This window comes from Rhodamnia argentea, chromosome 5, assembly GCF_020921035.1.
Source record: "Rhodamnia argentea isolate NSW1041297 chromosome 5, ASM2092103v1, whole genome shotgun sequence".
Taxonomy (NCBI): domain Eukaryota; kingdom Viridiplantae; phylum Streptophyta; class Magnoliopsida; order Myrtales; family Myrtaceae; genus Rhodamnia; species Rhodamnia argentea.
In genome coordinates, this window is record NC_063154.1 from 11,004,121 (window position 1) to 11,119,310 (window position 115,190).

Genomic DNA, 115,190 nt, shown 5'->3' on the forward strand with positions numbered 1-115,190 from the left:
GATGGACTTCTCTCCCTTGTTTCCTAGCACCATGGCGTAAAATCTGATTTGAACCCTCGCCTCGACCCCAACCCAGGCTCCGGCCCTATCCTCCAGCTAGCGGAGGATCTACGGGATCCGGAACCTCTTGATGCGCTAGAGGATCCGCAAGAGTCGGAGCATGCCGATGCTACAGATCGGCAGACGGATCCACAGGAGCCGCATCGGCAATCGGTTCCGCAGCCGGTTGATGCTGCGGATGGGCAGCCGTCGGATTCGCAGCCGCCAAAGCCGCGATAGCATGATACACAGCCCCTCTCAAATGCTTAGGAACTGAGTAGATGTTCCTACAAATAGATTAGAAGGTTAAGAGGGAAGAAAAAAAGAAACGAAAAAAAAGGATAAGAGTAATAGTAGGGAACATTTGTATCCCTAATAGTTTTGGAAGCCTTCATCAACCAAAGCTATAATGACCCGACCCTCGATCCTCCCGCTTTGATACCAACCAAAGTCGAACGGAATGGCATGCCGTACGAAGCAAACGAAAGACTAGCCATGTGACTTACCTAAAAGTAGTCAACAATAAAGAGTGAGATAAATCTTAGTGAGTCGGTTCCCTTCAATCGGCCATTAAGCAACAATATTTCTCATTATCGAGGGAGGGCTATGCACTATGACCTTTTCGATTTCTAATTTCTTTCTCTCTCTTTTTCTCTCTTTCTCCTTGTTTCGCCTCCTCGCTCTCTCTCATCGTCTCTGTCTCTCTCTTTCTCTCCTTTCCATGGGGATCAAATTTTTTTACCCCACCCAACTAGCCCTCTGTAAATTAATATTTTTTATCAACTCCCCCTCTTTTTTCCAAAAACATTTACCGCGTGTGACAAGAATCACTTCGATACACGTCCATGCTAGGTTGACCGTGAATCCGGAATCTCCAGCATCACAACATTACACGGAAGTTAGTGGTTTAGGAAAATCAATGGGTTCTGCATTTCTTTAGGGGTGCTGGTACCCGAAGATTTGCCAGACACTTTCCCCATATTTGGGCTTAGTCTCAAACTTGGGCTTATCCTTGTAAGTGGGCTTAGGAAGCTCATGAAAAATGGGTTTAGTTCGAGGGTTCCCAATTGGAAACGTTGATATTACTTCCTTGCTGCCCAGTGGGGCGTTACAAACTCTTCCCTCGGCATAGCTACAGTGGGGTCTACTACCCCATTCGCATCCGGGAGGGGGCTAGGAACTACCACCCATTGGACCACACGAATGAGTCCATCGTTTCGAAGTAGGTCCATCAATGTTTATATCTCTTTACGAATTGCTACAACTAGTGAAGGTTTTGAAAGTAGCCCATGACAATGTGTTCTGCATGTCGCATCGGCTTCACCGACCCGTCTTTGAGCGCGGTTAACTTGTCTAACCAACAAAGAACCAAAAAAAAAAAAAAACAGTTAGAATAGATAATAAATAAAAATAACAATTAAAATGTCTACCTCACTATATTCAAGGTTGCTAGCAGATGAGTTGTTGTACTATGCTCTGCCTACCCTTGGCGCAACTCTTCAGCCATGGTTATAGCAAGTGCAAGAGGTGAGGGTTGTTGGCCCGTTTGTTTCACTCAAAATTTGTTTCTGAGGAGTAGAAGAAATGGGAGGGTGTATTTTTTTTATATAACCGAAGATCCATGAAGAGAATAAAATAAAATTCATTGCCCAACATGAAAATTTGATTTTGAGTCATTGTTGGTATCACCATATTGCCATTTTCAGGCCTCCCGAAAAGGCAAAAGAATGGACATGAAGTGGTACTTTCTATCCTTAAAAGCATTCTTGTGTGTACAGAGATGCTTCTTCCTTTGTGGTGATGGTTGGAGAGAGGGGAGAGATGGTTTTGCAAGTCCGTAAGTAGCACTAAGGGTGATGAATGGGGGATTAATGGACTTAGGCACGATTTCTCTCTCCTCCCTCCCGTTGTGGGTCTTCGTTAACGAAGGCAGGACAATCCTAAAAAATCTTGCCTGAACAATCATAAAAAAAAAAAAATTAATTTGTGTTTTTCTGAGTAGCAAATAAGATAATTTGAATAATTTCCTAAGCAAAATGGTGGGTAAAACCTTTGGATACTCGCATGTGACCAAATAAAACAAAAGCAAAGAAAATCTCATCTCCTATATTTTTCTTTCCCAAAAAATCGTGGCTCCCAAAGCTCGATTTTCTCTTTATTGGACAGTTCTAAGCTTTATGGCGGGGTCATCATCACTCAACATGTTTTTTTATAGTTGGTACGTTCATTAATTGTCATTTTCTTTCAATTGAAATTATGTAGGCCCCTAGGTAGGTTTTTCAATTTTTGCCTTTTGATTTTCTCACTTAAATAAATCTTTAATGACAAAGTATTTTGGTACTAGGAGCCTTAGTGAAAAAAACGTAATTGCGACAATCTAGATAAGTTGAAAAGCATAAGCAAATAAAAATTTAAAATCTGGAAATTTTTCCTTAAAGTTCTTTTTTTTTTTTTCTCTTTGGGGGTCAAAAACTTAAGGGGCTAACGAGGACGGTATTAGATTTAATAAAGACGAAATTAAAGTTAAACTTGTCCAAAATAAAATTAAAGAAAATTGAAATTTGCAATACAAGGATGCCTTCACAAACGGAACAATACAAAATACTGGACATACCAAAATTACCATTTTACATTAAAGTTTAGATATGTTTACTGTAACATGTAACCTTCAATCTTCAACTCCAAATATTCAATCTCTTGCTCTTGCATGAGTGATTAATTTTCCTTCATTCTCTGGTCTTGCATGATGCAAGAGATGCATTAATAATTCTCAAGATGGAAAACAAAGAGGAAATTTTAGAACGTATAAAGTGACATTCATAATCGTCCTTTGGTATATAAGAATTTTGGTCCCATCAGAAAGATTAGAAGCCAAGTGCACTAGGCAGTCCTCAAGCTTTATCTGAATCACCGATAAATAATTTTTTTTTAAATAGTAGCTTTATCTAGATTAAAAGGAGCAACCTTTCCTGTAATGGCACGTAATAATTGATTATCACATTAAATAGTTTTTTTTTTTTTAATAAAATTGAGTACAAGGATGAGAGATTATTCTTTAAGATATGCTTAGATTTTGTTTTATACGAATTGGTGACATCGCCAACATAAGGTATTTTAATTTTTGCATAAGAAAAGATTGTGCAATGTATGATGTACAATCTGCCTCAAGATACACAATTATGGCAATGGGTTATCTCACATATCAATAACCTCTTCCTCATCACTCTATTATTATTATTATTATTATTATTATTATTATTATTATTATTGAATATGACTTATTGAATCCGATATAACGGTCCAGATTCATTTGAGTTGATGTGTGAGTTTCGCTGAAGTCACGTAGTTGGTGAGTCCTACACATTTTTTCTATTTGGCCGTTTATTTTATGATCATAGCTACCCACTATCTCACCGTCCATTGCATTAAGAATGGATAAGACCGTTTATAGTCGTGAACTTTTTTTTTTTAGGGTCTTCACTGGTGATGTATGCAAGGCATGTCGTTTTTCCCTATGAACTATGTCTACTTTTAATATTTTAATATTTTATTTATTTCCGCGTCGGTGACACATGTCAGCTGTTGACTGGTGAACAGTACATAAGTGCTTGCCACGTGAGCCTATGATCGGGTACTATCTAACCAGCGAAAGAAAGACCATCCGAACACACCAGCATAGAACATAGATCAGTGAGGACACACACAAAAAAGAGGACTTGATAAATGGCTGCAGACCATTGTCTCCTTTTCTAATCAACTCAATCCAACTAACTTCAATAAAATAACATCTCAAGCAAGCTCATCCACTTAGCCTAGAAATAAACATAAAATGCACAGGATAAAAGCAGAGCACCCATTGCCTCCCTCCTCCCTCTCTTGTAATAAACGGAGTACCAATACTCCACTCCCTTCTTTGCCACAATGTTCCTCGCGGCTGTCGCTGGAACCCCAAAGCTCAGCACCGACACTGGTATATCTAGCGTCACAGGCTTCTTCCGCTTCAAAATCTTTGGCAATGTACCCGAGCTTGAAATCGAGACCAAAGACAAAGAAGACTTTGAGAGGTTAGTTGGCCGACCTGGAAAGGCGACAAGGATGAAGGAGAAGGCAAAAGGGCCCGAGGATGGAAGCCGCAGAAGCCGCCTGCTAGCCGGTCAGAGGAGAGAGAGGAAACGGCTTCCTTTCAAAAAATTTTATTCCAGATTAGCAGACAGGTTTCGTACTTTGAGTGGAGCTTGCACGCCACGTCGGCGGTTGATGATGTGGTGATTGGCAACCACTGAATATTTTCTCGGGATGCTATGAGAAGAGAGGAAAGCAAATTCTATAGTCGTGATCTCTGAGAAAAATTTGGCTTCACGGGAGACCGTGCTCCGAGCTATAATTGTCTCGATTCCATTCCGTTCATGAATCCATTTTCAAAGCGAGCCTATCTCGCGAGGGTGTGAAAAGGAACCGCTGATTATGGAATTGAATGAAAAGGAGGGGATGAGATTTAAGTACGTGATGGCTTGGATCGATGAACATGTGTTCCCCTCGCGAATTCTCTATAAATGACGAAGGCCGGAGCAAAGTTTTGTCCCCATGATCAATTGCAAAAAGTACCAACAAGGATCGAAATCAAGTGTTTTATTAGATTCCATTTGTTTCACAAAAAATGAATGATTTTCAAAATATTTTTCTAAAAAGTACAGCTTGTGTTTTTTAAAATAATTAGTCAATAGAAGCCATCTTTTTTAGGAATTTTTTTTTCTCAATTCATTCATTTTTCGCGAAACAAATAAAATCTTAAACTTTAATATTGATTGCAGCTTCGTTTATAACCACATGGATCCGAGGCGCAATCCGACTAGCAACCAGGGCCAAATGAATCGAGGAGACATGGGGTGAAGTCTCCCGCACCGCATATTTTTCGTTTTTGGATAAACGCTTCTCTTTCGAATTTTCCATACGTAAAGCGAGAAATTCCGAACGGAACGCGGGGGGCTCGGTTTCGAGAGCCTGTCTTCAATATAGGATTTTAATGCCACTAAACTGGTGCAAACGCAATGAGTCTAGATACTCGCTCACTCCTGTGATCACAAAACCAGAAGTTTAATATATGTGTCTACCAGACTTTTGTGTGATAGACTCGAAGATGATGAGTTTGATGTTTTATCTTAAACTAATTTGTCGAGGGATAAGACTCCCAAACAAGATAGATGATTTGGGATTGAGCAGTATGCATGGAAACCTCGAAAGCGCACCCGTATCATTAGAGAGACTTCTGTTATGTGAAAGGTTTACTTAAAAATTGATGGCGCATGACAAGCAGTGTCCCTATCATGAAGAGAGGAGACACATTGATGTTCCAATCAATAAAAGACCAGAATATATGCAACAATATCTTGAAAGTGCGACTACTTCTTCAGTAGTATACAATTCCCCGACCAAAGATGTCCACTTTACCCCATAACAAGCTTGAACAACATCACATTGCTTGTTAGATCAGTCACCTTATCTGTGAACTACAACTCCATAAGAATTGAGGTTAATACTAGTTCAAACTTTAAAAAATGGGCCACATCTAGGGCCAGTTTCATATTACAACCACCCGACATAACCCATCCTAACGAAAAATGGGGAAAACTAACAGTGAACCCCCGACTTGGAAAAAGAAAGTATATCTTCTCTAACTCATGGGATTTTCAGTTGACACTATGCAATATTTATTCATACACGTTTCTCCTTGCACAGGAGGAAGTCTGGGACAAGTCACTCCTCAACTCGAGGATTAAGCTCCCAAACTTGCTAGATCCATTCGCATATGGAGAGACAACCCACAATCCCCATTCCTAAGAATTTTCTTACATGTTTGCATAATCTGTTCTCCAAGCAAATACATAAGATTTTTATGAAACATGACAAGCTATATTTGCGTGCTTGGAAAATGCTCACATATTGCATAGTTGATGCATAATCTTTTCTTCATGTTTAATTTACCAACTCTAAAAATGGATTACAAAATGCATAAAAATGCATTGAATGTACAAAATGGGACACGACAGGTTGATGATAGTTAGGCCTCTCCCAAACATGTCCCTATTAATTTCCCAAGCGACCAAAATAGTAATAGGTTCCGTGCTCTATAAAGTAAATGGGTTTTCTCACAAAAGGTACGATAGACGAAATGACAGAGGCATTCATTTCTCCATCCCAAACACTATAGGTTATTAATTGATTAATCCCTTTAAACGACGATTTCACTTCTTTACCATTGTCAAGAACCATCCCACATTAAGGCCAAATGGAGAAGATCTCAGCAGTGACATGAGGTAAATGGTTAGAAATTTTCTTACTCGGATTAATATCAATCTTTGAGCATTTCTTTGCATTAAACTCGTGATTACATTAGATTGATTATAACAAGCTGAATCCATCTGGTCTACACTTCATGGTGTTACTTAGTCCTTAGACTAGTCATTGTTTTCTCAGTGTGATTGGTTGTGAATTCTGGCTTTTTATTGCAGGTGCAACCTTACACATTCCACAACAAGAATTTGTTCTTGCACTTTAACTTCCATCAAGGCTCGTAAGTGAAATATGATTACTGGATAAACAAGAGGGGAGTGGATGGACTCTTCATAGATTTCACGGGGAGTCTTTCGTCCTTCAAAAGGGTATAGACTAGTGGAAGAACTATTGTGATTGACAATTTATAAGGACTCTAGAATGCGAAAATTTAGCAATAGAGGGCACGATGACAGCAACAATTCCAACAGTTATAAGAGCGCGGGAAGAATAGCAAGAGCGACAAGGCACGCTCACTGGCTGTCAATCTGGGAGTTGTCTCGATAGCAGAACGCTGCTGATACAATCCTCAAGTATCTAGTCTCACATAATTTCTTTTCTCTACGTCCGTCAATCTGCACAAGTTAACATGGATATTAGAATCCACGAAGAAAACCAGATGGTTTCAAAATGTACGACTCATAAGTGGTTTGCCCCTAGTGAGATGACTACCAAATAAATAGGTAAAAGGAGAGAGGATCATACATGGTAGAATAAATAAAAAAAATCGTTTTCGCCTATACTTCCATTGGTAGTAGAGCGCACAGCTACACTTGGGACAATGACAACTCAGACATTTTCAGTGGTAACTCGGCCACGTACAACAGTGGCAAATCGGCCATTTACAGAAGCAGCTCGGCCATTCATAGAAGCAACACGTGCACTTAGGGTAGCAGGATGCTTGACTACAATTAGAACAGTAGCACAACGGCCACGCAGAGTTCTTTCTCCGACCCACACATTTTCCTGATCCACCTAGGCTTCGGACATGAACTCTTCTCCATACATTTTTCCCCAAACAACTGCTTTAATGGCAGAAAGCACGTCCATGGATCCGGTGCACAGACATAACTAGAGCACTACAAAATAATCTATTGTCGCTCCATAGTTCCTGAGCTATGTTATTTTTTCTGATATGTGTAGTATAACGATGACAAATAGAGTCAAAAGAACGAGTTTCGTTGAATGGTTGTACAACATATACGAAATTGTTTGTTTAAGAATAAAAAACACAATAAAAGCTAGCTCAATCTTACGAATCACTATTTGAGTTTTAAATTGAGAATTCCCTCCCCGTTTAAAGTAGATTGATTTTTACACCGCGTGAACTGTTCATCTTTGGAGAATTCATCAAAGATGTTCCCCAATTGTTGCCTTCTACTTGTGTTGTTAATTTTTGGAGGATTTATCAATGAAGTTCCCTAGTTGACACCATGTATTCCGGGTGAAGTGTCTGTCTTTGGGTGTGAAGTGCTCATCAATTTGGGGAATTCCTCAATGGAATTACCCCAAAGATGAACCTTTGGCATTGCATCGGTAATGGTTATAGAGATGTTTGGGAGAGAGTGCTCTTCTTTGCTAGACTTATGGATCATATCAAATTAGCGGAATGAGACCGCCATACATAGATTAGAGCCCCTTTAACTATATCTGTACATTTACCTTATCTAACGGTAGAGATCTAATCTTCTGATTACCATCTACCCAATTAAATACAAAAAATTCTCTTTAATACAAGTGTACAATATCCATAATACCCTTAGGTGTGTTCTAGAGTACTCATAAAACCTAGATGTAAGAAGTTCTAAGGCATGTCCGGTTATTCTGGCCTTCTTTTCCTACATGTTGTGCCTTGAAAACCTTTGTCACACTTAGCTTGATGAATGCGGTACAATTGGGAAAAATTGTTGAAAAAGTTTTAAATCTATTGCGTGTTTTCCAATTCATTCCTAAACATTTTACTTTTGTCAATTCAGTCCTAAACTTTATCTATTTATGCCAATTCAGTCCTAAATTTTTTTATACCAATTCAGTCCATCCGGCCAACTTTGACCTCGTCGTGCTAACATGAACGCCGGTCAACACCGATAGGGTAATTTTTAATAACATTTTAATATTTTTTTAAATTTTTAATTTTTTTTTTCCTTTTTTTTTTCCTTTCTTTTTTTGGTTCATCTTCTTCATATCTTCTTCTTCCATCGAGATCTCACTAGCCATTGGCACTGCCGTCGCTGAGCGAGGTTGTCCTCGTCCAAATCTGGTGAGGCCGACCTATCCCCACCATGGCGTCTTGTCAACGTTGTTAGCGATGGCCGATCCTCGTCATCGCCCACTTATGGCTTCTCGTGCTTACCTCTTCACCTTGTCGCGATTCTTGCGATCACAACTAGAGGAATGGGCAAAGCTGCTCGTCCTCGTTGATTTCTACAAGTGCTGGTTGACCCTACCGCAAGTGCTCGACCGTCGCCGTGGCCGGTTGAGGTCGACCTTGCCCAATGGTGGCGCCGCCTATGGCCGGCATTCCAGTTGGTTGAAGAAGATTAAATAGAGAATAAAAGAAAAGGAAAAAAATGATCCAAGAAGAAGATGAACAGAAACAAAAAGAAAAGAAAAAGAAAAAAAAAATAAAGAATTTTAAAAATATATTAAAATATTATTAAAATTGCCTCGTCGACGCCAATCAGGTCCACGTTAATACCTATAGGTTGAAGTTGGCCGATAGGTCCATGTCAATGTCGTGGGTGGGCCGAGATTGCAAGTTGGGCTGAACTCAATTAGTGGGCCCATCTCATCTACTTAGAGGGGCCCATTGCGTTGGATGGAGCCTCATACGTGACAGTGATATTATTGGCACAATGCCATGGCCAATCGCCGTAAGGTAAGATGATCAATTTTTTCCATCTATCTATATTTCTTAAATTGCTATGAAATGAAAAGAAGTGCAATCATTCGTCAAATTTATTTAGATAGTGATTTCCGGGTAGTCTTTTTTTTTTTCGTTGATTTAATAACTATCATTAGCTTAATAATCGTGTATTACTATGAACATCAATGAACTCAAATTTTAGTTTAAGATGAAATTGGTGGCATATGCTATAAATTTGAAATGAATACTAAAGGCCAATTTGCCAAAGGAAGGTTTAATAATTGGAAAGGAGTTGATGTCGACAAATTGGCAAAGCATAGAAATGGCTTTTCATCAAGATAAGTGGTGGACCTCATCCATACACATTGCCTTTTAATCCCGTGTTCCTCCCGTTGGATGATGACGTGCATTTACGTTGAAAATGACAGTTAGAATCAATCTAGATGAGAAACATGTAAATCGAATTGGGACATTTATAAAAAGAATAGAGAACTCACATTGTTCTCTTGCTTTTCCGTCATGGAAAATCGCCATCAATCCTAGTCGAGTTTAGAAATCACGGTGCCCGCAATAATTAAAAAAAAAAAGGTGAAACATCGTGTTATCTTAAAGAAGCGACGTCGTTAGTACAACATGCTGATAACGTTAGCTAACCTTTTTCTTTGTCGGGCAGCTACAGCCGTAACATCCTTTTAATGAGTTTTCCATCCTAAATTTGTAGGAAGATTTTGTTGAGCTTCTGCGGCCACGGAGGGGGCCAACCATAACAATGAAATGGAACACCCAGCTCGATCGTATCGATCAAAGTTTTGACATTACAATTGCGTCTAATCCTCTTGGCATATTCATGAGCGGTGCTAATGGCGCTCTTGCCCGTGACATAGAGAATTCTGCAACTAGGAATGGGCATTCTTCCTTTGTCAGATCACCTTGGCGCCCCTGTCGATTTCTCACAGTAGTTTGACGTTAGTATTCCACCAAACAAAAACTAAGACAGATCAACTGAGTAATGACAACTAGGGAATCTCAAAGAATTTTCTACAAGACATCAAAGTCTGTAACGACCTCTTGTTGATACCTAAATTTTAGTTTTTTGTAAACCAGTCATATTTCATAAAAAAAAGAATTGACTTTAGTTCTTGCCAAAAATAATTTTCATGCATAACACATTTTATTTTTGTCATGTGTGCATTGCATTAGCATTGATCTGCCATGGTGATGTGAGATTGATTTGGTTTAACAGGCGATTTGGACTTAGATCGACGGGCAAATTTTTAGCAATCCATGAATGTATGTGCCGAAATTTTTACATGGGATTGGACCTACTCTTAATTTCAAATTGGCCCATTTTTGCTCATTAAAATTTTAAAGCTTTTAATTAATTAATTGTTTAGTTAATTAGAGCCCGATTTGAGCTCGGACAAGTACGATTGAGCCTGCACATTAATGAAATTCGGCCAGCCCATGCTCTACTTCTTCTTGCTGAAATTTTTAAGAATTTTAAAGGGATAAGACTCGTGATTTTCACATTTTTTTATCCTTCGGCTATTATCTTGCCCGGAGTTCCTAAACCGACTATTTGAATTAAATCTTATAGCTTACCCTTGCTCTATATATACAGTATTATGCCTAGGGTTAAAAGGGGGTTCCAGACATTGCTCTACGTTGAGAATTTTGAGGGCAAAAAAAAAAAAAAAATTGAGAAAGTGAGACGACACGAGCCAGGGAGCTCTCGGTCCAAGAGCACTCACACTGAGGCTTATTGGTCAAAGTAGCCGCTTCCATTGAAAGCATGATGAAGATCCACTCACTTGGACTTGCAAACGATCCACGAGTCCTGACAAACAACTTCCATTGATGGTTGCCCAGCTTCGATGTCAATCAAAGGAGTCCAGTTTCGCTGGTCCATTTGCCGCAATTCTCGGTGGTTTTTGGTGCAACCAGTCCTCACCGTAAGCTTGGACCATGCAGTAGCGAACCATCGACCTATTGTGAGCGCACCAAGCAATTCCGCCAGTCATCATCGCAAGTCTCTGGCTGTGGATCCCGAGCAAAACCATATTTTGGGGCTGTTTCGCTGCTCTTTACATTAAAAATGGCACTGTTTGGAGGTGATTGTCAGGCGAATTCACAGCTTTTAAAGTGCAGATTTTCGGGCTCAACTCGAGGTAATCTCTTTACACTTTTATAGGTTTGATTTGATGACGTTTTAAGTTGAAAAACAAGCTATTTTGCCGCTATTCACATGCTATTTTCATGCTGTTTACATGGTTTTTTTGTCCGAAACAAGCTGTTTTTGTGTTATTCACTCGTGAAGCAATACGATGGTATGTTGAAGGATTTGCTAGCCAATCTCACCGGCAACCTCCCAGGAGCCACTTTTGTCCATGCCAAATTGCCAATGTCCATGATATGGTCATGGAAGTCATGACCAACTATGACAAACGTGGTACTGTCTCAATACAACTAGAGAAAATTTACACTTTTATTAGATGATACTTTGCATATATCATATTTTCGCAAGCAACATATGTTCATTCAGAGACATAAGATTAGCCTTTTAGATATCTTTGTTGATAGAGAATGTGAACATAGGTTTCAATCGCAGGATTTACGACAGCGAATCATGCATGCTGTGTAAACATAGGTCAATTTGTAGGTATAATAACATGCGCTCCGACCATTAGCATGTGGGAGGACCAGTCGAAACACATATTTGGGACCCATAATACCCAAGCAAGGCAGCGAATATCATAATCAACAAGCAGTTGGTTGACAACGACAGCCATTACATCCATCTCATGAATCTCAGAAACCGAGAGATTTGCTATATATCCTAATTATTGGCGAGCCGATTGGTGATGCCTTTTCGATTGTTGCTCGTGCATTTACACATATTAGTTGCTTCCTTGTGGCCTTGTTTTAAATTATAAATATACTTGGACAAAGTGTAGTTTTCTTTCTACTTGTATATTTATGGTTCAATGTTCATGTTCTTAATTTGCTTGGTTCGCAGGACTTGTTTTTTCTTCTCTCTTTTTTTCCACAGGACTTCTTTCAGCACAAGTATTTCTGTCTAAAGATTGGGATAGCACAGAGAGCTTGAGAAGCTTGGATGGATTTTCATTGGCTCTTCCATTTAGCTTCGTAGTAGGCATTTTGCCTCATGGGAATCTTGAATTAGATGACACATTTTTATTAAACCTCAAGCGCAAATGACCCTAAATTGCTGAGGCCATCTAGTGATATATCATAGGTATCCGTGGTAATGATTTAAGTACAATTAAAACAACTATATAGGTACAACTTATTACGTTCTAAATCCCATAAATAGAGTTATGGATTGTGAATCTAGCTATATGTTACGCAGCTTTGCAAGTTTCAAGGCTTACCCAAAGCTGCTTTATTGTTGGTGTACCACTACAGTTTGTAGTCTTACCAAATATTTAATGACCTAGAGAACAATGGAAGGTCCAAGAATTAACCTCTTTCTCATTCATAAAATTCATTTTTCCCAACAATTCCATATAGTAGGAGAAGACTTTACGACGCACAATCCTAGATGAACATTCATTAATTATTCTGAATGCTTATCTTCCTTTCCTTTATTGATGAATGAGTTCTCATGTCATGTGAATTGATGATATCTTTTTAACATAGCATGACCATATTCAGCAGCTAACTTGGTGGCAGACAAGCTTTCGGAATGCAGACTGCATAACAAACGAGTCAAGACATTGAACAATGGCATTACAAAACTTTCAAACCCATCATCAATTTCAGGGGAAGAGGAAAGGCTAAAACATAAACTAGGGAACAACAAAAAACAGGACAGCTTTTGTCTCTCTTAGATTAAGTAAACACGTTCTCTTCACTTTGTGTCCTATGCCTGCTTTAACTGATCCTAAAACTGAATCCAAAGAAAGATTCAGAACCAGAAGGACAGACATCTGCTCCTCTCGCTTTAACTGATCCTAAAACAGTAGCTGTTGTATACTCTGCCGATGCACTAGAAGTTCTTGCTGAAAGATCGCCTCGTAAGTCTACCCCTAAGGAAGCTGCAGATTTACCAAAGGACGTTGAATGAACCAATCCACCTAAGGAAACACCTGATGGTGCTTTTTCGCCTCCTCCTATGCCGGAAGTGGGTGTACCCATTCTAGATCTTCCGGAATCTCAGGTCCTACTTGAGGGAAATACCTAGGTTGGTAAAAATCTTCTTGAGGCTGATGAAGGAACGCGTAACAAAAGACGTGAGGACGATGATGGGGTTTTTCAGAACTTTGAGGCCACAAAAAGTTTTGAACTTGACCCTTCTTTTAACCAAAGAACATCAAAAAGCCTGATTGGCTATTTCCAAAAGAACTCTAGTTTTTCCTAATGTGGTTGATTTCAAATACCTTGACTCTCATGGCATTTTTTCGAGTGAAATGCTTGAAAAGCAAAAACTTATAGAACTGTATACAATGGAGGACTAGCCTTCTCCAAATTTGATCACCTTTAGTTTTCCGCATTGTTTGAAAAAGTTTCGAAACAACCTATTCAGCCCCTCTAGATTGCATTGCTAGCTCCAATACTTTAAACTTTGCGTTGGTTGCTATGAAATTAGCCAACATGTCCATTATCTGAAATCCTTCTTAAAATGTCAATCACTAGTTTCAAATTACTCTTTCAAAGATTGGTTCGCCTTTCTTAGGGATCTAAAGTCAAAACAACCCCAATGGTGGTTGACATGGCCAAGGTTACTGGAGGCCCAAATTACCGGTAATGATGGAGATCTGATGCCACTATTAGGCTTCATGGGTGGAGTTGCGTACTACCCTATCTGAGTTGTTAGACAGTTTGGCATCTTACAAGAGATTCCGCCTCCGGTTTGTCCTGGATTATTTGCTTTCGATCTCCCTCATGAAGCACTTACACTTGTCAATATCTTATTGACAGCGTTACCATATTAGTATTTTGAGAAGGTGAACACCTCGGGCTGCCAGACTTTCGTGCACCTGATTAAAGTTGCGGAAAGGCACGAATGGGCCATTCGGAAGAAGCAAGTACCTGAGGTGACATTGAAGCGTCAATACCCTATCGAAAAAGAGAGGAAGCATTCTAGTGATATTGCATTTGTAACAAACCCCCAAAATCTAAGAAGTTCCAAAACTCTACCACAATACAAGGTAGTACCTCGTGGTCGGCATCTAAAGTACTCAAGCTTAAGAAGAGGCCACCGTTTGTTTTGATGCCGTTACCTCGACCTTTGTTCAAATTATTACCCATGCTACTGGAGGTACATCTAGTCGCTAAGGAGCCACCTAGGCCCAACCCGGCTAAATTCGCAGGTTTTGATGAAACACAGCCCTATGCCTACCACATGGGCGAGTACGGCCAAATTGTTGATAATTACCTTACAATCAAATGTAAGGTCCAAGCTTTGATAGACGGTGGAATCCTTGAATTTGATAAGGTGGAGCCCAATGTGCAACAAAATCATTAACAGAACATCGTGAGGTAATGCTATTTTTGAAGAAGGCCACGGCGGTAAATTGGAATTCATGGTAGACATGGTAAAGTTGCAAAGAATAATGGCCATAGCTTTGTCCTACCCACAGAGGCAAATATCTCAAAAGAGAAAAAAAATGCTGTGCTTGGCTAAGGTGGTTAGCCTGGGAGTTGCTAGCAAAATTGATGACCCGATCTTTGAAGGGACTTACTCGATGATTGATTTATCTTCAAATGAGTTCATTTTAGAGACCGAGCGGGGCGATTTGTGGAGGATCTCATACGAATGCGTAATGGACAAATTAAGAAATTCTCTTCTAGTTTAGTTTGAGGTGGTGCTCATCAAACTCAGTGAAATGGAAATGTCACCAGAGAATGAACATCCCGTGAAGGATTTTGGATGGGCAGACAGACATTTTTCAAGACATCTTTCTCCCTTTAAGTCCTCAAGAAGCTAACATGCTTGGATTTATCTATTCTTTGTTTCTTGTTTTTGGTTCAACTGAATATACAACAAAGGTGAATATATTGTTTAAATGCATTAAATTTCCCAGCCGAATGATTGACAATAAATTTAGCATAAGAAGTTGAACCTCGATAAAGTTTGGGGCAGCATTTGTCATATCGTCGAAGTTGGAAGTGCTAGTGCTTAGAATCAATCACATAAAACAACAGAAAAAGGTAGAATAATGGTTGCTAGCTGTGGAGATAATCTCAAGAACTACCCTTTTATATAGCGGAACTGATTAGATATGGACACAAAATTAAGATTAACCAAAATGGCCAATTTTCAAAGGATTGCAACAATTCTTAGTGCAATTTTCTTCACTTTTCATATTGCAAGTAGTAATTTCGACACAACTCTTGTGACCAAAATATGTAACGGAGCAACATATTCGATAGGAGGTCCCTACGATGACAACGTCGATGATGTTATCGACTATTTATTTGAGTCCACTCTAGATTCGAGTTACAATAAGTACTGCGAGCACACAATTGGTGATTGCACTACTTACAGCCATGCAGCATGCAATGGGGCGATTTCTCATTTAGATTGCTTGGCATGCCTACATCAAGCTTGGAATTGGATATATCAGGACTGTACATGCAGCATCGGTGCAGTTTAGTTGACATATTACAGGATCCGATATGAAAAGTATGCATTTACCGAGTAGATAATTCTTCATAAAGAGCTTGCACCTCCTCTAACCAATTTTTCATTCTCTCACGTGTGGATGACTATGTCTTCCCTTTGAAGTAAATTATAAGCACTCTAATGTAGTTTTATAGTGTCAGGAAGACTTGGTAAATGTATGATTTCAATAAAATAAATAAAAAGCGGTCATTGTGATTCTTACTCTTACAGTTTCACACAATGTAATATTATTTTTTTGCTACATAGTAAAATTTTATGGCTCTAAATCCCATAACAATCAGAAAATGGCCAACTTAAAACCATTTTTAATCTAAGGAAACTACCACTATTGACAAGTAGAAAATGACTCCCCAATTATCCAAGAGGAAAGCGTTTTGCAATTGAGGGGTTACTGTACTAAACTAATCTCATTGAGGTATGGTACTTCAAAGATTGGGCCATTTTTTTGGGTTTGAAGATTGGGCCTTTTTAAAACCACTAAAAAATATCAAAATTGGGTCAAGCCCAAGGCTGGCTTTTTTCTTAGACCAACTCTGGCCCTCAAGACCCAAGTTGGGTGCCTATGCCACAGGCCGGGTCTTTTGGCCCGTTCCGGATCATTTTTAAATTAAATAAAAAAAATTCTAAAAATTCTAAAAAATTCTAAGAAAATTTTCAGAAAATTTCAAAAAAAAAAAAAAAAGGGGGAAATGGCTAGTTTTGCCTAATTTGACCCCTTTCCCCTAGTTTTGGACTTAGATTCCCTCCAAATTTGAACTAAAACCTTGATTATATCCTTCTCTAAGCCCTTAGGCTGCGTTTGGTTGTCTAAATTTTTAGGCAGGATAAGATTGGATATGATAGGATAGGATATGAAATCCAAGAATTTTGTCATATCATATCTATTGTTTGGTGAATCACAGTAATAAAGTCATATATGTACATATCCTATTATGTTCATTGTTTTGGCATTTGCACATATCAATATAAATGAACCTGAAAATGTACAAATGGAAAATATAAGAATCTCTCATAATTCACTCCCAACTCTAGTAAAAGAGAGAAAATATGATCATCCACATTTGCAATTACGAATTTTTTTTTTCTTTCATTACTTTGGTTAAACTTTGACATGAACCATAAAGCTATGGAGGAAAATGAGTTTTGACTCTTTTTTTTTTATAAACTTTTGACGTGAATCAAAAACCTACCATCGAGAAGAAGTTTCGATTCTCTCACCATTTTCGTAAAGTTTTAACGTGGACAAAAAAACTACAACGGAATACTGAAACTTTAACATGAACCGGAGATACATAAGAGAAGAAGATAGAGATTTCTATTTTTTTTTTTAGAAATTTCATAGTCCTACATTCTTCGAGATTTAAAAAGATCATTTTCAAGTTCGAATTTGTTCATTTAAAATATGGGTCATCTACTTCATTTTTATTTACTTACTTATTTTTTTAATTTTGTATATATCTTTTTTTCATTATTTTTATTTTGTTCCATCATTTCTTAATAAATATTTTATTAAATAATAAACTATACTACCATACTTAAAATATGTAATGATATGGATATTAAGAGTGTGTATGCACAAAATATATATTATAAAGTAGAAAGAAACTTAAATTTATAAATACATAAAAGTGTATTTAAAAAATTATTTTTTATCTTTATGTTAGCATTAATATTAGAATTCAAATGTAATTAAAAATTAATTATTATTTAAGAATTTTTTTATTCCAAAAAAAATAGCTTTTATATCATGGACTAAAGAAATCATGTCCACCCTTATCCCACCTCCCCCATGGGATAATTATATCTAGGCTATATCCCCATTATATCCTCTTTTATCCTGTCCCGGGCATGAGCCAAACACAGGATATGATAAATCTTATCCTATCCCGATTTTTATCCTAACTACCAAACACAGCCTTAAGGCTTCACTAGGATTTTATGATGTCATTTATTTAGCCCAATGTGCGATGTCGTCCTTGAAATTTTAATTCGTCCAATATGGTCCCTAGATTTTTTGAACATGTTCAAGTTAGCCCTTGGACTATATGAAAATGTTCAATGTAATCCTTAAAATTCTAGTTTAGAGATTGCATTAATCCTTGGAATTTTGGTTCAGAGATTATATTGAATATTTTCATATCATCCATGGATTAGATTGAACATGTATCAAAAGTTCATGGATCACATTAAACAAATCAAAAGTTCAAGGATAACATTGCACATTGAGCTAAAGTTCAGGGATCACGTTGGACAAATTTAAAGTTGAGGAATTTTATTCCACATTGGGTCATAGCTCACGGACCACTTGTGTTATTTTCCCATTTATAGTATGCCTATGAATCCATAGTTTTGGGTCCGAGTCAGTCCGGCTCTGGGTCATAAAAATGGGTTGCTTTGAATAGGTATAGATTTGATGAAGCTGCACTCACCCCTATTCAAACCGGGGTAACTTGTTTCTTACCGTACTTTTTAATCAAAAAACGAGTTATATTTTTCACGTGCAAATATATCCGTAATAAACTTGACAAATGAATAAATAAAATATTTGAACTTACAATAGTTTTAAGATAGCTGCACATCATTATCATAAGTGAGGAGGAATTTCAATACTCTCACAAGGCCCATCATATAAATATTTTATGAAACTAAGCAAAAGAACGTTTAGAAACCATGATAAAGCTAATCACGCAAAGAGTATTTTAGGAAGAAAATATCGTACCAACTATTCAACAGAATGATCAAAGTAAAGCCAATTACGTAAAGAGTGTTTTTAGGAAGTTTGGCCAACTATCTTTCTAATCACGTCAAGAGTGTTTTTAGAAAGTTTGGCTAACTATCTTTCTATTGGTGCAAAAATCGCGTGACCCCGGATGGAGAATCAATTTGTTTATTCAACATAAAACTTAGACACTGAGGCTTTGCTACCAAAGCTTTCGCACTGCAAGTTTTGTTTATTCTGATTTCCAATTGTTTTGTCTTTCTAGTGCGTTCATCAGACAGGTTTATGAAGCGTGTACCGCCATGAATGCTGGTGACGAAGCTTATTCCGCTTTCGTATATAGTCCTCAACAGAAGGAAGGTAGTCGTCCATAACCAGGACGAGATAGAAGCTTTAATGGAATTATTGGAAGAAGTTCCCCGGTCCTATTAGTCATAGGGAGACAGTTCATAGCTACGTCCCCAAAGGAGAAATGACAGACGCCCATGTTGAACAAATGGTTAGCTTCTCAATTTAGGGATTTGAGATTTTTAGGGAAAAAGTACATTAGAAGTGACCATAACTTTTGTATGGCGTTCACTTGAGTGCCATAACTTTTAAAAATCGTTCACTTGAATGCCATGTTGACGTGGATGCCGGAAAAGCTGACGTGGCATGCCGGAAAAGTTACTGTAGCGCGCCGGAAAGCTAACGTGGCACGCCGGAAAAGTTACTGTAGCACTCAAGTGAACGATTTTGCTCTGACGTAACACTCAAGTGAACGATTTTTGAAAATTATGGCACTTAAGTGAATGTTTTGAAAGTTATGGCACTCAAGTGAACGCCGTACACAAGTTATGGCACTTATGTACTTTTCCCGACTTTTAGAGGTAAGCCGGAAGTGACTACGAGTAGGATATTATGTTTTGGCTGTTCGGTTCGGGGTATGAACTCAACCGACATAATCTGAACCCAAAAAAGAAAAAAAGAAAAAGAAAAAAAGAAAGGTCATTTTTTCCTTATCCGAACCGAGCATAATGTATGATATTTTCGGTTCGGTTTTTGGCCCTACAATGGCGTGATTAGCTTAGTAAATTTAGGTGTCTAAAAAGTTATAAGGTCAATTATTTCAAATAATCTAATTGGGAATTTTTTTCAAAAGAAATTATGATTATGAATTTTGTACCAAAATTTTGCCAAACTTTAACACCGTATAACTTTTTAGCGTGAAATCTCATTGACTTCATTTTGGCACTTACGAAAAGCACCCGATTGTTTCAAAAACGTTATTCGATTGTAACACCGTATAATTTAGGTGTTTGAATCTTGCATTTCTAAGAATCAGGCCGAAAAATAGGTGTGATACTTTATTTTCTAAAAAGCCAATCACAATAATTGAGATGATTTAAAAACTTTAAACCCCAAATTTCGAAGCACCTTATTGAGAAAAAAAATTGAAAATGATATCTTAAATATTTTTTTTACCCAAATTAGGCCATCTTTTGACAAGGCATAACTTTTTTGTACCACGTCTCATAGACGATTTTTGCACATACGGAATGTATGTACCTTAATAGCTTGGGATAATTTCAAAAACAAAAGTGTTGGGATCGCAAATTTTCAAAAATCGAATCAAACTGATCGCATGATATATTTGTTGTCGAAAATCTGATGCCATGATTGAAACTAAGTAATTTATTGCTTGGTTCGGTGCAGATTTTTGGCTCAATAAACCGTAATTTTTTTGTCGCTTAGGCTATAAACATATGATGGGGTGATTGAAACTTGCATATACATCGTATACCTTTCTTTATATGTTTTTTAACAATCAAAGTTTGAAAACCCGAATTTCCTTTTGATCAACTGACTCTTGAAATTTTTGGCAAAAATTGAAACAAGAATGGGGGGTTTTGTAAGATCAACCAAAAGAATTCTAATCTTCATGGAAGCTCAAAAATTTTGCTTGAATTAAATTGGATTGGTTCATAATTTTGGGCATATTTTTCTGAATAAAAACGATAATCCAAATTAGGAAAATTCTTTCTTAAAGGGCAGCGTATTTCCTAAATTGGGCAAGTCCTATCTGTGATCATTTGGATACGACCCTCCGGTTTAGTGATAATGCAAAATTAGTTGATCCAATCTATGATCATTTAGATTCGATCCGCTATTTTCAATAAGCCGATTTTGGATTAGGAGGTATGCAATGATTTTCGAAAAAAGAAGTAGCCGATATTCATGATTTTGGTATTTATTGCTCTCTTGCTTTACTTGGAATTGTGGACTTTGATTGATATCTATATCTTGATTGGATTCCATATATGCTAAAATTCCTTAAAAAAGTTAGTAAGATACCGTTTCTTAGAAGGCTTAACTAATTAAAATTTAACCAAGATATAGTTTCCTAAAAGCCTTATCTTATTGAATTATTTGAATAAAATCAAGATAATTTAATCATTCATGCATATCTTGAATTGCCGCAAATGCAAAAAAAAAAATCATGATCTCATGGCATCTTTGCATATCTCCTGTAATCTTGCTTATCCTGTGTTATCATTCATATTTCATGTTACCTTGCGTATCATACTTTTCGAATATCACCGTATCATTGCATACTATATTTTTCGAACATCACTTGTGGCACATCATATTTTGTCATGTCATTCCCACGTCATATAGAGATCCCTTTAGGTTCATTCATCTTAGGATAGTTAGTTTAATGCTTGAGTCATTCAATTAAAATTGCAAGTTGTTTAGGTTAATTAAAATTTTCGCATGCTATATGGTTCTTGCATGATTGCATATTTGCTCGTATGTCATCCACGGTATTCATGTCATGCATATTTAGAGTAGATTTTCTTGCATTCTAAATCATGTTTTACATTAATATTAAGTCATCTTGCGTCCTTTAATTGGTTAGTTAACTCTTGCATATAGGGTAACATGACATAATTTTGCATGTTTTGCGTTGCATTTTTGCATGAGCGCATCATTTGGTCATTTGGATAGAATTTATGGTTTCATGTCATTTGCATTTATACATTCATGCATACATTTTAGCAAGAGAAAACCCAAAAATCACTCCTTTTGATCATCAAGTGCAATCAATTCAAGTTGAGTTGCCAAGCTTAGCATTTTTCATGAAATTTAAGATATCGAAAATGTATTAATTTTTTTAATTAATGTAACCAAGTCTCGAAACTTAAAAATTTGGTTCGTAGAAATAAAGGACTTCTCCCTGTACTTTATTTAGGTTCCTAATCAACCTACCATAAAAATGATTAGTGGCGACTCTAAACTTTGAATCATTTTGAACAATAAACAAAATTGCGATTTGGTAGGGCTTGGGAGAGTCCATATTAGGTTAGTCATCTAATTAACCTGATAATCCATTAACTTAAGAATTATTTTTTTTATTTTTAGGTCACAACATTGTTGTTGTTTATATATATACATCGCAAATGTTGAAATTTGGACAAAGAGTGTGGATCCTAGGTGATGACAATGTATCCACACTAGCATATTGAAGGACTAAGGATACATTCATTTTTCTTAATTGATATGCAAAATTGGGTTCTGTTTTCTGTAAGTCTCATGAATTGGTTGAATCCAGATGGTTCTTATCGAAAGCTGTTTGGCCCCACTTGATAGGATTTGAATGGATCCTCCAACTCCTGAGTTGGAAATTTCTTAAGAATCCAACCAACCACGACCGCCTGGATTGCAAAATTGGACACACATTACGTATGTATATGTACGTATGTGTATGTGTTTTTGGTTGCAATACTTATACATCCCTATTTCATGTTTCATTGGAAGTTAACTGTTATCTTACCCCCTATTTATCTTGTCACATGCACAGTGCAATTTATTTCTTGGGATTGTCAAAGACAATAGCAAATCTCATGGGTCGCAAAGGAAGCAATGTGTCATATTTTAACACTAAACTTATTACTGTTCATAGGGCACGCATAACAACCATTCTATTTCTGAAATCAATTTCTAACCAAAAATAGTTTTTTCTACTTGTATTTCTGAATGAGTTTTTGAGTCGAAAAACGTGTTTGATAACGACATAAAATTTTTGTTCCTGAAATAGAAATTCATTTGATAACGAAATAAAATTTCTACTTCTAAAACAAAATTTTATTTGTTTTCTATTTCCAAAATTTTACTTCCAAGGACCTTTATTTGCAAAATTCACAATCTCCCAATTTGCATAAACATGAGCTTTTTTGTTACAGTAAGTTTCAATTGCAAAACCACTTGAAACATGAACTTCACTCTATTCGTATGACCAACATACAAAATAATTTGTTTTTCTAGATAATTAACCAACATCATACGAAAAAAAAAAAAACAAGCAAAGACGAAGTTTTGATAGAGTCCCAAGATTCATACCCTATTGGAAAACTCCTCCAAAAATTCTCTACATCCTGCAACAGCAATAGATTCAAACAAAAATAATCCACGATAAATCCTTGACTTAAAAACAAAAAACCAAATTGCTCGAAGCTAAGATTGCAACCAAGACCAATGCCATGCCTTGCGAGAGACACGACCACAAGTACCTATCGGGGAAATGTGCTTGAGCCTCAAGGAAACGAGGACGACGGGAGCTAAAATGGAGACAAAGAAGAGAGAGAGGATCAAAATCCTTAGGCACCGATGTAGCCTGAGGTGGTTTTGCAATTGAAACTTAATGGCATTGTACACTCACAGTACACAATGTCGTTATTTTCGTGCATAAAATTTGGATTTATACTATCTGAAATTCTACTCATGGCAAAAGAGGGATTCACTCACCTCATCTTAGAACAGAATATCAACACAAATAATATATGAGCTATAGACAAAATACTAATTCCTTTATTGAACCGGACCGAAATTGGCTGGGTGCAAGTCCACATCAACCCCTACTATAACGACCAAGAAATAAAGTGAATCTTCAAGTAGACAAATAAATGAATCACCAGACAAACCTAAATTCTACCTCAAGAATCACAAGAAACATTCCCTTTCCAAAAATCCATCCTGTTACATATCGCACATTGACTAAAAAAGACCAACATATGTACCAAGCAAGAATTGGGTAAGAAGACAGCTAAAAAGATCTGCATAGGAATAATTAAGACTAGAGTAAAATGGCCAGATTCACCACATATTTTACAAATCACCATAATATTAGCTCCAACTCCAAAAAATAGCACGTTTCAAAATTCCTATGTTAATATCAGCTAGTTCCAACTACAGAATGAATGCAATTTCAAATTCCTCATCCGAGACCATAATATCAGCTCCAACTCCAAAAAATAGCACGTTTCAAAATTCCTATGTTAATATCAGCTAGTTCCAATTACAAAATGAATGCAATTTCAAATTCCTCATCCGAGACCATAATATCAACTCCAACTCTAGCTTTGCTTGCAAAAGACATGCTCTCACATTTTGGAATTCTCCGTAGACTCCCTATTTTCTGTGGAGAAAGAAAATCAGCTCCAACTCCAAAAAAGTAGCTCCTCCGAAAGTTTCACAAGCTGTCTTAATAAAAGCATCTTCCAACAAAATAGAAAGACTAAGGGATGAATCACAATGATTTAGTAAAGAAATATATGAATACCTGGGAGCTAGATGAAAATGCGTTACATAATCCAGCCACCCACATCTCAAATGGACAAAAAAAAAAAAAATCCAAACCACACTAATTCAAGTTTGTAATTCCATGCCGTTACCCTTTTTCTGAAAAATGGAAAATTCATCAAGCTAACCAACTTTGAAAAAGTCCTTAAGCAAAAGAGTTATACCTACCCTACCACCAACTCTAGGGTCAATTTTTCTTTCTTATTTAAACAAGACATCCAACCATTCTGGTGGTTTTGGAATTACAAAATGTCAATGACAAACTCATTTTGGTGGCTCCAAAACACGCGGCAAGTAATGAGAAAAATCAATAAATTACAATGACAAACTCCAAAAAATTTTGCGAGCAGTAGAATCTAGCACAATCAACACTGAATTATGCAAAGGAACAATCGGACATTATCCAGCCACCCACATCTCCAATAGACAAAAAAGTCCAAACCACACTAATTCAGCAAGATCGAAGAGAAACCCGAACAGCCTCAGGTGAGAAGTGCATTTTAGCCAAAATGATTTTGACAATAAAACAACGAATCCACAGAAATGACAAGCTACTAAGAGGTGGGAGAGTGATTACCTTCTGTGAGATGACATGCGAAGAGAAGCACGAGATCGGAGAAAGAAGAACCCAAATGAGCCCGAGGCGAGAAGCCCTAATTGAGTTGACCTTGAATCGGAGCCAAAACCCAAGAATCGCGATTACCTTTTGCGAGGAGGACTTCCCGAAGATGTTATAAAACCCTAGAAATCGCGAGCTTCCTCGAATTGGACCCAAAACGTGAGCTGAAAAACCAAAATGGGGAGGAGACAAAGATGCGCGAGAGGATTCAATCCTTGAACTTGAATATGAAGTTGTATATTTGTAGGGAGAGCGAGACCTGGATGTTGAAGCTCAAAATACCCATTTCTCTTCAAAGAGAACGAAACACGGAGAGACAATGTATGAGGAGAAGAGGACTTGAGACAACTTATTTTTGTTTCACCGAAAAATAGAAAATTTTTGTTTCTGATTTGGGTTGCAAATCTATTTCTAAAATAAGTTTTGTTTCAGAAATAGAAAAATAGAAATACATTACCAAACAAGTTTCTGTTCAAAAATAAGTTTGGGATAGAAACTGAGAAATTGAATGGTTTTCATGCACCCCTAAGACATTTCTAGTTTTCCAAGTTCTTGTAACATTGATTGGCCATTTTGTGCTCTAATTCCTTTATTATTTCATTTTCTGATGGTTAATCACTTAAACATCGTGCCTAAAAAGTACTACTTTTTCCTATATTTATTGACATATCGAGCCTTCTTTTATTTCAGATAATTGAATGCACTCCATGTTCGATGCACTGTCGGAGTTCATCACATGAACGAAAATGAAAAGATTAACTAACTCTATCAGTTTCTCGTGTGGAGCTCATTTCAATTTAGAGTCTTACTTACGCGGGCAAAATATAACCGGTTACAACTCTTCAATTGTCTCTACACTCAACTTCATTTCCATAATTTTAGGCTCCATGATCGCTCTTTATGATTGCAAGTCAATCTTTTATAGAAGTAATTATAACTTGCAAATTTTAAAAAAATAAAAAAAAAAAAAAAATTTCTCTTTGGTTAATATAGTTTTCTATGTTCAATTTAAAATGACTTTTTTTCTTGGATGAGTTTTAGAGAATCGAACGCGTTTGATAACGCAAATTTCTGTTTCAAAAACTGTTTCTCTTCTAATTTTTTATTTAATTCAAATAACTATTTAATTACTTTGTAAAATTTATTCTAAATTGAAGACTAATTTTTAATGCAACTAAAATAATTTAAAATACATTATTTTTTTGCATGTATAAATGAAACACAAATTTTAATACATTACGTTTGAAGTTTGATTGAAGCATGGGAAAGTTCCCATATTAAGAACTTTTTTTTTAAATGTTGTGTTATCAAAATACATACAAACAAAATAATCAAATTATTACTAACAAAAAAAAAAAAAACAAATTATCCTCTTGATACGAAGTATTAGTTCTTCCTATCATTTCTATCCTAAATGTTTTTTCAAATGATAATTTTATATGAATCTAGGAAATTTAGGCCCAAATTTATGAAATGGGTCAAACTAGCCAATATTGCTATTCGATTTTAAGGTTTCCAATTTTTATTATTTTCAATTTTATATATCCTCATTTTTGATTATCAAAGTTATTTTTTAACCAACTTTTTTTTGTTCGGTTTCATGTAGTTTTCTACAACGGAGTCTAGATCAATTGTTGATCAGTCATCCTCGCACACCAATGATTGTGTTGTGGTGATTGATTATCATAGTCATCGACAAGCAATTCTGCTATGAACAATATTGTTGACAAAACATCCCCATGAGATTTTGATGATCCCAAAACTATCCTTGGTACCAATATCTCCATGATTAGTGTACATATGCCTACTGCAGGATCAAGACTGATTGTGATTAACAAGGACCCCTAAGAGTTCAACAAAGAGTAAGAGGACAAGTCTAATGTGATGATGATTTCACAAAGAGTAGAAAATATCATAGTCAATCTTTCTTCGAACGAGGGTATTTGGATGCTGATATACTCAAAATGATTATCATATAACATATCGAGAAGTCATTTCTCACGGATCAATCGTGGACATCATCAACAAACTAAGGATACCGAGCACGTGCGCATAATGAACATTAGATGATGCTGATATCAAGTCTCTACTGATGTCGCTAACGTGTTTGTGCGAAGATGACTGTGGAACAAAAAGGACATAGCCGTTAAAGGGGCCGAGAAATAACAGCGGAAGGACCGGGAAGGACAAAGCAGCTGACAACTTCCTAGTGAAATGGTAGAGAATCAAATTTAGAAATATTACTCTAAGATATATATTTTTTTTCCATTAGACATCATTTAAATATTTTCCTCAATTCTTTGTATCTTTAGGATTGGCCATATATCTCTTTTTGAATGTGCATATCATTGATTGATATTAGATCGTCATCCAATAAAGTTATAGGCTCATGCGCTCTTTCTCAGAACATAAAATATATAGAAGCCCAACAAATTTATTTTCTGCTTTATTCTCATCTCGAGCTATTACTTTTTTATCTAATAAAAAAAAGTTTATACAATAATGCTCCGACTTAGCATGATGGTACCAACTTTTAGTTTCCAACCAAAAAAGTGACACTCCTTGTATAAAAATTTTATTTCCTCAAGATAATGCACTTATCTTAGCTACCAACTATGTACAATTGTATAAATTTGATTAATCCCAATTATTAACTATGATTTCAAGAGAATAAAAATTTCTCCGTACATCGAATACAATCGGCTTGAAATCAGATTTTAACTCCTAAATTATATGAGTAATGTTAGATATACCAGCTAGAAGTGGCAAAATGGGTCTAGAACCCCTATTTTAACCCATATTAATAGTGGTGGGTCATAAATTGATTAGCTAAGATAACTATTTTAAGTGCTTTATAAATAGATTTTTTGAATATTTTGGAAAATTTGACTTTTTCAATAATATATATTTTTTTATATTTTTATTTCTTCCTCTTACCTCCACCACCATTGTCCGACGATGGCCATCGGTGAGCTCGAGCTCGCCGGAATCAGCCGTGTCTATGGTCTTTACCGGCGAGGAAGGAGGAAGATAAAAGAAAAAAAAAGAAAATGAATAATACAAAATTTTAAAAAAAAATTAAAAATTTATGAATGTAGGCACGGGCGCCATGAGGACTCGAGGCTTGGCCTCTATATTACCAGACTTGGCGTCCCGAGCATGGGCATTAGTAGCCCGGCGATACAAGTCACTATATTTGTATTATATGAAAATGAGTCAAAACGAGTTAAACGATTCAATTTGGATAGACATTTCCAACCTAGTACCAGCCCACCCACAACCGCACCAAGAACGGAGATACCAATCCTCCCCCATCATCTTCTCCGAGAGCTGTCATCTCTGCTACAAAGTCCGGCATGGTGTTGGGGAAGAACCCGTCGGCCATTTTCTTTAGACGGTCGTGTTGGGTCGCTCCGGCGACTTATTCTGTCGGCTCTCCCGTGGGTTTGACTTCACACTTCGCAGGACCGACGTGGTCAACGAGTACGGCCGTTTCTCAACTCCGAGGATGCTGCAAATGTTTACACGTGGACGGAACAGCATCATCTGCGTAGCAAGGCAACGTTTTAGACGGATCCCGTTTAATGGGCCTCAAAGATCTTCATTGTAGGCTACAGGGTCCGATGGCCCGTTCATTTCTCATTCACGATTGCTCGTGAATCGGCGGAGGTTCTTCTGCTCTCTGTTTTCTTTGATCAGCTGTCAAAATACCAAGCACTAATCTTGAGCGACTACCGAAGCTGAGGTATTAATCTTCATGTAGCAAACTCCTCTACTAATGCACTTCGTTCTTCGAAGGATATGACGTCTGACGATTCCAGATAAGTAGCTGCGATCGGAATACCAACAAAGGAAGGACGAACGGCAGACGGGGACCGCCTTGACCCGATGAGAATAGTCCAGTGCAGCTCAAACAAGTGAAGCATATCATCTGAAGCCAGAATTAGCAGAGACTCCCCTTCCAACTTTGAATAAGCCTCCTTAGAAGTCCAAAACTGTGCCATATACAAAAAGGTAAATCCAGATGTAACAAATGAATAGAAGTCGGAACAAGTTACAAATTGCAGTCCTCAAAGAAGTCACTTTCCCGGCTTTCTCAACCGAAAAATAAGGGAAGGAGGAGGGCAACACCAAGAAAAATGAAAGGACAACCACCCAAAACTGGAAAACTCAAGCAACTCTCTATCCGACGTCAACCATGCAATTAGTTGTTCTTTGCGGCCACGGCCTGCTTCGCCCCAACGGAGAAGAACTCAGTGATGACCTCAAGGGGCATCCCCTTCGTTTCGGGGACTTTCACGAAGACAAAACCCCACGATATAAGGCACACAACTGCATACATGCCAAACACGCCGGCGAGGCCCACAGACTTGAGCATCACGGGCAGTGAGTACGTGATGAGGATGTCACCGATCCAGAAGGTGAGCGCGCATATGGCGATGCAGAGCCCGCGGACCCGGGTGGGGAAGATCTCGGCGCAGAGTATGTTGGGGATCGGCCCGAATCCCATCACGAAGAAGCAGAAGTAGAGCACGACGCTGATGGTAGAGATCACCGCATGAACAACAGAACCCATAGTTATGACGCTGCCCATGACTAGGATGATGAGGGACACTATCAAGATCGGGATAGTACCAAGCAGCAGGCTCCTGTGAGGATATAAAGCACACAATGGAGGTGACAACCAAAACAGATTAAACAAGCAACAAGAAATATATCAAGTATATGGCTTAATTTTAAGTTTATACTAGAAAATGGAATGATAGGACGCATAGCTCTGGATCATGTACCTTCTACCAGCAATGTCCATGAGCCTCATGGCGACGGCAATCGAGGGAAGCATCAACAAGGTCGTCAAGGCACTAATGAGAAGAGATGCAGAAGCTGAACTAATACCCATATTCGAAAGTAGAACTCCAACTCCCGCTTGCTCAAGAATTTGGGGAGTGTAGTAGAGAACCCCATTTATTCCAGAGAACTGCTTGAATGAGAATCACGAGTAAGTTCAAAGGGACAAAAAAATGAAGCAAAGGTTTGTGTGAAAATAGTAATAATGCAAGATTGGCCATTCACCCGGAGTGCTTATATTACTGGGAAACTTTCCAAGAAGACAATTAGCCTTGATTACTATACTACTAAGAGTCTAATCTAACATGCTGCAATCAAGCTCAAGAATGTCAAAAAATTCAAGAGAAGTGCCGCCAATATCAGGTTTTTCATGTAGAGGAGGAAAGCATCCATTTTTGTGGAGAGTATCTAACTGTAAAGAAAAGCAATAAATTGCCCTAGAGTGCCAAATAATAACCATATCATGCAACATTGCTCAAGCAAAGGAGACTCTAGGACCAAAAGAATTTCAACGGCTGTCTGGACCATCAATCCTGTTAAAACATAAACTAAACAAACATGCAGGTACCGCCACCTTCTTAACATTGACCTCTCGAAATCTAAGGAAAAAACAGTGATAAAGTCACGCATCAAGCACTGGTGTGCCAGGATTAAAGCCACTAATTGAGAAGAAAAGATACATTTAATCACGACCACAATATCCTTACTACCCGTATAGGTTGGTATGAGTGTATGACATCATTAATTAAAGTCCAGACAATACCCTACAAGCTCAAGAATGACAGCCGGGGTTAGCGTTCATGCTGTTTTGGGTGATCTTCTAGATATAGCATCGGCATCTTTACCAAGTGGAAGCCAAGACATGTTATATCTAAAAACCAGAGAAAATAACTAACGGCAAGGTGAAATTTAGTTTCCTCGTGGAAGAAGTAGATCATTGAAGTGACATATGGAAAGAAAATAGTTTTTCAATGAAATCTCAAACTATCAGCTACTGTACTTCACCTGCTGAAGAATTTGAATCCCCACACCAACAACCAAAGCATGCTTGACTCCTGGTTCAAAAAGATCCTTCCAACTTGGCCCCTTCATGGCGGTTTCGGCTGGATGAACCATAGCTGGACCAATCGGATGCTGCTCCAAGAGCTCCTTGGAATACAAAGCTGGTTGACTCACCAGAGCGGCGGTTTGGGTGAATTCTCCATGCATCCCCTCACCCCCGGGAATCGAAACTATAGAACCTCGCCGTGACCCTGGAACCGCTTCTGGGTGCAAATATATTCTTTTGAACTCCCCTTCCTTCTTTCCATCCGGGCCTTCTTTATCAGACCATTTCCACGCCAGTTGCCATCCGCTGCCAATGCCTGTGCTCCCAGCCGCTTCTCCGGCTCCTTGCACAAGACTACCATGTCTCATGCTAAAAGCACTTCCATGGGCAGGCTGGACCAGGTCCCGATCCAAGCTTGTGGCTTGCCGTGAAATCAATGGACTCTGCAGATTGTCGTCTGAATCACCGGCGCCTGCATCGGATTGGTACTCCTCGCCCTCCCTGGCTACACTCTCCACATCCCATTCCTCGTTCCTCGGTTGATTACCACCGACACTGAACATGCTGCCAAAGTGAGGAAAAAGCATGCTACGCATGCTTCCTCCCTCAGGGAGCTTCTCGTGCACGCTACCAAAGAGGGTCACAAGAGGGTCTATGAGAGGCACGTTCTGGCTTGCCATGCTTCCGTGCTGAGACACAAGACCTACAGCACTCTGCCCAGAGATGGGTCTGGCAACCCACGAAAGACCCTGTTCGGTGCCATATAACTTGATCTGGTCTTTTTCATTGGATATATCATGGTCATCCATGTGATCATTGACCGGGCCAATTATGTACTCCTCGAAGGATGCTTCACCCCCTACCACTAATCCCTCCACCAGCAAAGCCATCTCACCTGTTCATCTGAAATTTATCAGCTCTTCATTTTCATCTGTTGTGGTTAAGACTAAGCTTCGAGTAATGCAAAAGCAAAGTTTTTGAGTTGATTTATTATAGATATCATAGCTAGTTTCAGCACAGGATGCTACCGCCCTACACAGCATATGACGCTTAACTTTTGAATCTCAATAGGTATATCAGAATCAAGGAAACACATTCCAAAATTATAAATAGCAGGCATTGAGGAAAAGTTCCCATTCCACTTGACTCCCGCTAATAGTCCAGTGACTATTGTGCAACAATGTATTGCAAGACACTTCTTGCAAACATAATTCCACCGTACAAGCAGATTGCGGATCCTATAAAAAGAAGATCGACCAGCGAGAATAAATTTCATTCAGGGAATATTGGCATGACAAGTAGTCAGACAACTAACCAGATACATCTTCTCTGCCACATAGCATCTGCAAGACTTTCTTAGCCTCATGCATCCGCCCTTTACTCACAAGCCACCGTGGAGACTCAGGCAAGAAAAATATCATCAACACAAAATAAACGAGGGAGGGAACCGACAGAACTCCAAGCATCAATCTCCAACTCGGAGACTCCATCAAAGACATCCCAAAAACCATGCAATACGACAGAAACATCCCAGCAGAACCGGTAAATTGTGGCAGCGTGTTCAGCGTACCCCTTATCTCTGGTGGGGCCGTCTCAGATATGTAAAGTGGAACAAGAGTTACACCCAAGCCAACACCAAGTCCATCTAAAAACCTTGCAAGGAGTAGCACATAAACATTGGGGGACCACAGCATAACAAGACCACTGACAAAATAAAACACTGACGAAATAATTAGCATAGGACGGCGACCAAGCCAGTCTGCTATCGCTCCGGAGCAAGTAGTAACCAAAGTGGCACCAATAAGTGACATGGCCACGATTAGCCCTTCTAAAGCCGGTTCACTTTCTAAATTAAAGTCCCTCTTTATGTACAAAACAGCACCTGATTCAGAAACAGAAAAAGGAAACTAATGTCAAGGTTCTATTGATTCTCTTGCTTTTGAAAGATGATCATATCAGTTTATAGATTGGGATTGCAGGGGAGAATTTCTCAAAACAAAGCAAGAGTTTTTGAAGCACGACAATAAGCAGTTACAGTAGATAAGAATCACTCTGAAATCTAAAAAGACTCGCAAGTCACAATCACAACACCTGTAGAAAGAAAGATAAAAAGGGCGTGGAACTTCAAGAACTTTGTACTAGAACTCATGAAGCTACATGAAGACAGAAGAGGTACCAAGAAAAGAGCAAAATTACCAGCAATAGTTGCATTGTCCCATCCTTGAAGCAAATTACCAACGGCAGCAGCAAGAGCAACCCACACAGCTCCACCCATTACTGAGCTAAACCGGCAACCCCCCACAAAATCACGCAAGCCACTGGAATTTGCAGATCAAGAATCGATTCGCAATCACCCCCTTCAACCAAACAACCCCTTGCAAAAGGGTATGACAGAATTCACTATATCAGGCAACATAGGTTAAGACCCATCCAACCAAATTTCTGCAAAAACCAAAGGAAATCTTGAAAAACGAAAAAGCTGCGACGTCGGCAGCAGAAATCAGGCGAACCCAGGTGTCCTGGTCCTGTGTGCGAACAAACACAGTGGTCTTTGTGTTACCTCAGGAAAGGTAAAGAAGGTCGGAGTGCTTGATTGCTTGATGTGACCCCCTCCTCAGACCCAAAAAAATAATAATAATAGAAAACAGCTCCTTATGGCATTTGCATCTTGCACTATCGCTTGGCGTTAAAAGGTTGGCTTTTGCGGTGATCAGATATTTTAATGGACACCCAAAAGAAAGATATTTAAAAATTGCAAATAGGAAGAAGGGAACAAAAAGGCGGTAAGGAGGCCATTCGCTGGAAATAAAAGCAAAAGGAGAGAGAGAGGCCAAACATCTGCAACAGAGGGCAGCAACCCCGTGAAGAAGACACCTATCTCCTTTGGCTCTTTCACTGCATCGCACGTCATCTTTGTCAGATTGTACAGCAGTTTATGCAATGTCATACGCTGCTGTTGCTTCCCGCTCACACGCTTCGCACTTCCCCATCCCAGAGAAGAAGAACAACGTTAAAATTTGCAACTTTAAGGAAACTGAGCAGTTCTTGGAATAATTTAAGCTGCAGCGAGGCGTGGAAATAAGACAGAAAATCTTTTTTTTGGTAAATTAGTTGGAGCAGATGATTAAAGCGCAGAAGGGTCCATGATAGAAGTAATATACATCACTCGCGGGTGAATTTTAAAATGGTTCGTTGTTTATTTTAATCCTGGAATCTTCAGCAAAGTCAGTCCAAAACAGCAATGGTTATTGCCGTCTTCCATCCCGCGTAACATAATCTAAAATTAATTGCTACATGATTTAGAAATTTCAGTCTTTAGAGACCCAATTCAAGATGTGCACAGGCAAACAGATCTGGGTCTTGAATGAGCTTGTCTTCTTCAACATCAATGCACACTTATCACCAAAACGACAAGGACTATAAACACCAACAAAAGTCTTTTAAAACAAGATTTTCTTGATGAGTGTGTCCTGGAAATACCTATTACATATATGGATAAAGAAAATTTCTCATTTTCAAAGCGCGATTTTTTTCTTGTTATACAATATACGCAATCAGTATATTGAAAAAGTAAATATTTTCTTATTGTATATGATTAACCAATGTCCTGAAGGTACTCGTTGATAAGACCCTCTAATAAACACACATCAGATAAAAAAAAGGTCCAATAATATGTTTACTTCATGGAAAGCAATAAGACGGCAATGGAATAATCATCCATTGGAGTAAAATAAAGTAGGAATATGAATGAAATAACTATTGTTTACTTTGGTTTACAAAATGAAATGGCTATTTCAACAACATAATCTTGTTTGGTTTATAACTATACCACGAAAAATAAGCTTTACATAGAACAGAACTTTCATAATACCCGTTAATGATACATAATTGAAGCATAATTTCTTTTTTTATGATATTTAAAAAAAATCATAGATGAAAAGATGTTACAATTTGCATATAACTATTAATTTTTAATTAGTAAAAGATAATTTTTTAAAATATTATAAGAAAAAGAAACACGACTAACTAAAATGGACAAAGGCCTCAATGACAAAAAGGGCAATTACGAAAATTTGTTACTAATTGTGTTTTTTTAAACGGTTAATTAATGCAAGAAATGATTGATTACTAAAAATTTGCAAATATCACATTGAATTCGATTAATCAGTTTTTTTCATGAGCTGATGTAATCATTTGCCTTTACAATTTTCTTAAAGTTTTATTAATCAATCATTTTTCCTAAATCTATTGACCCTTTAAATATAGATAAAGAGTAATCAATTTGTATAATTCGTACTTTTTGTTATCGAGGCCTTTCCCTTTTTGTTTAATTTATTTATGTTTATCTTTTCCTTAAAGTACATAAATTTTGTTTAATTAAAGTGGCTGTAGTCATGGAATTACAGTTCTTTTAATTTGCTAATATTAATTTCTTATAATTAATAGTACTAGTTAATTTAGTTTCTTCCTCTTTTATAGTTTCTTATGTTTTACAACAATTAAATGTAAAAATGAGATTTCGTTAAAATAGTGACATGAAAATGTACTTTTACCCTTTAAAAGTCATGCATGCTGATAGGAAATAACAAAATAAATTTGGGGAGTATTAAGTAACATTTGAGAGTTCGGAGATAAGTGTGTAATAACCTAAAGTTTAGGGGAGTTTTTTGTAATTTCCTCTTCTTACTTATTTACAAAAGAGAAGAGATAAAATGCTAGATCCAACACTGAATACTATTGGGTATAGTATTTAGTGACACATTAGACGTTGTTGATATATTAACCGATGTGATCAATTTTAATTATCGACAATCAACTTATTTTCAGATAACCATCGTGTCGGTACTAATTCTGTGTGTTCCTTCAGAACAACATGCCTTGGAATTGTGTAAAAAATGGGAGGAGAATTGATTGATGGGTTTGGTGGGCCCATCCTCAATAATGACAAGAAGGTGGCGCTAATCAAGTGTTACTATGATTTTAAACATATTAACTAATCAAGGGTGTCCTGTCAAGCTGGTCCATCTCCTACTTACCACATCGTATTCTCGAATAAATTTGTATCCCCTTCATCTTAAGTAGCACATCATTTAAGTGATGTAAAGGATTTGTAGAACGCTTTTGTTAAGTGATGTACTATACACATTGAGCAATGTTAGCTATACAATTTTCTGGAAAAACTACCAAAAAAATTTTAACTTCTTGAAATTATATCAATAAGTCTTAATCTTTTTTTTTTTTTTATCAACTGAGTTCTAAACCTTTTACATCTATATCAATTTAATCCATCCGGCCAATTTGACCGATCGATGCTAACATAGATAGTGAGCAACGCTAATGTGGTAATTTTCTTTTTTTTTTTTTTTTCCTTCTCCTTCTTCTTCCAACTGATGGCCAATTTGGTGATCGGTCGGAGGCAAGGGTCGGCCTCTTGGGATCAAGTCGGCCTCGCCTAGATCTGGCGAGGCCCGACCTCACCGTCGTTGGGCGTGCTCGGTCTCACCTAGCAATGGCAATGCTAAGCCTCATTGGCCTTTGCCTTTGGCCGATCACCGATCCGGGGATCGGCTAGAAGAAGAAAGAGAAGCAAAAGAAAGAAAGAAAAGAAAATGAATAAATAAATAAATAAAATTTTAATGTTAGTGCCGATTAGTCAAATTTTGCCGGATGGATTGAATGGAATAAATGTAAAATGTTTATGACTCAATTGACAAAAAAATTTAAAATTAAATTGATACAATTACAATAGATTTAGCACTTTCTTGTTAATTTTTCCTAGTTTGTGTAGTATCTTTGCAACACATTCCACATTTATCACCGTTGATATGGATTATTTTTTTTTTTTTGGGTGTAGAAATGAAATAAGGCTCATGTATAATGCATTAGATCGATATGAGAATGTATGTCCTTAAGATGGCTCGGAAATTTAGCACTAATCGAACTGCCATATATACAAAAATAGAGCTAAGATAAAGTACACTGGCTCATAAGTTCTTTCAATTCATGCTTGGTGAAAAAAGGGCTCATTGTTCATGTAAGGTTACTAATAAAAGGGCTCTTGCATTCACGAAATCTCGGATAGTTAAAGTACATAAAATTACAAGAAAGAAGCAACCTGGATATTCTTGATTTGTAGGCCATTGACTTCATGCATTCGCACACGCGATCCGTTATTTCGAAGCAACCTCGACGAATTCATGGAGTAAAGAACATGTTTCCTTCTTGTCCGGTCGATTGTACTAGTTCTACGTGCTTTTTTCGAGTTGTTTATGGTAGAATGCCTTAGATTAAGAATCGCAATTAACTAATTGTCGATCAGTTATTATAAGGTTACAGAACTGGAAAGGCTCCAAAAAGACCCAAGATACAGCTATTTCCTCATTAAATTAAAGTCACTATATGATCGAGACTATTGACATATGAGAGAGAGAGAAGAGAGAGAGTTTCCAACCTTCAATTATTACTATTTTTGTTGGCCACCAACTAATATTTGTTTAAGGGAAGCATCTTATCACATTCCTGCCAATTTGCTATATATAATTGAAACATTGCGTTATTCAACTGGGGGTAATGATGATCTTAGGTGGAATGGCCTCGTGGCCATCATTTCCTCAAGGAAGAAACTTTTGCATGATTTTCAAGACATTCTCAAATTCTTTAAAGTCATCATTGAGACAATCAAAAGGACAAGAATCTCCCCTTTCGCCAATTTAAAATTCTCGGGACAGCTATTTCGGGAAAAAGGAAACAGAAAAAAACAAAGAGGGAAAATAAAAAGGAAAAAGGAGCAAGTTTGGTGATAACAATTGAGGTTGATCTTTCACACTTTTGGTGAAGGGATGTATCGCAAACCGATTCAAAACGATCACATAGATAATAGAAGAAAAATAGAATACGTACAATTTACCCATATTCATTCCAAAATAAAGCTACGTTCTGCAAAAGAGATTTCACTATGATTTTGGTTTATAACCGCACAACTCGTTATAATAATCAGCTAAAAATGAGCAAATATATATGCCATAAACGGGACTAAAACCTAAACCTATCCAAAACCCCTTTAATCCCTCAATAAATGGGCCAACTTAAATAAAAGTCCAAATCCGTTGTTGTTTCGGGGGCAACGCCTCCGAACCCCCCTACTCACCGGCGAGTGGGACAACAGTCCGCTTATCGATGAGCGGAACTTCCACCCGCCGACCGGGCAACGGGACACCCATATCGGGGCGCTGCCCCCGAACTCCCGCATTCCGTGCGCATGGGTAACATGTAATTGGATCATATTTTAGTTTTCCTAAGCTCACGTGAAAATGCCTCATATGAAAAACAAGGGTCCTCGAAGTATTCCCTAACTCCATCATTTTGGTGGGTGTGTCACGTCCACCCTGGAAAAATCCAATAAAAAGAAACTAAAACTAAGTTCGAGATTCGACATTTTTTGTTGATTAGTAATATTCTTAAATAGTCCATCATTTTTCAAATTTCAGTTTTTGAAGAGTTAATAAAAATAATATGGTTGTCTAGTGTATGCATGTAAATTCATGTATGGAAGAATGTCAATGAGACCCCATTTGTCCATTCCAAGAACCTTAACTTCTCGGTGTGTGGTCCAACATATGACCACCTCATCAGGGGAAGAACTGTCCTGACTATGATGAGATGTTAGGGCCCTTGTAGGGTAGTCATTGATCTCGTTAAGGAAATGTTTGAATGATTATATTCGTATGTAATCCACCTGGAATTCTAGATGTAATCGAAAAGGAAAAAATATAAAATTATTCTTAAATTTATTACTTGTTATATATGCTTACATATTAACAAGATTGGATTTGAAACTAATATAAATTGAGAAGAAGACATCTCCGCACCAACTTATATGTATAATTAGTTTTCGTTTCATTGAACCAGTCACATATATGTAGCATATTCAGAGAGACAATGTACATACATCTAAGTGAAAACGTTCAGAAGTGAAATCTAAGTACGTAACTAATGGACTCACTTATACCCTACGAAGAAACCCAGAACTCAAGTAAAGCTCATATGGAGACAACAAAAAATTGAATGAATAGAACACTCTCAATCAAAATCTAACATGAAATGCTCAACGATCTAATTCAGGAATATAATCAAACAAGCGGGTAGGTGTCTCTGCTATGGATTTTAGATGTGGCGACGAAACAATGATTTGCATCCAGCCTATCTTGAAATCATTAGAACATGATTAAATCGTTAACAGAGCTATAATCACAACTGATTTTCACACTAGCAGTAGCTTCGTGGAGGGAGCGAACATGGAGAGAGCGAGACGAATTAGAGATCGACAAAGGACGATTCTTCAAGCGATACCAATAGAGAGGCCAATCCACGGAGAGCGGGACGGATAAGCAAGCTTGCTCTGCTTCATGTCGTATTGAGCGAACTTGGAGGGAGCCACCGAGCTGTCTCTCTCTTTGAGCGTGCATTGTAGAAGAAGAAGCAAGCCAGAGGACTCTCTCTTTGAGCGCGTATTGGAGAAGAAGAAGCAAGCCCTTAACTTCCCCAATATTCATAGTGAGAGCGTCCACGTTTTTGTGGAGCTTTTCCATGTCAGCTACTGACCTGGATTTTGTGCTGACATGGAATCGCCACGTCAGAAGACTTGGTGATTTTTTATGGGGGGTTAACGAAGGTAGATTTGGGACTTAAGTGAAAGTTGAGGAACTTTTTTAAAAAAAAAAAGTTTAGGGCAATTTTGGAACTAAACCTAAAATTAAGGTTTTTTTAGGCAATTAGGTAGCTAATTTACCCATAAAATTTTTCATTTGACCAACTTAGTCTTAAACCTATTGAAAATTTGCCAATATAGTCCATCCGATCAATATTTGTGGGAAATCGATGACTCGGACTCCCGTTGTCTTATGAGGCACGAGCAACGCTCACGTTGACACTTATATTATTTATTTCATTATATTTTCTGAATTTTTATATTTTATTTTATTTTATTTTCAGCTAGTTGCCATGTCTTGACAATGATCGGTGAGTGTTACCCTTGTCGGCCTCAAGTGAGGTCCCCCTTGCCAGGATCTAGCAAGGGGCAAACTCATCGACCTCGGGCAAGGCTCAACCTTACTGAAATTTGGCAAGCTAGGGATGATCTCGCTAGCCTTAAGCGAGGTTTGCTTCACTAGATCTAGCGAGGTCAAGTCTCGCCTAAAGCCGGTGAGGTTGAACCTCCTTGGCCTCTAGTGAGGGCAACCGTCACCGATCGATGCTTGTGGCTAGTCACCAGCCATCGCCAAGGCTTGGCAACCGGCAGTAGAAGAAGGAAGGAAAAGCAAAAAAAGGAAATATATCACAAAATATTAGTACATTAAAAGAATAAAAATATGAAATTTGTTCATATCAGCATTAGCTATCGGTCGTGCCACTTAAGACGGCCATCGTCCACGTTAGTGATTTCCAATCAAAATTGGCCGGATGAATTATATTGGCCAATTATTAAAATATTTATGACTCAATTAATCAAATTGAAAGGTTTGTGGTTACATTGACATAAGTGCAATAGGTTTACAAATTTTTTTTTTTTGTAATTTTTCCCATCAAAACTCGTCACACAATTTTTAATATATCCAATTTGTATAGTAATTAGATTGCCGATGATCCACGGATCATATTGCCATAAGTTCCTAGACGTGCGTACGTGGTTTGATAACTTGTTTTTAAAGTGCTAGAACAGTGGATCACTAGTTCAAATTGACCATAAAGTCGAACCACATCAGAATGTACTCCAATGTATATATCTCAGTCATAATCCATATCAGTTCCTGAGAGTCATAAAGAGATTGTATCAGTCAAAACAGGTCTCATTAGAGGTTATAATTACCAAAAGAATCCGTGTGCACGACACGCGTGACACTCACCTAAATGTGTTTGGGTGCGACATCAACGAGTTCATATCTCATTAACAGGTCCCGCAATTAAAATCATGTTTTACTTGAATTGATCCGCTTAACCTGTTTATATAATAATTGGCACATTTAAATTAACGTGTCGATTATTTTGATATGTTGTAACTAAACATGTTCTAACACGTTTGATACTCATATTTAAAGACTTTTTGCATCCTTGCGAGCTCAAAATAGTAGCAACCATGTCCCAATGAGTAGATGGTCAGAAAACATTTTTAGGGATATACAAAAGTCATCAAACATAAAGAAAAACAAATTTACCCCAGTACATGTCCACAGTATCGAGAGTAATTTCTTAAGGATCAAGAGCAAAGCTATTGGTGCTCGGGATGTTTTCTGACCTTTACCCAATCGTAGTTAAGGATTTTCGAACTTTTGAAGCGCATCCCACGAATTTTCGGTTCACGTCTTGTAGCTTTCTTATGATCATCACATTCCATGGACGAGAATTTAACGTGTTTGAATTATACAGCAGCTACATGTTTCCTGAGGATGCCATGGGTGAGGGATGTTTTTTTCCTCGGAAATCCAATGTTTTAACTTTGGACTACTGCTCCTAAAGACTCTCAGCAGCAATAAGAACCCTCGCTCAGATTACCGCAGACGATGTCTCGATCTCCTTTTTATGTTAGCGCGGCATTTAGCTCACCGCTAATGGATGAGGCGATTATCGACGCCTTTCACCGCCAGAGGTGATTCGATGTTGTTGGATACGAAACTCTATTCGATTTAAAATCTAATTTGCAGAAACATGCCCAAAATCTATCTTGGAGATCTGTTCAAAACGAGTATATTGTGATGACATACCGTAATTGTCACAAGTTAGATGCCCATTTGAGAGGGAAAAGTACACTAGAAGTGTCTGTAACTTTTTTAATAAGGTGGACCTACATCTCCACTCGATGCGTTCATGCCCAGGAAAGTGCTTTATATTAACTTTACAAAACGTTTACTTGGAACTGTGCCATAATCTTTTGAAATTATGAAAAAATTAAATTTTTTTTTTAATATCGTTCACTTGAGTGCTATTTAATATGATGTTATAGTCATGTTATGATTAAATAATCGTAATTAAGCTGACGTAATGTGGCTTAAAAGAAAACTTTAAATTGATCTTTCTCGCCAGTAGACTCTAATTAGTTATTGTTAGAAGGCCTTGTGATAATTTATGATGATGAAGATAGTGACACTAAATTGGAAAGATGAAGTGTCACGTGGCAAAATGCGCGGAAAAGTCTACACAACTTAGATGAGATCTAAACTTTTGCCTACTCTCATAGTTGATTTGATACGAGTTTGTCTCCTTATGGAGCGTAGCTTTCAAGTGAATGATCTTTTGAAAGTTATGGCAATTAAGTAAATGTTTTGAAAGTTATGACACTCAAAACAACGAGAAGTATAGCGGAAAACATCACACTAATTATGGCACTTCTAGTGTACTTTTCCCCCATTTGAGATCTCGAGAGTTCCTTCGTGTCTAACGCGATTCAACAGTGAGGTCAGAATGTCGTGATTGTTTCTCCCCGTATCTTACAAGCGACAGACCAAAAACTGACTAATGAGGAGAGCGCATATTGACGTCTCTGAAAGGACGTGACTTTTCGTTTGAATTAGCAGATAATCGCTAGTAGGCGAGTGTGATTGCCCGCATGGGTGCACACCGTAAGACCCATGGACATACATCTTACACTTGCCCATGTAGCGCAAACAGCTCCCACATGCCCACGAAGAACAAACAACTCTCTTTATCTTTCTAAAGTTCATATTGACAAACAACCCGTGCAACCAACATACACTGAGAACTCGTTGCCATACATCCGTTGGAAGTATACAACTGCTCAAAATGGACTTAATCAAATGTGAATTTTTGTATGATGTATACCCTAGATCGATCAGTCCCATATATATCTATCTCTTGATCTCATTTAAAGTATGATACGTTATATTAACAATTATGATCACACTAAATAATCATAACTCGCCGGCCGGAGGTAACTACAATTAATGGCGTAATTCGTCAATATAATTTGTAATGTAACGGATGGTTGGCGATGAAAAAAAAAAAACTCTAAATCTATCTTCCTCATCCATTAGACCTCTCAATCTCGGTTCCGCTCGCTTTTCTAGAAGTGTCCCTTTAGATCGAATCAATTTTCATGATCATATGCAACACTCTAAGATAATGAGCACTAAATTGAAATATCGAGAATAAAGAAGAGTCGTGAGGGTACCAAAATGAGGAATTTTTATCCTAGAGAGTCTCATACGACTTAGAAAAATTGAGATCTAAACTTTTGCCTACTCTCATTAGTCGATTCATGCATACGTAATATGAAATACGTATTACGGTATTTTCTCCTTCCCCATGGAGCGTATGTCTTTCTATTTATTACCGTACATATAATAGTTTAGACACACTCAATGTCTAAATCGAGTTCACGTAACAACGTCAGCCAAAAGTTTCCATCAGAACTCTCATCCGGCAATAAAGACGGATAAAGTGAAATATGTAGGTTATTTCACTTTCGGACATTATAAATAATAAGTCCTCATCTAAACATTATGTTAAGGCGGCATAAGTATTTTAAGCTTGAGCTCTCAATTATCATCTAGATAATAAGCTTAAAATTGCCATATCTCTATTCATCACACGGTAAATAGAGGCGATTACCCGTGTAAGTGGACTAATCTTTCATCCGTCCGACATACCTTCTCAATATAATGCACCAAGCATTAACATGCATAATATCAAATAGACTTATAGACATTCGTATTAATAAACAACATCATCAATCGTGAACATTTAGGGAAAAATACAAATATTCAATACATAAACCTCTATGCAGCCTTAGAGTCTTTACATAACTAAGGAAAACATCTCTAGGAATGGGCTTTGTTATAAGATCTGCTAACACTCTATGCGTAGATATATACCGTAGGTTCACATCCTTTCGTGCTACCATGTCCTTAACATAGTTATTCTTAATGTCTATATGTTTGGTCTTGCAATAGAACTTAAGATCCTTAGTATAAGCTATTGCTACTTGACTATCACAATAAACCGTTATAGGATTTGCAGCATCTCTAATAACACCCAAATGATTAAAAAAAAAAATCTTCTAAGCCAAATACCCTCTTGCACTCGCTACGATAATACTACGAACTTGGCTTCCATGGTAGACAAGGCTATATATTGTTATTTCTTACTACTCCACGATATGGCGCCATTATTTAGTAAGACTACTTTTTCAAAAGTGGATTTCCTCTCATCCAAATCTCCTCCCCAGTCAGCAGCAGTATAGCCTTCAAGGTACAAATCACTTCCTTTATACGTCAGCGAGTAATCAACAGTTGCTTTTGGATACCTCGGGATTCTCTTAACGGCAATGCAATATGCTTAACCTGGATTGGAATGGTATCTACTCACCAATCCAACTGCATAACAAATATTAGGTTTTGTACACATCATAGCATACATTAAGCTTCCAACAACACTAGCATAAGGAACGTTTTTCATTTGTCCTTGCTCTTGCGAAGTCTTTAAAGACACATTTACGGCTCAGACCTTTACCTTTTGCAATAGAAGTATCAATAGGTTTGCAATCTTGCATACAAAATCGTTTAAGGACTTTATTAATGTACATCTCTTGCGAAAGAGACAGCAACCTTTTCGAACAATCTCTCAAAATCTTAATTCCGAGAATGTATATAGCTTCATCCATATCTTTCATTTTAAAATTAGAAGATAGCCAACTTTTGACTATTTTGACAAACTCCATATTGCTTCCGACAATCAGTATATCATCAACATATAATAATAAAATTACAAAATGACCTTTGGACCTTTTGATATACACGCAATTATCTTCATTAATCATGTCAAAATCATATGTCACTATAGCATTATGAAAGCGTATATACCATTGCCTTGAAAACTGTTTAAGTCCATATATCGATCTCAAAAATTGACATACTTTTTGTTCTTGGCCTTCATTAATAAACCCAATGGGTTGTTCCATTAGATCTCTTCTTCTAATTCTCCATTGAAAAAAGCAATTTTTACATCCATCCGATGTAATTCAAGATCCAAACTAGCCGCTATTACCAGAATAATGAAAATTGAGGTGAATCTTACCATGGGAGAAAAAGTATCTTTATAGTCAATTCCTTCCTGTTGGTTATACCCTTTCATCACATGGTGAGCCTTATATCTCTCAATCGAGCCATTAGCCTTACATTTTATTTTGAGAACCCATTTGTTCCCAATGGCTTTACGTCCTTTTGGAAGATCAACCCGTTCCCAAACTTGATTTAATCTCATTGACTTCATCTCTTCTTCCATTGCTTTTGTCAACTTTTCCTTATCAAGGCTAGATAAAGCCTTATTTACATTCGTTGGCTCATCCTCCTCTAGTGGAGCGATTATGAAAGCTTCTCCTTCAATCTCAAAACATTGACGGGGAATGCTTTTTCGACTTGTTCGACGTGGAGAAGATTGTACCAAAGGTATTTCATTTTCTGTTACGCTCCCACTCGGACTAGATAATGGTATCGTTTCATTAGGTGGTTGCAATTGAGATTAGTTCGTACTCAACTCCCCACTTCTCATATTACTCCCACTTGGATAATTATATCCAACTGTCCCATTATCCTAATCTAAGGTCTCAAATAGGGAATAATCTTCACATATTTCGCCCTTTCTCGAAAATTCATTCTCTAAGAATGTGACATCTCGAGATTCTTTCCCTTATTCCATGCCCCCAGGTTCCTCTGTGACTTTTCGCATCTTCCACATGGATGGATAGAACTTCTTTAGAAACTTTCCATTAATTGATCACTATAGTTTTTTTTCCCATCAATCTCCCTTATTCGATATACGTCTCCGACGCAAACATCAATGATTTGGTATGGACCTTCCCACTTCGACGATTATTTGCCAAACTTTTCGTTGTCAAGATTGTGGGCAAAATGGTCTTCCATACCAAGTCACCAATGTTGAAACGCTTGACTTTGTTAGTAACTCTCCGTTTTTGGGCTATTAACTTTTCTAGTGCTGTGACTCGACTTTCTCCTAATTCATCAATATTTGTATGCATCGTTTCATCGTACTCTTCTCTTGTCATATCATCTTGTAGTTTCACCCTTAATGACCGCACCGTGTTCTCGAATGGAAGTACAGCTTCTTGTCCACACGTCAACATATAAGGGCTGAACCCAATATTTGAGCTTTTGGATGTTCGATAAGCCCATAACATTGTCGACAACAATGAATCCCATCTCCTTGGGTTATCTTCCATGTGCTTCTTTATCAAAACAATAACCACCTTGTTAGAGGCTTCAGCCTAGCCATTAACTTGGGCATAATAAGGTGTTTAATGAATTATCTCGATGCCATTGGACTTGGTAAAGTCCAAGATTTCTCATCCCGTAAAGATTGTTCTTTGGTCAGCTGTTATAGTTTTTGGAATTTCGAATTGATGAATAATTCGCTCTTTAATGAATTCCTTCACAACTTTCTGTATCACACTCTTGTATGAGGCTGCCTCGACCCACTTAGTGAAGTAGTCCGTGGCTACCAAGATAAAACTATACTACTTTGACGAAGGGGGATATATTTTTCCTATTATATCCATCACCCATTCTCGAAAAGGCCATGACTTGATGATTGGGTTCATCAAAGGTAGAGAGACACGTTAGATCGGCTTATGCTTTCGACAAGCTTGGCATCCCTTAGCATAATCGATGCAATCCTTAGTGATTATTGGTCAGAAGTAACCATGTCGTCATAATAACCATTTCATCTTTAAACTAGCTTGATGTGCCCTACAAATTCCTTCATGAACCTCTATCATTACGAGCATAGCTTCTTCATGTCCCAAATACTTTAGCAGCAGTCCATCTACTATTTTACGATATAGCTCATCATCAATTAAGAGATACTTCATGGCTTGCCTCTTCAAATCCTTGCTGCAAAGGTTTGGGCTCCTTAAGTAACTTATTAGGGGAGTCCTCTAATTTGGTCGAATAGGTTAGGCATCTTGACTTTCAACTAGCTCACTTTGAGCCATCATTACCCAAGTGTCTATTGAGGGCAAGACTCTTGTTTGGGTAATTATGTGGTCTACCAACTCTTTTTATTTTTTATATCCGGATGCCATCTGAGCTAATTTGTTGACTTCCGAATTCTCACTTCTTTTGACGTGGACCAATTCATATTTGACGAAGTACAACAATAGTTCTTTAGCTAAATTATGGTGTGATATGATATTTTCATTGAGACATTGGTATTCTCCATTGAGTTGTCTTATCACCAACTGGGAATCACTTTTAATCTTGATTGATTTGACTTTCATGTCAATCAAGGCATTCAACCTCACAATCAAGGCTTCATATTTAGTCCGATTAATTGAACATTCAAAATCAAGCTTAAACATGAGTTTAGTTTTTTTTTTTGGTAGGGCGATACAATCATAATCCCAACACCTGACGATTCGGATGTCACTGATCCATCAAAATACAACACCTAAGGTGCAATATGAAGATAATTTTCACCATCTTCTATTACAAAACTCGACGGGTATTCGGTGATAAAATTAGACATTGCCTACCTTTTTATTGCTTTGAGCGCACGTACATCAAATTGATCTCTAACAAAGTAAACGCCCTATTTTGCAATCCGGCCTCTTATAATTGGCCTGGACAAAATGTATTTAATTACGTTCATCTTACAAATTACATGTACCGTAGTGGCAACATGTAATGGCATAATTTCATACATGTATAGTACAATGATCGACATAATTTCTCTCTAGGGGTGTATCTTGTTTCGACGTTGTTCAACATCCTGCTCAAGTAGTATACTACTTATTCCTTGCCCTCATCATTCTCTTGTGCTAGCATACTTTCAATCGTGGTATCGGTTGCAAATAACTATAGCTTCAATGGCCTACCCGCTTTAAGTGGCATTAAAATCGGCGGCTTAATCAAATACTTTTTAATCGATCGAAGGCTAGCTGATGCTTCTCTTCTCATACAAATGCTTGCTCATTCTTCAATTTAAGCAAGGGAGAGAATACTTCGATTTTTCCCGACAAGTTAGCTATAAAACGACGCAAGAAATTCAATTTTTCAAGTATCATCTCAAGTTGCTTTTTGTTAACGGGATGCGGTAATTCTTGAATAGCCTTAACTTTGTACATATCTATCTCTATTCCCCTTTGATGAATTAGAAAGACAAAGAAATTACCAGCCTTTATACCAAAAGCACACTTCAACGGATTTATTTTCAATTTAAATTTCTGCATTGTAACGAAAGCTTGTTCTAGGTGATTCGGATGACTTACTTGGTTGGTCTTGACTATAACATCGTCGATATGAACCTCCATAAAGCCACCAATCATATCATGGAAGATGAAATTCATCGCTCTTTGATATGTAACACCAGCATTCTTCAATCCGAAAGGCATGAGAACCCACTCGAATGTTCCAATGGCACTAGGACACCCGAGGGCTGTTTTGTGAATGTCCTCCTCAGCTATGTATAGCTGATTATATCTTGAATACCTATCCATTAGAAACATAATTTCGTTGTTGGAAGCCGAATCGATTAACATATTGGCCATGGGCATTTAGTATTCATCCTTCGGAGTAGCAGAATTGAGATCACAAAAATCGATGCACATTTTGAGTTTACCGTTCTTCTTCTTGATAAGCACGATATTCGACAACCACTCGACATACCTTGATGTTCTTATAAAGCCAGCAGAGAGTAGTCACTTGATTTCCTCCTTGATCTAAAGCATTACCTCTCGGGCGAACCTCTTTGGAGCTTGTTTATGCAAACTAAACCCTTTTTTGATTGGTAATTGGTGCTCAACTACGTCTCTTTCTAGACCAGGCATCCCATGATATTTCTAGGCCAAGCAATCTTTATATCTCTTCAACAAGCTTACCAACTGGGTCTTGCATTCCCGATCAAGATGCGTTGGTTGCGTGCAAGCTTCATCTCCAAAATTAACTTCTTGTAATGGATCTTGGGCTTGAACCAGCTTATCATCTTCTTTAAGTGGTGATTCCTTGAAGTCTAAAATATCATCGATAACTTCATTGGATTGCTCAGCTTGTTTGGCCCTATAGGCCAAATACCTCTTAATGAGGTCTTGTGATAGTATATGATCTTCCATTAACAACTTCATCGAGCTAATACGCCAATTCCTTCTTAGGGACTCACCGAGTATTTCCCTTGTCGAAATGGCGGAATGCAATGTCACTTGGATCAATCTTAGGGGGTTTGCAAACTCGCAGGCAATCATCGGGAAATGTACCGACCGACTTTCTCTCAACCCGATATTCGATCTAGGTGATATAGGACCGAGTATTAACTTTCACATATTCTATCTTATCTCCATTCCAAAATGCCAACATTTGATGTAGTGTTGATGGAACACATTGATTTTCGTGTATTTGATCTCTTCCTAATAGTAGATTATATGATCCATTAGCATCGATAACACGGAAAGATATCCTTTACGTCTTTGATCCTATAGTCAGATTTGCAACATATATGCATTTTACTTCAGTGATTTCACTAGTAAAATTTGATAGCTAGATATTCGATGGGATTATTTCCCAATCTCTCTTTCCCAATTTCTTAAAGAACTTGTATGGGATAAGATTTAGCGTTGATCCACCATCTACTAAGCACATTCTTTACCGGTCACCCATTTATCTTGGCATTAATGTTGAGTGACCTTAAATGATTGGAGACACTCTCTAGGGGCCTCTCGAATTTCATTGTCTCTTTGTTGTCAATGCGTAACCGAGCTTCCTTTTTTTTTTTTTAAATGTAGCCTTGCTACCGCCGTCAGACACGGGCTATTCTAGTCGAAACTCATTAGGCAACTTAACTTGGACCATACATGAGCTCAAGAGTGATATTGACCCGCTTTTGGGAGATCCGAATTGTGATTTTGGCTTTGACACCTTTTAGGGAGCTAGTTGCATGTGATCCTTTTCTCGAGCAAGTCGAGCTTCCTTATCATTTGGTTTGCACCTCCAAACCAAACTCTTGACCCTTCAAAATCTGTGGCTACTCGTTACTACTAGCGCGAGCTTAGCTTAAGCAAAGTCAACTCGATTGGACTGTTGTTGTAGTTGACAAATTCTTCTTTTCCCTTTGTATTCTTCTTTTATTGGTAAGGGTCATGGCCTCTTTTGGGACTTCCATCTACCACAATCTCTCGTGTGGATCATTCGGTATCTTAAGGGTTCGCCGACGACGTGGTCTTACCGGAGCATAGTAACCCCGATAGATATCGTCATCGAACTCCTCTCCCCATTTAGAAGGAACTTCATTACGAGGGAAAGTAGGCGAGAAGAAGAATAGCTTACGTAATAATTGAATTTATCGCTAGGCTCTCCTATCGTGCCAATAATAGGGTCTCTTTTTTCATACATTTACTTAAAAGACTTACGAGGCTTTTGATGAACATGAGATCTCTTCGATGTTGCATTCTTGACTTGGGATTGTTTTTCACTCTGTTTGGAAACTTTGGCATTATGAGGCTTCTTGTCAGCTCAGTCATCCCTCCAATAATCATCTTCTTGTCAATCTATACTCTTTGGCGTTCATCTGCAATATGCACATATACTCGACAACTTATACTCCTTGTTTGGATGCTTTAGGGATACCATTCCTGTCATTAAAGGGAAAAAATCAGCATCTATATCCATTGGGGATTTCCCTTTATCGTCGGCAAACTTGATCTTCCCTTGTCGAATTGCTTCTTGGATATTCTTCTTGAGAACTAGGCAATCCGAGGTATTATGGCTCCATAAATGATGCCATTTATAGTACTTCTTTCCGACTAATTCATCTTTAGTGAGTAATTTTTTCCCTTCTATTAGCTTGTTCTGTCCATTAGCCAACGGCATATAAAAAATATCTTTAGTTCGACTTACATCGAAGGAATAATACACAGCTTCCTTAGCCCTAGCCATAATGGCCGATCTTTCTTTAACTTTCGCAGGCATTAACGCCCGGCAAGTATATAGCTTGCCAATGACCATCTCGGCAACAACTACCTAGACAGGGTTCGTTAGTTCTTCATTGAGGTCGGATGGTTCGACAAACTTCATATCTTCTCTTGGTGTGTGTTTTTTGTCCTTTTCTCCGAGTAGGCTTTCATGCTTGACAACTATTGTTGATAGTTCAAACAAGTCTATACATGGCTGGCCGACCATTCTATCCTGGATTTCAAACTTCAATCCGTTAAAGGCAAACTCCACAAATATTTTCTCAAGCAAAGGGACCAAGCATTTGTTCCTAGCTCTCTTAAACCTTCCGATGAATTGGTCGACAGTTTCATTTGCCATTTGCTTCATTGTTGATAAGTCAGCAATCGACAAATTTGGCACAACTCGTTGGAACTAACTATGAAATAGTCGCTCCATTTGCTCCCATGCCGCTACCGAATTTGGTGATAAGACAGTATACCACGTAAATGTTGTCTTCGACAGAGAAAGTAGGAACAACCTTAATTTCTAATGATCGGCGTGAGTAGCGTTTTCACACAAAGCTAAGAAACGATTGATGTGTTCGTATGTGGACCGATCATCCTCGTCTGTAAATAATGTAAACTCCGATATCTTGAATTCCCTTGGGTAAGGGATCGTATCCATCCAATTAGGGTGTGGCTTACGATAGACATTAACTTTATACCCCATCGTCGGATCGTTATACCCGACCATAGGGTCGAAAAGTGGCTGATTTTGATACACCGGTTAGTACGGTATTTAGTACCCTAGCTATTGTAGAACTTGATATGCCGGCTGTAGTGCTAGCGGAAAAGCCTGAAATTCTGGCTAGGAGGCTTATGGGTACAAAACTTGATACGTTGAATGGAACCCTGGTTGTGCGAATTGCTTGTGGATGTGATGTCCTGGTTGGAAAGGCAAATCCGGTCCTCTAACCTGGGGCAATTGGTCCTGCTCCCTAGCTTGACATCGCCCCCTAGGAGGAGCTAGTACTGCTCCTTGATTTTTGATAATCATGGGTACATGTGGCTCATTTATAGGGACGAGGTTCGGTTGAGCGTGACCAACAACAATAAGTAGGGCAACATGCATATCTTGTAGATTGAGATAATTGGGCACCTCATTTGGATCTACATTTGTTTGAGGGTTCGAACCGTCAACTTGGGCGACAGGTAACGCCTCTCCTCATTGCAAAATCCTAGCAAGTGCTATTGGTGGAATATTCTGCCCAACAGAGCCCACATTTGTTGATGGGGTAGGCGATAAAGGGATAGGGATGGGAACATTCCCAACTTGAGAGTGTGATGGCCCTGTCCGAGCTCCATGTTGACTCGAGGCACACTCATGATAAGTGTTAATGATTAATGGTCTAACAACATCAATCATCCATTGAACAACATGATCTGCAAACTCGTTTTGAGTTTCCTCAATTGTACGTCTTATCGACGACAACATGACGGGCGTAATTTCCATGTTCCCCCTTAGCTCTTCAACATGTTGTCGAGGAATGTCATCATCATTACCCTGGACCTGGTTTAGCAAACCATGTGTAGTTGATAACTCTGTTCGCAGCACCTCTTTCATGGGTTTGTTTCCAACGTTGTCTAAGTTGTTATGTCCCCTTGTGTGTGGCATATCTCTCTCTCGAACCGATACTTTCGTGTCTTATTAGGCGTGCCAAAAAAGATTGTTGACGAAAATCTTTTGTCGAACATAAACAGTTCATTTTTTAATAAGGAGTTCCGGGTTAGTTTTGGATATATGGTGTCAAATACAAAAGATGTATTGATATTAGTAACATCATACAGACTTTTAACCAATCAATGGACGATGCAATCGATGGCCTATGATGTACCGACACTGAAGATATAACAATGAAATTTAATTGACGATGCTAGACAAGATGTAGGATACAATGCCGGAATTTAATCGACGACACTAGACAATGTGGGACACAATGCCGGAATCTAATCAATGACACTAGCAATATAGGACATAGTGTCGGAATCTAATCAACAACATTAGACAATGTAGAACACAATGCCGGAATTTAATCAAAGACACTAGATAATGTAAGACACAATGTCGGAATTTAATCGACGACATTGGAGGGTGGATAGACGGCGGAATCTAATCAACGATACCAATCCGGGATAAGAAACTCGCTGTAATTAAATCTAAGACGGGAATCTAAACTATTGCTAAGCTAAACTAAATACTGAAAGTAATGAAAGATAAAAGACTTATTGTGTTGATTTGTTCGGGAGGCTTCTCGTTGGACAACTCACGGTATTTATAGAGGCGCTTTAGCAACCGTTGACTAGTTACTGCCCCTAGCTTTCCACTTTATGCTCCACTTTCAGCACGTTCTCCTATCATTCGACAGTTTATCATCGACAGTTTCTGGTTTTACGTACCATCCTCTCTCCCCTTTTGAGGATTGTCGCCCATTTCTGCAATTGCTTTGATTGTGACCTCTTTCGTGCGTCCTTTTTCCTTTACTCTGTGAGAAATGCCGCCAAAAATCATCCTTGACACGTGGCGTCCTTACGGTTAATCAGACTCTGATTTCAGTACACTCAACTGTAGCTGACTACTGCTTCCTTACATGCCTATCACGTGAATCCTCGGGTAACTTTAGGTGTCAACACCTTCAACACTATGTGTCATCAGTCACTTATCTATAATTTTTTTGGTTCAAAAAAGTTTTCAAGGTTCAGTTACAATGGCTTGGAACTGATGGAACAGGAAAAGGTATGAACTCATTTTTTCATGCCAACTGAAATCGAACAGCTTTAAATAGTTGAATATACGGTAACCTGCATTTACCCTTTTAAAGCTTAGCAACTCATGAAATCCAGTCATCGCAAGAAGAAAGTAATTGGTCCACAAACGCTATCATTGAACGAACGTAGATCAACTGTCATCTTCTGTCTGCATTCTGTACGGAAGGATCATTGGACAGCTCAGCTTTGGGAGACTGCCGCTAATATCTGGGCCAACGTTTTTTGGACTGTTCGGTCTTATAATTGGAAGTCTCCTCAATTTGAATGGCTTAGATGTGCTCATCTCAAGTGTTGACCTTTTATTGGCACGACTGAGTTTACAGATGGAACCTTTCTTGGTTAAGCCCCGGTTCTCAGGCCAAACAATTCGAAGTTTTGCAGGAGGAGGAGGAGGATCCACGTGTAAACTAAGAGGCTGAGTCAAATTTGAACGGGCGGAGAAACAATTCCAAACTTTAATAGTCAATGAAGACATGCTCTTCTGAAAAAAGTTGTTTTTAACCACCCTTTTGACTTAGATGATTGTGATGTTACAGGATATACGAAAGTTGTAACATAACAATTATCAACACCGAGTGGTTAGTTTGTTGGCAAAATGAACTCTGGACAAGCATAAGAAAAGGACTTGAAAAGACATGGTACCTTGAGCCCCAAGGCTTGACAAACAGATGATCTCGCTCACTGACCCTCCGAACTCGCTAGGCTCGTTCAGTCATTCTTGTCATGCGACTTATGATTGCTCAATGCTCTTGCTTGGTCTTCTTGTTCCTACTTCAGGCAAGCCATATAGCTAGTGGCTCGGTTGGCAATATTACTACATCGGAGCCACTCTTTTCGAACCAAACTCTACTATCCTCTGGCCAAATGTTCGAGCTTGGTTTCTTCATGCTGAATGGGTCGGAAAATCAGTATGTTGGCATATGGTACAAGAACTTGACGCCTTCTAAAATCGTGTGGGTGGCCAATAGGGATGTGCCGCTCATGTACACAGATCGGTCTGCAAAATTAACCATAGGCAATGATGGGAATTTGAAGCTCGTGGATGGACAACAGGATATTGTTTGGTCCAGCAATGTCTCTAGTCAGTCCAATTATACTTCAGCAGCACTATTCGATAGTGGCAATTTCGTTCTGCAAGATGCCAGTTCTAGTGTAATATGGGGAAGCTTCGAGGATCCAACAGACACTCCTCTTCCAGGCATGAAGATGGTGTTAAATATCAGGACTGGAGCAAATAGTTTTTATTTTCTTGGAGAAGTGACAGTGATCCGTCACCAGGAAGTTTCTCGACTGGACTGTCATCAGAGGCGCCACCCCAAATTTTCACTTGGAATGGTTCGACCCCTTACTGGAGAGGCGGGCAATGGGACAAATCGAAATTTATCGGCATAGAAAGCATGGACGATTCGTACTTGAGTGGGGTCTATGTCCAGCAAGATATTCAGCAAGGGATCACTTATTTTTGGTTCAATACTTACAACAGCTACTTCGCATACGTGTTCATTTCGCCAGGAGGATCTCTTACGGTAATGAAATGGGATCGTGGAGCTAAGGCGTCGTTGACAAATTGGGTGGGACCAAATTATACATGCGAGATTTATGGAGCTTGTGGTGCTTTTGGAGTTTGCAACTCATTGAATTCACCTATTTGCAGATGCTTGTATGGGTTTGTGCCAAAGTCAAATGTGGAATGGAACAATGGAAACTGGACCGGAGGATGTGTAACAGAGATGTAATTGAATTGCCAGAAAAACACAAGCACACTGGCTTCATCAAAGCTAGATGCCTTTTGGCAAATGAGCCGGATGAAACTGCCCGACTCTGGGGACCATTTATCAGACATTGGAGATCAAGAAGGATGTTTAAGTTGGTGCATAGGCAATTGTTCTTCCTTGGCTTATTCTTCTCTCAGCACCATTGGGTGTATGGTTTGGACTGGAGACCTCATTGATCTTCAGGATTTTCCCATAGTTGGGCAAGATCTATTTGTTCGAGTTGCCCAAGTAAAAACAGGTTAGACATTTTTTCCTTGAGATGAGTTTAATGACACCATATGTCTTTTACAAGCCTTTATCTCCCATTTCAGGTGGATCATCACAGAAAGCAGTTAGCATCAGCCTGAGTATTCTTGCCAGGATCGTGGTCTTTGCCGTATTTATTTTTGGTCTTTGCAAATGGAGAGCTAAGAAAAGAGGTAAAATTAAAATGCCAAATTAGTGTTTTTAGAGGATTAAGCTTCTATTTTGTTTAATCTTCTATTGCTATGAAGAAAGCAAGCTAATTCTTCACTAATAATAAACATCATAAATTTAACCAAAATTCTTAGGCTGCTTGACTCGGTAGACATATCTAAAATTCCAGGCAAACTTTTATAAGGAAATGCATGGAAAGAGCAGCTGAATCAAGATGATTCACTAGAAGTGACCCTACTGAGTTTTGATAGCATACTCGGCCAAGGAGGATTTGGCATCATTTGTAAGGTAAAATCATTCTGCAAGACATTCCGATAAATGAAAATACAGAAATAATTCAAGGTCTAAAACCTATATAAATTGCAAACAGGGAAAGCTAAATGATGTGAAAGAGGTAGCTGTGAAGAGACTTTCTAGTTGCTCGGCCCAACGCATTGAAGAGTTCAAGAATGAGATCATCCTAATATCAAAACTCCAACATCGAAATCTTGTTAAACTCATGGGTTACTGCATTGAAGGAGAAGAAAATATTTTGGTATACAAGTACTTGCCAAACAAAAGCTTGGATACGTTTGTTTTTGGTTGGCTTTTCCTCTCCAAATCATTATTTTTGGTAATGTATTTTTCGGCACAACTCTAAAACTCGATAACTGTTCTTGTTTGTCGTTTTTGTTAGATTCAAGGAAGAAGGAAGAACTCAACTGGGGCAAACGATTCCATATTATTCAGGGGATTGCTAGGGGACTTCTCTACCTCCATCGAGATTCTTGCCTCAGGATCATACATCGAGACTTAAAAGTGAGCAATACTCTCTTGGATGAAAAAATGAACCCGAAAATTTCAGATTTTGGGCTGGCTCGAATGTTTGAGGGCAGCTAAGTTTTGGCGTACACTCGGAAAATTGTTGGAACCCTGTAAGCTCTTTAGTCCTACTTGAATTATCAATCCGTGGAGTCAATCGTTTCAAGCAGACAGAAGTGTTTGTTACCTCAGCGAACCTGCCACTTTGTGCATGTTTCATCCTGTTTTCCTTCAATAGAATGAAAGAGTACATACATAACATGTTCAACTCTGCAGTGGCTATATGTCTCCTGAGTATGCCATGGCTGGAAGGTTTTTCGAGAGTTTCGATGTCTATAGCTTCAGGTTGTTGCTGTTGGAGATCGTTAGCGGCAAAAAGAACACAGCCCCATGTGACCAGGGACAATATCTCAGTCTCCTTTCCTACGTAAGTGACAAATTCCAACCTTATTCGATAGTGTAAGTTCGCTACTATATTATGACATAGTTCTATCTTACAGGCATGGCAATTATGGAGTGAAGGCTGCTCACGAAACGGTTGCCGGTAGCTCTCCGTTGAAGGTATCAAGATGCATCCATGTTGGGCTTCTCTGTGTTCAAGACCACGCCATGGATAGACCAAACATGTCTGATATGGTCCTAATGCTGAGCCGCGAATTGGATCTTCCTCAACCAAGACAGGCCGTATTCACTTTACAAACCGAAATGCCAAATGCTGCTATTTCACCACAGCAAGAGGTCATCTGGTCTGTTAACACTGTCGCAAATACAACGGTCGAAGGGAGATGACTGGTTGTCTTTCATCACTTCTATATTCGTTTTTCAACAGACAATTTTGTTGTATTTTCTAAGATATTATTAGTGCCTTTTCAATTCAAGGATGGCTTTAGTACGCTCTGTACAAAAGGTTGGAGGATGGATACAAATTATCCAATTCAGTGTTTGGCAATGTCATCTGGACTGGATTAACCCAGATATACTTGGGTAAAATGTAAGATAAGAAATCCGAGAGAGGAAATGGGATAAACCCGGACTGCATAAAAAAGTTAAAAATAACTTAAAAAACCTTATCATCCAATAGTCAGACCTAGCACTGCTATTGCTCGTTGGGTGCTTCGATTAATGGAGGGTGAAAATGACTACACTGATCTTCGAACTGCTTCTTTTTCAGTTTATTTGAATTCGGCACAAGAGAGCTTCGTGCAAAAGCTTGGTGAGTCGGCTCAGTTCTCGTCTCATGTTCTGAAAGGCTTAGGGAAGGTCACGGCTAGAGAGGGCGAAATCGGCATCTTTGGTGCCAAAAAGTACTTCGACATGGACATAGATGAGGACTTTGCTCCACCGCTTGTGGATGATTACACGAGGAAATTCGTGTATAAGGAAGAAAGTCATCTTGATCCTTATTCTAGTAGCTTGAAGACTAGGTCCAGAACACTGAATTTGAGCTCTGAGACGAGTTGGAACAGCCAAACTTCTTTCTTGAGAAGCTTTCAGAGGATTCCATATCAGGGGAAGCAGAACAGATCCAACGGGAGGATCTTTTTTCGTAGGGCTGAGCTGCAACAGGTCTTGTTCAGATAGGAAGTCCATAGACGTTAGCAAAAACATTTAGGGCAGACATCACCGTCCTACATAGGAGGCTATTGGCGTGCTGGATAGCACATCTCGTACCCATATTATATCCCCGAAGGATAATTAGGAGGATTTCTAATCCCACATTATCCTACCGTATCCAATCAAATGCGTTTGTAATATATACATTTTCAATAAAACACAATGGACTTAGGAATTTGTTCTGATTTACAATAGCTAGAACTGTTGGTATCGTTAAGGAGAACTAGACCTATTAACTTGGTGGGTTGGATCGGGGTTAAGATCGGATAGAAAATGATCCGATCCATATTAATTCATTTAACCCGTTTTGATATATTTGCATGCAATACAAATCTAGTGACCTATATCCAACCCGATCAATATTGTTAAGACACTTTTATATTTAATTCAATCTAAATAAATTTCTATTTTTTTTAATTCTTAATGTTATGTATATACAAGTTTTTTTTTTTATAAATTGCTGGATTTCCTTTTTCCTCCGCCAGCAACAACAGGTGACTAGCCAACCATCGGCGAAGTCCGTTGATCTGTGTCGGTGGCATCCAGCGACCAAGGATGGACGACCGGCCGGATTTTGTAGAAGAAAAAGAAAAAGAAAAAAATAAAAATAAATAATTATAAAACATCATAAAATTAAAAATCATAAAATTTATTTATGACTCACTTAACAAAATTAGGTAACCCATTTATAACCCATTTAAAATCTATTGAATTGTTAAGTAACCCATCTATGACTCACTCAAACTTATTATTGAAAACTAAGTGTAACTTATTTGCTACCTATATTATTAAAATTTGAGTTAAAATATGGGTCTTGGAATCATTTTGCCACCTCTAAGGAGAACTATCAAATAATCACCATCACGTCTCATCACCAATTGCCTTATAAAGATTTGGTTTTCTGGTTTTTTTCATATGAAAGATGCAATCGTTAAAGCTAGACTAAAGTTCCCACATAATAATACTCTTGATTCGAATCTCAAGTCCATTAATTTTATATTTAATCTTTTTGAAAGGAAAATCAAGGTTATCCAAAGTTCAACCAAACACATCCTTAGTTGCTTTTGTTTCTATTTTCTTAATTTTACTGAGCGTTTGGAATGATTGTAATCTTGTTTTAGGCCAAGATTGTCATATGATAAATCCTTAACAAGATGCCCGACATTCAATTGTACTTAACGCCAAAATATTTGTAACTTATATATCTTGATTTTATACGACGTCTTGCCAAAATGTATGACGCCCTATCGTACTTGAGGCCGACTATCGAATGTCTCTTTCAATATCATTTGATGTTTTACCAAGCCATATACGATTTAGACATCCTTAAAGCCAAAACCATTGTAATTTAATTTATAATACAATACAATGTTGTGTTAATTGCATACCACTTTATATTATTCCATTGTAAAGTACGAATTTTCTTATGTACACACACACATATATATATATGACACACATATATATATATATATATATGACAATTTATCATATTCCAGGTGAAAATGCAGTATGTGATTTTCCAATATAGTTCCACCTTTTTTAAACATGTATACTTTCATATAGTATGTACACCGTCTTGTTGCACCGTCCTAAATTGATGTTGAAAAAACATTGAAAAGGAAAACTCTGGCTTTTTTGGGCGGGAAACCCTTCATTTTTTTCTCTCTCACGGCCCATCATCCTTCGTCTTCGCTTCGCTTTGCTATTCACAGTGTTCGCTCGGAGTTGCTTCCATGCCGAGATTCGAGTACCCAACTCACCCGATCGGAGATACTGTGTTCCTCGTCGATTCCCAGATCTTCAGCAGCATGTTGGTGCATCACCTCGCCGATCCCACCCCTGATTTTGTTTCCGATCTCTACACCCAGCTCCCAGCCCTTGATCTACCTTCACTCTTTCCAGGAGTAAGTTACTCATCTTCAGTCCCTCTTTTCATGGAACCCCAGGTTTCTCAAGGTTCGAAATCTGCGGGTTGGATTCTTATAGCCTCGATCCCGTCCGTTAAAGTTGCAACCTTTGTGCGTTTGTTGTGTGTATTCAAGTGATTGAGCAACTTTCCCTTTTTTTTTTTTTTTTTTGCAAGTCAGAGCATAGATATTGATCATGGCCAAGCAAGCTATTACAAATATTATTAAGATGTCATCCGCCTAATGCATTTAGAACAACACCTTGTACTTCTTTCTAGGGAAAAGTCATCACTATCAGCTTTAGTCTCACCAAGTGTCTAATGAAGAGTGACAATCTAACTTTGTGAATTTGGGAATCTATTGAAAACTCGGGTCGAACGAATTGAAAGTCCGAGGAACTAGACTGAACATCGAGGGACAGTAAACGAATCGTGTTGAACAAATTAAGAATCCAGTGATGATATTGTACACGGAGCCAAAGTTTATGGATCAATATCTCATTTTCCGATAGTAATAACGATTTTTTTTTTTCTGAGGAAACACTTGAAGAGTGCCACAAATACAACTGATGATGGATCAGATCACGCTTCAAATGAGGCGAACAGACAAAACCCAACATAAGCTCAAAAGGTTGGAAAAGCCAGAGTGGCAATGGTTGCTCTGTCCTAACATTTTAATTTTCCTTGGAAATAACTAGGAATCTGGTAATTTGTCACGGTGTAATTTCCCTGGTAATCCTCTGGGCTCTCTCGCTTTGTCCCTTTCTTTCGCTCCGTACAGGTTGAACCCCACTTATGTGGTGGGACCCCCACTGTAATTAAAAAATAATAATTTTTATTATTTTTTATTTCTTTGTGTCGAAATAAATAAAAATAATTAGACCTTTTGGAATTTTTATTTATTTATTTGGAGAAAGATCTTTTGGAATTCGAGCATCTACAATTTCTCTCTCCTTCTCCTTCCTCCTTCCTTCATATCGTCTTCTTTCTGCAGTCGTAAGATATTCAGACCAACCACCATCTTCATCGTCACCAACCCAGAAACTGAAGACCGGAAGACGATTTGAAGCCATCATCACTCGCCGTCTCTCGTACTCGCTTCTCTCTCTCTCTCTCTCTCCCGAGTCCCCTTCATCATCTCCTTGCAAGAACTTCGAATCGCTTTGATAGGTAAAAGCACACCGATCGTTGCGCGAAATCGAAAAATTTGGCGTCTTTCTTCGGGGGGGAATTCATACGGCCACGACCCACTTTCGGATTCTCCCGAGATCGGATCAATCTCAGCTCGAATTCGGACATGGGGTTCGACAAAGAAGCGAGCTCGTCGTCGCAGGCCCTGAGGCTGCCCCTCCCTCGCGAGGACACGCCTCTTCTCGGTAAGCCGCGCCCTCTCTCCTCGCAGCCCAAGACCTTCGCGAACGTGTTCATCGCGATCGTCGGGGCGGGGGTCCTCGGCCTGCCGTACGCGTTCAAGCGCACCGGTTGGCTCATGAGCCTACTCATGCTCTTCTCCGTCGCCGCCCTGACCTACCACTGCATGATGCTCCTGGTCATCACCCGCCGCAAACTCGAATCCGCCCACGGGTTCTCGAAAATCGCGTCCTTCGGGGATCTGGGGTTCACGGTATGCGGTTCGATCGGTCGGATCGTTGTCGACATCATGATGGTGCTGTCGCAGGCTGGGTTTTGCGTCAGTTACTTGATTTTCATTGGTAACACGGTGGCTAATCTGTTCAATTCGGGTTCGGATAGGACTGTGGGTGCGTATTTGAGTTCAAAGATATGGGGTATATCCGCAAAGAGTTTCTGTATATGGGGGTCTTTGCCTTTCCAGTTGGGCTTAAATTCGATTAAAACATTGACGCACTTGGCACCTTTGAGCATTTTTGCGGATGTAGTCGATCTCGGAGCTATGGGCGTGGTGATGATTGATGATGTGAGTATTATTTGGAAGAATGGGGTAGAGGTTCAGGCCTTTGGGGGTCTGTCTGTGTTCTTTTATGGACTGGGTGTGGCTGTCTATGCTTTTGAAGGGGTCGGCATGGTGTTGCATTTGGAGTCTGAGACGAAAGATAAGAGTAAGTTTGGGAAGATCTTGGCCATCGCGATGGCTTTCATTGCGTTGATGTACGGAGGATTTGGGTTGCTGGGTTACTTGGCGTTTGGCGGAAACACCAGAGATATAATTACGGCTAACATGGGGAAGGGCTTGATTAGTACTCTGGTGCAACTGGGTCTCTGTATCAATTTGTTTTTCACCTTCCCTTTGATGATGCACCCGGTTTATGAAATTGTGGAGCGGCGCTTATCGGGCGGAAGATATTGCATTTGGCTGAGATGGCTACTGGTGTTATTAGTGAGTTTGATTGCCCTGCTGGTGCCTAACTTTGGGGATTTCTTGTCGTTGGTTGGAAGCAGTGTATGCTGTGGACTGGGATTCGTGTTGCCTGCTCTGTTTCACTTGCTGGTGTGCAAGGAAGAGATGAGTTGGAAAGGCTGGAGTGTGGACATGGGGATTATTGTGCTGGGACTCGTGCTAGGTGTTTCAGGGACTTGGTATGCGCTCGTGGAAATTTTCTCCACAAAGGTATGATTTTGAGCTTCGTTTTCAAGTTTCATGACAGGGTAGCGGCATGATACACATTTTGTATCACTCTGTCGCATGAATGGCCTCTTTCCCTGCACAATAAAAATCAATGAGCACGTAGTATTTGCTTATCCTTTGGCAAAATCCCAATAAGCAGTACATATATCAGTGTGCTAAGTGAGAATCATCTGAAATGTAAATAGGATTTCCATGTTCTCAACTCTCATCTTCTACTGATTTCCAGATCATGGAGCTCCTATATTTTATCAACTTTCAGAAGCATTTTACATTATATGTTGCTTTGTCTGATCAATCAGTTTGTTGGGCACGCTATTTTCGCGTTGACATTCTTTTACACACACCCGCAGCGTTTATTTTTCCAGTAGAGCAATGGTTGAGCGAATTAATTGCACAGAGAGTAGTTAATAAAGATAGAGCCCACAGTGGTATGCCTGTGAACTACATCTATTCACTGGAAGCAAGTTTTGGGAGAAAGTTGGGCACCCCTTCAAGAGTTTATGATAAAGTTCTTTTCATTACTTTCTTGGAGGAACTTGACAGTTTCCACTACCAGATTCCCTGATGAGTTGAAGACCCTGCTCGGTTTTGAATCCCTGCGAAGAACTCAATCTCATCATCTATGCAAAGCATGGTTGATAAACTTAAAGAAAGTAATGAAAAGAACTTAGTCATGGTTGATGACTAAGTTCTTTTCATTACTTTCTTGGAGGAACTTGAGAGTTTCCACTACCAGATTCCCTGATGAGTGGGGAGAACTCAATCTCATCATCTTTGCAAAGCATGGTGGTGAAACGGTGGGAGTGGTAGAAAGGGTATGCTCCAGTTCGGGAGATAAAATTAGATTCTTTACCAGTGCAATTACTATACTGTTAGGGGAAATAGATGTTGCTTATTTTGCCTTATCTCTTAGCATGGATTATGTCGAAAATGTTGGATACACTTACCTGAGGCGAGCTTTTCTCGATACAAAAACAAAAAACAGGAAAAGAAATGGGACCAAAGTAACACGCAGCGGACAAGTAGTCGAAAGGGCTTAACTTTCTTAACGTATAAGGACCCTGTTCTTTCGCTTTCATCTGGAAACTAAAGGTTCTCTTGTTAACAAATAAGTACCAAGGCCTTGATCTCCTTTTCCTCCCATCCAAACCATTTTTCTCGTGCCAGAAGAGCTAATGATCGATCAATGAGAAGAGCAGTCCTTTGGAGACGACAAAACATGTGTTTTATAGTAGCCAATAAGCGAAGAGGATACTAAAAACAGCAGCAAAGGTTGTCCAAACTTAATGTTTTTCGGTCGTGCCCCCCTCACATCGAAAAGGTTTTCGACGAACGGTCGAGATTTGTTAATTTGGGATGCAACGGTCGTCGATTTCCAAGAATCTGATCCTTTGAGAGGCGGCTCTCTTTTGAGAAGGACATGGATTTGGAATGATGCGAATTAATTACGTTTCAAACTTGAACGGCGGCTTTCTTTTGTTTATACCACCAGTACAAGAAACTTGTGGAGGGGACCATCTGCGTTTCCGTCCGCATCGGATAAAACTCAGCGGACTTGAAAATATGACTGAAAAGGATGGGAGCTGTCCTTATCGCAGCCGCTCATGGAAAAAAGCTAAAGCTTAAATTGAGTTTGACATCTCAAAGGGAGGTCGAATCCTCAAAGAACTGGAACGGTCGCAAATTTTTTTCTTTTCTTTAATATCTGATCTTTCCTTTATCAAGTGCCGAGGAACGCTCTCCGACCAGCACTGCTTAATATCATTGACCACTAATTCAGGATTGCAGAAATTGCGATATCAATTAGTGTCTGTCGTACTAGGGGATGCCCACTGAGGCATACGGGAAGAACTTGACATGTCCAGTTCTGACAAGGTTCTTTGCTTTATAGTTATCGCAAATTCAAGTTAATTATGTTTTGCCTCTTGCTCGGACAAAGACGGTGCAAAAATTCCCAATCATGGACCTTGTAGATTGTGTCATCCAAGAAAAAAGAGAACAATCCAAAAGGAGAACTTCGGATACATTCTTTAAGGGTTTTGCCCGTTCTTTGCACATGAACTCTTCACGCCAGGAAATTAAAAACATGAATTCAGTAACCCAAACAAGATGTCCAAATAAGAACATCCACGCCCAAACTGATAAACTAGCAATCCTTCATCGGGAGAAAGTAGTGCACAACCCAATAGAGTTCGAAGGAAACTAGGGCGAAAGCTATTTTATTTATCCAACAACACGAACAGAATCAAATCATCGTTTCCGTAGCTGTTGTATGACATAAAGAATTTAAGATCCTCACCCAGAAGAACAAGGAAAATTACGAATTCGAGAACTTTTGAACAACAGGAACAAAGAGACGGTATCGTCCATCATTGAAACTGCCAAAAATAAGCATAGATCACTGAAAAGCTATTAATACACACAAAAATAGTACAAAAGAGCATACTCTATGATCCTCCAATCGGTTGCAAAACAGAATGCAACACAAACAAACCATTTGATGAACTCGATGGCTCGGTCCAGGAAGTGACGAGGCACAACTCTTTTACCAGCTAGAAGGCACTCCAGTTATCTGAACTCTTTGGAGTATGACCCCAATTATCTGTACTTCTCGGAGTTTGACCCTCCTTGGAAGTCCTAAACGGGCCAGTCCCAAAAGGATCTGAATCATCAAATGATGGAAAACCATGACCCTGATCAAAGTCGACACTGCTGCGCATTGAATCAAATCGAGTTAATGTTTCGCGCTGGGGAAAGCTTTCACTGTCGTGCGTGTTGAAAGAATCAAATCTCGAAAACATATCGCGTTGGGGGAAGGTTCCGCTGTCTTGCGTGTTGAAAGAATCAAACCGCGAGAATGGGTCGCGCTGGGAAAATACTCCGCTGTCGTGCATGTTAAAAGAATCAAATCTTGAGGAGCTGTCGAACGACGGTCCTGATGGCTCACTGTATTTTGGAGAAAAGCCTGAAGTATAGAGTGGCGTGCTGGGAACAGATTCATCAAAAAATATGCTCTTCTTCTGTCTTGAGGAGCTGTCGAATGATGGTCGTGATGGCTCACTGTATTTTGGAGAAAAGCCTGAAGCATAGAGTGGTGTGCTGGGAACAGATTCATCAAAAAACACACTCTTCTGAAATCCAGCCTGTGGCATCCCAGTCCGGATAGGATTAAGGCCAAATTCCATTGATCCAAATAAGTAATCATCTTTGAATCCTTCATGATCCGTATCCTACATCACATACAAAAATTGAGAACGCGATGAAATTTTTATTGAGCAGAGAGAATTTGACCACTCAGCTATAGCTATACGGAAGTGCAATAGACAGAAAGTAATTGAGTGTTAGCACTAAGGCTGTCAGAATTACTCATATACTAGGGTTCTGAAAGTTATGCATTAATTGAATCATAAGATCAAATAATAGAAACATAGGATCTCATAACTAGCTCCAACAATACCAAGCATGAGAAATAGAAGAACTATAGATTACCTGGTTAAGCAACAACGTAATGTTAAGCATGACAATGATGACACACAACACATATGTAATCACATTAAAAGATAATACAAAGCCTACTTCCTTTAACATATCTTTTTATCAAGTGTCGGCCAAATGTCTAGAGACTTTTGCTTTTTCCAGAGACAAATCAAATCTACCTCAAATACCCGGAATTAAATAGAGGTTACTGTGCTGTGTTCTGAAGCTCAAATTGATCATAATCTCAATCACAGAAAAATAATTTCGGGACCTTATCAACCAGTGTTCAGTAAATCTTGAGATGAATAAGAATCACAAGAGACGCTAAAAGTGCCTTAAAAAATTACAAGGGTGTTAAAAGAAGCAACTCTATGCATATCTCAGTAAAGCCACTCCTCTGTTGCTTGCTGATCTGCAGACTGCAGTAGCAAGGGCAAAGCAGTAGCTTCAATGTTTTCACATAATACGGCACGTCATGGTAAGGCTTATTCTAATGGTTTTACATAACACAATTTACAAGTCCAATGAAACATAGGGACATGATTGAGCTGGTGTAATCAAGCCAATCCAATGTCTTGCCTGACCTCAACTTGCCTCACATGCTTGGTTCAATGACTTAATTTCCTGCTCACGCTCGACTTGAATTAAAATTCAAGACACTTGAGCTTGGCTTGACTCAACTTGAAAAAAATCAAGTCACAAAATAATCTCGACTATTTTCCTTTCACCTGAATTATATAATTGCAGGGGAAAATATTGTGTAGATCTTTTTGTCTGACTGTAATTAAATTTTTCTCAAAAAAATAATAGAAGCTCAATTAGGCTAGTGAGCCTATCAAGATAAGCATTGGTGATCTCGAACTCAACTCACCAAGTCACTCATATAGCTTGAGCTCAAGCTCGTCTAAAAATCAAGCAAGTTGGTCTCGAGTAACGATTGAGGTGAGCTGGATCTTCTCACAATGGCCGAGAAATAAAGACAAATGACAAATGGGACAGGACAGGCTCTTCTGCCTGACAAAGATGTAGGAATATTCTATAGCAGCTCAATCTAGCAAGTCAGCAATCTCAACTAGTCGAACAAGTCAACACGTTATTTTACTTATCTATTCCCAAAATAGTTCACTTTCCTAATTCACGATTTTTAAATTAAGCAACTTTAAGATTTAAAAAAACATCACTTTGACAACAACGCTCTGCTCCAAATTCCAAGCCACACTTAAAATACACATACGATGAGATAAAGAAGACCCTTAACAATTCAAGAAACAATATATCCAAATTCAATAAGTTGGCACAAAATTTGACTTCTTCTCTATTCGCAGTAAGAATTGACTCGATCTCCCAGATAATAATATCAAAAGAATGAAACTTTAAGAAAAGTCTATGCCACCCAGACGTAACCAATTGGTTGAAAGTAAATGCCCGTAGTAACAGTATGCAGGCACTCACCAGCAGTTCAGATAATATGGTTTGTTTATCTCTTAAGCAGACATATACCATGCATTAAGTAACCAACCTTTGGAACATGTAAGCATATACTAGATGGTACAAAAAGAATCTTACCTTGCTGGAACTTACTGGATTGAATCCCCACACGGAGTCTACATCATCATTAGTGTCGAATGTTCCCCATGCTGGTTCATCAAAATTCCTATCCCCAGAGAAAACAGAGCCGGCAGCCTCATGATCACTACATGCGGTAAAAGTACATATGCAATTCAGTGAAAGTAAGATTGGCCTGCTGAAGTTGATCACATAGTAACAATAGAGCTCCACCTCCCACACCACAAAGATCAAGGATGTAAGGTATAATGATGTAAAGCAAGGTGAAGAACCCTCACAATAAAAAGAAGATCTAATAACAATGCCCTTTTGAGCTGGAAAAGAATTTTCCTTTTTAACAGGAAAAAAAGGAAAACCATTCAATGGGCTATTTGATTTATGAGTGAACATTAAGTACCAAGGAATTCTTAAATTTGAATTAGGGGTAACTCTTTTGTTAGGGTGTCTTAAATAGACCTAAAACTACATAAATGTATATGTTCTTCCTAAACAGAATATCAAACAGAAACCACATCCCAGCTGGGACCACACTACAGGAAACTATCCTCTCATTGAAAACTGTGATGAGTACTGTAGCGCATAAGGGAACATGAACACAATATTCTCGAATCAAAGAACACTAGTCCATCTGCATTTAATTTACCGACTCATTTTTGCTAACATCTCTCCTCCGTCTCCCACAACTCAACTAAACAGTTAGGGGGAAGCATCTGCCAAAATCAAGAAGCATTTGTCCAGCATCCAGAAAGAGACAAATAAACAACCAATCACCAAGCATTGTGGAACTAGTGATGCAGCCATAACGTCAAACGAGTGGTTTGAGACCAAAATACCAATGCTACAATTATTTTTAGCAAAGATTGACCATTGGTATCGCATCCCAACTAGACTAAGAGTCCTAAAGGATTCAGATTCTTTTCCAAATTAAATGAGTCAACAATCTATTAGACTTTGAGCTTTATTAGGATTCTAATTTCAACCTTTTATTTGAACTAGAATATCATGTTTCTAACTTCTGTTTAAAGTAGGAATGACGTTTTCTATTTAGGCTTCCCGTTTCAAGTTCTAGGAGGAATATATTCATTAATATTAAAAGTTGATGAAAAATATCAAATTGTAGCACACATCCACTTCGGAATTGTGTCATGCAATTCTTGCCTCAGCTGTGGTGCCTAAGAAACGTTAGGGGTGATGCTTATAGAGGTGTCATGCCTAAAAGGATGTACTCGTTCTGAGTTATCGTTCATTTTGAGTTCTCTTCAAATTCACAATTTAATCAGAGCGACTCACTGCTTTGGGACTTGGCATCTAGCATTGTCCTACATCAACCATAAAGCAGATGAAGTTCTCCAATGACAATCTGCACATAAGCAGATAAGCTAACAGCAATGAAGGGAGGACCTAGATTTCGACACTACAAAACCACAGTGGTTGCTGTGACATAACAGCAACGTAAGAGTTTGCTGTTACGGCTACCTCTACTATCTACACATGGTACGTGCTAAGTAGAACTACGGAAGAGTTTACCTACTCTCTTTGCATAAGTGGCATTGCATTGTAGTAATATTTTTTACCTTTGAGTTTCTTTGTCATAATGCAATGAAGAATCCACAGTGGTTGTCTTTCCATAGCCAGAATCCACAAAATCTCTGGAGGGACTTTCAATCGTACTTGTAGCTGCAGGACTGCTCGGTGCGCTTTTGGGTGTACCATCTTCATTTTTGTTGTGGTGTATTCCATTTTCGACCATATGCCCATCTGAAGTCAAAGGCTTCTCTTTGTCCACATCTGCATGAGGTGATGAAGTGGCGGCAACAGGGCTCTTAGGTGCAGATGGCTTAACTACCTGAGCTGATGAAGATTTCTGTTTAGGGGGTGCTATGACATTTTGTACATCAAGCGTGAGCTCCTTGACAAATGTGAAACCTGCATTGATGGTACAGAGCTACATCATTAAAAACTGAAGAAGCATTATATTGAATATAAATCTACAGAACTGGGAAAGTATGATAGAACCATTGATAACCATTACATATAATCCTTTTACAGTTAAAATTATGATGCATCATGTAATCTATGAAGGAGTTATGTCGGACTGTATCTCACTACATCCCAACTACCAAAAACTGCATGCTAGCTCAATGATAAAATCCTCCATGCATTGCGATGAGACAGTAGGGAGGTCACAGCTCAATATTATTGACCAATTCCAATTAAAATACCTAGAAAAAGAAAATCCATTGTAAAAAAACACGGTGGATAAAAAATATCATACCTTCTTCTTCAAACTTATCCCAGTCTTCATCCCAGTCAGCAGCTGTGTCTTGGATACCAGATTGCCAGCCTTCAAACATGGACAACAAAATATTAACCAGCCAGAAGCATCAGCGAAACTAAACTCTTGCGAACACAAACAAAACAAGCAGACAAACATAACAGAAGAGAGCACAAGAAATTGATGAGCTTAACTGATCACAATAACCTTTAATCATTAGGTAGTGCACGAGAAGCACCTGTTCAGTAATATCCTCGAGCTATGTTTAAATGTCGTAAAGCTAATCAACGAGATAGTAACGTATAGGCTAAAAGAATCAATCATTGTTCACATGTGAATGTCTGCAAATGTATAGACAACACACACAACCTCAATACAGCTGTCAGATAATTTTATCTGTGGAAAGAATATCCCACAAGATGAAGCAGTTTCTTGATGTGGATAGAGTAGAGACCATGGAAAACCATCAAGAAAATCTCCAACATTAAAAAAACAGGCCTGAAGCAATCATACAAAAGCGTACAGATCACTTTCCATTATAACATACTTGGAATGTTGATGAATTATACATGTCAAGATGAAACTCAGCTTCAAAATTTAGGATCTTTCCAAAGGAAAAATACATCATTCTTTCACCTTTATGAATTGCAATCTTTTTCTCGATATTGAAAAAAGTTTGTGAACCAGAAAATGGGTCTAATTCCAATACTTTGTCTTCCTTCCCCCTATTTGGGTCAAACTTAAATGTCTGTATACATTTCCCTCTCATAATCACATGGTATCTCTCCTCCTCTCTCAAGGAATAAGTCTCATGCACAAACAAGGGGATAGGGTCTCATGCCTTGAGTTGTTTCAAGTGTTCCAAAGAACAAGAAACAAGTTTTTGTTCCTTAATTTTGCTTCAAAAGTGTTCTTTTTCTAAAAAATATTCTCCGGAACACTTTTGGAACATCTTTTTATCATACGCATTTCTGTTCCGAAATTGTTCCGGAACATTTCGAATAAACCTTTGTTAACATCCCAGAAGGTGCCGGGATGTTGAACATTTGCATCATTTAAGTGTCCAATGATGATGACCCAAGTTAATATTTCTCAATAACTCCTTAATATTTAGGAGTTAAAAGAGGCAGCTTAAGTTCCTACAGACGTAACAGTAAGATCATCCTTGAGTTGATAGAAGTTGACCTTCTCGACCACTCCTAGAGTCATCTGCTTCTCTCAAAAAGAAAAAAATAATAAACAGACTATAGAGCCAATGAAATCTACATTAACTTAATTAACAAAATAAGAAATTGCAAGTAATAACCAGAAGTATTTTGTTATACTGTCAAATTCATAGAGATGATCAAGACAATCAGAATTCTAAAGAAAATTACCAAACGGAAGTTCAAGAAGTGAAGTTGGCTTTGCACGTAGTCCATACTTCTTGCAGCGCTCATTGAGATTTTTCACAAGGTCATCAAGATCTGTCTGGATATGTTCAGCATGGCCCTGAGAAAGGGGGGAAAAAGGCAACTAAGTATTTCTTTACAATTTAAACAATCCCACCTATTAAATAATTACCTGTAGAGCACCATCAGCACCACCATCTTTTTCCATGCTGACAATAGCTCGGTAGAGCTCCATTTTCTTCTCCTGTAACAAAAAACAAATAAAAAATCTAATTGAAAGGGAAACATAGCTCCATTCTATTCATACAGAGGGAATTCCACCTACAGTCGCTCCCATTTTTTGCTCTCTTTAGTTTGAATGGCCAGTCTTTAATTCAAGTGGTCAATACATCAGAAGAACCATACAAAACCAATTAACTAGTTAGGTCAACAGTCTACTGCAACAAATAATACCTGTAAATCACGGAATGTAGCTTCTTCAATGGTTAACTTAGAGGCCACATCTCCAGCTTGCCAGCATTTCTCTTCGTATTTTTTTGCTAAGGCCTCCACCTAAGTCAATAGGCCATTATGTTTACTATGATCGAATAGCTAATATTTACAATATGAGCATCAAACAAGTACCTCACGTTTGTCGCCAGATGCTCTTTCCACAATTTCATTGACGCGATTGTCACATCTGCTTTTATACAGTACCTATTAGAGAAGGGAAGTCAAAGGCAGGCCAGATGTACAGCTATTATCCTCAGACTACCAAGTAAACGCTAATATGCTAAAATTGTGAATTGTGTAATGATGGTTGGCGGCCATTGAGACAGAGACATGAACAAAGTATCGAAAAGGTGAAAGGGAGATGTAGTGGTAGATAAGCTAAATCAATTTTTTTCTGTTTGCTAGTCATTGAATTGTCAAACCAACTCATTAAATTGGATGACGTGGCCAGCTTTCTGTAGGCAAGACAATCATCTAGTAATTGGGAAAATATGGCAATACCAAAATAAAACACACAGGCTAAATCATTACATGGATGGACACTGGAACTGTACACATCCTGAATAACATATTCCTGTCAATAAGAAAGAGGCTTATATGAAGAGAAATTACTCACCAGTTCTTGCATCTTAGTACGGCAAAACTCGATTTTCTCTTTAGAATCCATTATTTCTTTCTCCAGCTCCTCTACCTACAGTGAAGAAACAAGGTCAAGAGAAATATGTTAATCCTCGCCAAGAACAGAAAAGGGACCAAATCTTCAATTGTGGGATTATATAATCTTTGAAATCATGCTCAAGAAAACTGAAATCCAAACGTTTTGCAGAACGCAGCTGCTACTGGAACTATCAATTACTTCTTGATGTAGATGCAGAGGGAAGAGCAATCTATACTCTAGTCAGTATGGCACAAGGGAGATCCTCTAAATGATCAATAACCATGTATGCAACTGATAATAGTCTGAGAAGCGTTTGACTAATTTCTCAAAGTTACGATGGCATGATTGATGCGTATGTAACTTATGAGTCAGAGTGGAGAATGTTGATCACGAATCACAGTACCTAAGCAAATGTTATATGTCCTACCTAGATAGACAAAATGCTTTTCAAACAGCCATCTAATAAATCCATAAAAATTACAAACAAAAGCACACTCCATATGACAAATCAATCTCAAACAGATGAGGATGACCCAAGATCCGCATTACCTTCTTGTCAGCATCCATGGCTTCCTGAAACTTTGACCTGAGAGAACTCTGTTCCTCCTTGCTAAGCTGGTCCACAAGGTGCTTCTCCAAAACCGGAACTTTTTTCTGCTGCCTGGGCTGTACTGCATCATCCGATGGAGGGGCAGCAGGGGGCCTTGGAGGCCTTCCTCTAGCTGAATGTGCCATGTGCTGAGAAACAGGCGCAGCCATCCCTTGTTGCTGCAAACCTAGCATTAACAGAAGGCATTATTCGATTATGATGTCAGAAACATTTGAGCATTAATACATAAAGAAGTTGTTCCATCAGTACCAGATGCATGCACCCAAGCTGCATTTGCATATCCCCCGGATGGTTGACCAGGCTGGTCAAATACAATGTTGCTTGGAAGCACAGTTGGAAGGGTACGTCCCTCTCTATATCGTTCCAACAAATAGAGTGCAATACAGAACTCCCTGAGAGAAAGCATGCTATCATTATCCTGATCCGATAAGTCCCACACTTGCTTTAAAATCTCTGACAAACACAAACAGGCAGTAGATGATGAGAAAATTTGTCCAAAAAACATAAAGCATCAACTCCAGAAATAGAAAAACATAAAAACCAAATACTGCATAATGGCAAATCAAAGATACACATGAAAGCTCTTACTTTATGACTTTTTTTTCCTGGGGTTCAGCAAAACATTCTTTCATCACTTTTTCGTTACAGTACCTTTAGAGGGCTACAATTACATTTTCGAAACCCAGAGTTATATATGAGATCACATTTGTCATTATAGCACAATCAAACATGCGCATGAACCCCAGTCCAAAATCCTGTCCAATCCCATTATGCAATAAACAAAGGACGCACTCATCTTAATCTTTCATATTCATCCTATAGTTAATAATGAGAGCTCTTACTTTACAACTTTTTTTCTGGGGTTCAGCAGAACATTCTTTCATCACTCTTTCATTACAGTGCCTTTAGATTGGCTACAATATCATTTTTGATACCGACGGTTCATACAAGAGAGACATTTGTCATTATAACACATCCAAAGCTTCATTTAGTTCAAGTTTCTGTAAGAACCATCACTCCAACTTCCAGAGTGTGATGGAAAAACCAGCAGAACACTCTACTAAAGAACTTGCCATTAAAGAGAATGAAAGAGTGCCAGTTTAGATATAGTCGATTTTCAGTCAATAAAATAGATAAGCGGAACAGCCAATCCAAAAAAGAAACTATCAGATTTTACCTCGCGGAAGTCTCCAACTCAGAAAGAGGTTGCGCGCCTGTTCACCAGTAATTTTTTCATCTTTGTCTTTGTCTACTTCCACAAATACTTTCATATATTTCTGAACATCCATTTGAGTCATCTTAGGCCATGGCATCTGTGATTGGCTGGAAGGTGCATTAGCAGTTGGGGGTGAAACCACAGATGATGAAAATGTGGATGTACTTGCAGCCGAGACCCGCTGAGCCGGTCTCAAAATAGACTGAGATGGCCGGGGTTGCCCACCCACAGGTTGCATAGCAAATGAAGTTTGCAGAGATTCAAAAGCATTTGGCCGAACAGAAGGCTGATTAGCAGCAGACAGGGGAGAAGTGGTCGATGAGTTAGGTGCACTGAGTGCAGAAGATTCTTGCCGTGGTTGAGGTTGGGTTGCTGAGAAGGCACCTTCTCCGAAAAAAGAGTTGGAAGCAAATCCGTTGCCTGAAACAGCCATTTGTTTGGGATCCCTAACATCCGGCCTGGATGGTGTCGCAGAGGGAGCCTGTGGCCTAGGCAGCAGTGAAGTTTCATGGCCTAATGTAGAAATCCCAAATCCATGCGGTGTCATTGAGGAGGTAACTCCTCTATTGGGGACCTGAGACACTGTTCCACTGGGAGGTCCCCCCATCCTTCCACCAGTCCAATCACTTGAAATGCTTGAGTTTGGAAGAGATGGACCTGCTACAGCACCTCTCACGGGAAAACCCTGGGTGGGAGCACCCTGTGTTGGCTGCAAAGCTGAAGCAGATACTACTTGTGGACGCAACGGACTAGCTTGAGAAGAGAGCTGCTGCTGGCTTAAGTTTACGCCAAGCGGTGGTTGTGATCCTCCAAATCCAAGACTCTGGGGAGTTGATGAAGCAACGATGCCAGCTTGAGGAGCAGCTGCTTGTGCGCTAGTGTTTGGTTGTTGTGCAGGAACACCAGCAAGATTTATTTGTGGTGCAGGAATTTTAGCAGCGGCTGGGCCATATAATGCAGCCTTCACAATTTCAGGAGTCAGTTCCCGTTTTTTTTGTGCCACTGTTACGAGTTTAAGAGCATTATAAAATTCAGCTCGACCAAGGAAACCGGTCCGATTCTGGTCAGCATAGTCCCATACCTTCGAAAGAGAAAATGAAGTCAGAGATAGGGATGAATTTAGGTTCTATAAACGAGGCACTCGACTTCAATGAATTGATCACACTAGCAAGTTGTAACATGAAAAAGCATCTTCAAATACAAAAAGACAACACATCTTCGCATGTACACAGGAAACTCCATTCAAGTGTTGACTTGCCCTTGTAGAACTTACCCCTATAACTTCCAAATGGGTCCACATAATAGCTTCCATATGATGTGTCATTTTCATATACAGCCATCTGGAAAGAAATAAACTTTCTCCGAAAAAAAGGTGCCAACTAAAATAAAAGCACATGGAGAAACAGCCACTGTTAAAACATTCATACGCCCTCCTTATCCAGATCATACTGCTATTGACCCTTTTAGCTTGTATAACAAGGCATTGTTCATTGAAGATGCTGAATCGATTCCAATGAACTTCCAAGTATTGATCGTTTCTTCACTCTGGCAAGCACTTATCATGCATTTTTGCACTAGGCATTCTTTAGACACGGCCAATTAGGTGTGTTCATTTCCTCCAACAATAGCTAGAGTCTCTGACATGACACTCAATCTAGAGGAATATGACAACGGTTCCATTTCCACACAACAATGTTGTCAAGAACAGTCTTGACATGTTAATATGGTGACACACCATGGCAAGGAATTTTATTGATTAACGTGTATCTGCGTGGAGGTGTGTCATCAACATATACACATCCATTCAAATATTAGATGTTAGATCTTATTTTTCTGGATATGCACAGTGACTAGATCCTTTTATCTGCAAAAGAAAGTAAAGATAGCGCGTTGCGCCTCGCACAAAACTCCTCCAATGAGTGCTAGTAACATATACAATGCCTAAACAATTAGACATCACAAGAACTCTAAAGTGGTTATCTAAGTTCTGATAACTTTGATCCCACTCCCACTCACGTTATATACAATCTACAATGTGAACTCCATTCTTCCATGAAGGCCACACACTAACATTTCCATCTCCAACCACCAAAGAACTGTCTCATTAGACATTCACAGTAAGTACTACCACTAAAACCACTTAAGCATCTAAACTATCCCTGCAACCCTATCCACGCCACTCCCTCACGCCAAAAGCATCAATGAACCGACGCAATCAAGCTCGCGACCCACCACACACAGCCACGCAGACGCGCATATCCAAAACCACAAAGAGAAGCATCCCGAATCACCTTGGCGAGGACCGGCTTGGGTAAGCCAGAGGCCTGGAAGAAGGTGACGGCCTCGAGGCCACTGATCCGGCCATCCCGATCCAAATCCGCCTTCCTGAAGTACAAATCGAAGAGATCCACATTGGCCGGTTGGTTCTGCGCCGACGCCATGGACGCTCCACCACCGATCGCCGCCCGATTTGGGAAATCCTTCGCCGCCGGTCAGAGCGCGGAATCACGGAGCGACAACATAGAGTGCACCTTCGCTTCAAACCTCCTCCGAAGACCTGAGCGTTGAGGTTTCGGCCGTGAGAGAGAGAAAGAGGGGATCGGCGCGGGGAGGTTTCAGCCTCTTCCCGATTCCAAACTTCCCTTCGAATCGGAGATTTGAGAGCAGAAAATGGAGGAGACTGAGGCTTCGAGGGCTGAAGCTGAAAAAGCAGAAATCGAAGATGAAGACGACGATGATGATGACGGACGAAGACGACGAGTTTCTCCGATTTAATCTGGTGAAATTTTATAAAAAAATTGAAAATGATGGTCCTACGAGGTGTAATGTTCAGGACTACAAATTAAAACGAGATTAATTAGCAGCTTAATTGAACTTAATCCATCCCGGGAATCGGTAATTTAGTAATAATGTCGAAAGAAAAGGGTAAAATGGGGAGAGCGGCGCGTTGATTTTCGGCCCAATTGGCGGCCCATTGATTAGAGATGAAAGGGACTTAACGAAATGGAAGAAAATAAAATTAGGGAAAATTGGGGAAATCGTTAGGGACGAGATTGTCGAGATAAGATACATTAGCCTAATCGTAGCCCATCCATGGCTTTTCTTCTTAATCCAAAAAAAAAAAAAGTTACGGTGCTACTTCGAAATTCTCTTTCTTTTACTTTTACGTGCACGATCAAATGTTCTTTTGTTGATTTTTCTTTTTTCTCGAAATGAACTCAAGTGATGAAAAGCGGTTGCTTGAAATTTGGATTAAATAGCGATTGAGTTACAGGGTACGGAAAATTTCTTACATGGTTCAAGTTGACCTCCATTCTTGATGCCTGTGTTGATTCATCCCGAATATATTGTACTAAACATTGTGTTGAATTAAAAATCTAAACCAACCCGAAATTGGCCCTCTAAAGACATGCAAAGAATTTTTTTTTTTTTTGGAGGATTGCAAAATGTAAGTCTTATGTTTAAAATAAAGTGGCAATTTATGTCATTTTGATGATGAGATGCAAAATACAAATTCAATGGTGACATTAATGTAAAAATTTATTATTAGATAATTTGAAGTGGCAAGTAGATTGTAAAAATGTCAATGACATTATAAATATATAAAGATTTTTAAAGAGTGAAATTCTAAAATAAAAAAAAAATGTATATATTACAGTTCCGTGACAATTCTTAGGTCACTATAAACTTTGGCGGTCCTAATTTACCTAAAGAAAAACCTAATAGCACCAAAAAGCGGAGATGATTGGTTCCCACCCTACAATCGAGAACCGACTCTGTCAACTCGAGAACTAATCTAATTTCCAGGTTGGACAAGGATCGGCCACATTTTCTTTCCTTGTGACATCGATTTATTCACTAATGTTATGCATAAGACAGTTAAATAGAAATCGAAACCGCTTACCGTACATCTAATGCATCTCAAATAGTAAAAAATATGTGGCACAAGGATGTATCCGTGAACTTAAGTACTGTTCAAAAAAGCCAATGACGTCATCTTAAGGATAGGTTTGCCAATTTTTGTATAACTAGCATGGTAAAATCCTTAACTTTGATTCCCATGCCCAAAATAATCTAAAAAAACTATAGATCGGATTCGAAAATGGCATTAAGTATTAACTATATACAAACGACAACAAACATGCTCGAAGGAGATTCTCAGACTATGACAACACCTGCAAGTTGCGACTGAATTTTTTTTTTTTTTTTGTCTTTTTATGGGTCGAAAGGAAATTTTTCACTTTACTTGAAAAAGATCTACATAACTTTAAGATGGACATGAAAATAAAATAAAGTAAATAAATATGAAAGATAAATCAATTTGATATAGTCTGCGACACTTGCTCATTCCACTACAAAGACGGATCCGTCATAGTATCAAAGCACAATGGACGACTAATCTCCAAATCTTGCATCATCAGTAACAAGCACACGCCGAGATTACCTTCTCCAATAGCTACGGTTTTGTCAAAAGACGATGTGTGCCTAAATTCGGCATTACGGCACCAACGTCGTATAGATATAAATACAACATCAACGGGTTCAAAGAGCACATAAAATACATTATAAATTTCAGATCTATTTCTAGATCGGAATAAGAAAAACAATCAAATCTAAATCTAACTCTAGATCGGGAGAGAAGAACTGCGAATGAGATATAAGCTAATTACAAAATCACATTCATATAAGTTGACTACTAAAATAGTATAGGAGCCGCGTACGATTATATAGAGCAAGCACCGGAGTCGAAACGAACAAGCAAATTCGGAATAGCAATTTCTTCCGAGAGGGGCTCACGCTTCGAACTTCTGAGCAAACCGGACAAAACTCTACGCGCGAAGAAAGCCGACAGGAACGTCCACAAAAACAACGAAAGACGGCAAAATAGGAAAAAAAAAGGGAAAAAAAAGGGAGGTGGGGAAAGGAAAGAGAGAGAGCCACCCTCACTCTCTCCCCCTCAAAACTTGCTGCAAAAGGAGGGTTTTGGCGGCAGGCTTGGCGGAGAAAGAACCCTGCCACACATCTCATTGCTCTCACTTCCTTCTTCTCCTCCGACCTTGACCATCCTAGTGCTCGCAACCCCTCCGATCCGCACAGTAGTGCCAGCCCGCCCAAATACTAAGAAGAGATTTGCGAATGCAAGAAAAAACGAAAAAGAAAGCAAATCAATTAGATCAAGAAATTTATCTCGCTTTTTTTGTGTGCAAAGGACAGAAGAGGGGCTTCTTACGGCGACGAGTGAGGGAGACGATTGCGGGGACCGAGCGTCCAGTGCAAGAGAGAGTGGTGAGGCCTCGAGAGTCGAGAATAAGCGGCGAGTGTGAGAGAGATGAGCGAAGGGCATCGCGAGTCGGGAGGCTGAGCGGGTTGCTAAATAGAGAGAGATGAAGAGTAATATAACGATTCGGTCTGACGAAGGCAAGAAGTGGTCGTTGTTATCAGAAGGCCCAAATAAGGTGCGGCTCTTGACAACTTCTAGATGGCTAAGGAGATAGGAATGAACCAAACTGTGTACCAAACCAGGAATAACGTGACTATATATATGTGTATGTGAAAGAGAATTGACTCACGGATGTGTCTTTTGACGTGATGTTAATTCTTAGTTTTGGAAATCTCAAAGTTAAGCATGCTCGGGCTAAAGCATTTCTAGGATGGGTGACCTCTTAGGAAAAAGCATGCATGAATGCAAAAGGACAAAATTGTTAGCCTCATTATGGAATAAACCAAAGCGGACAATAATTTGAGTGAGTAAAATCCATAACATCTTTCAACGTAATTGTAATTCTTAACTTGAGAATCGTAAAGTTCAGCATACTCATGTTAGAGCACTATCAGAATAAGTGACCAAGTGAGTTAAATTCAAGGAGTCACCAGCAATCTTAAGAAGCAAGGAAACCCAAGACTTGTTGGAGGCATCAATCACCATGAGGGAGCTGAACTGATGAATAGTCACTTGAGCCCTAATAATTAATTTAGGGCAACTAGTTTCGTGTTCTAATTTAGTCTAGTTCTGCTCAAGGAATCGAAAACCAAATCGGTTCTTGCGATTCCAAATTTTGAAAACTAGGAACCAAATCGATTCCTTTGGGATCCACCCATAAATGGACTATTTGGTCCGATTCTCGAGTTAGATCATATCGATACTTAACCCTGCCAAAAAAAATTTGTACACTTGTTCCACATTTACACTCAATTATTTTTTGTGTCATAACAAACCCTAAATTGATACACTTATACCACATTTTTCTCAAATTAATTATCGTGTCATAAAAAATCTCAAAATTGATACAATCATGCCAAATTTACCCCAAATTAGTACATAAGTACCACCTTCACCCAATTTTTTGAGATTTTTGTAACTTGAAAATTAATTTAGTGTAAATGTGGAACAAAAGTATTGATATGAGATTTTTTGGAACACAAAAAATAGTTTGAAGTAAATGTGACATGAGTGCAAGGTTGAGCATAATGAACTAACCAAACTAGGAACCGTCTAGACCGGACCAAACCAACCGGATCGGTCATGTTCTAGGGGGTTCTTATCCGACTCTCGGTTTAAAGGGGGAGTCGGACCTATGGACAGCCCAACTGGGCCGACAATTTTTCCTTTTGTTTTTTTTTAAAAATATTCTAAATTCTAGCTTTGTGTCAGCCTCTCTTAGAGCACGAATGGCAATCATTCTCTTTTAGGACTCTATTTCTAGTTAGAAATAGGTTTTTTTATTTTTATTCCCTGAATGAGTTTTTGGATAGAGATACATGTTTGATAATGACACCAATTTTTGTTTCTGAACAGAAATTTATTTAATAATAGCATCATGTTTTTATGATTGCTAGTTGCTAGGCTCGGCTAGTGACCAACGGATTGAAAATCAACGACCGGTGGACTAGAAATTGGGGATGGCAACGGGCGGATAGCCACCTACGGCTAGTGAACTGGCACAAAGGGTCTTGGATGAAGGTTCATCTTTGGCGGAGAAGATTGATTCAACATCCTCGTCACTGCGGGAGATTGCAGTAGTCTTCGAGGTGATGGGGACAGGAGAGAGGAGATCGGCGGCCAATGGTAGAGACACGAGAGAGAGGGAAACTGCATGAGAGAAAGAAGGGATGAGCATGAAAAAAATTCTTATTTCTATTTTTATTTCAAAAATAAAAAATTAGAAAATTACTAGCTTCTTAATTCTGTTTTAAACCTATTTCTAAGCCAAAAATTTATCCCGAAAATAAAAATAAATAATATTACATTACCAAATGGATTTGTATTCTAAACCTATTCCTCCAAATAAAAAAAAAACAAACATGGAAATAGAACTGTTCTCATAGGCGCACTTGACATTTCCCTGATTCAATATTCCCAACTCACTCTCCGACCCCGCAAAAGCGTCTTACCCCTTTGAATCTCCTTCTCATTTCACTTCACTCCGTGTCTCTATCCACTCACTAATTCTTCCACCCATTTTGTTGACTCCACTGGCCATTCCAATTGCAGAATCACCACCATGCTTTGGAGATCCTTTTTTTTTTCTCTCTCTTTCATTTTCAATGGCTGCCAAGATTGGGTCCTTACAGGCACAGCTCCTTGGACAAGAGCAGAGAGAGGCTCCTCTCCAGAAAAAGGGTACTTCGACTTCGGCCTGAACAGCACGGATGGGAAAGACAATGGCGTTAAATGGAGGTGCTTTAGGTTGATCGCGGATTGGATTGTGAGTTGCTGCAATTGGTTGCAGGATTTTGTAGTTACGTTGTATGAGACGCGTTGTTCGGATCCTCGGAAGGTCGTCTTCACGGCGAAGATGGGCTTGCCTTGGCCCTTGCTTCCCTGGTGATCTTCTTGAAAGAGCCTCTCCAGAACGCTAGCCAGTACTCCATCTGGGCAAGTTCTTAGTGTCGTGGTTTTTGAGTTCAGCGTAGGTATATACAACAAGCCTCTCCAGGTTTACGGTTCTCATGAATGAATGATGTTGGTTGCAACTTAAATGTGAAGATATATCCGGTATTTACCGGTTTCATTGGACCGCCTCTGAACCGGGATTGGCGGTCCCATTACTGGTTTTGGGGATAGTCGGATCGGACCGGATACCTATCATCCTTGCACCGGCGTATTAATTTGGGGTAAATGTGATACCATCGTTTCAACTTGTGCTTTTTGTTAAACTAGAATTATTGGACATGCCTTAAGAAATAGAGTGAAGTCAGTTTGACACATTCTGAACGACGAAAAAAATTAGGGTCATTGATTAACATTAAAAAAAAAGGAAAAAATAAAATTGAGCTTAGCATTTGTCACTAGTTTGTCCTTTTCTGTTCAATGACTTGTGTTGAGTTACTGTAGACAAATCTTACTCAAGTGAATGACCCAGCTAAAGGCTAAGTATATCAAGTAGAGCTTAGGTTGGACTCAAGCTTGTCGAACGAGTGGATTAGGTCGGGTTATAAATGGTTCAACCCAAAATGATCCATTAGCCTATTTATGACCCATTTACGAGCAAAGGAAATTTCTTAACTCATATCTAACCCCCCCAAATTCGATCCAAATTATTAAAACACTTTCATATTTAACCCATTAGGGGTCAGCATGGTTCAAGGGAATGCAACGGCCCAAAGAGCCGTTGCTTGCAACCAAAAAACAAAATTTTTTTTAAAAGTTAAATAACGGTCCCATTCTCTATAAATAGTATCACCCCCTTTTATTGGTACCAGGTTCCACTACATAGAAATTCGATCTATTTCTCTCAATCCCTAGATTCTTGAAATCCAAAATTTTATATTTTTCTTGGTATATCTTTTTTCCCGATCATCAATATTACTATGTGCAATTTGATTATGAATGTATGATTTGAGCCAATGTTTATTTCATTAGGTTTCATGTTCCAATAAATTGGTTTTAAAAGGTTTTAAATATAACATGTACTAGGGAATCGTCTAAAATCACTCACCTCTACTTTCTCTTAGATGTTATAGCGTTCACTATCATTTTGCTTAATTAAAAATGACCCAACAAAAAAAAAAATAAAAGAAATTGATTAGGTTGGACTCAGGCTTGTCAAACGGGTGGATTGGATCAGGTCATAATTGGTTCGACCCAAAATGATTCATCAGCCTATTTATGACCCATTTAGGCGAAGTGTAAATTTCTTGACTCATAGGTTCCGGTTCCAAGTAAAATCCGATCCATATTACTAAACAACTTTCATCCTATAATCTATGAAAACTTGTTTCTTATAATTTTTTGAAAAAACATTATATTACTAAATCTTTGTGGACAACTTTTATAATTTAAAAAATATATATGTTTCTTTCTTATTTTTTTTAAAAATATGATTTTTTATTTTTCATTTTTAAATTTTTTCCTTCCAAGAATGGGGAGCCTTGCTGGCACCTGGGTGAGGACCTCGCCCGGCACATTCGCCAAATTCCTACCGAAAAAAAAGAAAAGAAAAAAAAAAATTAAAAAAGGATTGTAAAATAACAAAATAATAACAAACTTTAAGGAGTTGTAAATAGGTTTAATGACACCTCATCGACTCCAATAACAACCTTGATAAGCTGAATGTGTTGTAAATGGGTTTGTTTCGACATACACCTGAACTTACAATTCCAACTCATTAACGACCCATTTATTAAAATTTGACTAACCCATTGTGATCCGTTTCATTGAATATGGGTTAAAAGTGGGTTCCGATTTTTACCTCTCCAGGTTTGAGACAATGAATTAGTATCCAGTTTTCATTGCAGTATTGATATTGGATATGTAACTTCATCTCAATAAATGATGTATAGCCAGAGAGAGAGAGAGAGAGAGAGCAAACAGTGGAATCTTATCGATAACAGATAACAAGCAACTGTACTATATCCAGAAGTCAGTATGAAGCATTCTGCTTTGGAATGTAAACAACAAACACAATTATTCCTGGGAGCATCTCTCTAATGGTTGTCAGACCAGTTCTCTGCCTGGAGATAGTTTATCAGTTTGTTGTCCACTTGGAAAGCCTTTGCGAGGACATCGACATTAATCGGTGGCTTCGACCCAAAGACTGAATTAGCGATTGTAATTAGTCCGGGGTTCTGGCTGCTCAAGAAAGCGAAGGCCAGTGCATTCGTTTGTCCAATATTCATCAGGAAGTGAATGAGGCCTTGCGGAAACACGAAAACATCTCCTTTGGTCAGGACTTTGGTAAAGAGAGTGTTGTTTAATTGGTTGGATGTGACGAAACCGACGAAGAGCGTGCCCTCCATGACCGCTAGCATCTCAGCGCCATGAGGATGAATGTGGGGAGGGTTCAGATCGTACGGGGTGAAGTCAAGGTGGGCCATGGCGATGCCGAGTGTGTTGAGTCCTGGGAATTGAGGTTCGCCGTGTTCCCGGGGTATCTCAACTTTGTGAAGAAGAAATCATCTGCTATGGCGAGCTTTGGGTCCTTGCAGAACTTCCCATTCACAAACACCGCAGAGTTGGGGTCGTTGACGGCGACACAAAAGTCCTGAAGAGGACTCGGGTCAGAGGCAAAGGCATGGGATGACGCCAAAGCCAAGAGGACAAATGTTTGAAAGAACTTCATCATGGAAAATTTCTGAGCTTGGTTTAGTCTGTCTCGGAAATTTTTTGCTTCGTTTGGAGATTGTTGTGAAATGCTGCAAGTGTAGCAACTCTCTATATATAGGAGTTAATCATTTGACTTAGTCCCAGACGATTGGCCTGCAGGAAGCAGACTGAAGCCAGGAACGCTGCTAAGTCCACAACAATTGTTTATCCTTCCGTGTTGCTGGTGAGTCATTCTGCAACCTCAACTACCTCATGTTTCTATATAGCTTTTAAAAATAAACAAGTTCTCATCGAGAATTAGTCATTCGAAATAAACAAGTTCTGATCGAGAATTAGTCATTCGAACTTTGAGGAGAAGGATTCCCAGTTCAGTTTATCTTTTAATATTCTCAGATTTTTAGAGTTTATAATGGATGCATTGGGCTAGTTCAACTTTAAATGCCATGTTCAGCATTTTAGAACACGGGTAGTCAGACAGAAAACTGAGGGAATCTGATGTTTTTATGGATATTCTCTTTAATCGCGAACATCCTGCAGGTTTGTATAAGAAAGTAAACATGACATCCATAGGAAGTGAATCAGCAGCTTGGTAAGTATTTTCTTGGTGGAGGATGGAGATTCATGTGAAAAAATACTGGTTCCTACATCATTTCCAATTGGCTCGTATCGACTGCGCTCCAGGCGGCCTGAACCCTCCCCACACTCACCCTCGTGGGATGGAGGTTCTGGTCATAGCTGAGGCCACACTGCTTGTCGGCTTCGTCACGTCCAACCAATTGAACAACACCCACCTCACCAAAGTCTTGTGCAAAGGGGATGTGTTTGTGTTCCCAATCGGTCTCATCCACTTCCAGCTGAACATCGGCAAGACCCCGCACTGGCCTTTGCCGCTCTGAGCAGCCAGAACCCAGGAGTCATTACCATCGCTAATGCGGTGTTCCGATCAAAGCCGCCCATTTCGGCCGATGTTCTCACCAAGGCCTTCCAAGTGACAAGAAGGGGGTGACACCCCCCGCGCTTTTTTAAAACAAAAAAAAAAAAAAAAAAAACCCCCCCCCCCAACCCACCCCCCCCCCCCCCCAACCCCCAAAAATTTTTTTTTTTAAAAAAAAAAATAAAAAAAAAAAATTTTTTTAAAAAAAAAAAAAATAAAAAAAAAAAAAAAAAATTTTTAAAATAAAAATAAAAAAAAACTTTTTATTACCCCCCAAAACTCCCCCCAAAAATTTTTTTTTTTTTTTTTCTGGTTTTTTTTTTTTTTTTTTAAAAAAAAAAAAAAAAAAAAAAAAAAAAAAAAAAAAAAAAAAAACCCCCCCTTAAAAAAAAAAAAAAAAAAAAAAAAAAAAAAAAAAAAAATTTTTTCTTTCAATTTTTTTTTTTTAAAAATAAAAAAATTTTTTTTTTTTTTTTTTTTTTTTTTAAATAAAAAAAAATTTTTTTTTTTTTTTTTTTTTTTTTTTTTTATGGTCTTGTATATTCATTCACAAAAAAAAAAGTTTATATTTATGATTGCTTATGAACACATAATTAATTTTTTTTTTTTTTTTGAATGGTGTGAGTGAAACTATATTTCAAAGTTGAAAATTAAAATCCAATTTAAACATTTGGCCAATCTCGATAAAAATATGGAAAAGAAAAAATGAGCTAAATATGGAAAACATTAATTTGTTAAAAGCATCATCAAATGTCAAACATATTTATATTTAGATCATATCTAATTATTAACAAAGGTAAACATAGAAAGGAAAAAACATGAAACTTCTTGCTATTCAACTCTAGTTATGTTTCCACAAAAAAAAAAAAACTCTTGTTACTGACGAAAGTAATTTATCTCGACTATAAATTCAATATCATAGCAAGAGGATCAAAATTTTAAAATATACTTAAAACTTACCCCTAAAAAGATCTTATGTGCGTTAGGAGAAGCACCTAGAGAAGGTCATCCTGCGAAGAAAATCAGAGCAATTTCGGTTCCACGGTACTTGAAGCGAACAAGGAATGCGGAGCTGGAGCGAGCCGAAAGCCCTAACCGGTGGAGAAGAGAGGAGTGAAGAGGCTTGAGCAAAAACTAGAGAAGAGGGCAATCGATATGGCGAAGGAGAGGGAAAACAAAGCAACGAGGAGGGCAGTCAAGAGGCGTGACCGAAGGGTAGAGGAAAGAGAGCAGAGCATAGAGCGTAATGAGCAAAGCCATGAAAACATCTCCTTTGCCCAGGACTTTGGTAAAGAGAGTGTTGTTTAATTGGCTGGATGTCATGAAACCGACGTGGAGCGTGTGCCCTCCACCACCGCTAGCATCTCGGTGCCACGAGGATGAATGTGGGGAGGGTTCAGACCGTACGGAGCAAAGTCAAGGCGGGCCATGGCGATGCCAAGAGTGTTGAGTCCTGGGAATTGGTCGACGAAAGCAGTCGTGACTTTGGATCCGAGCTGATTCGATGTGTTCCTGGGGTATCTGAGCTTTGTGAAGAAGAAATCATCTGCAATGGCAAGCTTCGGGTCCTTGCAGAACTTCCCATTCACAAGCACCGCAGAGTTGGGGTCGTTGACGGCGACACAAAAGTCCTGAAGAGGACTCGGGTCGGAGGCAAAGGCATGGGATGATGCCAAAGCCAAGAGAACAAAGGCTTAAAAGAACTTCATCATGGAAAAACTTCCGGGCTAAATTTTGTTTCGTTGAGGATTGCTGCATGTGTAGCAACTCCATTTATAGGAGTTAGTGTCATTTGACTTGGTCTCAGTCAATTGGCCTGCAGGAAGCAGACGAAGCCAGGAACGCAGCCAAGTCCACAACAATTGTTTATTCTTCCGGGTTGCTGGTGAATCATTCTGCAACCTCGCGTTTTTATCTTGCTTGTGAAAATAGACGAGTTCTCATCCAGAATTAGTCATTCGATCCTTGACGAGAAGGATTCCAACTTCACTTTCCATCTTTTTATATTCTCAGATTTTATAATCCCTAATGGATGCATTGGGCTAGTTCAACTTTAAATGCCCTGTTCGAATTTTTAGAACGCGGCTAATCAGACAGAACGCCGAAGGAACTGATGATTTGTGGATATTCCCTTTATGTGTTAACACTGCGTTTGTTTGTATAAGGAAGTAAACATGACACAAATAGGAACTGAATCGACAGCTTGGCAAGTGTTCCACGGGGCCTAATATCTAAAAAATCTCAAACTTTAACTCTTGTCCCAATTATATCTTTTGTCTTATAAAAAACCTCCAACTTTAAGTGCAGTCCCAATTCTATCTTAAACTTTTTTTTGTAAGTTTTTGTCTAAAAAGTATCCCAACTTTAGATCCAATTTCCATTTTACTCTTCTTCTTTTTTTTGTTTCCTAAAAGGTCGCCAATTTTTACTTGAGTCCTAAATCTACCTCCATTTAACCCTCCGTCGAAATCGTTCCTAATTGTTTTGTGCTTGATCTTCAGTCTCTCGTGTTTAGGAATGTTCCATCTCTCCCAGTGGGAGAACTTGCACTTGGAATGCTCGAATAGCTCGTGCTAGGGAGTTTTCCATTTCTCAATTGTCAACGAGAAATTTTGGACGGAGGGTTAATAGGGACAGATTTGTGACTCAAGTAAAAGTTTTTGGGACTGCAAATATTTATGGGTAAAATTGAGACTGGATGGTAAACTTAGGACAAGATCTAAAGTTGAGAGGGATTTTCACAGGACAAAAACAGTTTGGAAAAGAATTGAGATATGACCTAAAGTTAAGGATTTTTTTAGGGACAAAAAGAAGTTTAGGGTAGATGATGCAGCCCGCATTGAAGATGAGCTCACTCGACCGAGGAGATCAGCCCGCATTCAAGCTCGACAAGTCCCGATCGAAGAACACAAATCGGAAACCACATCCGAGTCCACCCGTATAAAGGCTTTGTATTTCTACGCATTGGAGCTTGAGGCTTTGTATTTCCTCGTTGGAAGCTTGGGACACCTTGGGATAGTTCGAGACGTTGGGAAATATGTTTTATGGTTCTGTTTTAAGAGCTTTAATGTTTTATGGTTTCTATGTTCTTAATGTTCTCTAGTTTCTAGATTTGATTTTAGTATTTTATTTGGTTTTTGCTATAAATGCCATCTAATTGCTGTATTGGAGACAATTTTGATAAATGAAATTTGTTATGATTTTGACCTTGAAGAGTTTCCTCCCGAAACCTGGGTTTTCCCGTCCTGAAGAGTGGGGTTTTAAAATCTGCATCCTTGAGGTTGGTTCGTCTGGATCGTTGTCTTCACCCTTGGGGCCTGAAGGCAACCATCGGATTGTAATTACCGTCGTTCTGTGCGGTGGTTCCCTCCCGTCCTTTGTGCCTAGGTGCACAGTAGACTTGAAACTGGACCTAAAGTTTGAGTTTTTTTTATTAGGCTGTTCTATGGGGCACTATGACAAGTATTGGCCCTCGCTCCATCAAGTATCCAGAAGGAAACCGAATACTTAAATAGGATTGAAGAAGTCCACTTCCATGTCAGATAACGTGCTTTTTCTTATTTGGGAAAGAGGAAGGGTCAAAGTAAGGGGCGTGTTGTGGTAGCAGTCGTGGAAAAAATCATCTCTTGGAATAAAAAAATAAACTACAACGTAGGAGACTTGGCATAGATCTGGGAAAGGTTACTTGTCAGAGAAAATTTAGTACTGGGTCAACACCACCATCATCTATAAAAAGGGGCAATCTCTCCATACAAGACATCTCACTCCTATCTCAAGCAAACAACAGAAGAGCAGAAGACATCAAAGCCCCAGCTCTCTGTTGCACAACCACAATGAAGTTTCTTCCAACTGGCCTTCTCATCTTGGCTCTGGCAACCGCCACCGCTTTGGCCTACGACCCGAGTCCTCTTCAGGATTTCTGCGTGGCCATCAATGACCCCAAAGGTTGGAGCTCTGCTATAGCGTCACTCATAGATTTCTGTTCTAATGATCCTAAAGGAATTGCTCCAAAAAGAGTTTCTGCTTAGACAAGCCTAATGACAAGAATTCTGTTTGTTATGCAGTATTTGTGAATGGAAAGTTTTGCAAGGACCCAAAACAAGTCACAGCAGATGACTTCCTCTTTAAGGGGTTCAGATACCCAGGGAATACTGCGAACCAGCTCGGATCGAAAGTCACGCCTGCTTTTGTGGACCAGTTTCCAGGGCTCAACACTCTCGGCATTTCCATGGCTCGTATCGACTTCGCTCCGGGTGGCCTGAACCCTCCCCACACTCACCCTCGTGGGACCGAGATTCTGGTCGTGGCTGAGGGCACACTGCTTGTCGGCTTCGTCACGTCCAACCAATTGAACAACACCCTCCTCACCAAGGTATTGTACAAAGGGGATGTGTTTGTGTTCCCAATCGGTCTCATCCACTTCCAGCTGAACATCGGAAAGACCCCCGCACTGGCCTTTGCCGCCCTGAGCAGCCAGAACCCAGGAGTCATTACCATTGCTAATGCGGTCTTCGGATCAAAGCCACCCATTTCGGCCGATGTTCTCACCAAGGCCTTCCAAGTGGACAAGAAGATGGTTGACTACCTCGAGGCGCAGTTTTGGTACGACAACAACTAAGCGGATACATTGACCTCCTAGTCATTGGACTACCCCTGTATTCCCCATACATCATTGCTTTGATTGACAATTGCTTCCCAATAAGTGCATTGCTCTTTATGTAACTGACACGATTGTTTGAGTAATAAAAGACCTTTCTTGGTGATAGATATGAGCCAGATATGCTTAGGATGATGCTCATTTAATTTCTTCTTTTACTACCAACAGATTCTGTGGTTGCTCTTTCCCCCAAAGAAATTTGTATTTACCGTATTTTGGGCGGGAATTTGGGTTGTCTGTTGTCTCCATTTACAGGGATTGTGAAGTAACTTAAAAAAAATACGAGTAAATGATAAGGGTGATCGGTTTCCGGTAGAGCGGTTCCCACCCTGGAACCAAGAACTGAACCAAGCCGGTTCCCAGTTTGTGAAATCGGGAACCGGCTCAACTAGTCCTGGACCCACCTGGGAACCGGACCGGAGGCCGGGCGGGCCTAAGAACAGGCCGTATCTCCAAAATTTTTTTTTCCCAAAACTCTTATTGTCTTCAAATTTACATGACACACGATGACAGTGTTCGGCACTTATTCATTCCAAAACCTTTGTATAACCATACTGGCACTTTGATTACCATCATAAGTTTAAAGTGATTGGGGATGAATAATTGGGAAAACAGGAGGTAGCCCAGCCATAATAACTAGAAGCAATAAGACCGTTGGAAAGGCACGTTCGGAATATTCATGTAATGAGCTAAATGACAATGTTGATGACCCAGTGACTAACAAGAGTGCTTGCGGCACTTGGAATGATCCTCACGATGCGTGGTTTCTCTGAATATCAGAGCCCCAGTGGACATACAACATGAGGGAAGTGAACAGTACAATGGGCAGACAAATTCATGATACTAATGGTCGTAACGGAAGCTGCACATTGACAATTTTCCTCTGTAGAAAGACAACAGAAGTTCAACCAAGAACGAATTAAGAATTAGATTGATGTTTCAGCAGAACATATTTAGAACCACACCGATCATCGGTGGCTCTTGGCCCATGAGACGTATCAGCTAATCATTGTCTGTATTCTAGGAGAAAAGTACTTAAATTTTTCGATTGTACCAATTGAGTCCCAAACTTTTTAATGATTTGCCAACGTACCAATTTTTTGAAGAAGTCAGGGTCATGACGACGAAGATTGATGTTCTTGAACAGGTGTTTTGTACAATGTATAATTAGGTCGTATTTAAAGACAGTCAATCAACACATCTCTTGGGGAATAGGTATCTTGTCCTCACTATCACCACTTTTCATCATCAACCATCACTTCTCCTTATGTCAACAATCACTCTCTTGATGTCGACAATTACTTCTTTTCACATCCGACAATCTACTCTTTCATGTCCAACAATCAATTCTTTTATGGATAACAATTACATTAACGAAATCAGTGGTGATAAAACTTTGAACCTCAATTCTATTGTTAATAAATTATTACACATATGAATTCATGATCATTCTGTTAGAAATTTCTTATGCCTTAGCACTTTTATGGCCTTGTGCTTCCACTTGCATGATGCACATTTACAAAAGTTCATCCGACTTTTGTTAGAAGCGACGCCCCTTCTCATGTCTATAGAGGTGAAGTTCTCAACTTATTACCTTAGCATTGCCTTGCTAAAATCTTGAACGTCATTAAGAGTGTTTTCTTTTTCTTTTTTACACTCATCGTCCTAACTTCCCATGAGTGCTAACCTTGTTAGGGGTGATCAGTTCTCGGGCGTCCCAGAACCAAGAACCCGGATCGAAGGGACCGATTTCCAGTTTTCAAAACTGGGGACCGACAAGTCCGGTCCGGTTTCCGAGCAGTCCAGTGAAATTGATCGCATGTGTTTGAAACACATATTCATATATTTTTCCTATTTTGTTGTAGTTGAAATGGATGCATCCTTTTGCATCACAACAACATTGTCAATCAAGGCAAGGTTGGATGTCACTTCTCCTTACCTGCAAAAAATCAAACTACAGTGGCTTCCAAAATTGTGTGAGCATGACGGCACTTGTTTAGTCCACCATCTCTGCATGATTTCATACTTGAGAAAAGCTCTGAACTGAGTCACTTTCATTCCATGAGCATATGTAGAAGTACCCCTAATAATTAAATTAAATGGTTTCCTAAAATATTTTTAAGAAATAGACTTAAAAAAATAATAATAACCCTTGGAACCAGGAACTAGACCAAAAATCACAGGTTTTCATTTTATGGAACTGGGAACTAGACCAATTGTTAGGGCCCGACCTTAATCCAAGCTCTGATGCCATCCTTATCGGGACCCCGACCTTAATTCATGCTCTAATCACGTTATTCTATTTTAATCTTGTATTACATAATCTAGGCCGCATGTGGAAGACTGAAATAAAACACAAGAACCTACAAACAACTCCTAACCCTCACTGCCAATCGCCTCCCAACTGTCCAATTTCAGTTCGTGCTGCGGCTAGGGATGTCCCAAGGTGTCCGCCTTACTTATGAGCATTGCTTTAATCTAATATTAGGTATATAATAGAGGATGCATGCGGAAGACTAAACTAAAACAAGCAGTCGGCCATACATAACAGACATGTGCATGCAAGCTAAAGGGCAAGCACGACGTCTAAGGGTATGGTCTTACTCAGGGTTTCCTAGCATATCACACGCAATTAGTAAGGTCATTCAACAAATTATGAAAATATTTATTTTATATATTCATAAAATGTTTAGGTACAACATCCGATTTAAACTATAAGCGTACACTGAGAGGATTAAAAGGATAAAGTCTACTCCCGAACTACTGTCACCATTGTCCGTGGATGTCACCACCGATTAACTAAACCCCAAATCGCCATCTCTTAATGGTCCAAATCCGACATTGACGATCCCGCTAGTAATTCAAATCTGACGGAAAATCGGGCCGTCACACCCGATGTCCCCAGGGACCGTACCCAACCAGCCGGTCTAGTCCACTCTGTCGGTCCAGTCCACTCTGTTGGTCCTTTTTCCTCACCCCTAAACCTTGTGCCCCATTACTAGATCATTGTCAAGATGCAATAGCTTGTTGTTGCCCATTGAACTTTGATAGTTTAGTTAGAAATTGTAAAGTTGGGTTTCCACTATACTTAAATATTATCAGTTATTCCAAGATCTATTCCTATTAAGTAAACCATCTCGAGAGTCCCTTAGTGAATGAATCGGCCTAGTTATTATTGGACCGAACATAAATTACTGAAATAATTCCATTAGTAATTAATTCTCGCATGTCGCAAACTAATATCTCTCTATTTTTCATCGCATATTTTACTGTATGCCCTAAACATAGTTGCCTCCCTATTATAATATAGATGTATTCTCAGATTTTCTAGTCTATAATGGATGCGAAGGGCTAGTTCTTCGAATTTTTAGAGCACGGGTAACAATATATAGAAAACTAAGGGAACTGATGATTTGTGGATATTCTCTTTACGTGCAATCACCTTGCATGTTCGTGGAAGAAAGGGAACACGGAAGAATAAATAACTGTTGCGAATTGGCAGCGTGGCAAGTGTTTTCCTTGCGAATGATGGAGATGCATGTGAAAACACTGGTTCTTGGAATCTATGTTGCATCGACACGAAACACAACACGCGACATGACACACCGACACGGGAATTCTAAAAAAATAGAGAACTCCACGTGTTGGGATACATTATATATTATATGTATATTTTTATATATACACTATAAATTGTTATTTTAATGATTTCAATAATAATATCGGGATGAAGAACACAAATAAGAATATAATATTCTCCAAAACATCAGGATTTCAAACCGTTAATGGAGCCTCGATTACATACACAAGAAGTAGCTAGAACTTTCGGCCTTTCTTCTTCGTGCACAGAGCAACAGAAACAGAGTATAGGTGATACCGTGACGAGGATGGGATGCGAGCTAAGGCAAGAGGGAAGGTGAGGCGGCAAGCTGAGGGCGTAAGGTGAACGAGAACTAGAAGGCGAGCAAGAAGGCGAGGAGACGAGCTGAGGCCGGCGAGAGGAGGGGGAGCTGAGGCGAGGCAGTGAGCCGCGAGGCATCAGGGGAGGTGAGTCGCGATACAGAGTCAAGAAGGGAGGCAAGTCGAGATACAGAGCCGAGAAGTGAGAACGCGAGATGGAGAGGAGAGGACGCGAGATAGAGAGAAGTAGAAAACTAGGTCAAAAAATTTGGGTCCTTTGACTCATTTTACCCCGTCCCTCGCGTGTCCGTTCAATTCACCCTGTGTTGGAACTCGGACACGCGTTGATCGCATGTCCGGGCATGTCCGGCCGTGTCAGACACGTGCTGCTGTCCGACACGTGTCCGATCACGCCAAAATTTTCCTAATCGGCATGTCCGTGTAACGTAGCTTGGAATTGACAAATCGATATGAACATATGGTGCGCCTCAAGAAGAACTGGACCACGCTCAATCCAGATGAACTTGAATCTGCGCAGGACATCAAAACAGTAAACAAGAAAACCGAATATTTAAATATGATTGAAGCAGTCCATTTCCGTGTCAAATGACATGCTCTTTCTTATCTGGGAAAGAGGATGGGTCAAAGAAAGGGGCATTTGTTGTAGCAGTTGTGGAACAGTTCATCTCTTGGAATAAGGATTACCGTTATATTCTCCATACGTGATTGCTTAGATTGACGATTGCTTCTCAATAAGGAATTGCTCTTTATGTAACTGATCATGAATGTCTGAAGTAATAAACCATCATTCTTTAGGATAGATATGAGCCGGCCATGCTTCGGTTGATGCTTAATTGATTTGTTCTTTTACTTCCAATGGATTTTGATTATGTGGTGGCACTTTCTCCCAAGGAAAATTGTGTTTTATCATATTTCATGTTGGAGTTTGTGTTATCTGTTGTCTCCATTTGCATGGATTGTGATGTAATCGTGAGCACTCAAAAATAAAATAAAATAAAATAAAATAATTATGAGTAATGTTATACTTACCAAACTTTATTAAAAACTTACTAAATGACATGGCAGTCTATGTGGCATGTGACACGTGATCAACAATCAAACTAAAGATCATTAACAAAGAACACAAAAAAAAAAAAAAAAAAAATTGAACAGGGCAAGATCAATCAAAGAAAATTGAATTTTATATATCATTATCTTTCCTTTCCAATGATGCGACAAATATCCACTCGACTGTTAGTACACCCATCATCGAGGTATACACAATGGTCCTCGAAGCTCTTCATATATTTTGAATGCAAGTGCAACAAGTAAAGGAAATCAATTCCTTGAGTGGCCATGGAGGTGATAGATGCACATCATGCCCAGTTGAACATGATGTCGACAAAGAAGGGTAAATGATGAAGAAGACGGCGCATTTCTCTATCTTTTTCCTACGATTTGTTGTTAAATTTTATAAAGAAGAATGATGGTTTACGAGTTGCATGTTAGGGCACTCATGATAGCTATTCTATTTCTCTATTTTTGTTTTAAACCTACTTATGGAACAGGTTTTGAACAGAAATTCGTTGGTAATGCAATTATATTTTTCCGTTTAGGGAACAAATTTTTATTCTAGAAATAGATTTGAAAGAGAAATGAGAAGTTAAAAATTGTAGCTTCTCTGTTTCGGAAACAAAAATGAGAAATAACCTACCAAAGCCCTTCATTTTTTTTCTCATGTCCTCATCACACTCTTTCTATCGCCCTTCCTTTGTCGATCGCTGCCCACCGTTGCCCCCCGCCAACACCAGCCGGCCACCACCGCCCACAATCGGTTGTCGCCAACCCTTGCTGCTAGCAATTGCCCTCTGACCGCTGCAACAACCATAGCTACAACCATTGCCGTCCCTACCACCGTTGGCCGCCCTTTGTGACCACCGCCGGCCGCCATTGTGACCATCGCCGGCCACAACCAACGACCGGCCGCCGCCCCGCCGCTAACCACTGGCCTCCTCCACCCGCCGCCAAGAGCATTGCCGACCACCACCGACCACCGCCTACGCCGTCAGCCCCCATTGCATCGCCAATCGCGGCCAACTGCCGACCTCGTTGCCGTCAACCACCGCTCGCCATTGCCCACTGCCAACTTTCGCCCGCAGTGGCAACCACCGTGGGCCACCGCCAACCACCACCGGCCTCTACCGCAACGGCCACCGCCGTCGGAGTAAAAAATAAATAATAATTTTTTATTTTTAAATAGTAAATAATATTTTCTAATAATGAAAATTATTTTTTAAAAGATTTATAATAATTAAAAATTAAGTTTAAATAATTCGTAGAAGATTTTATGTTAATAACATTCTATAAGTAGAAATTTTCAATTGTTATCAAACGAACTTCTATTCCAAAAACATAAATTTTATGTCGTTATTAAATGTGTTTTTTTGCTCAAAAACTCCTCCAGAAACTAGAAATAGAAAAATCTATTCCTAACCAGAAACTGATTCCATAAATAGAATAGTTATCTTGCGCGCCCTTAGATTCCAGACATTTTCAGCTCAATTGGCGGCCCATTTAATTAGTTATATTGGGGAATTTGTTTGGGAGGCATACATAATTATACTCGAGTCACGCCATATTTTAAAATTCTTACGTCATTTAAGTTCATTTCCATTCAAGGCTGCCGTGTTGATATTCCTGACTATGTTATATTATCGAGGGAAAAAGACAAAAAAAAAAAAACTCAAATTATGTCCACGGCGACATATTTGCCCATAACTTTTTTTATGACGTCAAAATCCCAAATAATACCCACCATGACACACTTTTTTGTAACATCAAAAACCTCAAACATGTACCCATGTAATATATTTACCGCATGTCAAGACTCCGTCGAAAGGATTTTCCAGCCAAAATGACGTCGTTTTTATTTTACTTAAGCCACGTGGGCAAATTTTATTTCACTTAAGCCGCGTCGTTTTTAGGTCCACGACACGTTTGTCTTTAGTAATCCATGTAGGCAAATTTTTAATTGTGCTCATTGATGGTACCTTGACAGAGAGTAAATGAGTCACACGTGTACGAGTTTGGAAATTTTGTAGTCATAAAGAAAAGTTTAGGGTAAATATGTGACAACAAGGATAGTCCGGGTTCATTTGTGGCTTTTTCCTTATTGTCAATTAAAGTTCAATTAGCTAAATATTGTGTCGAATAAAAAATCCAAACCAATCCAAAAATTTAGCCCTCTAAAGATACGTAAAGTTTTTTTTTTTTTGGCGAATTAAAACAAAATAGGTCTGGAATTTAAAATAAAATACCACTTATGCCCTTTTGATGATAAGATGCAAAATGAAAATTCACTGCTCATACTTGATGTAAGCTTCTCAATATGATATAGAGTTTCTTCTCAATAAACAATGTAGCCCCATACACGTAATTGCACACACACATAGAGAGAGAGAGAGAGATGACAAGCAATTGGACAAGTATCCAATTGTACAGGTTAATGAACAAACACAATCGTTCTTGTGAACAACTGACTAATGGTTGTCAAACCAGTTCTGCTCTTGGAGATAGTTGATCAGTTTGTTGTCCACTTGGAAAGCCTTTGCGAGGACATCGACATTGATCGGCGGCTTTGACGCAAAGACTGAATTCGCGATTGTTATGAGTCCCGGGTTCTGGCTGCTCAAGAAAGCAAAGGCCAGTGCATTCGTTTGTCCAATGTTCAGCTGGAAGTGAATGAGGCCTTGTGGAAACACGAAAACGTCTCCTTTGGTTAGGACTTTGGTAAAGAGAGTGTTGTTTAATTGGTTGGATGTCACGAAACCGACGTGGAGCGTGCCCTCCATGACCGCTAGCATCTCCGTGCCACGAGGATGAATGTGGGGAGGGTTCAGACCGTATGGAGCAAAGTCAAGGCGGGCCATGGCGATGCCTAGTGTGTTGAGTCCTGGGAATTGGTCGACGAAAGCAGTCGTGACTTTGGATCCGAGCTGATTCGATGTGTTCCCTGGATATCTGAACTTTGTGAAGAAGAAATCATCTGCCATGGCGAGCTTCGGGTCCTTGCAGAACTTCCCATTCACAAACACCGCAGAGTTGGGGTCGTTGACCGCGACACAGAAGTCCTGAAGAGGACTCGGGTCAGAGGCAAAGGCACACGATGATGCCAAGGCCAAAAGGACAAATGTTGGAAAGAACTTCATCGCCGAAAAATTTCTGGGCTTGGTTTTGGCTGTTTTGGAAATTCTGTTTCGTTGAGGATTGATGTGAATTGCTGCCTGTTAGCAACTTCATTTATAGGAGTTAGTCATTTGACTTTGTCCCAGTCAATTGGCCTGCAGGAAGCGGCAGAAGCCAGGAACGCTGCCAAGTCCACAAAAATTATTTATTCCTCCGTGTTGTTTGCTTGCGAAAATAAACGCGTTCTCATCGAGAATTAGTCAGTCAATCTTTCTAAAATTCTCAGATTTTCTAGTCTATAATGGATGCATAGGGCTAGTTCAACTTTAAATGACACTTTCGAATTTTTAGAGCACGAGTATCCATACTTAGAAAACTATGACAATTTCAAATAAAGGTCCGAAGTGTCCTCATTTTCTTAAATAAGTGCATTGGATCTTATTTCAAATAAGGGCTTGAAGTGCCCTTATTATCTCAAATAAGGGCTTGAAGTGAACACTATTTCAAATGAGGGCCTGAAGTGGCCATATCAATCTCAAAAAAGGCGACCCTCGCCTATGGTCGGTGGTGGGGCAGCTGGCCCAACCTTCCCGCTGGTACTTCCTTTTTTAATTTTTAATTTAATTTAACTAAAACTTATGTTAAATTTATATTTTGAAGAAAATGCCATTGACCGGTTAGAATATTTACCAACCAGTCAACTAGCAAGGTTAGGCCCTTAATTGAAACAACCATGGCCACTTCAATCCATGATTTCAAACTGTCATCCTCATTTAAAATAAGAACAACATTAGACCTTTTTTTGAGAAAATGATGGTACTTGGGGCCTTATTTAGAGTTTTCCCCAAAAAACTGAGGTTGTTTAAGGTTAGAATATCACCTAAAAGAGGGTGAACATGTGATTTTAACAAAACTTGATAAAGTAATGTGGAAATAACACAATCAAGTTGAGTATTATAATAAACGAGTGAGAACAAAGTCTGAATATTATTAGTGGTATGATGATATTCACCGGTGCGCAAGATTCTATCAAAAGTAATTAGCAAGAGTTGAGAGATAGAGAAATTTGCATACATAATTTGTAGTGCTTCGGCTTAGTGCAAGCTTACATCCTGTCTCCCACGATGATAACCTCCTAACTGGATTCCACTAGACAATCAATAGAGGTTATAGAAGTAAGTGATAATACTCAAGTTTGATAGGCTTCACTATCTCGCACGATCACTCTTTCAATGGCTTTCAAGTATTACAATTTGAAGCTCGCAAAAGACAAGTATGAAGCTCTCTTGAACTTTGGAATTTTGATTCTTGATCTCTCTTTTTCTCTTCAGGACCTCGGTCTTCTTTTATACTCTTTCACTTCCAATTTACCCGTTAGACAGTCCTCAAAGCATCACTATCTAGTCAACCCATTGAACGAGATTGCTTAAAGAAAATTGAGGAGTGGTTGAGGAATAAAATCAAAAACTCCGTTGATAGATCACCCATACAAACCATTCTTGGTTTTCATAAGTAGGGTAGCTTGTCTTGGAATGATTGGAAATCAATCAAAGATGTCTTGCATTGTGTCGCAAAATAATCTTTAAGCTTGAAGATCAAGCAATGCTTTCTATTCCGAGAAATCCAAGCCACATTACTAGCTTTAACAATATATAAGCAATGGAGTTTGATCTGAATATATAAATCCATAAGTGGACTTCGTAATTTGATGATATTTAGCTCTCACATAGAATTTGAAGCTATCAAATGCCTTGATAATATATTCGCGAATAAGCTATGATGATATTCACCCCGTTACTTTGGTAATATCTATGAAGTAACTTTTTGAGAGGATTCAACAAACTTCACTTTCTGAAGAAAAACACTTGGATGCATTTATTATATTCAAGATACACTAAGGATAATTTTGTCATCTTCAAAATATATTAGGAAGTTTTCTCAATCGAAGCATCTGTCATGGATATTCTCTTTATGTGTGAAACACCCTGCATGTTTGTATAAGAAAGTAAACACGATATCCATAGAAGTGAATCGGCAGCCAGGCAAGTGTTTTCCTAGTGAAGGATGGAGAGGCGGAGGATGGAGATCCATGTGAAAACACTGCTACCTACATCATTTGCAATTTGACAGATCGATATGATCATACGGTGCACTTAGAGAAGTATTGACCCTCTCTCAATCCGGATGAATCTGAACCTACGCAAGACATCAAAACAGTAAAGAAGGAAACCGGACACTTAAGATGACATGCTTTTTCTTATCTGGGATAGAGGAAGGGTCAAAGTAAGAAGGCATGATGTTGCAGCAGATGTGGAACAATTCATCTCTTGGAATAAGAAATAAACTACAACCATTGGAGACTTGGTACAGATTTGGGAAGTGTTACTTATCGGTGAAAATTTAGCACGGGATCAACACCACCATCATCTATAAAAAGGGACAATGTCTCCATACATGACATCTCACTCCCATCTCAAGCAAACAACAGAAGAGAAGACATCAAAGCCCCAACTCTCCGCTGCCCAACCACTATGAAGTTTTTACCAATTAGCCTTCTCATCTTGGCTCGGCAACCGCCACCGCTCTTGCCTACGACCCGAGTCCTCTTCAGGACTTCTGTGTGGCCATCAATGACCCTAAGGCTACGTTTGGCAATCAGGATAAAAGTCTAGATAGGATAAATTTTATTCTATCCTTGGTTCCTGCTCAGAATATGATACAATGGGATATAAATGGGATATAGCCTGGATAAAATTATCTCATGGGAGAGAAGGGATAAAGGTGAATAGGATTTCTTTTGTTCATGGTATAAAAACTATTTTTCTAAATAACAAACTTCTTATATAATAAAAATAAAATTATATTTATATTTAAATATATTTGAATTCTAATGTTAAAAAGAAACTCAAAATAAATAAATAAAACCTTGTTTTCATTTTTTCATTATAAATCTTATTCATAATTTAATTTCTTTCTTCTTTATAATAAATAGTTTGTATGTGTGTGTCTACATATATATATTCTAGTATCTATATCGTTACATATTTTAAGTAAAATTGTATAGTTTATTATTTAATGAAAAAGTTTATTAAGAAATGATGGAAGTGAATCAAAATAATCATAAAAAAGAGATTTATAATTAAAAAATAAGTAAAAGTGAAGTAGAAGAACCCAGATTTTAAGTGAATATATTCAAACTTGAAAATGATTTTTCTAATACTCGAAGAACGAGGAGCAATGAAATTCCCAAAAAAAAAAAAAAAAAAACTAGCATCTCCATCTTCTTCTCTTTTATATCTTTAGTTCATGTGGAAGTTTCATGACTGCTTTGTAATTTTTTAGTTCATGATCAAGCTCTACGAAAATAGAGAGAGTGGAAACTTCTTCTCCTTCATAACTTCTCGGTTCTCATCGAAAGTCTAAGAAAAACAGAAAAAAAAAAAAAATTCAAACATCTTTATCCTCCGTAACTTTGTATTTCATATTGAAGTTTAACGAATATAGCGAGAGATGCAAAACTTTTCAGTCACAAAGATGAATGGTTATATTTTCTTTTTCTTACCGGATTTGGCAGTGAATTGTGAGATATTCTTGCAGTTCGCTTGTATATTTTCAAATTCATTTACATTGATATATTGTCAATATCAAACAATGAACGTGATTTGATATGAATATATCCGGCTCTATTACTGCAATTTATCAAACACTGGATAGGATTATGGCAAAATCCCTGGATTTCATATCCAATCCTATCTAATCTTATCCCGACTAGAAATCCGGATGACCAAATGTAGCCTAAAGGTTGGAGCTCTGCTATAGCGTCCCTCTTATATTTCTATTCTATTGATCCTAAAGGAATAGCTCCCAAAAGAGTTTCTGCCTGGATAAGCCTAATAACATGAATTCTGTTTCTTGTGCAGTATTTGTGAATGGAAAGTTTTGCAAGGACCCAAAACAAGTCACAGCACAGCAGATGACTTCCTCTTTAAGGGGTTCAGATACCCAGGGAAATACCACGAACCCGCTTGGATCGAAAGTCACTCCCGCTTTTGTGGACCAATTTCCAGGACTTAACACTCTCGGCAGTTCCATGGCTTGTATCGACTTCGCTCCGGGTGGCCTAAACCCTCCCCACACTCACCCTCGTGGGACCGAGATTCTGGTCGTAGCTGAGGGCACACTACTTGTCGGCTTCATCACATCCAACCAATTCAACAACACACTCCTCACCAAAGTCTTGTACAAAGGCGATGTGTTTGTGTTCCCAATCGGTCTCATCCACTTCCAGCTGAACAGCGGAAACACCCCTGCACTGGCCTTTGCAGCTCTGAGTAGCCAGAACCCTGGAGTCATTACCATCGCTAATGCAGTCTTCGGGTCGAAGCTGCCCATTTCGGCGGATGTTCTCACCAAGGCCTTCCAACTGGACAAGAAGGTGGTTGACTACCTCCAGGTGCAGTTTAGGTATGACAACAACTAAGTGGATGCATTGACCTCCAAGAAGTCTGGATTACCCCACTATTCTCTATACGTGATTACTTAGATTGACAATTGCTTCCGAATAAACGAATTGCTCTTTATGTAACTGGTCATGAATGCCTGAAGTAATAAAAAGATCATTTTTTATGATAGATATGAGCCAGACATGCTTGGGTCCGTCCCTTTTTTATTTCTTCTTTTACTTCCAACAGATTCTGCGGTTCCACTTTTTCCCAAAGGGGTTTGTGTTTATCACATTTTGTGAAGTCTGTGTCGCTCGTTGTCTCCATTTGCACGGATTGTGATTAATTGAGAGCAATTAACCAATAAAAAAATTATGGGTAATGTTACACGTACTAAAACTTTGCAGGGTAATTCTCTGAAAAAAACTTCAATTTTAGATCCGATCCTAATTTTGCCTCGATTTTTCTTTGTCTACAAAATATCCCCACTCTAACTTTTTCTGTGTTAAAAAAACGCCCAACTTTCACTTTACTTTCAAATCTACCCACTAGTTTATTCATGATTATCCACATGTGAAGATTATTGTTGTTTCATATGAAGGTGAAGATATCGATGAAAACACATGTTCTAATAATTTGGCCCTAATGTCGATAATTTTGAAGAAATTAATGACCATTTTGGACCAGCTAGAGTGAAAGTTGGAAATTTTTTAGAAAAAAAAAAGCTTGGAGCAAAAATGCAATTGGACCAAACGTTAGGGATTTGTTGGGAAATTCGGGCAAAACTTTACTAAAAACTAACTAAATGACTATGCAGCCTATGTGGCATGCGCCATGTCCTCAAATACATATGGAGTGTGTGACGCCCCCGACCCGACCCTCATACCCGTGATAGGAGGCGAAAGCCCCTTTAGGGCTCTCGGTCTCTTGAATTCCTCCAAAAGCACTACGGCTTTACGCCATTTATAAATCGAGACCGTATGAGGATCGTAAAATCGCGACGTTGCGGGGGAGGACATGTGGTGTCCCAGGTACACCGTCCTCAAAATCGACCCTTAATTGTTTTCACTCTTATCAATGATTCGCATGCGGAAACGATTTCATTTTAAGCTTTCGATTAGTTAAAAATCTAGGGGAAACACTTATGAGTAATAATATGCTTCATCTATCCATATCATTTACATCAAACTATATCGATCTACAACATATATATGCATCATAACATGGCTCCATTTAGGTTCTCTACTTCAGGATGGTAAAATGTCCCAAAAAGTTGCCTTCGGCTTCTAGAAACTCCTCCATGTAGATCGATCGCCTAAGATACACGCCATCCATCTTCATGCAACACTTTTTCTCAATCAAAAGAGCTTCATCTTCGCTTTGCTTTTTAATCAACATGTGGTAACCTTCATCCACCCATACGGTAGTCATGTAGCGTCTAAGAGTTACTTCTTATTTCACAGCCACAACATCAATACAATAAGCTTCTACGGACATAATAATACCGAAACGAGGAGGGGGATTTACCATTACCTACAAATCTGAAAAGATAAGGAGTGAGATACAACTATCTCAGTAAGTGAATATCTAAACCAAATATAGGAAGCAAGCTAGAGGTACAATTCATAATGCAAGCAATCATATCATATATGAATCGCTTCCGATTCCTTTTCATATATGCATAACATCTGCACTTTTCATATCATATTGCGCACTTTTTAAGGCCCTCTCACCCTTGCGGATGAGGCGTGTACACATATCTTATCATATCATGTCATGTGGATCCACCCTTTTCATATATGCGCGAGGCCCTCTCATCCTTGCGAATGAGACATATAACATAACATAACATAACATATCATATCATATAATATCATCTCATTTCACCACCAAAGGTAGCAAGACCAAGGAGAGCATGCATCACAATGGTCCAAGGTTCAAGAGGTGGCCCCCATGAGTCACGTGTCATCGTATGGCACTTAGTCCCCGACCAACATATCATATACTTTTTAAGCAAGCATTAGAATAGCTAAAGCTTTACGACCTAGATAAGGGTTAGATATCACTTACCTCTAGTAGATAACCGTAAAATAAAAAGATTGGCCGACCATATCGTGTGTGGCGTGGCATCTCCGAAGGCGGTTCAGTGACAGCGGCTTGTGGTGGTGCTTGGTGGCCAAAAAATGAGGGAGTGAGAAAGAGAGTGTTCGGCTAGAGAGAGGGAGAGGGAGAGAGGTGATGGCCTAAACCCTAAGGGCATTGGTGCTATTTATAGCCTTTCTTGACTTGCTCCGCAAGTCGGATTTGTCCTTATATACTTTCCATATGGCATCACCTCATTGGAGTCTTCCCTTGGCTTATTCTCCAAGCTAAAATTTGACATTTTCATTTTATTTGCTTGACTTGTTCCCTAAGTCATATTTGTCTTTTTATGCCAACTTCTTCTCCAAGTTTTACTATGTGTCATTCTTTTATTATGCCACTTAAGACAATTTAGACTCTAGAAACTTCTCCATAACTCATACCCATTATAGGGTATTTTTCATTATTATTATATTTATTTGTCTTATTTATATCTATTAATTATAGTAAAATTAATTTCTTTTATCTTTTCTAAAAAATTTACTGGCATAGAATATTCTAGATATACCATTTGATTTTGCCACATGGCTAGCCTAAGGTATCTAAAGATCCTAGGTTACTTTTTCTAATTCAATTTTGTCTTATATGCTTGGCTTGTTTCTCAAGCCAAATATTATATTATATTTCTATTTTATTTGTCTTATATTTTTGACTTGTTTCCCAAGTCAGATTCGTCTTATGCTCTTTCCACATGTCGTCCTCTTATTCCAACTTGTTTTCTAAGCCTATTTTGTCTTTATATGCTAACTTGCACTCCAAGCCAATTGTATTTTTATTTTATTTAATTCCCTTGAGAATATTCTAGATGCCATTTCTTGTTCTCCAAGCCAATATTTTACATTTAATTTAATTAATAATAATTTAGACGCCACTTGTCTTATTTTTAACTTGTCCATTTAGCCATCCTATAATCCTATAACATTTAGCTCCTAATGATGACATATTTTTATAATTGAATTTCTCATCTCTTTTTCTCTATAGGTTACACGACTATTATACATCAAAAGATCATTTCTTTTATTTCATTTTACATTTAAAATAGAGATTTAATACGTAAATCTCAGTTTTTCCTTGATGTCGCCCAATTGAGTGTGTCCTAGGTTTCCATTTCTATTCTATAGATGCCAAGCATAACTAACGCTAATGGCAATTTGGGCATTCTATTTAAATGGGTAAGGTCATCTAACATTCGACCTATTATTCATTACTCTAAGATTTCAAAGGTGCAGCTTACCAAGCTTTCAAGATATCTATGCAATTCTCTGCTTTAGGGGCCTAACAAGCTAAAGGTCGGACTATCTATTTTGCCGAATGAAATCGGCTCACGTGTAATCACATCCAGAGGTGCCACCCAACCCACTGTTTGACGCGCTCCAGCACGTGTCTAGTTGTCTATCGAGTCGAGAGCCACCAAAATTTTATCTCGGTTTAGGGTTGGAATCACCCGTTCCTAAACCGATAACATAATCGAACACTATCGAGCTTCCCTCGCATGACCAATTCAAATTGATGCAGGCTTGGTTCGTCTCGATCCTTAGTCCTCCAGCAACACATCACACAATCCAGGATGGCTAATCCTTGACTAGTGTGTGGTTGGTACAAGGTTTTGATATAAATAGACCTTTGTCAAACCCATGGCTAGTTTAGTTGTCGACCGATGTCAGCTTGCAAATTATCCCACGGATCAATCCCCGGTCGACTTCGGGGTGATCCTATGGTCATTTCACAACTAGGTGAGGTCAACCATAATCAATCCATCTTTGATTTAAGGTCGACACACAGTCGACCCTCAATCAATAGCATAGTCGATTGGTTTACTGAGCCATAATCCATACCGAAGGCAATTCTTTATTCCGTGGTGGCTATCTCAACATCTAGCAACTATCTATAATTAGTCCGAACCCAAGCTTGAACTGGCCCTAAGTTTTGGGGTGTCGCAGAGTGAGCAACCAAACAAAAAATTTTAAAAAGGAAAAGAAAAACATAAACATGGCAAGATCAATCATATATGGTTACCCATTCTTTCCAATATTGCAACAGATGTTCGCTCGACTACCCACACTATCATTAAAGTATGCACGACAATTCTTCATGATCTTCATATCTTTTGAATAAGGAAAGGACATAAAAATGTTATAAATTTCGTACGACATTGATTTTGGTGCCAAAACTTTTCGTCGGATCACTTAATTACGCTCCATTGATTATGGTGACGGCTATTGAGAGTTACAGGAAATGGGGAGCAATGTGGGTCGGACATAGGCAAGACCCACGATGCAATCGAGCGAAACCCGACTAGCAAGTCCACGATCGGATCCACATTGACAAGGTCTCATGCATCAAACGAGGATATTACTAAGAGGGATCATTCCATTCGATCGGGGCATGCAAATGTTGGGATGATAAAAAAGGTCGATGCCTAGATTTTGTTAAATGTTGGTGACTCAGTAAGCTAATACCTTTGTGAGCTATCTTAACGATATGCTTAATTTTGGAATCAATATGACTGGAATCATTGAAACTAAGAAATATCTAACTTTCATATTTAAAATGAAATATTTGGGCGAAGTTAAAAAACATAATGGGGTTCACTCTTTGAGCTAAAGTGATTACGTTAAAATGATATTAAATAAATTTAAACATCTTGATTCCAAAGAAATGAGTACTCCATTTGATTTCAGTATTAAATTAAATTGTAATACTGGTATAGCAATAGCATAACTTGAACATACGAGTGTTATAGGGTCTTTGATGTGTGTGATGCAATTGTACTAGACATGATATTACATTTTCCATGTGCAAGTTGAGTAGATATACTAGAAATCCAAGTATAAAAGATTAGAATGCTGCCACCAGATTTTTTTGTTATATTAAGAGAACTAAAAATTGGGGATTGTTCTATAAAAATTATATGGCTGCATTAGAAGGGTACAACGACACTAGTTGGATTATAAGTGTGGGAGACAAAAATTCCATTTTTGGATGGATCTTCGTGTTAGGTGGATGTGCTACATCTTAAGCGAGCAAGAAATAAACATGCATAACTCATTCAACAATGGAATATGAATTAATTGCTTTGGCAGCAATTGGTAAAGATGCTCAATGGATAAGAAATTTAATGTTGAACTTCAAATTATGGCCTAGTTCTATGCCTCCTATTTCATTCACTGTGATAGTTAGACTACTTTGGCAAGGGCATAAAATAGCACTTATAATGGTAAGTCTAGACATATCAGTCAAAAACATGAGTACATGAGACAATTAGTTCAAAATGGTATCATAACAATTGTCTATGTGAGGTCAAGCAAGAATATGGTCGATCCCTTTACAAACGCTCTACCAAGGGATGTGGTAAAATGACCTCAAAAGAAATGGGGCTGAAATCATTTGACCAAAATCAATAGTAATGATAACCCTACATAATACTAGTATAACACTAGTCATAAGGTTTAATGGGTAAAAACAAGTTACTAAAATGATTGTTTGATATTGACGCTAGCTCGAACATAAGAAGTCGGTATCGTCTGTTACGTTATTAGAAGCTGAGTTATACTCTCAATGACATATAATACGAATTAGTAATGTGTTTAATAGTAATAGAAAAACGTGGTAAATTCTTAACCAAGATGAGCTGAGAAATAGTACTGTTCTTACAAAAGATAACTCATGAAATAGGAACAAACACAATGCCATGATAGTATAGCAAATTACAAAACTTCTTGTTGAAACAAGAGACTAGCATATGTGTGGTATGTTCGATTCTATTATTTAAAGTAACAAGTTTAAAGCTACAACTATTTAAACTTTTATAGAATTTTGAGATACTTGCACTAAATAAATGTTTAATCAAAAGAGACCTTTATATTAATCTTATGGAAATTTGGCTGTATATTTTTAAAATTTTATTTTGTGATTTTGCTATACAAACAAAGCGGGGGATCGTTGATATTTTTTGTAAAACAAACTAAGAGGTGCCTTGTCTCACATCGAAAAGAATAAGTGCGCCATGGACTCAATTTGACACTAATCCACAATTATGGATTTTTTATTTATTAAAATAACTGTTATTTCCTAGCAAAATAGTACCGCTGTTCACAAAGTAGGTACAACTATTTTTATTGTTTTATACTTTCAAATTTAATAGTAATAAAATAACCATGATGTCCTAGCAAAAAAGTTGGCTATTCACAAACGAGTTACAATTATTTTTATTATTTAATTTCAAATTTTTACTTCTTCAAAACGAAGAAGTGTCTTCTTCCACTCGGCGGTTACTTATTCGCGGTTATTTCAAGGGAATGCAACCTTCAAAAGGTTGTATATATTCTGACATAATTGTTCAAATTTGAAAGGTCGTGTATGTTCAAAGATTTTCGCTATAAATTATTGAATGTGTCTGTCCAATTCATAACACCAACTTCCATTTTCATTTCTTTTCAAAGATATACAATTATCTTTTTCAATTGCTTCCCTTTGAGAGTTCTTGGAGAAATATTAGAATTACTAACTAATATTCTCGGTGGAGATTTCGTTGTATGCCGAAGGACATTTGCTAGTAGCCATTAGCAATGTCGTGGGGAAAATAATTCCTCAAAGAAAATGAATCCACACCTCAAAGTTTGATTTCATTCTATTTGTACCCATTCGGCAACTTGGTAAGTGTTCCTACATCATCTTGAATTGACAACTCGATATGACCATATGATGCACCACGAGAAGAACTGGCCCTTGCTCAATCCAGCTGAACTTGAATGGCGCAGGACATCAAAACAATATACAAGGAAACCAAAGATTTAAATATGATCAATCTCACTTATTGTAGGGCATAAGAATACCTCAAGTGTCAATATTTGTGTACAGCGCTCACTTTGATGCCAATATTTTTTTTTTATCACTTAAGTGCCAAATCGGAGAAAAAACGGTCACTTTAGTGCCAACGATGAGAAATTCTGGCGACCTCATTGGGGTTGGCACTTAAATAATCATTTTTCAAAAAAAATTGACACTTGAGTGATTAAAAAAAGATCACTTTAGTGTCACGGAGAAAAAAGATCACTTTAGTGCCAATGGCAAGAAATTCCGGCGATCTCGCCCGAGTTGGCACTTAAATAATCATTTTTAAAAAAAATTAGCACTTAAGTGATCCAAAAAAAAAAATTGACACCAAAATGAATATCGTACACAAATATTAGTACTTGAGGTGTCTTTTTTTCCCTTAATGTAGCACACACAGGGGGAACTCATTATTTGCGGATATTTTCTTTATGTGCGAACACCCTACATAGGAAGTGAATCAACAGCTTGGTAAGTGTTTTCCTTGACATTTATAGGAAGTGAACAGAAATCTATTGTGTTGGCAACTATTGAATTGCCAACACAATATTTGAACATATAATCGCCTCAAGAAGAACTGGCCCTTGCTCAATCCAGCAGAACTTGGATCGCGCAGGGCTTCGAGACATTATAGAAGGAAACCGACTATTTAAATAGGATTGAAGAAGTCCCACTTACATATCAGATGACATACTTTTCCTTTTCTTGGAAAGAGGATAGGTCAAAGTGAGCGGCATTCTATTGTAGCAGTTGTGGAATAATTCCTCTCTCGGAATAAGAAATTAACTACCACATAGGAGACTTGGTATGGATCTGGGAAAGGTTGCTTGTCAGAGAAAATTTAGTACTGGGTCAAAACCACCATCATCTATAAAAAGGGATAATGTCTCCATTCGAGACATCTCGCTTCTATCTCAAGCGAACAACAGAGGAAGATATCAAAGCCCCGACCCTCCGGCGCACAACGGCAATGAAGCTTGTCCCAATTAGCCTTCTCGTCTTTGCTCTGGCAGCCGCCGCCGCTTTTGCCTACGACCCGAGTCCACTTCAGGATTTCTGCGTGGCCATCAATGATCCCAAAGGTTGGAGCTCTGCTCTAGCGTCACTCATAGATTTCTGTTCTAATGATCCTAAAGGAATTGCTCCAAAAAGAGTTTATGCTTAGCCAAGCCTAATAACAAGAATTCTGTTTGTTATGCAGTATTTGTGAATGGAAAGTTTTGCAAGGACCCAAAACAAGTCACAGCAGATGACTTCCTCTTTAAGGGGTTCAGATACCCGGGGAATACCGCGAACCCGCTCGGATCGAAAGTCACTCCTGCTTTTGTGGACCAATTTCCAGGACTCAACACTCTCGGCATTTCCATGGCTCGTATCGACTTCGCTCCAGGTGGCCTGAACCCTCCCCACACTCACCCACGTGGGACCGAGATTCTGGTCGTAGCTGAGGGCACACTGCTTGTCGGCTTCGTCACGTCCAACCAATTGAACAACACTCTGCTCACCAAAGTCTTGTACAAAGGGGATGTGTTTGTGTTCCCAATCGGTCTCATCCACTTCCAGCTGAACATCGGAAAGGCCCCCGCACTGGCCTTTGCCGCTCTGAGCAGCCAGAACCCAGGAGTCATTACCATCGCTAATGCGGTCTTCGGATCGAAGCCACCCATTTCGGCGGATGTTCTCACCAAGGCCTTCCAAGTGGACAAGAAGGTGGTTGACTACCTCCAAGCGCAGTTTTGGTATGACAACAACTAAAGTGGATGCATTGACCTCAAAGACATAGGATTACCGTTATATTCTCCATACGTGATTGCTTAGATTGACGATTGCTTCTCAATAAGGAATTGCTCTTTATGTAACTGATCATGAATGTCTGAAGTAATAAACCATCATTCTTTAGGATAGATTTGAGCCGGGCGTGCTTCGGTTGATGCTTAATTGATTTGTTCTTTTACTTCCAATGGATTATGATTATGTGGTGGCACTTTCTCCCAAGGAAATTTGTGTTTTATCATATTTCATGCTGGAGTTTGTATTATCTGTTGTCTCCATTTGCATGGATTGCTATGTAATCGTGAGCACTCAAAAATAAAATAAAATAACTATGAGTAATGTTATACTTACCAAACTTTATTAAAAACTTACTAAATGACATGGCAGTCTATGTGGCATGTGACATGTGATCAACAATCAAACTAAAGATCGTAAACAAAGAACACAAAAAAAAAAAAAAAAATTAACAGGGCAAGATCAATCAAAGAAAATTTAATTTTATATATCATTATCCTTCCTTTCCAACGATGCGACAAATATCCACTCGATTGTTAGCGCACCCGTCATCGAGGTATGCACAATAGTCCTCGAAGCTCTTCATATAGTTTGAATGCAAGTGCAACAAGTAAAGGAAATCAATTCCTTGAGTGACCATGGAGGCCATAGATGCACATCATGCCTCGTTGAACATAATGTCGACAAAGAAGGGTAAATGATGAAGAAGACGGCGAATTTCTCTCGGTCTTTTTCCTACGATTTGCTGTTAAATTTTATAAAGGAGAATGATGGTTTACGAGTTGTATGTTTAGACTTCGGACATTTTTTACATCGATTGTTGATTTAATTAGATGTAATTAGTCACGAAATTAGTAATGTCAACAGAGAAGGGTAAAATGGAGAGCGCCTTAATTTTCAGCCCAATTGGCGGCCCATTTAATTAGTTATGAATGGTACTTAACAAAATTGACTTTTAAGATTAGAAAATTGCTCCTGTCATTTTTTTTTATCTTGAATGCCAGACTTGCAGCTGCTTGAAATGCGTACATAATTATACTCGAGTCACGCCATATTTTAAAAATTCTTACGTCGTTTAAGTTCATTTCCATTCAGGGGTGCCGTGTTGATATTCCTGAATATGTTATATTATCGAGGGAAAAGACAAACAAAAAATCTCAAATTATGTCCACGGTGACACATCTTCCCATAACCTTTTTTTTGTGACGACAAAATCTCAAATAATACCCACTATGACACACTTTTTTGTGACATCAAAAACCTCAAACATGTACCTTGTAATATATTTACCCTATATCAAGACTCCATCAAAGGATTTTCCAGCCGAAATCACGTCATTTTTATTATACTTAAGCCACGTGAGCAGATTTTATCTCACTTAAGCTGCATCGTTTTTATGTCCACAATGTTTGTCTTTAGCAGTCCATGTAGGCAAATTTTTAATTGTGTTCATTGATGGTACCTTGACAGAGTGTAAATGGGCCACACATGTACGAGTTTGAGAATTTTGATGTCTTAAAGAAAAGTTTAGGATAAATATGTGACAACAAGGATAGTCCGGGGTCATTTGTGGCCGTTTCCTTGTTATCAATTAAAGTTCAATTAGCTAAATATTGTGTCGAATGAAAAATCCAAACCAATAAAAAAATTTAGCCCTCTAAATATTTGTAAAGTCTTTTTTTGGCTAATTACAACAAAATAGATCTGGAATTTAAAATAAAATACCACTTATGCCCTTTTGATGATAAGATGCAAAATGAAAATTCACTGCTCATACTCGATGTAAGCTTCTCAATGTGATATAGAGTTTCTTCTCAATAAACAAGCAATTGTACAAGTATCCAATTGTACAGGTTAATGAACAAACACAATTGTTCTTGTGAACAACTGACTAATGGTTGTCAAACCAGTTCTGCTCTTGGAGATAGTTGATCAGTTTGTTGTCCACTTGGAAAGCCTTTGCGAGGACATCGACATTGATCGGCGGCTTTGACGCAAAGACTGAATTCGCGATTGTTATGAGTCCCGGGTTCTGGCTGCTCAAGAAAGCAAAGGCCAGTGCATTCGTTTGTCCAATGTTCAGCTGGAAGTGAATGAGGCCTTGTGGAAACACGAAAACGTCTCCTTTGGTTAGGACTTTGGTAAAGAGAGTGTTGTTTAATTGGTTGGATGTCACGAAACCGACGTGGAGCGTGCCCTCCATGACCGCTAGCATCTCCGTGCCACGAGGATGAATGTGGGGAGGGTTCAGACCGTATGGAGCAAAGTCAAGGCGGGCCATGGCGATGCCTAGTGTGTTGAGTCCTGGGAATTGGTCGACGAAAGCAGTCGTGACTTTGGATCCGAGCTGATTCGATGTGTTCCCTGGATATCTGAACTTTGTGAAGAAGAAATCATCTGCCATGGCGAGCTTCGGGTCCTTGCAGAACTTCCCATTCACAAACACCGCAGAGTTGGGGTCGTTGACCGCGACACAGAAGTCCTGAAGAGGACTCGGGTCAGAGGCAAAGGCACACGATGATGCCAAAGCCAAGAGGACAAATGTTGGAAAGAACTTCATCGCCGAAAATTTCTGGGCTTGGTTTTGGCTGTGTCGGAAATTCTGTTTCGTTGAGGATTGATGTGAATTGCTGCCTGTTAGCAACTTCATTTATAGGAGTTAGTCATTTGACTTTGTCCCAGTCAATTGGCCTGCAGGAAGCGGCAGAAGCCAGGAACGCTGCCAAGTCCACAAAAATTATTTATTCCTCCGTGTTGTTTGCTTGCGAAAATAAACGCGTTCTCATCGAGAATTAGTCAGTCAATCTTTCTAAAATTCTCAGATTTTCTAGTCTATAATGGATGCATAGGGCTAGTTCAACTTTAAATGACACTTTCGAATTTTTAGAGCACGAGTATCCATACTTAGAAAACTATGACAATTTCAAATAAAGGTCCGAAGTGTCCTCATTTTCTTAAATAAGTGCATTGGATCTTATTTCAAATAAGAGCTTGAAGTGCCCTTATTATCTCAAATAAGGGCTTGAAGTGAACACTATTTCAAATGTGGGCCCGAAGTGGCCATATCAATCTCAAAAAAGGCGACCCTCGCCTATGGTGGGCGGTGGGGCAGCTGGCCCAACCTTCCCGCCTTGTACTTCCTTTTTTTAATTTTTAATTTAATTTAACTAAAACTTATTTTAAATTTATATTTTGACGAAAATGCCATTGACCGGTTAGAATATTTACCAACCAATCAACTAGTGCGGTTAGGCCCTTAATTGAAACAGCCATGGCCACTTCAATCCATGATTTCAAACTGTCATCCTCATTTAAAAAAAGAACAACATTAGACCCTTTTTTTGAGAAAATGATGGTACCTAGGCCCTTATTTAGAGTTTTCCCAAAAAACCGAGGCTGTTTAAGGTTAGAATATCACCTAAAAGAGGGTGAACATGTGATTTTAACAA

General features: G+C 38.8%; 9 protein-coding genes, 2 long non-coding RNA genes and 1 pseudogene across 12 annotated transcripts; 6 read left to right on the top strand and 6 right to left on the bottom strand.

Annotated features, from left to right (window-relative positions):
* Positions 1–24,826: 24,826 nt before the first annotated feature.
* LOC115747491 lies at positions 24,827–25,189 on the bottom strand. The gene is made up of 2 exons (XR_004016131.2): positions 25,101–25,189; positions 24,827–25,005 (listed from the first exon to the last, which is right to left on the bottom strand). It is a non-coding gene; the product is annotated as an uncharacterized LOC115747491 (long non-coding RNA).
* Positions 25,190–28,797: 3,608 nt separating this feature from the next.
* LOC115747490 (monosaccharide-sensing protein 2-like) lies at positions 28,798–33,560 on the bottom strand. 2 transcript variants are annotated; one of them, XM_048278794.1, is made up of 6 exons: positions 33,298–33,560; positions 32,934–33,111; positions 32,053–32,619; positions 30,695–31,632; positions 29,632–29,819; positions 28,798–29,490 (listed from the first exon to the last, which is right to left on the bottom strand). In XM_048278794.1, exons 2-6 carry the CDS (start codon positions 33,010–33,012, stop codon positions 29,046–29,048), a joined length of 2,217 nt encoding a protein of 738 aa, XP_048134751.1. In that variant the 5' UTR covers positions 33,013–33,111; positions 33,298–33,560; the 3' UTR covers positions 28,798–29,045. The 2 variants fall into 2 exon arrangements, with proteins under 2 accessions (XP_048134751.1, XP_030539534.2); XM_030683674.2 differs by having other exon boundaries at positions 32,934–33,179.
* Positions 33,561–51,510: 17,950 nt separating this feature from the next.
* LOC115747480 (G-type lectin S-receptor-like serine/threonine-protein kinase SD1-29) lies at positions 51,511–57,290 on the top strand. The gene is made up of 11 exons (XM_048279629.1): positions 51,511–51,639; positions 54,286–54,843; positions 54,942–55,034; positions 55,163–55,378; positions 55,467–55,521; positions 55,595–55,702; positions 55,885–55,988; positions 56,071–56,281; positions 56,377–56,563; positions 56,778–56,846; positions 57,002–57,290. The coding sequence occupies exons 1-11, from the start codon at positions 51,511–51,513 to the stop codon at positions 57,288–57,290; spliced, it is 2,019 nt and encodes a 672-aa protein (XP_048135586.1).
* Positions 57,291–60,982: 3,692 nt separating this feature from the next.
* LOC115747503 (amino acid transporter AVT3B) lies at positions 60,983–62,903 on the top strand. The gene has a single exon (XM_048279197.1). The coding sequence runs from the start codon at positions 61,322–61,324 to the stop codon at positions 62,615–62,617; it is 1,296 nt and encodes a 431-aa protein (XP_048135154.1). The 5' UTR covers positions 60,983–61,321; the 3' UTR covers positions 62,618–62,903.
* A 1,917-nt stretch (positions 62,904–64,820) lies between these two features.
* On the bottom strand, positions 64,821–76,877 carry LOC115726977 (epidermal growth factor receptor substrate 15-like 1). Its single transcript, XM_030657080.2, has 13 exons — positions 76,606–76,877; positions 74,276–75,395; positions 73,348–73,551; positions 73,038–73,264; positions 72,447–72,521; positions 71,963–72,034; positions 71,792–71,890; positions 71,511–71,582; positions 71,324–71,438; positions 69,948–70,016; positions 69,247–69,598; positions 67,673–67,799; positions 64,821–65,859 (listed from the first exon to the last, which is right to left on the bottom strand). Exons 1-13 carry the CDS (start codon positions 76,753–76,755, stop codon positions 65,182–65,184), a joined length of 3,360 nt encoding a protein of 1,119 aa, XP_030512940.2. The 5' UTR covers positions 76,756–76,877; the 3' UTR covers positions 64,821–65,181.
* A 7,341-nt stretch (positions 76,878–84,218) lies between these two features.
* LOC115747495 lies at positions 84,219–84,922 on the bottom strand (annotated as a pseudogene).
* A 4,616-nt stretch (positions 84,923–89,538) lies between these two features.
* LOC115733087 (germin-like protein subfamily 1 member 7) lies at positions 89,539–90,454 on the top strand. Its single transcript, XM_030663758.2, has 2 exons — positions 89,539–89,739; positions 89,859–90,454. The coding sequence occupies exons 1-2, from the start codon at positions 89,628–89,630 to the stop codon at positions 90,410–90,412; spliced, it is 666 nt and encodes a 221-aa protein (XP_030519618.2). The 5' UTR covers positions 89,539–89,627; the 3' UTR covers positions 90,413–90,454.
* A 3,919-nt stretch (positions 90,455–94,373) lies between these two features.
* On the top strand, positions 94,374–94,611 carry LOC125315003. The gene is made up of 2 exons (XR_007198346.1): positions 94,374–94,502; positions 94,534–94,611. It is a non-coding gene; the product is annotated as an uncharacterized LOC125315003 (long non-coding RNA).
* A 3,206-nt stretch (positions 94,612–97,817) lies between these two features.
* LOC125314995 (germin-like protein subfamily 1 member 14) lies at positions 97,818–98,559 on the bottom strand. Its single transcript, XM_048278719.1, has one exon. The coding sequence runs from the start codon at positions 98,557–98,559 to the stop codon at positions 97,891–97,893; it is 669 nt and encodes a 222-aa protein (XP_048134676.1). The 3' UTR covers positions 97,818–97,890.
* A 2,270-nt stretch (positions 98,560–100,829) lies between these two features.
* On the top strand, positions 100,830–103,249 carry LOC125315200 (germin-like protein subfamily 1 member 17). The gene is made up of 3 exons (XM_048279630.1): positions 100,830–100,928; positions 101,088–101,187; positions 102,457–103,249. The coding sequence occupies exons 1-3, from the start codon at positions 100,830–100,832 to the stop codon at positions 103,014–103,016; spliced, it is 759 nt and encodes a 252-aa protein (XP_048135587.1). The 3' UTR covers positions 103,017–103,249.
* A 7,674-nt stretch (positions 103,250–110,923) lies between these two features.
* Positions 110,924–111,728, top strand: LOC125314996 (germin-like protein subfamily 1 member 7). The gene is made up of 2 exons (XM_048278720.1): positions 110,924–111,035; positions 111,155–111,728. Exons 1-2 carry the CDS (start codon positions 110,924–110,926, stop codon positions 111,706–111,708), a joined length of 666 nt encoding a protein of 221 aa, XP_048134677.1. The 3' UTR covers positions 111,709–111,728.
* A 1,874-nt stretch (positions 111,729–113,602) lies between these two features.
* Positions 113,603–114,301, bottom strand: LOC125314994 (germin-like protein subfamily 1 member 14). Its single transcript, XM_048278718.1, has one exon. The coding sequence runs from the start codon at positions 114,299–114,301 to the stop codon at positions 113,633–113,635; it is 669 nt and encodes a 222-aa protein (XP_048134675.1). The 3' UTR covers positions 113,603–113,632.
* Between the last annotated feature and the right edge of the window lie 889 nt (positions 114,302–115,190).

What these genes read in the sequence shown, in the direction of transcription:
- LOC115747490 (XM_048278794.1), bottom strand. Translation starts at nt 33,012, where the DNA reads ATGGGTGGAGCTGTGTGGGTTGCTCTTGCTGCTGCCGTTGGTAATTTG. An exon ending in GGACAATGCAACTATTGCTG is followed by an intron (nt 32,620 to 32,933) that starts GTAATTTTGCTC and finishes TTTCTGAATCAG; the next exon opens with GTGCTGTTTTGTACATAAAG. An exon ending in TGGCAGAGAAGATGTATCTG is followed by an intron (nt 31,633 to 32,052) that starts GTTAGTTGTCTG and finishes TCAGATGAACAG; the next exon opens with GTGAGATGGCTTTGCTGGTG.
- LOC115747480 (XM_048279629.1), top strand. Translation starts at nt 51,511, where the DNA reads ATGCCGGCTGTAGTGCTAGCGGAAAAGCCTGAAATTCTGGCTAGGAGG. An exon ending in CCAAATTTTCACTTGGAATG is followed by an intron (nt 54,844 to 54,941) that starts GTTCGACCCCTT and finishes GTCTATGTCCAG; the next exon opens with CAAGATATTCAGCAAGGGAT. An exon ending in AGTTGCCCAAGTAAAAACAG is followed by an intron (nt 55,522 to 55,594) that starts GTTAGACATTTT and finishes CTCCCATTTCAG; the next exon opens with GTGGATCATCACAGAAAGCA.
- LOC115747503 (XM_048279197.1), top strand. Translation starts at nt 61,322, where the DNA reads ATGGGGTTCGACAAAGAAGCGAGCTCGTCGTCGCAGGCCCTGAGGCTG.
- LOC115726977 (XM_030657080.2), bottom strand. Translation starts at nt 76,755, where the DNA reads ATGGCGTCGGCGCAGAACCAACCGGCCAATGTGGATCTCTTCGATTTG. An exon ending in GAGTTGGAGACTTCCGCGAG is followed by an intron (nt 73,552 to 74,275) that starts GTAAAATCTGAT and finishes TGTGTTTGTCAG; the next exon opens with AGATTTTAAAGCAAGTGTGG. An exon ending in TATGACAAAGAAACTCAAAG is followed by an intron (nt 67,800 to 69,246) that starts GTAAAAAATATT and finishes TACCGCATGTAG; the next exon opens with TGATCATGAGGCTGCCGGCT.
- LOC115733087 (XM_030663758.2), top strand. Translation starts at nt 89,628, where the DNA reads ATGAAGTTTCTTCCAACTGGCCTTCTCATCTTGGCTCTGGCAACCGCC. An exon ending in GGCCATCAATGACCCCAAAG is followed by an intron (nt 89,740 to 89,858) that starts GTTGGAGCTCTG and finishes TTTGTTATGCAG; the next exon opens with TATTTGTGAATGGAAAGTTT.
- LOC125314995 (XM_048278719.1), bottom strand. Translation starts at nt 98,559, where the DNA reads ATGAAGTTCTTTCCAACATTTGTCCTTTTGGCCTTGGCATCATCGTGT.
- LOC125315200 (XM_048279630.1), top strand. Translation starts at nt 100,830, where the DNA reads ATGATGTTGCAGCAGATGTGGAACAATTCATCTCTTGGAATAAGAAAT. An exon ending in TTGGGAAGTGTTACTTATCG is followed by an intron (nt 100,929 to 101,087) that starts GTGAAAATTTAG and finishes TTTACCAATTAG; the next exon opens with CCTTCTCATCTTGGCTCGGC. An exon ending in TGACCCTAAGGCTACGTTTG is followed by an intron (nt 101,188 to 102,456) that starts GCAATCAGGATA and finishes TTTCTTGTGCAG; the next exon opens with TATTTGTGAATGGAAAGTTT.
- LOC125314996 (XM_048278720.1), top strand. Translation starts at nt 110,924, where the DNA reads ATGAAGCTTGTCCCAATTAGCCTTCTCGTCTTTGCTCTGGCAGCCGCC. An exon ending in GGCCATCAATGATCCCAAAG is followed by an intron (nt 111,036 to 111,154) that starts GTTGGAGCTCTG and finishes TTTGTTATGCAG; the next exon opens with TATTTGTGAATGGAAAGTTT.
- LOC125314994 (XM_048278718.1), bottom strand. Translation starts at nt 114,301, where the DNA reads ATGAAGTTCTTTCCAACATTTGTCCTCTTGGCTTTGGCATCATCGTGT.